The 144,179-nt window shown below is 45.5% G+C and overlaps 1 protein-coding gene across 4 annotated transcripts; it reads left to right on the top strand.

Annotated features, from left to right (window-relative positions):
- Positions 1–23,619: 23,619 nt before the first annotated feature.
- Positions 23,620–135,700, top strand: ERG (ETS transcription factor ERG). 4 transcript variants are annotated; one of them, XM_039229359.1, is made up of 10 exons: positions 23,620–23,925; positions 73,831–74,048; positions 93,956–94,107; positions 113,762–113,965; positions 114,827–114,907; positions 116,881–116,952; positions 124,483–124,551; positions 125,129–125,185; positions 126,107–126,154; positions 133,814–135,700. In XM_039229359.1, exons 2-10 carry the CDS (start codon positions 73,909–73,911, stop codon positions 134,332–134,334), a joined length of 1,344 nt encoding a protein of 447 aa, XP_039085290.1. In that variant the 5' UTR covers positions 23,620–23,925; positions 73,831–73,908; the 3' UTR covers positions 134,335–135,700. The 4 variants fall into 4 exon arrangements, with proteins under 4 accessions (XP_039085290.1, XP_039085271.1, XP_039085281.1 ...); XM_039229340.1 differs by lacking the exon at positions 23,620–23,925 and adding an exon at positions 24,409–24,527; XM_039229350.1 differs by lacking the exons at positions 23,620–23,925; positions 116,881–116,952 and adding an exon at positions 24,409–24,527.
- Positions 135,701–144,179: the final 8,479 nt, after the last annotated feature.

Below are 144,179 nucleotides of genomic sequence, written 5' to 3'. Positions count from 1 at the left end.
GCTCATATGGAACAACTCATTTCTTCCCCAAACATACTTTATGTCCAAGAGAAATAGTTTAATAGAGCTTATACCTTCTTTTTCTGTTTTTCTTTTTTTTTTTTTTAATTTCCCTCATGTCGTATCTAAACAGATTGTCAGAGCAACATTGCTCAGATTTCCACTGAGAAGTCACACGACAATTAGAGCTGTCTTTGGGATTGGCTTGGAAAATATTGAAATAAACAAGCATTTGCTTATTCCTTTTGTCTGGCCTGAAATTGATTTATGAGGCTGGACCTTTATTGAACTTTGATAAATACCTGGGAAATAGGTGATCGAAACTTTACATTGAAATGTGAAGCCATGGGTAGATAATTGCTTGATCAACGTTAAGTATTTTGACATGCTTGATCCATTCCATACACTGATAATTAAAAATAGTTGGAGTGTTTTAACTTTGCTGGTAGGGCAGTTACGGCCAAATCTGCTTTATAACTTTCAAATAGCTGTGATTGATTGTAACTGTGCACAATCATTTGTCATATTGCAGAGTGAGAGAATACACTTCATGTATGGATTTTTAATTTACGATATCTTCTTCTTGCCCTACCAATATAATCCATCTTTTCAAACACTAGTAAATCAAGACAAAACCTTTTATTAGTAAATTTATAGATACAATAAGAAAAAAGAAACCAAAAGTTCGTATCTTGTAAAGACCATTATTTCAGAAGTAAATTTTTCCTTATATTTTAGAAAAAGTACAAATCTTATTTTACATATTGTAATTTCGTTAACTATGTTTGGTCAAAGTTTATATACGAAATAGGCTGCATTATACAACTTCTTAAAAGCAAACCTTCCCGCCCCCCCCATCCCACACATTATTCATTGGGAGGAGACTGAATATTGTGAAACATTATTAATGCTACTGTACATTTAGATTTTAAGCAGTTCTGTCTACAAGAGAAAATTGTCTGATTTTATATGGTGCTATTTGTAGTGATTGTATGGAATATAAATTAACACCCTTCACACTGAGGACTTGAGCTGGCCAGAGGACTAATTATTACGTCTACCTGAGATGTTAGGATTTCGTCCATGTCATATTTTTAATATTCAAAACACAAATTGCAAATATTTGATCTAGAATATCAGGGGAGCCTGTATGGTTCCTTTGGTTAAGCATCTGACTCTTGATTTCAGCTCAGGTCATGATCCCACCATCATGGGATCGAGCCCCACATCGGGCTCTGTGCTGAGTGTGAAACCTGCTTAAGATTCTTCCTCTCCTTCTGCCCCTCTCCCTCCCTCACATGTGCTCTCTCTCTCTCTCTCTCTCTCTCTCTCAAAAAGAATCACAAGTAAGGGCGTCAGAGTCTGCACATGCTTATCTGGTCACAGTGTCAAGTGAAGTCTATTCCCTTGGGAGTTCAGGGACAGAGCTCAGGGGAGCTCTGTCCTTCTGGTGCCTAATTTGGGCTGCAAATTACTGCATTTCTTTGGTCACTTACTTTTTTACTTTAGTTTCCAAAATTGAAAAACCTGAACTATGGTTTCCTAAAAGCAAATTCCGTGAACTTCATCCGTATCGTTTTTCTCTTACCCAGTTCATCACACGGTGGTGCGCCATATTGTATTTCTGCGCAAGATACCCTTCCCAGTAACCCTGATTGTTGTTCTTAAGTGAAGCCCCACCTTGTATCTTTTTCTCAGTTTCCTGTTTTATGAGCTTCTTTTGTCCCAAAGTACCTTTTTATTTCCTTTAGAGGTAGCATCATGATGGTGTTTAAAGATGTGATATACAGAATTGGAAATACTTGGCTTCAAAGTCAATGATTCCTGTTCTTACCTCCATCTTTATAAGCATCTCCTGCTGGGTCACGTGCTATGACTTTGGACAGGTTACCTCTCTGTGCCTCCATACCTTCAGCTATAAAATCTGGGTGATAATAGACATAGTTATTAAGGTTTTGTGATGATTGGCCCAGGGCTTGGCTCTGTGTATAGTAAGTACACTTTGAGCTGCTGAATGTTGCCTGAGAAACATACAGAATGGTATGTTGGCTGGCTGGTGTCTACATCTGGGACCGCAGATGCACCAGTGGGTGCATCTAAGTCCTACCCTACCATGAGGTCATAGACCGGCTCTTCTTTTCTCTGCTCAGCTCAAGATAGACAAGCTCAAGACCTACCTTTGATCACCTCTTCTTTGCTGTCTAACTCACCTCTCCCTCCCACTCAAAAAACTTGTGACCCAATCGCATGGCTTAAAAACCACCCAAATTTCAATGGTTCACAATCTTACCTCCCTGTTGTAACCATCTCCTAATTGGTGTCTCCACATACATGGTTATAAGCACCTTTGACTTTAAGTGCAAACCCTGATTTGCCCTCCCGAAACTTGGATTTTCCAAGGCTCTCCCATCTCTGTAAAGTGTAAACATTGTCCTCCCCATTGCTGAGTCCGCTGATACAACAACATGACAGCCAGAGACCACAGATCATGTCTGATTTTCCTTCCTTGGCTCTCTACCTCCAGTGTAGCAGCCAGTCTGGTCCTGGCCTCCGTTACTTGGATGGTGCAGGTATCTTAGTGGGTTTTCCCAGCTTCCATTTGTGCACGTTGACAAGCCTTTGCTTCCCGTGAATGGGACCATATAGCCTCTGTTTGTTCTCCAGCCCCAGTGGCTTCCTGCCATTTTGGGGATAAGTCCAAACCCCTCAGTGTGATATGGCTTTTGCCCACCTTGCAGACACAGGATGAAATTACCCAGGCCCTGGCTCGCGGTGCTCCAGCGTTCTGTCTGTTTCTCTGATGTGCCAAGCTTATGCCTGGCTCAGGAAGACTGAACTCGCTAGTCCCTCACTTGGAAGGCACACTCTCCCCCTGCCCCCCTCCTCCCCGCCCCCGCATCTGTGTATGGCTCCCATTTGTTGTCTGGGTTTTAAATGAATGCTGCCTCCAGGATGAGGGCCTTCACCGAGGAGGTGACCCCCATTGTGGAGCAGTGAGGGTCACAAGTGTTTGGGATGCTGCCTCCGTACTCGCCCCTGGGAAACGTGGAACTGATATATTCCCGGAAAGCCCCACGTTTCATCTGGCTGCCTGTAAAAGTACTCATGTGAATGTGGGTCTGCTAGCCTGAAGAGAACATGCAGCCCTGGACTGTTCTCTTTCCTTCCTTCCTTTCTTTATTTTTTTTTTTATTTTTAAAATATGTTTTAATGTTTGTTTATTTTCGAGAGTGAGAGCAGATGGAGGAGGGGCAGAGAGAGAGGGAGACACAGAATCTGAAGCAGGCTCCAGGCTTCTAGCTGTCGGCACAGAGCTCAATGCGGGGCTTGAACTCATGAACTGTGAGATCATGACCTGAGCCAAAGTCCCATGCCTTACCGACTGAGCCAACCAGGTGCCCCCCACTCCTTTCTTCCTTCCGCTCTCTCGCTCTCTCTTTCTCTTTCAGAACAAGAGAATTTTGTAAAGGGTATTTTACACAAAACACTTTCTACCACCGGATCTGAGTTCCTCTTGTTTGGAAGCTAATCAGATGCCAAAGTGTTTCTCAACTGCTCCTTCCTCCCAGATCAGGTTGCTCTCCTGATTTAAATCTTACCCATATTGAGCCAGATACAACGTGTAGCTGAGAGAGCACGAGAATGCCTGCCTCGCATCTACTATCTCATGGTGACGCACACCATTTTATTAATTAAAAAAAAATTTCAAAACATAACACATAAAGGAAAGTTCCTGAAAAATCAGTGTACAGCGTGATTCATCATAATACAGGAACAGACCCACCCTCACGCCCCTCCCCCTCCCTGATGCCTCCCTCCCTCTCAGGGAGATACTATCTTAATTTTTTGATTATCACTTCTTTGCTGTTCTTTGTAGATTTCCCATCTAAATGTGCATATCTAGTCACTAGAGTGTAGTTTTGCCTCTTTTTTGATCTTTATATAAAAGTAATGGTGCAGTGTATTCCTGTCTTCATTTTCATTGGTAGTTTCTTTCATTTTCATTGCCTGGAGTGCCCGATACAGAAGTGTGCCACACATTATGATTCATTCTACTACTGAAGGGTTTTAGAGATGTTCCCAGCATTTGGCTATGGTAGATAATGCTGCAGGGAATGTTCCTGTGTGTGTGTGCATGTGTGTGTGTGTGTGTGAATGTTCCTATGTGTGTGTGCGTGCACATGCATGCACGTACCCTGTACATTTATTGTGTAGTGGCACTGCAAAATCTTTAATGATATAGATGTGCTGGCCTTTCCCTGTTTCCTTCTGCAGTCTACTTTTTCTTCTTCTCTGCCCTGCCCCTGGCCTTGGGGTTTCACAACTGTGAACTACATCACATGGGCTCCTTCATTCTCCATCTTCCACTAAGTGCAGCATAAACACCAGAAGGAAATCAGAGGGTTGGAAGAGAGAGAGAGAGTTCAATTATTTATTTCCCCAACTTTCTTCCTTTGGCCACAGGCTGGCATGGACTGTTTCCCTTTAGGGAAAACCATAGCTCCTATTGTTTGCTATGTCCTATAATTACAGCTTCATCTGCCTTTGTTTCCAGGTGCTGATAACCACGGTCTCCTTTGGCATTTGGAGCCTGAGGACCAAGATGGCTTCCCCTTCTTGCTAACCCTCAGGACTTCACCACCCTCTAGCTTTTACTAAATTCTACCCTCATCTTTGTAAGTTCTTCCATTATACTCTCTTCAGTTACCTCTTTGAATATAGTGTTTTCTAGAAGAATCCTGACTCATAAATAAAGGTATTATCTAAACCCCAACTGTAGGTGAAAAGTATGCAGATACTCCATATCCTTGCCAAAAAGTTGTTGGTTTTCGTTTTAGATGTTCTGATGTATATGTTCTGTTTCCTCATTGTGGTTTTATTTATTTATTTAATTTTTTAATGTTTATTTATTATTGAGACAGAGAGAAACAGAACATGAGTGGGGGAGAGGAGACAGAGAGGGAGACACGGAATCTGAAACAGGCTCCAGGCTCTGAGCTGTCAGCACGGAGCCTGACACAGGGCTGGAACCCACGAACTATGAGATCATGACCTGAGTGGAAGTCTGACGCTTAACTGTCTCAGCCACCCAGGCACCCCAACTCACTGTGGTTTTAATTTGAATTTCCTGGATTAATAATGAGGTGGAAGGCTTTTTTGTAGATTCAATGGGCACTTGATAGCTTCTTTTTTGAATGCCTGTTCAGTTTTTTTGTTTCCACTGGGTTGTGTGTCTTCTTATTGATTTATAGCTGTTCTTTACATATTCTTGGTATGAATAGTAAGTCAGATGTATTAAAAATACCATCTTCCACTCTATTGATTGCTTTTTTATTCTATTAGTAGTGCTTTTTTAATGAAAAGAATTTCTTAGTTTTTTCTTAATTATAATAGAGTTCAGTTTATCAGTCCCACCCTTTATAGTTAGTGTCTTTATGCCTTATTTATAAAATCTTTGCCATCCCAAAGTCATGAAGCTATCTTTTGATATTATGATCTAGAAACCTTATTGTTTCACCTCACATTTATATTTACAATTAGCCTGGAACTGATTTTTGACTTCTGACTGATTTTTGATGGTATGAGTTAGTTGTTAGATTTTTTTCCATATGGATATCCTATTTCTCTCAACACCATTTTCTAGAAGTTTCTTCTTTTCTTTACTGCTTCACAAATAAGCATGTTCATATCTGTGTAAATTCATCTCTGGGCTGTCTTGTCTTTTCATTGTTTTGTTGATCTTACCTGCATGGATACAACTCAGACCTAATTACTATACCTTTAATAATGTTTGATTTGTCCTACCTCACTCTTAATAGCATCTATTCAATTTTTGACCCGCTGCATTTCTACATAAATTTTGGAATCAATTTGTCCAGTTTTCCAAATAACTTATTGCAATTTTGATTGGATCTATTTTGTATCTGTTGACTAATTTGAAGAGAATTGACATCTTTACAGTATTAAGTCTTTCAATCCATGAATATGGTATGGTTATCCATTTATTTAATCTTTCTTTTGATAATATTTTGTAGTTGTCTTTATACAGGTCCTGAGCATCTTGTACTAGATTTATTCCCATATTTTAAGATATTTTTGATGCTAATGAAGATAGTATTGTTTAAAATTTTATTTTCTCTCTGCCTGACTTATTTCACTCAGCATAACACCCTCAAGGTCCATCCAGGTTGCTACACATGGCCAGATGTCATTCTTTCTCATTGCCATGTAGTATTCCATTGTATAGATATCATGTTTGCACGTATAGGAGGATTAGGAGGAACTTAACGGAGGACCATGGGGGAGAAGAAAGGGAAAATAGTGGGGGAGAGGGAGGGAGGTAAACCATGAGAGACTCCTGAATGCTGAGAACAAACAGGGCTGATGGGGGTGGGGGGGAGGGGAAGGGGGTGATGGGCATGGAGGAGGGCACTTGTGGGGATGAGCACTGGGTGATATGTGAAAACCAACTTGACAATAAAGTATTTAAAAAAAAAGAACTGAGGATTGAAAAAAATTATTTTCTTTTAATGCTGATATATAAAAATAAAACTGAATTTTCTGTATTGACATATAGCTAGCAAACTTCCCATATTTATTAATCCTAAATATTCATTTCTATATTCTCTTGGATTTTCTAGGTGAAAAAATGATACTATCTGTAAGTAGCTGAAGTTGTATCCACTTTTTCCTTGGCATTTTATTTTCTTGACTTATGTACTGATTAGGGCCTCCAAGACAATTTGTGACTGATGTGGTGATTGTGACCCTCTTTGTCTTTTCTCTGATCTTAAAAGGATTAAATTTCAGTGTTTCATCATTAAAGTATGTGGCTTACTGTAAGATTTCGTAGATGCCATTTATGAGACTGACAAATTTCCCTTTTATTCTATTCTAATCTAATAAGAATTTTTATTATGAATTGATATCAAATTTTATTAAATGTGTTTTCCTCTTTTATTTGAGATTATCATATGATTTTTCTTCTTTACAATGTATGTATAATTTATACTGATTGAAATAGCCCTACATTCTTGGAATAAACCCAGCTTGATCAATAATATATATTATTCTCTTTCACATACTGTTGGTTGATCAATAATATATATTATTCTCTTTCATATACTGTTGGATTTTGTTTTCTGAGATTTTTTTCAGTTTATTTTGCATCTGCTTTTATGTGTGAGATATCAGCCTATAATTTTTTTTTCTCATAGTGTCTTAGACACATTTTGTGTCAAGCTTTTCCTTTTTTCTATTATCTAGAAAAGTTTGTATAAGACTAGCATTAATTCTTACTTAAATCTTTGTCAGAATTTGCTATTAAAACATTCTAGGCCTGGAATGTTCCTTTTTCATATCTCTGGTTTTCTTTTAGAAAAGATTAGACTTAAAGATTAGATCATCTAATCGATTGATATCTTAATAGTTATAGGAGTTCAGATTTTGTGTGTTTTCTTCAGAAGTTTTGGTAAATAGTATTTTCCAAAGATGTTATTTGTTTGAGTTAAACTTTTACATTTATTGATAGGAAATTGTTTATAATGTTCTTTTATAATCCTTCTGATGTTTATAGGATCTGTAGTAATGACTCTTTTTTCATTGTTGACTTTGATTATTTTAACCTCTCTTTTTCCCTTGATAATAGTCATCAAGGTCTTATAAATAACTAACTTTTTCAAATATTTGACTTGTTAATCTTTTCCATGGTATGGTCTTTCTCTATTTTATTAATTTTATTCTTATCTTTGTTATTTTCCTCCCTTTTTCTTTTTTTCTAACTTCCTAATATTAATACCTTTGCCTCTCTCCTATGAGGTATTAGCCACAGAAACAATAACATAATTGTCTTATCTATTTCATATTTGCCCTTTCTTATTTTCAGACCAAACCTTATTTAGAATTAAGATACATGTAATTTCTACAGGCATCTCTTCATATAATGTTATAAAGTGTGTCCTAATCAAAAGCATTTTATGTCAAGTGTCCTTTGAATTATTCTTGCGCATCCTTATTGCCTGAATAAACCAACAAAAAATATCTATCTGTAGATGTCAAGGTATTTCCTCACTCTGACACATTTTTTCAAAATAATCATAACCTGTAGTTTCTTTGTTCCTTTTGTGCTAAATCAAATACTTTGCCCAAATTTTAAATTTTGTTTCCTAGAAGATTTCGCCACTTTTTCCTACCATCTGGGCACAATGCTAATGCTGTGAGACCCAACTAAAATTTTATTTTCTTCAAAAAACTTTTATTAAAAAGGCATTATTTTACTAATGTTATATTTAATAAAAGAGATGGACAGATATTTCTTGGATAAATGAACAAACCTCAACTTCTTTGTATCTGTACCAATATGTATTATGGTATTTTTATATTCTTTAAAATCTAATCAGCAGTCTAATCAATTTTTATTAATATATTATAAATTTGTGGCATTTTAATATTTCTATATTAGGATATGAATTGAAAATTTGTTTCTGGTTATAAAAGTAACACATGCTTGTGCTAGTCCAGCTTTCCCCAAGTGTATGACTTGAAAAGAAGCTGTTATGCCATGGTCCCAACTTGAAAACTGAGGCTTGTACTTAAGGATGTTTTCTCTGCATATCCTAACATACATCTAATAATGTTTTGAACTTGATATACTGCAGACATTTTCTATGTAGTGAATTTAGATCTGTATCATTCTTCTTAATGCTGTGTGATATGCTTATCTAGTCTCTGATAGGTATCCAACTTATTCTCAGATTTTACTATTACTGAAGAGAATTAGAGTGAACATTCTTGCACCCATGTCTTTGTTTATTGTATTTCTAAAAAGGCAGATTTCCAGAATAGAAATTGCTGAGTAAAGGGATAAATCATTTTCTGATAAGATCTTAATCATAATGTTCTGATAATTAATTATCATAATTATGTATATTAATTCATAACGTACATGAATGAGAGTGTTCTTTTCTCCACATTCTTACCTGTGCTGCCATAATGAGACTTTTTCATTTTTATCATATGAATAAGGCCCAAAATACCATGGTTTGGCTTCCTTATTTTGATTTTATTGAATTTCTTTTAATATTTATTCACAGTTTATAAATGATGAAATCCTATGATGGTGACTTGCTTTTATCCAAATTCTGGTTTTTAATTTTTTAATTGAGTTAGAGCTGACATGTTACAACATTGTATTAGTTTTTGGTGTACAACGTGGTTTGATGTTTATATTTTGAAAGGATTAGTACAAAAAGTGTAGTTAACATCCATCACCCCACATTGTTATACATTCTTTTTTCTTGTGATGAGAGCATTTAAGACTTACTCTTAATAACTTGCAGGCTGACAATATAATACTGCTAACTTGTTAACTGTAGTCACCACGCTGTACACTATATTCCTGGGCCTTATTTACCTTGTATCTGGAGATTTGTGCTTTAGATCCCCTTCACCCATTTTGCTTACCCTTCTTTTGCCTTTTAGCAACTACCGGTGTGTTCTCTGTATGAGTTCAGTTTTTTTGTTAAAGTTTATTTATTCTGAGAGAGAGAGAGAAATCACAGGGGGAGGGGCAAAGAGAGAGGGAGAGAGAGAGAGAGAGAGAGAGAGAGAGAGAGAGAGAATCCCAAGCAGACTCTGCAGCTGTCAGCACAGAGCCCAACGTGGGGCTCAAACTCACAAAGTGTGAGATCATGGCCTGAGCCAAAATCAAGAGATGGATGCTTAACCAAGTGAGCCACCCAGGTGCCCCTGTTTCTGTTTTTTAAATATTCCACATAGAAGTCAGATCATAGAGTATTTGTCTTTCTCTGTCTGACTTATTGCACTTAACATGGTGCCCTCAAGGTTGATCCGTGTTGTTGCAAATGTAAGGATTTCCTTATTTTTCATGGCTGAGAAATATTTCACAGTATGTATATGCCACCTTTTCTTTGTCCATCTTTTATCTGTCTGTAGACTCTCAGGTTGTTTCCATGTCTTGTTTTTTTGTGAACCATGTCTTGGTTATCACTTCAGTGAACATGGTAGGAGGGTGCATCTTTTCAAGATAGTCATTTAATTTCCTTGGGTTAAATACCCAGAATTGGAATTGCTGGATCACGTGGAAGTTCGTTTTTGTATTTTGTGTGTGTGTGTGTGTGTTGTTTTGTTTTGTTTTGTTTGAGGAGCCTCTGTACTGCTTTGATAGTGGCTATGCCAATTCATAAGTCCCTCAACAGTGCACCAGGGTTCCCTTTTTCCACAGCCTTGCCAACACTTATTATCCTTTCTTTTTGATAATAGGCATCCCAACAGGTGTGAGGTGTTCTCTCATTGTGGTTTTGATTTGCATTTCCCTAATCATGAGTGATGTTGGACATGTTTTCCAAGTTTTTTAAAAATAATTTTTATTATGTTTATTTATTTTTGAGAGAGAATGCGAGGTGAGGAGGTACAGAGAGAGGGGGATAGAGGATCTGAAGCGGGCTTTGTGCTGATAGCAGAGAGCCCAGTGCAGGGCTTGAACTCACAAACCATGAGATCACAACCTGAGCCTAAGTTAGACGCTTAACTGACTGAGATACCCAGGTGCCCCAAGGTTTTGTTTGTTTTTTTTTTTCACATTGTGTCTGTCAGGATGGTCAGTACACACTCTTATATGAACCCCAATTGTTTGTCGTATAATGGTTTTTGGATCAATACATCTTATCCCACGATACACTTTCCAGTTGGCTGACAGTCTGTCATTTACACATAGGCTAAATTATATCGTGAAGCTGATCAAATGGAATTGCTTCATTTCAGTGTTTCTCAATTGGCGTGATTTTGCTTCCATATGCATAGACATTGAACAATGTCTGAAGACAGTTTTGGTTGTCATCACTGAGGATAAGGTAGGTGCTACTGGTGGCCAGTGAGCGGGTAGATGCCAGGATGCTAGCAAACGTCTTTCGGTGCCTCCCTCCCCCCATGAAACAAAGAATTATCCAGCCCAAAATGTTGACAGTGCTAAGCCCGAGGATGCCTGCGGACTGTTCCAGATAATATTTTAGTGCTCTCATGATTGGTTCTTTCATAAGTAGACTGCATCACATCTACCGTAAGTCACATAGTTATTTTCAAAAGTTGCACTGTGCCTTACAACTATTGGATAAGAAATAGTTGTTATGTTATGACTAATTTTGTGTGGCAGAATTATTTTTTTCTTTTCTAGAAAGTGACGCATTAGATGGTGGCATGCTTTGCATCTACCATCCACGGTATTACATTGGTGAAAGATGGTAAAGTCACTGTGTCTGATCATTTTCCAGCTATAACTCTGCATCAGTCCAATTTCAGCATGAGACCAGGAAGCCCTGTGTCACATGATGACATAATTGCCATATTGATAGGTGTTAAAAATCAGTCAACATCTAGCCTTGCATCTATATTCGTTCCACCTTGTGTCTTCTCTCAGGCAAAAAACAATATACAGCATCTGAAACAATTTTGCCTTTGATTTTATGTTAAAGGGTTCCTCTTGGATTTAGTAAAGAGACATGATATTGATAGAATGTTCAAATTCAGTGCAGAGTGATTGATCTCTTCATTTGGGAGTTATGAATCATGCTTGGACCTATTGATTTTTCTCCTTCATTTACGCTTATTACTTTTCAATTCAGGAAGATGGTTGGAAATCAAAAACAGTTTCGATGTTAGGGAAGCATTTTGGATTGCTGGATTCTCACCTGAAACCTCTGCTTTCTTACTTCCAAGCAGTGTAATAATTTAAGAAACTCTGCACTTACTGCTGCACGGAAGGGGTGACAACGGAAATATCTGATCTTCAGCATAAATTCCCTCCTTCTGGCTGTTGTTTTGTGTCAGGCGATGGACACCTCCATGGGTACAGTCAGTTCACAGCTGCACGATTTCGCAGGGAGAGCTCTCGCTCCCGGCTCTTATCGGAGAAAATCTGTATGTGTTCAGAGGGAAATGGACCTTAATGCGAACTGTCAATTCTTTTTTGCACTTGTAAGTGAGGAAAAAAATTAGAAAGTTAAAGGGTGGCAGTTTTGAGTTATTAAGAATGGTCTGGATTAGCCTCAACTTCCATGGGTCAGTCCAAGGTGGCCGCTGATACTTCACATCTGTTTTTGGTTTGCAGTTACTAACAAAGGAGCCCAAGGTATGTATAGCCTCATTGTTAGCGGTTTCCTTGCTCTCTTAAAGACACAGAGCCCCCCACCCCAAAGGTACGGCAATACTTCTAACTTCCATTTACTGATTGGGCAAAAACACTTGGGTTTAGGGGTCACCCCAGGCAGTTGAAAAATTTCTTTGTGAACTTTCCCAGGTTTTTTTTTTTTGTGGCCGTTAAGAAAATAATAAAATAAAAAGAGCTCCCCAGTGCAAGAATTCCAGAAAATGGAGCGGCACTGAGACACATTAATAGCTTCCATGCCTGATGAAAAGTTTGAAACAGTTTTAAGTAACCTGGAATCAGATAGCTCAGATCCAGATATCTCCAAGTCTGGGAGGCGAGGTTTGGGTGCTCCAGCCCTCTGGGCTCAGGATAGGGGTGCTTCATCCATGAGAATTTCGTATGTGAGTTGGAAAGCGAGAGAACTTGACCTTCTCTAATGAAGCCCCATGGATGTTTGGAGAGGATTCCGCAGGGACTGCTGTTTTTCTCACGCTCTTTTGGGGAACAGAGCCCCACCGTGTGTGGCTGTGCATCCTCACTCACCCTCCCCACCGACCTGGTTAGAGCTCTGGTGTGGTGGCTGGCCTGGCCCCACCATGCAGTCTTCCAGATGGCTGTCATTATTGTCACAAGTGACCAGTGGAAGCCCCCTGTGGCATCCCAGACGCCCGAGACACAGCGCAGGGGACAGAGCCCGTGGTTTCTAGGGGTTACTGTTTCAAGTGGGGAATAATAACAACACCTTCCAAACACTGGCCCTTTTCTTTTTAAGTAACTCAGGGTAATGAACCCTCTCCCTCTGCTTCTCATTTACCAGCCCCGTCCCTGTGGAAGTCACAGAGGGGAAATTAGCGCTTTCCCACGTCTCCTTGGGAAACTAACCTAAGGTGGATGGGTAGAGATGCTTCCAGAACATGGGAATGGGGGATCTGCAGCCCGGGGGAGCTGCAGGCATGGAGCGGGGACTAGAGAGGGAAGTCACAGTGGGCGTCAGGGGTCCCTACCCTGGAGGGCTGGGGTGACCCAAGGCGCGTGTACCTGTAATGAGCGGAGAGGAAGTAGGAGGAAGAGGGAGTGAAGGGCTCCCGATGTTCAACTCTTACATCTTTTCTCTTAAATCAAGTGCTGTTGAAATTTTGGCATATTTTCTGTCCAACGGATATGTACTTTTTTATGTGTGTTTGGCCGATGGCCGCTTCTCTTCCTTCGCACATCTTCAGTGCCTGACACAGGGCTGAGCGCAGAGAGATGACGCCAGGAAGGATTTGATGAATGGATGAGTGATCACTTAAGAAGAATATCTGCTGCGTCACAAGGTTGCGAAAACCTTTTTGAATAAGGAAACTTCGGAGGGCGTCCCAGTTACCTTTCGCTGCAGAACAAATTCACTCTGGAACTTGGGTTAAAATCACAGTGACCATTTCATTACTTCTGTTCCTCGTGGTTCCTGGGGTGGACGGGGCTGAGACAGGCTTTTTTCCCCTCAGGGTCCCTCTGATGGTTGCAGTCACGCGGTGGCTGGGGGCTGGGGTCATCTGGAAGTTTGCCTCACTTGTACCCCTGGGGGTGGTGCCGGCTGTAGGTGGGACTCGGGGCTGGAATGCCCACGTATGGCCTTTCCACATGCCTCGGGCTTTCTCCCAGCATATGCAAGAGTGGCTGGTGCCAAGGAAACCAGATGGATGCCGCATCACCTTTACAGGTGGCTTGGAGGGCACAGAAGCTGAATTTTTGCTGTCGTGACAGTTCTTCCCAGCTTTGAAGAGTGGGAACCTGGACCCCACCTTTTGATAAGAGCAGTGTCATGTCACGGTAACCTGATAAGATGGGCATCTGTGATGGGGAATCTCGCTGGGCTCTCTGGGAAATTCAGTCACCATGGGTGATTCAGCAAATGTCTAGAAAGGCAATGGAGCTGGCATTCAGATGGTTTTTTCAATAGTTGCACATGGGACCATCCCCATTGCTGAATTAGTTTAACTGGACATCATCTTAGAACTACTTGGGAAAATTGCCACGGCTGTGTAGCATCAAAAGAGAAGCTGTTATTTTATTTTAAAATAAATGTGCTGTGAATAGATCATGAGGCAGGCAAAATTTAGGACATACAGTCCTTCTTTCATTCACTTGTTTATGCGGTCAGTGTTTCGTTATTGTTAGAGAATATCTTCTCACTGACAGGTAATGTCAATTCAGTTACTGAGAGCGAAACCCCGTAACATACAGAGTTGGAAGGCCTCTTAGGGACCATTTACCTTCTTCACTTTCATGGCCTGATCTGGGGGAAATGCTGGAGAAAGTCGCCTCTAAAGTTACGCGGGTCACATGTCCTGGAAATGGGGGGTGGGGTGGGGGAGCAGCATGGGGGAGGGGCAGCCAGCCTCTCTGTGCCTCTCTCTCAGCATCTGTCACTGTCCTCATCACTGTCGTTCTCTATGGCGCCCGGGAGCGTGTGTGCATGGTGGTGGCGGGGGGTGGGGGGGTGGCTCACAGCTTAAGTTCATCTGAGTTTTGAATGCACATCTTCTCAGGAATTAGCAAGCAGTTGAAAACCAGATGAGTGGCAAGTTCAAGTCAGACTTTGGGCCTTTGAGGGCCTCTCCTGGCTGCCCACGGGGATGTCCGGCACTCCTTCCCTGGTGCTCCTGTGCTCTGTTGACATGCTTCATTCATTCATTCATTCATTCATTCATTCATTCAGCAAATGCTTGCCAAGCACCAGCACGGAGTCAGAGCACCATGGGCTCCTGGGGGTTTGCTGTTCCGGGTCTGTGGGCCTCGGGGAGGGTGGCCCACAACAGGGTGCTCAACATGTGCTAATTACCCCCTTGAACCAACCTGTCACATTACCAGCCGATTTGCCGAAGGAAAACTGGCCCAGGTGGAGTCCATGGCTCCTTGACTCACTAAGCAGATAAGAATGAGGACAGGTTGAGACCTTGCTGCCCGGAGCCAAGGCCCCATGAGCTGGGACCGCACTGGACGCATGCTCCCTGAGGTGTATTGGCCTGGATCTTCTCCGGCACAACGGCTCCCGCGGTGACCCAGAAGCCAGCTCTGCCCCTGCCCTCCCTCAGTTTACACCTAAGCCTTTTGTCGGGGGGCGGGGGGTGTGAACTGGTAGCGTGGGTGCGGGCTTTGCAAGGCTGAAGTTGCCAGTGCCTTTTAAAATTTTTTTAAAAATGTTTATTTATTTTTGAGAGAGAAAGAAAGGCAGAGAAAGAAAGAGAGGCAGAATCCAAAGTAGGCTCCAGGCTCCGAGCAGTCAGCACAGAGCCTGATGCGGGGCTGGAACCCATGAACCATGTGATCATGACCAGAGCTGAAGTTGGACGCTTAACCGACTGAGCCACCCCCCCCCCCACCTCCCGGCACCCCTCCTGCCAGTGCCTTTATCTAGAGCAGCTTCACATGAGGCTGAGGTACCCACCCCCCAGTCTGCCTCCTGCCCGTCACAGTTTTCCACACCTCGCCCCATCCACTGTGTGCCATTCATTAATGTGCGAAGGTGAAGTTCGTTTCCCTTTAAAAATCGCAGACCAGCATATGAAACAATGCCTTAGAGTGCCTTGAAAATGAACCTCTGCTCTCCCGGCGGCCCGAGAGGAAAATACTTCACCAGCCACACTTACTGCCGCCGCCTCCGAGATGGGTGGGAGCCTGCCCCACACGCAGCCCCCCCTCCAGGTGGCCATGAACCAAACAAACCACTGTCACCCACTGAGCTCATTCCGCTTTGGTCTATGAACTAAAGTAGAAGAGGGAGAAGGAAAAAAGAAAAAAAAAAAGCCTACAGATATTTTTAAAGCACAAGTGAGGACGAAAAGAGAAAAGTTGCAGGGCGCCTGGGTGGCTCAGTCGGGTAAGCGTCCGACTTCAGCTCAGGTCATGATCTCACGGTTCGTGGGTTCGAGCCCCGTGTTGGGCTCTGTGTGACAGCTCAGAGCCTGGAGCCTGTTTCAGATTCTGTGTCTCCCTCTCTCTGCCCCTCCCCCACTCATGCTCTGTCCCTCTCTGTCTCAAAAAGAAATAAACTATAAAAAAAGAAAAGAAAAATTGCAAATCAGTGACATTTTTCTGCAGATATTTCCAAGGCACTGTTTTGCTTTAAGTATTTAGCATTTACATGGTCTAGAAGTCAGTGTCATCTCGTAATAGGATTATTTTCAGGAAAACCTCCTTAATTAAAGTTTACTTTAATTCCTACGTATTTTTATATATTTTAACGGCGTATATTGTTTTTGTAAGTGATGCTCTATAAACATATCCCCAAACTATAATAAAATAAATAAATGATGGCATCATAAGGGGTCCCTCACATATTTGGATATAATCCGTACCCTTCCCGCAGTTCATCTCTGGAAGGGGTCTGTGAATATCAGAGTTTAGGCAAGGTGTGAGCATATCCCAGGGTTGTCTACACAGAAAACAAACACACCCAGAGATGACCTTTAATGTGATGGGACTTGCATGGGGAAGATTTTGAACCACCCAGAATTACTGAGAAGTGGAATAATTAGTATGGTGTGGAATCACTGATAGGGAGAACCCATCTGTGACGTCCGTGGTCAGATCTCACCCAGAAAAACGGTGGCTTTAGTCTGAGGTGCGTATCTGTGTAATTTATCTTTGCTCCTTATCCACGTGTATTTCCTTATGTTACACTAATGAGCAATGCAAGCTTTCCTGAAAAGCTTTCTACATTATGAATGTTGAATTTTAACGTTAATGGATACAAAGGAGACAACTGGAGGATAATAGTGTCAATTCAAGAACTGAAGAATGAGTCACACCCTAAGGGCCCTTTAAAGGGACATCTAGCACCCTCTAGTGACAACAGTCCAACCAGTTAAAAGGAAAAGTCCCTGCAAGGCTTCAGGTCCCTCGCTTGCAAATAAACAAAGTGGTGAGTTCTTCGGCTAATAGGTGCTGGATTCCTAAAATTCTCCGGGCAGGATTATTTTTGTGCCTGTAAATGCAGGATGCGATAGTGTCCAGCAGGCATCCCTCAGCGTGCCTTCTGGCCCAGCATCAACAATACATTTAGAATTGTCCCTTCCATTTGTCCCTCAGATACTGTGGCTTTCCCCAAACTGCGTGCGGAGATTTAGCCCGCGTCACAGTTTCAATGCAGTTCAGTGCGTTTGAAAGATTAAATGCATTTTTTTGTAAGGCTGAACTCGAGACGACCTGGCCTGTGTTGCCTGAGTCCATCTGAACTGCACACTATACCCCCAAGAGAGAAAGATCCCCTTGATCCTTCTGCAGAGAAAGGATACAATGAAGAGGGTGTTTACATGCAGTGCCTGGAGAGCAAGCACCAGGCAGAGAGTACAATGCAGAAGACACAGTGTAGCAGACGCTCCCGCTTTCACACACCTGCCTTCAAGTGTCAGTTACCTGAATTCACTCTCCCAAGTGTAAATGCATTATTTATGGCAAACACTTTGTTCCTTGGTTTCATTTTGGATTCCATTTGTGATATAAATAAATTAGCAGATCCATATGTACATATTAAGTGATATAGAAAGAAGGCCCTCTGAATCTGACTCAAAATGATTTTTGAAAAGAACGGGGGAGCAATTGTCTCATGCAGGCATCTCTGTAAATTCCCATTACTTGGGTGACATTATAGGGGAATTTATTATCTTTCTTTACAAAGTGGTATAGGGGCGCCTGGGTGGCGCAGTCAGTTAAGCATCCCACCCTTGATCTCTGCTCAGGTCATAGTCTCACAGTTTGTGGGGTCAAGCCCCACATCGGGCTCTGCGTTGATGGTGATGAGCCTGTTTGAGATTCTGTCTCTCCTTCTCTCTGCCCCTCACCCACCTGAGCTCTCTCTCTCCTCCAAACAAATTTTTAAAAAACTTTAAAAAGTAGTACATATTTTCTTGACAAAATAATTTATGGATTGTCAAGACGAGAATAGGGGCAGATATCTAGTATCCTATAAATGAAACTGACACACTTAAAAAAATTAAAAGTCTAACCAGGTCAAAATGTAAGTTAATTAAACAGCTCAAGAGAACTTCTCAGGGTGGTCAGAGATGATTGCAGAGCAAGTAACTGGGACATAACACTCCAGATCTGAGTAGGGGGCAGAGGAGCAGGACAGCCCCTGGTCGGGATGGCCACGTGCTTTTGTGTGGCCTCCAACTGTGTGGCATGGGTGCTAGACCCATGCCCTGGGGGCAGACCGTGGCTTATAGTGACTACTGCAGTCTGAAGGCTGTCACATCTCTGCTCATATATGCCAGTTATATGGATAAAAAACATTGAAAGGCATACAATGGCTCACAGATTATATATGGAAACACGAACATTGAAACAGGAAATTTCTTTTAAATTATTGTGTCAAGATAAACGTTCTCAGGATTTTCTTTGCTTTTTTAGCCGTGAGGAATAAATTGACATATTTAGGGTCCCTAATACTGGCTTTAACACTCCTGCATTTTTAGAGGCGTATGGCATTGGGTAAGAGCAAAGTTGCCAAAAAACATGAGAGTATATGTGATGCTTATGAAATTGCATTCATTGGAATCATTGCTCCATTTGAGCCTGTAGAGCCGAACTGACACGTGCTTCAAAATTAAGGAAATTGCAACTTGGTGTTGAGAAGTTGAGGATTTAGTATGTGATAACAATTTCCTTGGTTTAGATGAGTTCAAATCAACCAAGAGGTTGAAGAATGCTATTTACCACGTAGACAAGGTGTTGAAACAGTAGTTATATAAATTGTAATTGGATTATTTCTTAATCTGCTGCTGGAGGGCATCTCTCTCTCTCTCTTTCTCTCTCTCTCTCTCTCTCACACACACACACACGCACACACATACAGAGTCTTACTCAATGGAGTGAAACTGCTACGCAGTAAGCTTTGAATAGAAAAACGGTCCCCGACCTGCGTGTAATGAGCGACTTTGGTGGCTGAGAGTGCCTTACGCTGCACCCATTCTCAGGCAAAACCTCCAAGAGACGGAAAAGTTCCACTGAGTGAGGTAGTTTTCCATTGAGGGGGCAGCTCCAGATGCTTGATCCTTATCTGGAATCTCAGCCGTGTCCCTGGCAAAAATCCTTGGGACATCCTTCTTGCAGGCCTTTCATGAATAATCCAAACAGTATACATTTTAAGGTTCATGTGTCATTTTAGGGACAATATAGAGGCCCTGGTCCATTGTTTTACCCTTAAAACGTTTGCATCTCATGGAATGGTTCCAGGCTCCGCAGTGTTATGTGGGCAGAACCTGAGTAGACAAACACAGACTTCCTGAGTATTGGACACCTAGTGGCTGGACAAAGTCCTGTCATGCCTTATTTCCTGGTGCAGACCAGCACGCCTGGCATGGAAATGGCCCTTTACTGGACAGGATGGGTTGATGTTGGATAGAGGACCGTGACAAAACACAAGAGTGTCTTCTGGGTTCCCTTACTAAATGGAATTACACACAGGGCTCCTCTCTTCTTGCTGTAGACATGTAAAAAGGAATATGCAAATCAGAACACCTGAGTGGCTCAGATGGCTAAGTATCAGACTTCAGCTCAGGTCATGATCTCACGGTTCATGAGTTCAAGCCCTGCGTCAGACTCTGAGCTGTCAGCACAGAGCCTGGAGCCTGTTCGGATTCTGTGTGTGTGTCTCTCTCTGCCCCCCCCCTGCACTTGTGCCCTCTCTCAAATATAAATAAACATTAAAAAACTTTAATAACAATAATAAAAATAAAAAAATAAAAAGAAACATGTGTTTGGGTACGCACACACAGAACTCCACAAATGTAAGTATTATCTGCTGAATGTCACACAGATATTTCTAAAAACACATTGAACCTTACGTGTTACTTCTATAACTTTTACATTAAAATTTAATTTCAATTTACTGTCAATGTTCAGAAGTTGAGATGAACAAAAGGAGAAGAAGGAAAAGCAAGAAGAAAAGAAAGACTATCTACCGTTAGTACCATAGCGTATAGCCTACTGGTAGTTTTCTCTTGCCTTTTTACTTTTAACAAAATGGGTCTCTGACATAATGGTCTCTTATAACCCAATTTTTAGCTTACCAGACTTAATCTCGTAACAGTTTTCCACGTCACTGAGCATTCATCTGTTATGTCATTTCTCTGCAGTATTTCCAGCACTGATGAGCATTCCAATGTACGATGTTTAATACTGGGATTAACCAGTCCTTCATGAGCGAGTCTTCTGTTGGGTCTTCAATTAAAATTATGGTTTATTATCTCTTTGCTGCGCTCATACATCATTTTTAGAACTGTATCGCCCTCATCCAAAGTGTTTCAACTCTTGACCTTCCTCCATCGATCCCATGTAGAGAAGTTAGTAACAGAATAAGGATGAGAATTTGTTGCCCCTGTAGAAAACGGGAGCACATGGTTTTTTTTTTTTTTTTTTATGTTTTATTTATTTCTGAGAGAGAGAGAGACAGCATGAGCAAAGGAGGGTCAGAGACAGAGATAGACACAGAATCAGAAGCAGCCTCCAGGCTCTGAGCTAGCTATCAGCACAGAGCCCGACGCGGGGCTCGATCCCACGAACCATGAGATCATGACCTGAGCCAAAGTCGGACGCTTAACCGACCGACTGAGCCACCCAGGCACCCCGGGGAGCACATGGTTTTAAGACAACTAAATGACAATGCCCCCTTTTACTGTTAGAGGAAATGTATGGTCAGTTTAATATGATTTCCTTCTTTCATTTGGAACAAGATAGGAACAGGCTTACAAGGAGTTTTGGTAACATCATGGGGAATGGGTCCATGATGGGTAAGTAAAAATGGAAATGTAGAATTCACTCATGGGCTCAGATGTCCACAGATACTGATGGGCCACACTGTCCATTGTGGTGTTTGCTGTGTCCCAAAGAGAGTGGAGAAGGACCCTGTCCTGGCAGACCCGGGCAGGATGGCCCCCAGGCTGTGCCCCTCTGCTATATTGGCCCTGACATGGGTCTGCCTGGTTACTGAAGGTGGCTTCCCCTAAGGAGGAGTGCTGTCTGGTTAGAAGGCGCCCAGTCCTTAAGATGCTGAGTGATCTGGTGCTGAGGCCCAATGTAAATGTCGGCTTGGGATGGTGGGAGTAAAGGGGAGGATTAAGTGATACCTTTATCTTTGGATTATTCCCCCAGGGAATCATGTTTGGGACCTGGTTTCTGCACTACTCAATTCTTCTGTTTAAAAATGTTAAAGTTATTTATTTATTTTGAAAGAGAGAGAGAGAGAAGGAGGAAAGGAGAGCATAAGCAAGGGAGGGGCAGAGAGCAGAAGACAGAGAAAGATTTCCAAGGGGGCTCTGCACTGTCAGCACAGAGCCTGATGTGGGGCTTGAACCCATGAACCGTGAGATCTTGACCTCAAAGCCAAAATCAGGAGGCAGACGCTTAACTGAATGAACCACCCAGGCCCCCGCCCCTGCACTACTTTATTCTAATTAATAGACATGTCAAATGCTTCCAATAGCCAATCAGAGTTAAAAAGCAACTTTGCAGGGGCGCCTGCGTGGCTCAGTCGGTTGAGCGTCCGACTTCGGCTCAGGTCATGATCTCGCGGTTCGTGGGTTCGAGCCCCGCATTGGGCTCTGTGCTGACAGCTCAGAGCCCGGAGCCTGTTTCGGATTCTGTGCCTCCCTCTCACTCTGATCCTCCCCTGCTCATGCTGTCTCTATCTCTCTCTCAAAAATAAGTAAAATATTTTTAAAAAAAGCAACTTTGCATTAACTATTCAGAGAATATTAGACTTGGATGTTATCATGCCATTATAGACATCAGGAATTACTATCCTTGAAGATGGTAAGAATCCATCAAATATCTTGTTGGAAATGAAGAATATTTGCCTTTTGAAAAATTTGTGACAGGAATTACAACCCATTATCTGAAAATGGTTTTTTTTTAATTAGATCATTTCTATATTTGTCTGCATTTTCAAAATTCAGCACAATGAAACTTACAGATAGACTCTTGAGGAAATAGGTCAAATAGTCATATCTGGTTTTCTGTTTGTAAGTATCCAAGCAAAGAAATTAGTCTCTAATAAAACAATATTTTTATTAATTAAAGAATAAAGGACGGGCGCCTGGGTGGCTCAGTTGGTTACACATCCAACTTCGGATCAGGTCATGATCTCTCGGTCTGTGAGTTTGAACCCCGCGTCGAGCTCTGTGCTGAAGGCTCAGAGCCTGGAGCCTGCTTCGAATTCTGTGTCTCCCTCTCTCTCCCTGCCCCTCCCCCGTTCATGCTCTGTCTCTCAAAAATCAATGAAAACATTTAAAACATTTTTAAAAAGGAATAAAGGAGATAAGTGTATATATACGCACATAGGAGTTAATACATAAATTTTAGAGCGAGAAAGCAAAAGGAAATGTTGTCAATTACCAGCAGTTGGAGTAACTGGCTGAAAGATACTAGGAGTCCTTTATATTAACTTATTTCTATACGTTGGAAACTCCCCCTCCCCATAAAGAATGAAAAGATTTCACTGCTTGATCTGAACTAAGCAGTGACCAAGGAGTAAAGAGCAGAGGCTTGATGAAGCATTAGGTGCCCTGGGTCTCTGGGGACGACAAGAAAGACCAGGGTGAGGTAGAACCAGGCAGAAGTTTCCCCCAAGGCTCTTTTGTGAGCACAGTGTTCATCCTGTTTAATGCTGGTCTTTGGGAAATAAATACTGGAGCATTGCTCAGGGGGGCACCGCGGGTAACAGTCACAATCGATGCTTCTCAGGAGAGCCAAAGCAAGGGATCCCCCTGGAGCGGAGAGCATTCATCTCCGCACTCCTGAATCCTTGTGGACGCTGCCCAGAGAAAACAACTCGGCACTTTGAAACTTTGGGGGAAACAAAATCTTAATCGGCCTGCCATCTCCTTCATTGTTCAGAGATGAAAAGAGGGGAAATCAACACCCCCTCAAAGTGTGGCCGTTGAGAACATGTAGGCTCTGATTTTTACCCAGAATAGGATTTCTTTTATTTTCCCTTTTCCCTTTGTTTTCTTCCTTTGTTTCTTTCCCCGGCCCCCCTTCCTCCTCCTTCTATCCTAACGCAAAGGGGTGAGTCAGGGGACAATAAAAAATAAAGGGACCCGGGCTAGTTTCTAGAACTCCGACATGTGCAGGCCTGAAGTCCGAGTGAAGGTCTAGAACCAAGAGCTGCTGAATGACTCAGGATTCGGTGTCTTGTGTTCTGAAGGTCCCCTTGGTGGAGACCACATTTCTTTACTGGTCCAACTTTTGTGTAGCTAGATTCAAAGCAAAATGTCGTTTCTTCCAGAGAACAAGTAATTTCCTGAAAATGAGAAAGGCCTGAAGTCCTCTAAGGAATGTTCAGGCTTACATTAGCTGTACTTCCTTTGAGTGGAAAACAGACGTGTGGCCCTGAACTTACAGCTTGGGTTTTAAAGCCACTTAAAGAGGTCTTCACCTTGTTTCTCTGCATAGTCAAGAGCTCTCTGAGGGTCTGTGGCCCACGGTGTTGACTTTTGTCAGAGGGGGACGGGCTGCTCACAGGATAAACCATTTGTAGTCGTTTCAGTTATTTGGACTTTAAATACATCTTTAAAGACCAGGATTTGATGGTCTTGATTAGTTTTCTCTGTGTCTTGCTTCACCGTACTAATTCTAGAGGCTTGGCGTGTTTTTGACGGGTTTACTGTGGAGCCAATAAAAAATTACATGTGTTTGGAAAGAGAAAATGAAACTCTTCTGGAATACGCACTTGAGATGTTGAATCCGTGAAGGTCGTGAAACATCAGCAGGCAAATACGGTAACGTGAAATAAGTTGTACCTGCAAAGTTTCCGTGTTGGAGAAAGGGACAGGGAGCGTGTGGGGCAGGGCGGCGCGGGTCCTGTGTCTCAGGCGTGTGCGTCAGGGCCAGGGAGGCGGGGGCCCAGGAGGCCTGGCACCCGGCTGCGGGGGGCCCCCCACGCCCCGTGCCCAAGGGCTCACAGCACGTGCGAAGCCACGCGGAGTCCCGTCACATCTGCATCCTGCCTGTGCGCGGCGTGCCATACGCCGCACACCAAGTCACACCTGCTGTGGTGGTCCCTGTCCCGGCAATTGATGCCTTTTTTTTTTTTTAATTAAAAAAAAAATCTCTTGGCTGCATATCATCAAGAAAAACAACATTGTTTTCAGGGTGCCTTATCTCTCCACTCCCAAATATCCTGTTTCTCCGGGCCCGGCGGCCAGGGCCAATAGAAACGTCTTCCTGCCATTGGCTGACTTCATTTCCCAGACTTAGCACGATCTCATCCGCTCTAAACAACCTCATCAAAACTACTTTCTGGTCAGAGAGAAGCAATAATTATTATTAACATTTATTAACGATCAATAAACTTGATTGCATTATGGCCAGCACTATTAAGGTAAGGAGAGGGTTCCTTTTCGTTTGACAAAATCTTGCGCTCGTTACTCTTTTCTTTGGTTTCCTTTATCAAGGCAGATAAGTCCGGATTGGGCAACACCCCCCAGAGCCACAATAGAGGACAACAAGATTTCCTCTGCACTGCCTAGTAAATTTCCTTTTTCCTACTCCAACCATCCGCAAGGCTTAAAAACTTCAAACTCGGAAAAAAATTGGGGTTTCTAAATTCACTGTTGAGGGCCGTGGATGACTTTCGCGAAGGCTTTTCGGAGCGCGTCTGAATTTTCGTGTTCTTTAACTATCCCTAGCGGTGCGTGGATGTGTATCTGCTGGAAGGCGATGGACTCGGAGAGGTTGGAGGGAAGGGTCAGAGAAAAAAGATGGGCTTGTAAATGGACTTCTGGATGCTCTGAAAGACTCCTTGAGCATTGGGGTTGCTAGCCAGCCCCCGTGGCGAGGAAGAGGTGCCGGGCGAGTGGTGGTTGGTCATGAGACACGAAAATGTTGACTTGCTCTTTGGATCCTTCGTGCTGAGAACGGAGCGTTCTCATAACTCAAACGGTGGTAATCGGTTTGTTCAGTTATATATTTACCTTTAATAAAAATACTCCTCTACGCGCTGTGAGTAAACGTTCTTGACCGTCACAGTTGGTCTGTGGGAATGGGAGAGCGGCAGCCTATCGGTTGATTCTCTTTGCTCTGGGGTACGTGGTCTGCTGTGTTTTTCGTGCCAATGTCTCCAGTAGATCGTGTATAGAAATTAATGGGGAGGTGAATCCATTCAGACGGGAATCTAAACGCGGCCTAATTACTTTCAGTGAAGCCAGTTTAGTGGCGAGTGTTGGGCAGTAGAATGGGGGCTATGAAGTGGTGATCTGTTGAAATATTTTCAAGGCCCTCCCGCCTTGGTGACATTGGTAAAAATGAAAAAACTCAGCAGCAAACACCTACCGAAGGGAAGGAAAGCAAAGCTTTATTTGTTGTGTGTCTTTAGTTTTGCTGCCTGTAGGTGGGAAGTGTTCAGCTGTGTTTTCATCAAGGGTTTTGGTTAATGTGAAAGCTCACGACTACGGAAGTTTGCCCAGAATTGAGCCAAGGCATTTTCAGAAATCTTCCTTGGTTCAGTATCTGAAATGTTTGCATTAGAGGTTATGATTAATACTCACCCTAGGTAGTGTGTCTCAGAAGTTTTGTTCAGTTTTCACTCTTCAAAGGATGTTTGCTGTTTCCAGGAATTCTCAATAATGTATGTTAAAAAAAAATCACATATCAAAGACTAACCTTACAGAGGTTTTCCTTTCTCTGGCTTCAAGGATCCAAGTCTGCTGACACTATCATAGAAAAGAATTTTAAAATTGAAGGTTTGATGTGCCCCTTTCAACTATGTGAGCAGAAATTATTTGATTGCATAATCCAAAATGCTACCCTTTTCATTCGTATTTTCTCTCTTAATTATGTCCATATTTCATAACAATTTAAATCAAATACTCTGTAAATTTTGAAGAGCTTGATCCAATTATATGTGTTCCCAAAAAAATCAGTGTATGGAAGGACATTGAAGTAACAGACCGTCCTTTAGACTGTGGGGTATGTTTTGCAAAACACAGATGTGTTATACTGTTTAATTTAAAGTATACTCGTCTGAGGATATGAAGGTATTTTGAAACTTGGATGTTTCATGACTTCTAGAATAAATTTTGGGTGGTAGTTTATACTTGTCTGGATACTCTTGCTCGCTTTCACGTTTGACGGCACTGCCTTGTTTGTATCTTGTGTATTATCTCAGGTGAGCTTTAAAATGACCTCAAGGGGATTCTTTTTAATCCTCTGTCCAAATAAAATAGCCCCTCTTTATAGGGAACTTCCTTTAAGACTAGTTCTGTTGGGCTTCCTGGGCAAAGTAATGCGACGATTTTACAGACTTGTTTATAGAGTGGAAAAAGGCGGCCTGACTCTGTTGACGGCAGTTTTAATTATGTGAGTGCAAAACCGAAATTAGCGTAAGGAAAATTACGGCTGTCCGTTGGAATTAGGAAACAGCCTGTCATACAGCAATTTCTGGTCTCAAACGCACTGTTTTTTGTTGTTGTCGTTGTTTCAGTAAATAAATCAGTCGATTAAGCATCAGATGCACTGAATTTGGTACTCCCCGTTGGAGTGAGCTTTGTTTGTTTGTTTGTTTGTTTATTTGGTGTTAATATGTATAAGACCTTGCGAGGCAGTATGAAAAGCTAAATGTATTTCTCCCGGCTTTGTGATTCTCGCTATATTTTCCCCTGGTGTTTGCAACTGGGAACAAAAAGTTTGCATTGGAAGAAGTAAAGGAATTTTTGGAGCCTACCTGAGAGTTCCTGTTTGTCTCTAAGTGTCCATGGATTTTAAGATCAGATTCTAAGAGGTCTCATAAAAACATGTAAGCATCAAAGATGATGTCCCCACAGATAATTCATGGTTCAGTTTCAGTTTTCCCATCTGCTTTTTACTTTTCGCACCATATGACAGTACTAGCAGCAAGGCGTTAACAGCCTGTTTCCCCAGGTCCCCACGGAACAGCGCGGTGTTGCTTCAAGACTCCAAGGAGCCGGTTGTTAAACCTCAGACCTGGGTTGTGCTTTGGTTAGGATTTTTAATCCAACCTCCCAAAGACTTCCCTGGTCCTTACAGTGTGCCCTGGGTCACTTGCGAGTCTAATGAAAGCCCGCAGCCCCTTCTAGGATAAATGCTTCTAAATGCCTCGAAAGGGACACTTAGGATGACAACAGAAGCTAATTCTATCCAAGTACAATTCAACTCTTGGACTCCTGGGGAGGCCACAAACCCCATGTTGCAATCCCTGATCCTAGAGTTCCAAGATCCTTAGTGATCACAGTGAGAACGTGGGGATTTTCCATTATCACGGAGGTCTGACACTTGAGGGTCAAGGAGAGAGCAGGGCCGATGCAAAGCATCTTAGAAACAGACAGGATGTGGAAAGTTACAAGGCTTGATGAGGGAGATGCATCACTGTTTCAATTAGTTGTTTAAAGAAGTTACTTTGATTTAACAAAGGTTGGAGGGTTAGATGATGATTGAAACATGGTGTTAATTTAAAAACATCCTGCTTATTTTATATGTTTCATGCTCTGCACATAGCAGGCACTCTGAATATTTGCCTTCATGCGTGAAGGAAACGTTAGTAAAAAGCTCGGGGTTATAGGAGGAAGGTTCATCTCCTAGGGTTTGGGTGCATATGATTAATGAGTTGAATGGCTCTAGGCATGTGAGTTTTCATTGGCCCATTGGCTTGTGCAGAATGAGACTTGGTTCATCCCTTATTACTTGGGTGGTGGGAGGGATTCAGGCCGTGAAAGGAATGTAAAATGTAAAATGCTGCTGTCTCGCTATGTAAATGTCATGTCCCCGGAGCAGAGGCCCTGATCATCTGTCCTTGCCTAAAAGTGCAAGTACAGGCTACTGCCTTAAAGGGACTTGCCATTTGCATTTGTGAGCAGCTCTCTCATACAGTCCGCCCCCCAGCCCCGGATGGAGCACCAGTCTCCCTAACAGTCCGAGTCTGAGCCCACACCTGTGTCCACTCAGCACCCTGGATCAGTAACAATGGAAAGGAGAACAGGGAACAATGAAATTTTTGGATTCTTTCCCATTAAATATGCTGACCGAGGACCACAGTGCTCTCAGAGAATATTCTGGAAGCCAGAATCATTTCTTAATTATCGACATTTTCTTTCAAATGATTATTTCATTATTATTATTATTATTTTGCAAAATAGGCCTTTATTTTTTTAAAAAATCCAGCAAAGACACACATATGTACACTTGTTTAGAGCTCTTGAAAAAGCACACATAAAAACAAAATAAATTAAACCACCGTTGCTGATGCCTTCAGGAGATCTTACTTCTGTGTTGAGAACTTAGGATAAGATTCCCTCTGTAGAGGTGTTGACCCAAGGCAGAAAATTCCACCTTGGCATCCCAGTAACTTGGCAGATGCGTTGATTTAGTGGCTGATGCAGACTCACCCAACCAGCGGGTGTGGGAAAGCCAGGACTGTGCAAGTTTCTCTGCCGTCTAAGATCTTCCGACAAGAGTGTCTAACAGAGACAGTCTTCAGGTCCTTCTAGTATTTTCTAGACAGCACTCTTGGCTCTGGCAGGATCTTCCCTTTAGGGCCAGGGAACACCTCAAACCACAGGACCCACCTGCTCCTTCTGTCCCAACAGGATGGAGGACAGCTGTTCTTGGCCCTGGGCTCTGTCACTTGGCCCCTGAGATTTCATTCCTTGTATGAGGTTGGCTACAGACACACCTGAATTTGGATCCTGACGAGTCATGTGACCTTCAGAAGGAACTTAAGCTGTCAGGCCTCAGTTTCCCCACCTGCGAAATGGGATTATAATGGCTATCCTGTCTTGTGCTGGTATGAATATAGAGCCTCTAGTATGTGCTCAATAAAAGGCAGGTGCCGTCAGACGATCCAAATGGATTTAACCCAGGGTCTTTCTGGCCCTGCTTTGAATTCTCTCTCTCTTTCCCTTTATCCTGCTTCAGTTTTGAACCCCAGAGCTGCACCATCCCTGTTCCAATGCTTTCAGAAAGAACAGGGTTGATTCTACTCATCAGTCCTGAGGTCGTCCACGTAGGGCAGGTGGTGCCTGGGTCTGGGAGTCAGGGAGCCAGGAGAGGGCAGGAGGAGGAGGGCTTGGAGGGTTAGGGTCCAGCAGGGAAGGTGCCAAACACACAGGCTGGGGGGGGATGCAGCAGGAGGTCACTCAAGGTGCGGCTGCTCAGAGGGTTGGTTTGGTTCTGCTCTGAGGGTGGAGGCCGTTTGCTGCTTCGCTGAAGGACGGCAGAGGCCCGGGCACATCTCGCCCCTGCTTCAGGCAAGGAGGGGACTATTGCCGCACCTTCCCTCTTCTGTTCTCTCGTTAATTTTGAAAACTTCATCTTGTCGTCTCGCACAAATTTTAGTAATAAAACCTACTCACTGTAGAGAAAATGAAAAAAAAAAAAAGCATTACGAAGTCAATAGAAGTTGCTCTTGATCCTGATCCTGATCTCAACCAGCCAGAGAAAATTGCCAACATTTGGTGGCTCTTCTTACCCTATGTTCTACTCTGTCCTGTTCTGATTTCCCCCCATGTCACTAAACATTCTCAAGAAGCAGAAGTTTTAGGCTTAATCAGATGTCATCTAAAATAAGTGTTACAATTGATATAGCCAATAGCCTGTTATGGAAAAGAACATTGCTTTCCATTTTTCACTACGTGCTTTGCAATATGTTCTCTCTCTCTCTTAAATTCACGTTATTGGTATTGGCGTGAATAAAGGAACTGTTTATCCACAAAAGAAACTTATAAAAGGAACTATTAGGGCAAGGAGCGTACATATTTTTAAAGTCTCTGCCAAGTTAAAATATTTGTCAGTTGGAGCGCCTGGGTGGCTCAGTCGTTGAGCACCCAACTTTGGCTCAGGTCATAATCTCACAGCTCATGGGCTCGAGCCCCGTGTCAGGCTCTGTGCTGACAGCTCAGAGCCTGGAGCCTGCTTGGGATTCTGTGTCTCCCTCTCTCTGACCCTCTCTTGCTCTTACTCTGTCTCTGTCTGTCTGTCTCTCTCTCAAAAATAAACACTTAAAAATAAGATGTTTGTCAGTTATAAAAAACTTGCCCCTTTACTCTTCAGAAGGATTATACCACTTCCCACCTCTAGACATAGATGAGGCCAGTTTGAAGCACTCAGTACAATTCTGCCTATTTTAGTCTTCGAATCTTTGCTATTCTGACAGGCAACGCTAGAATCTCATTGTTATTTGTGTGTCCTTAATTATAATATTTCATATTTCATTCTTTTTCTTTTTCTTTTCTTTTCTTTTTTTTTTTTTTTTTGCCATGAACCCATTTCAAGTAGTGGCCACTATGACCTCTGGATCTGTTTCTTATTCATGCCTTCATCCTGTTTGATCAAACTTATTTCCCACACATTCTGCTTATTGAGCTTGGCTGCGGCATGTTTTCTAAAGTTTAAGATCATTCCTCATTCTGTCCTTTCCTTTCCACTTCATTGTCTCCTGTCAGCATGTTCTCCCCACTCTGTGGGTGCGAACACTCTGTGACCACGTCACGTGTGCAGCCACGTAAGCCTCACAACTCCTTCTTAGTGACCATCTGTCCATCTCTTTTGTGTCCTTGACAGCGACTGGTGGAGTGTAGGCGTTCGATAAATATCTGTCCATTTATTTTTCATGAAAATCCTTTGAGGTCAGAAGGAGAAAATTAAGGCGTCAGAGTAATGAATCATTATTGTAGATTTTAAACAGCAGTCACAGCTCTTTAGTGGTATTTCTCTAGTTGAGGAAAACTTAGGTAACTGGAATTAAATCGATGTTTAAAAGAGCAGAGGGAAACGTTTTTGAAGAGGTAGCTGTTGTGTCTTGAGTTCATAATCTGAATTAACATCATCCTTGTAACTGCCTAAGGGCTGGGCTCTCTGCTGGGTGCTCACATTATCTTGTGTGATACTCATTCCACTTGGTTTTTGTCCACACGAGGATAAAGGATTTGAGAGGCCAAGAAACTTGCTCAAGTAACACACATCCATTTGTCTCCCCTCAATTTATCATCGTATTCTCTCTCGCTCTTCTTTGCCCAAGCCTGAGATACTAAATGACTATTCAGAAAAACGATGTATCAAATAACCTAGTGATACATTAAATAATGGAATAATGAAAATTGTTATATATAACCGCCTAATTTCGTTACTCCTCTTGTGTGAAAAACCCCATTGGCAGCAATTATTCTACCCTTGGTGACTAATCAAGGTAATATGCCAGAAAGTTCGAGAGCTCAAACTCCAGCACCCATCTGTGTGTGCTTGGTGACAAGAATTCTTTCCATATTTGGCAATATCCAAGGGGCAGCAACAGTTACAGATTCCAGATCAGCTGCTGATTTAAGTTTCCTCATCCCAAGTATCAACTTCCTTGCTCTCGCCTTGGCATTGCTAATCAACTTGCAGCTCCGTTTTCCATCAGGCCCTTACAAGTCTTTCAGCGGGGGTGCTCATGGGATTAAACTCTGGGAAGAACGGTAATCGCTGTTGTGCACAGATAAGTACGGAGGCGTGGAGCAAAGCTTGGCCAAGGCCAAGCAAAATTACTTATTTTTAAAACCACATCAGGGGCACCTGGGTGGCTCAGTCGGTTAAGCGTCCGACTTCGGCTCAGGTCATGATCTCACAGTTCGTGGGTTCGAGCCCCGCATCGGGCTCTGTGCTGACTGCCAGCTCAGAGCCTGGAGCTGCTTCAGATTCTGTGTCTCCCTCTCTCTCTGACACCTCTCCTGCTCATGCTGTCTCTCTCTCTCTCTCAGAAATAAATAAAACATTACAATTTTTAAAAAAATTAAAAAGAAACACATCATAATTCATTCATAACACAAATGTCAGGGCTGTTACTTCCAATGCTTTTGTTCAAGACAATGTGTGTCGAATTCTGGACAAAATAGTAAAGAACATTTATAACTTATCCTGCATACAACCCGCACTGTTGAATTTAACAGGGTTGCCTTTAAATCATTCACCTTGATGATTGATCAAGTCTCTTCCCTTTATGCAATCACAGAACAGCAAATTGATATATTTTGTCGTGTATTGACACAGAGCCTGTACGGAAGACAGAAATCCCCTGATCCTCATATCCACATTCCCCAAGGCCATTAATTCAGATCGTCAGCCGGTGGCAAGTTTATTGTCCTCTGCGTCCCACTGGGTCTTACTGAATATCATGTTTTCAACTGACCCGTCTGCATGTGATACTCACCTTTGAGGAAGAGGAAATGGTTGAAACAACACTTTGGGGTTTGTCAACACAATTAGTTTGTGTCTCAATTTGAGGTAGATTTCCCAAGACGTTGCTCCAAGTTAAAAAAAAAAAAAAAAAGTGTGCGTGGTTTAATATTGCGAAGTTGTTTCTGGGATCTGCATTGTATGTGTGTGTTACTTGATGTTCCAAAGGTGGACCGAAGCCTGAAGGTTAGAGCAAGCACAGCCTGCGTTTATCTTGGCCCCGGGGAGGCACTGATACACTCTGGGTCTTCACAGCATCCTTAAAATAGCCTCTGTGGGGAAAGCATGGGTCTTATCGCGCTTGCAGGGGAAGGGAGGAGACAGAGGAAAGGGTTGGCCTGGAACATGGCGGCTCGTGTCTTAGTTGATGCCATGGGAACCAGCAGGTGAATTCACCTCTGCTGTTCTTACCGCCACCTCCTTGGGAAACTGGGAATAGCCTTCCCAGCCCTTCACCCTGGACAAGTACTCACCTCACTTACAAAATCTGGGTTTTCCCATCTGTGGAGGGGGTCTAACTAGAGTTCCTACCTCCTGAGGTTCTGCTGAGTTTGACTGAAAGCAATTGAGTGCCTACAGAGTACTTCATAAATGTTAGCTAATTTTACTATTCACTCGAGTCACATAAATTTTTCTTCTACGACCAAAGTCAGGAAATCCACAAAAGCTTTTTATTTTTTCTCTTTTCAGTTATAACAACAGTTTGTGAATTCGGTTGTGTTTTTTTTTTCCCCCTCAAGTAGCCAATTTTCCTCCAACATGTTCTTCTTCCTCTGTGATGAAGTAAAAACCCTTACAGGCAGTGACTTCTCCATTAATCTTAGCACTTTATCTGCACTGGAGGTCATTTCCAGATTTACTGGGGGAGGGGGTGCTTGCAGCTGAGTTTGTGCATGGCCGTTCCTTGAGAAGACGTTCGGGGCCCTGTCGCTCCCTGGTTCTCTCTATTCTTCTCACCTTCACCTTCCTTCCCTCCTCCTTCTCCCTCTTTGCACTAGCTAGCCACCCACCAGGAGGGTTCAAACACAGGACAGACGGGGCGCCTGGGTGGCCCACTTGGTTGGGCATCTGACTTCGGCTCAGGTCATCATCTCGCGGCTTGTGGGTTTGGGCCCCGCATTGGGCTCTGTGCTGACAGCTCAGAACCTGGAGCCTGTTTCAAATTCTGTCTCCCTCTCTCTCTGACCCTCCCCTGCTCACGCTGTCTCTCTCTCTCTCAAAAATAAATAAAACATTAAAAAAAAATTCAAACACAGGACAGACAACAGCAATGAGGAGGAGGACCCTTTGGACCCTCGCGAACACTCAGAGGTTCCTCTGGAATCTGCTTCCTTCCACATTCTCGACGGCCTGCCTCCTCCTGGGGGTCAGGGATGGGGCCTTCCATCTGGGATAAAGCCGTACAGGGGAGACTGGCCAGGTCAATGTCACCCAAACCAGTCTCCATACGTCTGCTTTACTTCCCCTTATGGGAACTCTTCGAGTTAGAAGTGTGTTTATGGCCACATGTAAAAGAAGAATATCGTCCAAGGTCAAACACGCGTGACGCTGTGAATTCTCTGACTTGAGCATTATCCACCCGCCAATTTGAGTTAACGTGGTTTGTCTTGGTGACTTTACCTTTGGAGCCAGAAACTACGAACTCTGTTAAGCCTGCATTAAGCTAAATAAGATTTGTTTTGCCACAGAAGCATCCGGGGGAAGAGAGCCCATGGTTTGTCCCTTGGGCACCCCGACGGAGCACCTCCTGTCCTACTTAAAAAGCTCTTCCCACGGACTCACTTCTCTTGGAAACACAATCCCACTGCAAACGGCTTTGATATGAAGCTGGTTATGAAAAAGCGTGCCTATATGTTTTTTAAGCCCAGTTCTTCGGAGGTGGAAAACATCTTTTTTTAGATCCCATGTTTACTGCTTTGGTAAACAGTAAAATGCTGCAGCAGCAATTACCTTGAGGATAAAGGGTTTGTAGACAGATACTTCCTGGATTCACTTCCTACACAGATAGCCAGCCTGGCCAGAAGCACACCGATGGCAGGAAGGCTCCCAGGGGAGGCTTCCCCAGTGCCTGTGTGCAGTTCGTTACCCACTCTCTCCCCTCCAGGGGGAATAAACCTGTTGCTACAGACTTTCTGGCAGAATTCTCAGGCTTGAAGCAGTTGAAAATCCAGTGGTTCCAAAGGACTGGTTTGAGTGCTTCGTTCTCATTCTCGCTCTCGTCTGCGTGTTTTTGCGGGTGGAGATGAGTGTCACCAGGTAAACGTGTCTGTGAGTAAGACATGCATCGTGTGGGCACCTCTGTCTCCTGTGAGTCACGGTGACCCATGCGTGAGGCTGCCTTTGTAGTTGGTGGAAAACGAGCCTCTCTGAGATTCCATTGAAGGTTCCCGCCCCCCCACCCCGTGGTTATTTAGAGTAAAGGTCATTGTGGATTTTGCTTTCTTCAGGCGAGCAGAAAGTGCCAGATTTGGGTACAAAAATCTCAGTGCACAAGTTGTTCCCTGGGCTGATTTTACACCGGTTATTAAGTCCCAGTGAATGCATTGTTTAGGTCCTTTGAACCAAAGCACATAAAACCACAACACACACACACTGAACAATAGGGAATCATCAATTATCCATCTCCAGGATGCGCCCTTACTGACTGGCCCCTTTGCAGGGGAAAATAATATACCAAGTCAACACACAGTAACACTTAACAATAAACCAAACAAAATAAATAGCACCTGAAAGCCACTCAACTGAAGCATGGGCACAGCTCCAAAGAGTGATGTTTACATGCTCCAAACACGGAAACCTTCGCCTCCCATCTCCTACGGGTCCTGAAAACAATCAGAGAGCCCAGCTGCCCTTAGTCGTCAGGTCACATCATGGGGTGTAAAGTTCCTCCTTTGATGATCCAAAAGTGTCTGGGAACTTCGCTTTGCAATGACAAGAGCACAGTGTCTGGGGGGCTCCTCCCCACCTCCCCCAGGACCTACTCCATGGCTGTCGACGACCACCAGGTGGGGAAGCAGGCAAGACTTGACCCTGAGAAGCTGCCAGTATACCTGGTGAGCTATACTCCCGTCTCAGGAAGATGCTCAGACATGAATATACTCTCATGATTTTATCGGCAGTCACTGGGTATGCAGATTTAAGGTTAAGCTGACATGAAATTGCCCCAAGAGATGGTTTCTTTGCAAGACTCATTTGTTTATATCCTGTCGCTCATCCTGTTGGAAGACAACATACAATCTTAGGGCACCTTCTGTTCGAGTTGAGGGCTGCTTTCCTCTTCTGCACCTGTGTTGTGCAGCCCCGTTACCTTCTAGTGAAGCTCCCCAAGGCGCCCCCCCAACACGCCCCCTTCCAGATGCCGCCTTCTGCCACCCTGCTTCTTTCTGAGATGATCTCCTGAGTCTGTATGGGTCCCAGCGGCACCGAAGTCACGGTTGTGTGCTGCTGGTGCAGGGCTGTTCAGCACATAGACTGGACGTGGATGCCAGATGCAGTGGCTTCCCAACCGCCGTCCTCCCTGGGAATCACCACCGCGTGCCCGAGGGCTGTGTTTTGTCTCGTTGTTTGCTTTGCTTTAGCCCAAAGTGGACACAGGTTCAATATATCCACTGAATAACGTACCGTTCCAACAACAATAGCAACAACAACAACAATAAAACTTTTGTTCTTTCCCCTCATTTTAAAAACAGTCGTTGGAGGATTTAGAAAATAAACATTTAGGAAAGGAAATTAAAATAATTGATATTGCACCATGAAGGGCCTGTGAAGATGGTGCATTTCGAGTTTTTTGATTTTTTTTCCCCCCAGGCCCATGAATATATTCCTTAAATAAGCATAATAACATTTGAGAAATTAACTTTATTTTTAGGAGTCCTTTTCTGCTCACTTCCTTTTTTTCCAGAATGGAGAAGAAAAGAGGAGTAAGGGCTGAACCCTTCATGGTCCCCTTTAGAGATTAAGGGTTATATTCCAACCTGAGGACCCTGTTTTTTATCATGGGTAAGAACCAGACTGGCTTGGGCAGGTCCTTGATGCACCTTCCACTGCCAAGTGACTTCTACCCCCTGTGCCCCACCTGCTCCTCTGTAGAACAGATGAATGATAATAGTGTCTGCATCTTGGCAGTTTATGTTTTGAATAGTCACGTGCATCTGTGTGCAAACAGTGTTCACTGTTATGAGCTCTTTGGTTACCCACCCTCTCATCTCGTTCCTAGTATTTCATTTACTCTCTTATTGTATTTGTTTTTTCTGAAGTAATAGATTCTTGTTTATTTCAGTGTTCAACTTTTGGAAGGAATCCTCCAATACGCTTTGGATATTTATCCTAAAAGATCTTGATCTCTTTCATCTAAAGATGAAATGAATATTATTCACTTCTTTCTCATGCTTTTTCTTTGAGTATATTAGACACACTATAATAGAGTTACCACCAGGGTTTCATTAGATGGTTCAAGCAACATGGTACTTCAGCTTTTTAGCAGCTGAACTGAGCTGCATTCTCATGAACCAGAACACCAGTAATTTTAAGGATCCAAAGAAAAACCAAGATGGAGGATGATAAGGTTCTCCTTCCTGTCACCTCCCTACCCTTTTCTATGAATGAATGAATGAATGAATGAATGAATGAATTCCTGCAATGAGGAGTGATAGCTGGTCTCTGGAGGGGCCCTAAACTGGAAGAAGTCAAGTGCTAGTTTGACTCAGCTACTATAACCAGTATATACTTTATAGGAAGAGAGGAGGCAACAATTGAATTATCATATTGCCAGTTAATGCCCATGATTAAAGATCTATGGAACTTCCTTGAAGACCAGAGACTCTCAAAACACTGCTTGTTGAAGTTCAGTATTCTATACATTACTATATGGATGTCATCATGTCATCTCTTACTTGTGATGGCCTTGCCTAGTAAGAGGCAGGCCTCTATTATTATTAATTCAATAAATGATTGACAGCCCTCCTGGATGATAAAGTCATGAATGAGTGCATTAAGTAGTGAGGTGGTACTTGCTAACACATCCTAGAGAATTCATTCATTTAATTCAATGAGCAGTTGACTTCTAATTATATGCAAAACATCATGTTAGTTGCCCCTGGAGGTTACGAGGGAAGTTGTACTTCTTGATCAGAACACAGAATTATTACTATGTCTTGGGACCAATGTCTTGAATGCCCCTGAATGTCACATTTCAATGCCTAATGTTAGACAGAGCATGTGTACCCTAACGAACCTGCCCATGTATGGGAAGGTGAGATGAACGTGGGGCTCTGTCCAGAATCTAACTGTGATTGGAACATTGGTGAGCTTGTTCCCGGTAAGTGTGTGTTAGTGCTGGGCCATGGTGGGGGACGCGTTCTGCCTGAAAACTAGAGGCAGAAATATGGTTCTCGGAGCCTACACTCTGTTATATGACACTTGTCCGGATGAGACAAAACCAAGCAGTGCTATCGCTTTCACTAAGGGCAATACTTTTCAGTATTTTGCATCCAAGGTTTGCACCCAGTCGTGGCTGTGTTCAGCTGTTACAATCCCTGATGCAAACAAACTTTCTGGGCACAAAGAACTGAAGAGTTTTGTTTAATGATTTACGATGGGCACTACTTGTTTCCCTTGTTTTGTTAGTGCAGCCATTCCTTTGAAATTTCAGAGAAGCTGCAACTTAATCTCTTAAAACACATGCTGGGACCCCATGTACTCGTCCTCACTGAGGGCTTCCATATTCACTGGGCAGTCAGACAGCTCTTATTCCACTGTAATTATTGCATATGACATCTGCAATGGGTATGATGTGGTAGAACATTTTCAGAAATACCTAAGTCCTTTGTATTCAATTGCAAGACAATCTGTTTTTTTTTAATGTTTATTTATTTTTGAGAGAGAGACAGATAGAGCATGAGTCGGGGAGGGACAGAGAAGAGAGGGAGGCACAGAATCCGAAGCAGGCTCCAGGTTCCACGCTGTCAGCACAGAGCCCGACATGGGGCTCGAACCCACAAACTGCAGGATCATGACCTGAGCTGCAGGTCTTGCTTGAGCCACCCAAGCACCCCAGACAATCTGCTTTCTAATAATGATTAACCTTAATAGCCATTAACAACCAACATATCTAAGCCAGAAAATAAAACTGGATTCCTTACTGGAATTTTGGGTTTAGCACACTTATGATTTAACGTGGTGAGCCTTACTGGTTAAGGCATTATATATAAGCCAAAGAAAATGTGATCTTTCAGAAAACCCAAGGTACTCTTGTTTTCTGTAAGCTGGATTTGATGATTTACAAATTGATGATGATTTACAAATTTGGCTCATTGTTCTTTCTCTTGTACCTCACACAGTGCTTGGTACATGAAATGCTGCTTCATAGATGTTGGCCAAATGAATGAACACACAAACACGTGACCAAATGTGTATTGAAATTCTTCCCTGAGTGGGGTGCATCTTTGGAAGTATATATGAATAAAAGAAATCTCAATTGGTCCCTGTCCTAGAAGAAAAAAAAAAAAAAAAGCTAGACTCTAATTGTTAAGGAGTCAAAGGAAAAGGAGAAAAACACTTTTATTTGGGAGTCCAAAAGTTAGATGAAACATTGGCCATCTTAGGGGTCCAGTGTTTCTCAATCCTGTTGGGTTTTGGGTCTGTATACTCTTAATTGTTCCTAAAATAATGAAAAGGAGTTCTTAAGAAAATGAAGATTTTGTTGGGGAGAGAGAATATACATGAAGCAATCATAATTGGACTACTTTGCCTGCAAATGTTGGTTGGAAAAAAGACTAAAGAAATTAAATTTTAATTTCCGTTGGCTGTTTTTTTAACTTCTAACATTATTTGCGAACAAATAAAATTTTGAGAGAGTTAAAGACACTTGTGGAGATACCTCCTTGCATGATGATGACTTTCATTAGAATGTGAACCAGACATTTGTTTCCCCAGTGGTACAAACAGAAAGACTCCCAAGCAAGATCAGAGCATTGTCAGACAAAGGAGTTGGAATGGAAAGTTTGGCAAAGTTAGCATTACTCTGGAAACTTCAGGCTATCTGGTTGTCGTAACCAGGGATTTAAACTAATTCTTGGCATACACTCAAGCATTTTTGGAAATTGCGCTAACTAGAAGGCAGATAGTAGGCCATAGAATGCCCGTAAATGGCAAACATTTTGTTAAAAAACAGCATCCACAGGTAGTGTATTCATTTCCTAGGTCTGCTAAAACAAAAAACCACAAACTGGGTACCTTCAAACAACAGAAATTCATTCTTTTGCCATGTGGGAGGCCAGATGTCCAAAACCAAGATGGAGGCAGGGTCAGCTCCTTCTGGAGGCTCTGAGCTTCAGATTGTTGCCTACATTCCTTGGATTGTAGCCTCCTCACCTGAACTCCGCCTCTGTCCTCACATCCCCCTCTCTGGTCCCTTATAGAGGTGCTCTTGTTGGATTGAGGGTCTGCCCTGACCTAGTATGATTTTACCCCAATCCTTGCCTTAATTACATCTGCAGAGGCCCTAGTTCCAAATAAGCTCACATCCTGAGGTTTCCTGGTAGACGTGGGTGGGGACCACCATCAGGCAGGAAGGAGACAGGCAGGTCTAAAGTCAGCAACTTCTCTTGGGCTTTGGAAGAGCAGGGAAGCCACTCCTCGATAACCCCCACAACCGAGCGCTGATGCTGGGATTCGTGCATCACGCTCGTGTGTAAGTACTGCCTGGGAACGTGTGAATGCAGTTAGCTTTGTCGAAAAGCATGTGCATGTACGGTTCCGTGGCGTGAATGGCAACCATCACACCATCAAATCCAGCGTGATGATCAAACTAACAAATCACTGTAAGGCAGGCGTTCGCCCTGCGCTGTTTCAGTTTCACAAGATACTGGGTGTGATGCTGTGGTTTTCCCTTATCTCAGAGTGTTACTTGGTGGATGTCAAGAGCGCACCAAGGTCGGGGCAGCCACATTACTTCTCAGCGTCACGTGGGGAATTGACCACACAGGCAGCCAATCACGCTTCCCGTCAGCCCAGCCTACACTCATAGATGAGTGTGCTGTTTGCATCGTATAAAAATAAAAATTGACTCCTGTGGCTTTTTTCACAAAAGTCCCCAAGTCGAACCTCCATGGCCCTAAGACTGAACTCATAAACTGGCATCATGTCGGCCACAAGGATTTCATTTCTGTGTCCTGGCTTTGTATCTGCTGGGCCACGGACAGAGGACTTGGGCTTAGAAGCATGAACTGATGGTGTCATGACTTCCGAGGTGGACCAGACGCTAAACAAAGAATTGCCCTTCATCTTAGCACTGGTGCCGAAGGCTGCGCAAGGTTTTCTTGGGAAAGGCATGCAAATTTAAACGCTGAGCCAGTTAGGATCTCTCATTGTGTTGTCGGCCTGTGCCCTAGTCCACTTCGAGTGCACACGGTGGTCCCCCTGGGATGAAAAGCTGGCCAGCCCGTCTCTGCCTCGCCTCCGGCTCAGAAGGCTCCCAGTGTGGCTGGGAGAATTGGACCCACAGAATCCTCGGTGTGCGTCTCACGTAGCTGCAAGCACAGAGGTGGGGTAAAGCCCTGTGAGGCAGGGGTCAGTCCCACTGGGTGTCCTTCACGACTCCTCCCAAGCAGTGGCAGAAAAAGGCACGTGGAGCATGTGGCTGTGGGCCATGAAAACAGGATGCTGTGGCCAGGAGAGAACGTCCCCGTTGCAGTGACATTGCCCGTACGTCGCTTGCCCTCTACCACGTCACTCTCTCATTCTGTTACTGGAGGCCGGCGTGAGACACACCCACCATGGACACGCAGCCGTGTGCAAATAGCCGTGAGGCCTTGAATACCACCACTTACCCGTTGGGAAAAGAAACTGGGTCTGAGGATGAGATGAGATCTAACGTTAGCCTGGAGTATTCCGAGAGTGGCCTTTGGCCTCCGTGCAGATGGGATTGAGACCCTGGGAGAGAGAAATTTGTTTAGAGCACGCCAAGTGAATGTTCTCACTTTTTCCCTTTGATTATTTATTTGTTTTAAGTATTTATTTTAGAGAGAGAGCGAGAGTGCGAGCAGGCAGGGGAGGGGCAGAGACTGGGAGGCAGAGAGCCCGATGTGGGGCTCAGACTCATGAACTGCGAGATCATGAGCCGACGTCTGACGCTTCACCGACTGAGCCACCCAGGTGCCCTCTCACTTTTGTTATTATTATTTTTTCATTCTTTTAGGATCGGAGGTAAGGACCACTGGCAGCCAAGCTAGTTATGGAGAGTATCTACCCTTCATATTACTTTGTACGTGTACTTACATATTCTTGCTCAAGTGCTATGTGGGGTGTATTATGTACCCACTTTGGTTTTTACGGGGGCCTTATCCTTTATTTATTATTCATAGCATGTCCATAAACCCAGCCTAGCGGCTCAGCATAAAAGAATGCTCAAGAAAGCTATTGGCTGGGTGGTAAGCGAAGTGACCTCAGAGATTCCTCTTCAGTGTTGTGAAAGTTCTTTTCACTGGGTGTGTTTTCCGTGGCCCACCGGGTTGGCCCAGTTGGTTACAGCACATGCCGATCAAGGCAAGTTCACAGGCTTGAGCTCCATGAAACCTAATAACTTCTCAGAGATTAAAAAAAAAAAAAACTCTCTTCTGAGACCACAAGATGCATTCACCTCCGCAGATGCTTGGAAGCGAGGAACTGAGGGCAGTGGGAGCTCCTATTGGACAAAAGAAAAAGAAACTGCCCAAGTCCTGTTACTGTTAGCAGACAGCACGAAAGTAACTCAGTGCAACTCCCTAAAGCTAGCGATTTTATTTAAAACTGCCCGGAGCGACTTTTCCTGCCAAGGACCCCCGCTGGGCTGGCCCAGGTTACCTGAGTTACCAGCAGAGCCATGACCCACCTTCCCCCCGACAGCTCCCCTCCCCGCCTCCCCTCCGCCACGGCCTTTGTCATCAGAACACATCTGCAGAAAGAAGCCGTTTACATGGAATTCAAATCTGGTTGTTTAGTCTACAAGGAGGAGGGGAGGATTCTGTCTCTTTAATGTTTATAACGGTTGGACAGAGCTTGTCGGGTGAAGGTTAATTGCTCTCCGGTTTAAGCAGTTGTGTGCCCAGATGGGTTATCAGAGCTGAACACTCGTTACAAGATTAATCTCATTTCCGACAAGACTTCCCTTTCCTTCAACTGATTTTCGCCCAGCCATTGGAGCTGTCATCAGCCGTTAAAAGAAGGGCGGATTGCTCTGGAATATGAATGCAGTATGCAGCGAAACAATGCAGAGGGCTGTCCTATCTCAGGGAACATCTTTAGGAGAACACATTTCAGGGGTGTTACGAAGGCTCCGGCTCATAAACAGTAGGGACAATCGGGCCACTTACAGCACCACTGCTGTGAAAAGGCCAGAGTCAGAAGCAGCCGCCTCCCTCTGGCCAGGACCCTTAATCTGCAGAGTAGTGACTCCTTAGGCTTTGCTCCCCGTCAGAGATTTTTTTTTTAAACTGTACTGTGATCAGATCGCCGTTCTTCTGGCCCCCACCCACGCAGTGGGGAGTTCTGTTCGCTGCGTCCACACTGAAACTTTGTGTTAGCAGGCACCCACGGTGAAGCTCCTTTCCTTTAATCCCGATGCCCATTTCAGACTTCCGTTTTGTTTTAGAGATCACATCGACCCATGTTTGGCTCGAGACAGTAGGCAGATTTTTCTCCATTTGATGACGGGTAGCTTCATTTCTTTGGTTTGTCTAGAGAAATTCTTCCAGGCACTGGCAGGTGAATGGTACTGTTGTAGCCCTCTGGGATTTGGCACGTGGGAATCAACTCCATCCATTCATTCATTCATTCATTCATCCATTCATTCATTAATGATGTGTGGGACTCCCACGGGGACCATCAGCGCAGGGGGGATGTGAGACGGGGCAGATGGGCCCATGCAGGGCTCTCCATCCCGTGGAGACGGGGGCGTGGCAGACTGGTAGCACATCATAGAAGGGTGATGATAGAACACATCAGGAGGTAAGAGGTGTGGCGGACACACAGCAACACGCGGGGTGGTGGAGGTCCTACGGCTCCAGTGCAGATGAGGTGACTGGGGAGGGCTGTCAGGCAAAGGCAGAAAGGAAATGTGAGACCTAGGGTTGCATATCCGGTGGAAGAGTGCGGTGCACTGAGGGGAGCAGCGAGGGCAAAGGCCCTGAGGCAGCGACGGGCTTGGGAGTCTGAGAACCGTGACCGTGTTTGTGTGGCTGGTGGATGTCGAGGCCTCTTGCGACCTATTTTCTCAGAGGCAGCAGAGAGAAGAACCCCCTCCCTGAAAGAGGGCTCTCTCAGTGCTGGTTGGTTAGGTGTGAAAACACTGGAGAATGGCTTGGCTGTGGGGTACCAGTAGAAGGGGTCCCCTTTTCAAGGTCCCAGAGTTAAAGGCATGGAGAGGAATGTATATTAGCTAGGTTGCCTCCCCTTCTTCCATCCCGTGTCCTAGACGTTGCCTCTTTTTAGGGGCTGGGCTAGTTTCGAGGACGCTCCGATTTCCTATATTTCCAAATGCTTTTGTCACTATTTCAGTCCCAGGCCGTTTGGTGCAGTGCACTCAGCAGTTAGATCTTCCCCCACTTTGGAATCTGGCAGCTCGGTTAGAGTGCTGGGGCTTCCTAGCAATATGCCCGAAGCAACTTAGTCAATTTGCAGAGGCTCAGTTTCCTCATCTTTACAGTGGGTGCAGCAATAGCTCCTTCTTGGCAGAGAAGAAGTTTCTATGCATGAGTTCACACAAGCAAGTAGGGAGCCTTCCCTGTGTGGTCATGTTGTGATTAAGCCTAAACACATTTTTGTTGGTTAGAGACATCTTTATTTATTTTTTAAAGTTTATTTTGAGAGAGTGAGTGGAGTGGTACAGAGAGAGAATCCCAAGCAGGCTCCACACTGTCAGCACAGAGCCTGATGTGGGGCTCGATCCCATGAACCGTGAGATCGTGACCTGAGCTGAAATCAAGAGTTGGACGCTCAACTGACTGAGCCACTCAGGTGCCCCAAGTTAGACTCTGTACTACATTTTCTCCACATAAAAGTGATGGAGCTAAGTTTTCTATTTCACTTTCTTCCTTCCCTTCCCTTCCCTTCCCTTCCCTTCCCTTCCCTTCCCTTCCCTGCCCTTCCCTTCCCTGCCCTGCCCTGCCCCCACAGGTGAGGCTACCCCATGTCCCCATGTGTGTTATTATACTACCATTGACCGTGTTCTCTGTGCTGTGCCTTTCACCCCCATGACTTCCCCATAACTGGAAGTCTGTGCCTCCCACCCTGCTTCACCCACTTTGCCCATCACCCCACCCCTGCCCCTTTCACTCTATTTCTTTGTTTGGAAAAGAAGGGACAGTCACCACCTTTGACACAGGCAGGACTCACTTGGTTTTTCTGTGGCCTTTGTAAGAGCAGGGGTTTTCTCTGTCCTCCGAGCCATCACGCCGCTTGATGACATCTTTAAACCTGCAAGACGCACATGGTTTTCAGGGTGAAAAGCTGAAGAGGAGGGGGAGGAGGAGGAGGGAGGCCAGATGAGAGCTGGAATTGTTGGTGCAGAATCCGTCCCGGGCCTCCGACTGATCGTGTTGCCTGGGGACCCAGCGGGAAGAGAAGAAGGCGCTCAGCCCACGTGCAGACTCCGTGATGTCTGAGCACCTGGCAAGATGGCGCCCAGTGGGTTCTGTCCACACATGCTTTCCCGTTTCTGGGCTTTCCCTTGAGATAGTCACCATTTCCCAGAGACACCCTTCTAAGGAATACATAATCATGAATGCTTTGAGGACGCTGGGGTTGGGAGAAGTGACAGGAAATTCTCAGGCGTGACCATTTTTGTCAGTGGATGCCAGCAGCAACAATGGGGCTTGCCTCTCACAGTGACTGCGTTGGTGACTCACACACTGGTGAGAATGCGCTCCCACGTGTCCCTGCTTATGGGAAGGAAACACTCCTTAAATACAGATTTACTCATGAGTAGACTTCTAGCCCTTCTTCCGTAGCCTAACCCCACTCTGGTGCCATCCGAGAAAAAGCCATTTGGCTCATTTTCCCAGCTTCCTTCTTTGACGTTGCTTTTCTCTCTGTCTCATCTGTTTTTAAAATGCATCCCTGCTCAGTTCCCAACTCACCCACCGAACACAGGCAGGACTCGAGTGACCTTTCAAGATAGCATCTATTCTGTACAATCCAACACAACTTCTTTTCACAAAATGGCAGCATCCCCAAACTCCGTCTTCCCCACAACCTCCTACCTAGACTGTTTCCTCTGCGCCTGCAGAGTGAAGGATATTTCCTCCTGGGTATTTGTAAATGCTTCTTAATTTCTGACCCTCCTAGATTTGAGTCAGTTTCCCATACGTCAAGGCAGGATTAAAGTTGAATCATTCCTGTTTCACCACTCGCCGGTATCTAAAATAAATATGTTATCTTATTTAAAGTATTTTTCAAAAGGAAAAAAGACACAGAGCCATGTTATATAGAGAATTGAATGTAGATCATGTTAATATAAAGTAGAAAGGGCTCCACACCCCAAAGAACAATGGAAAGCTGCACAAGACAAATGAAAGGGTTTATGCTTGAAGATAAACGATTTCATTGGGCTCTCGTTTGCCTGGACTGAGTGTGGTTGACAGCAAGATGGGGCTGGAGGGACTGGAAAATGGGATTTAGGAAACTGCTCTCGGTGGCTCAGTTGAGTGTCCATATAGTGCCTGCGTTGTGTCCTAACCTATGGAATCTGGGTCACAAGTGTACATTTGAGAAGTAATTAGCACGTCCCTACTGAAGACCAGCAGCCTGGCCTGCACCACAGGGAGAGGATTCAGCTTCCTGGGGGTTTCAGGCTTCCGGTTCAGAAAGGTCTCCCAAAGTGGCTGCAGTTAAAGCTTCCGGGTCAGGACCTCAGTCCTTCCCACTAAGACATTCCAGGCACCACTCTCCTGCCCCTTCACAGAGAGCAAGATGGCCGCACTCCTGGCCACACTCCCGCTTCTGGAGCCTTGCGGTGTGGACAGCTGCAGATCCGGCCAGCTCATGCTCTTGATTCATGGGCATGTTACCTCCCTTCTGTGGCTCGATCTCCAGGTGTGATGCCACCTTTGCAAAACCCAAGCTTGGTGTGCCGCTCACTTGCACAAAAACCTTTTCCAGCTCCACATCACGTGTAACAGTGCACACGTGGGGCCATTGGAGTCCTCAGCCTAGGGACACGCTGTGACCCACCACCTGCAACCCTCCACTGCACTGGGACTCTTACTGCTCTGCTCGTGTGTGCCCACAAAACTCTTCTCCTTCCCTAAGGCTCAGTGGCAATGTCACTTCTCTGTGACGCTGCTTGCTTTATACACTCGACTCTGGGCCACAGATATGCTTGGAGGAGGGGTTTCCATGACTGTAGGATGGTTTTCATGCTACCATTACAGAAAAGTGGGCGTGCAGAGATAGGAATTCTAGCCCTGGGCACTCTCTCCGCTGGCTACAGCCGAGCACTATTCATCATGGAGTAGAAGATGGGAGGTACGTTGGTTTTGCCACTCTGGGCTTTTGGAAATGGCACACAAGGTAGGTTTCAGTGGGACCTGTCCAGCCATTTTTATGAGCAGAGGCCACCACTGTCCAAGGGCACTTGTGTCAGTCCCCTTTGGGGATCCATCCAGAGGCTGAGACTCCCTCATTCTCAGGAGGCACATCCTGCAATCTCTCCCCATGTTCATGTGCTACGATGAGCCTGCTCTCTCTCATTCTGTGCAGAACACATAGAAAACATGGATGTGACTCCATATAGATGACCAGTTCTTGAATACATTTAGAGAGGGAAGAAAGACCATCCAAAATGGCGCATAATCCTCCCTGTTATTTCTACTTTGACAACTTTTTTTTAAGAAAATAACTTTATATTTACAGAAGAGTCGTCAAGGCTGTGCAGGGAGTTCCGACGTCCCTGTACCTAATTTTCCCCTTGTGTGAATGTCTTTCACAACCAGGGTACCTATGTCAAAGCTGACAAGTTGACATCAGTACAGTTGCTGTCCACAAGCCAGTGGCCAAGTCTAATCAGTGCTTTTTTTTTTGTACACAAAACTTTATTGGAATACAGCCACACCCATTGACTTACATGTTATCTTTGACCGCTTTTGTACTATAGTTTCAAAGGATTCCACACAGCCAACAGAGCCAAAGATATTTACCGCTCATTCTTTATAGAAAGCAATGCTGCCTCCTCCTTTTAAATAAACCACACACTTTATCCAGATTTCTCCAGAGTTCCACTGACATCGTTTTTCTGAAACAGGGTACCCACCTTGCATGAGTTGCCTCTGCTCTGAGACAGTTTCATGTTCTTCCTTGTCTTTCACAACCTTGATGGTTGTGAAGGGCACCACGCAGGCATTGTGTAGACCACGCCTCATTTGGGGTTTGTCACAGGTCGGCAGAGGTGGTAGGTACTTAGGAAAAAAACACCTCAGGGGTGAAGTGTCTATCTCCTTGGATCAGATCAGGTTGTACGTGATGACGGTGTGCCCTCTTGCTCATGATGCTGAACTGACTCATTGGCCACAGTGGTGTTTGCCAATTTTCTCCACCAGAAAGTTCTTGCTTTTCCTCTACCCATATCTTGTTCCTTTTCACTTCAGTTAACTGAATTTGGTTACTAAGTGCAACCCACACTCACGGGAGAAGGGGGAGTGGAATTGAGCTCCATTTCCCAGAAGGGGAAGTGTCAAGATTTGTGGACATACATTAATATAACAACAGTAATCCATAAATATTTTGAAGGCAATACTTTGAGGGTGTTCAAATACGCTGTTTCTCCTTAAAACGCTATCCACTAATTTTAGCACCTGTCAGCACATCTTGCCCACAGCAGGTTGGACTATGGGCTTCTGTTAGATATATGGTGATTTTCTATTTCCCTCTTTCCTTCTATATTTATTTCTTGGGATTTTTCTGGAAAGAAGAGTTGTGTCTTGTCCCCCGTTTGTTTACTTAATTCCATTATTTATTCACATCAGGGTAGGGATTTGGATATTTATTTTGTTCTTTGGGGTATAATCCAGTACTCCTATTGTTTGTTTTGTTGTGGGGCTGGTTCCAGCTTTGGCCATGACATTGGCAAATGTCTTCCCTCTCCCAGGTTGATTCCTGTGTGCTTTTGACATGCCTCTGACTCTTTTTGTTCTTTCTTTCTTTCTTTCTTCCTCTTTCTTTCTTTCTTTCTTTCTTTCTTTCTTTCTTTCCTTCCTTCCTTCCTTCCTTCCTTCCTTCCTTCCTTCCTTCCTTCCTTCCTTCCTTCTTTCTTTCTTTCTTTCTTTCTTTCTTTCTTTCTCTCTTTCTGAGCACTTCCTCCATTTCATTTTGAAGGCTATTTCTGTAGAGCATTCTGTGTTTGGAAAACACCCCATGCTTCAAAGCTGTAGTCCAGAAGGAAGTGGACAGGTCTGCAGGTCCTGGGCAGCCCGACCTGGCGAGGCGGCCACCTGCCTCACGCCGGGGCCGGGGGGCTGGGGGCTGAGGGCCGGCCCGAGGAGCTGCGTTCAAGTGTGGAGATGGGGCTGCAAAACTGATTTCCTTTGGGCCCTGCTGAGGCTCCTGGAAAAGGGGGCACAGGAGAGGTGAGCACATGACCGGGGGACATGGCGGACAAACTTAGCTCTGCCCGTCTAAGGGCACCGTTGGCCTGGGACAGCCATTTCCTCCTTCTTTCTCTTTCATGAGAAACAGAAGCTGCATGAGTAGGTGTGACTGCTTTCCTGTCCACCCGGCCCCCCGCTGCCATTGCAATACAGGAATGTCCTTTTCAAAAGGTTCGCTTTCTTTCCTTTCCCTCCTGGCTCTCAGAGCTCCGTCTCCTCCATCCGAGGCCCCGGGCTCTCTGAGGGGCCCTGCACACTGTGTTTGGCACAGTGGGGGTAGCAGACGTGAGCATCTCACATGGAAGTGTCACCTCAGTCACCACGAATACGACATGTGTCAGTGGGAAATCAGAGAGAAGTTACAGATAACAGGCTCACAGTCAAGCACTGGGAGCACTGCCCTTGTCTTTATAAACAGAACATCAGAAAATCTACCCTGTGTCTGTACGGAGGGGTTAAAAGGATCACTTGAGATGAGAATTGAAAGGTGTTCATTAAACTATAAAGCACCCAACTCATAATCCAGTAACTGACTTTGGATGATGGCCTATCTGACATCTATTTCACAGGGTGCTGTCACATGATTTAGTAGATGAGCACGTAAGGTAGCATGTAACAGTGTGTCACTTCACCCATACACACCATCCCATACATGACTAATGTGCTCATAAGACCAGACTGTGAGCACGGGAAGGTCAAGGTGACTCAGTGCTGTACCAAACCCGAGGAAATGAATGCTGGCTTTCTCTGTACCCCAGGCACTAACACTGCATCAGATCCCTGATTTATATATTCATCATAGCTTAGTTCCCCGTGGTGGATGCCAGTGAGCGACCCATAAACATAAGAGATTTAAAAAATATATATGCTCATTGGTATGAAGACTAAAATTAGGTTGTGGAGTTCAGTGATGAAATCATGTACATAGTTCCATCGCTTGATTTAAATATTAAAATAAGAAAAGACAAGAAAGCTGTTCAAGCAATGAGCACATCGTGGTTCTCAGAAGCGGCTGCCTCTTGCCTTCCACACAGGAGATGCCTGGGTACATGGGGGCATTGGGTTCTCAAGATCCTGGAGGAAGGACTCTGGCAATCGATGGACAGAGCCAGTGGTGCCTTAAACATAAACCTAGTTCCACATAATCGAGGAAGACCATCTGCCCCGAATTCCTCCAGTTTCTCCTGCTGAGAATGACAATGTCCGTGGAGCTCATGGGAGAATGATGAGTGGCTGGAGTAATTAGCAAGACTGATGTCTTATCCTTCGGAACATATTCAATTACACTGAACATTTATGTTCTATCCCATCTCTGCTTCTCCGAGGAAGTCTGCCACCCTTCCTAGTGAACATCAAGCCTAATTAAAGATCCCAAGCAGATAATGAAATTACTCAGTGACTAAACTATAATTAGCTTTCTGCAAGTGAAAAAAAATGAGTTTAGCATCCTTGCTTCATTCTATTGAATCTCTTTCTTTCCTGAATTGAACATTAAGATCAAGAGTCTGAGAACTCATTGGCTGACATGCCATGATTCACAGCCCCCTCTATTTGGGTTTTTTCCTTCCTTTGTTTTTTTATTTAAATTCAAGTTAGTTAACATACATTGCAGACTTGACTTTGGGAGTAGAATCCAAGGATTCATCTCTTACATAAGACAGCCAGTGCTCAGCCCGAAAAGTGCCCTCCTTAATGCACATCCCTCATTTAACCCTTCCAGCAACGCTCAGTTTTTCTCTGTATTTAAGAGTCTCTTATGGTCTATTTGTTAATGATGAAAAGCAATTCCTTTTTTGATTGCCGCGTGGGAAAATTAGGATTAAATAAACCTATTGTGGAAAATAAGGGTTGGGCTAGGAAAGGGAACCACTTGCAGATTTTTTGATGTCAGACCTGACAGGCTCCCTGGAAACCCAGCCCCTCCAGTCTTCTATGTTGGCTTCTTGTTAGTACTTGACGTGGGCTCAGCCAAGCCTGCGCTCAACCATGTACGGCGATTTTAAGATGCTTAGAAAAAGAAATCAAGAGACCGTAATGGTGCCAACATTGATTGTACTTTTAATTTTCTTCTTTCTATTCCGAGAGCTGGCTCATGTTCATTGGGTTCCTGGTGACAAGGTTTTGCTTATGAAGCAGTTTGGACAAATGTAATTATAAAATGTGAAGATTGAGGAAAAGAGACACCACGATACAGTGAGGCCAGGTTTTATTCTTTCCGTGTCTCCTCCGCTCTCTGGCATGTAAGTGTCCAACGTGGATTTGCGAAGGGAAGGGAAGTCATGGCAGGAAAAGAAACAGGGAAACCTTACAAGTAAATGCTTTTTTTCTTCCATATTAATGGAAATAAGCTTGAAAAAAATTCTGTAACTTCCTTTCTGCCAGTTATCTGCCACAGTCCCTTGTACAAGTCAGCTTACTTTCAGGAACTTTAACTCAATTTGGTATAAATAACAAAGCCAGCAGCCATAATAATGGCGGACACCTGTAGGTACTGCCTATAGGCCAGACATTGTATTGTTTTACCGATCAGAACTGGTAAGATAGACACAATCGCTGCTCTCATTTCACAGATAATGATGCAGAGCTACAGAGAGGGTAAGTGACCACGGAGGGCTGCGTTCATTTAGTAACTGTGTGGTTAGCCTAAGGACACAGAAATGAATCACGTACATCCCTGCCCTCCAGGAGCTTACAGTTTACTGGCCTGAAACAGATAAACCATGCGTGGGCGACAAAGTTGTACATACACTGCCACCATCTGTAGTCAATACAAATGATAAACTTAAAAAGACAGATTCCTAGGGAAATCATTGCAACAGCTACAGCAGATGTTAATTCTTGTAGTGTATAAAGATTATATTAGATCTAAGTGAGATAGGCATGGAAACATCCCCAACAGCGGGGTGGGGGCATGTATGAGGGGTTATAATTCCTGTTCTGACTTTGCCACATGAATATTGACAATAGCCTGTACATTTATTTTCTTTCTTAAGCAAAAGCAAGGCATGCTTCACAAGCTGCCTGTAAATGCAGTTTTTGACTCCGCAGTTTGTTTAAAAATAAATACAAAACATCACTGATTATATCATAAAATGCATTTCTTACAAATTAACATTGCCTAAAAGAAAAGGAAGATTTTCACAATAATCTCTAAGAGGGAAGAAAGAAAATCACCCAAAGCGATCAATATAGTATGTCTAGGGGAAAACAGAATGCAGATAATTAATTTTTTTAATGTTTTATTTATTTCTGAGAGAGAGAGAGAGACAGTGTGAGCAGGGGAGGGTCAGAGAGAGAGGGAGATACAGAATCTGAAACAGGCTCTGAGCTAGCTGTCAGGACAGAGCCTGATGCGGGGCTTGAACCCATGAACCGTGAGATCATGACCTGAGCTGAAGTCGGATGCTTAACCAACTGAGCCACCTAGGCGCCCCAGAATGCAGGTAATTACACCTGTGTGTACTCAGTGATTTTCCCCAGGTAGCTGGATCTTCTTGGTTAGTACTCTAGGCTCTAAAGTCTGGCTCTGGTAGATGACGTTTGTGAACATTGGTGGCTGAATTTCTTCATTATAAAATGACATTCAGAGGTGGGATTTTTATTTTATTTTATTTTTTTACAATAATAACATACAGATAGCAGGTGGATAGAACCCTTGGGTCTTCTTGCAATAGGTACTGAAGTTGTGTCATGGTGCATGGCACAGAGTAACGAATCAATAAATGTTTGGTAAGTGATTTAATGAGTTCATAGATGAATAGACATAATATTAAACACAAGAATGACCAGAGTCTGAAGGTCAGGTTGAACTTCGTCCTAAGTTTTTTGGACTCTGTGACTGAAGCCATTCTTCTTAGAAATGTGTCTATAGAGACGCCTGGGTGGCTCAGTTGGTTAAGTGTCCGACTTCAGCTCAGGTCATGATCTCACAGTTCACGGGTTCGAGTCCAGCGTTGGGCTCTGTGCTGACAGCTCAGAGCCTGGAGCCTGCTTTGGATTCTATGAGTCCCTCTTTCTCTGTCCCTTGCCCCTCCCCACTCATGCTCTGTCTCTCTCTCTCTGCCTCTCTCTCTCAAAAATAAATGTTAAAAAGGAAATGCATCTACAGTGGAAACTGGCAGGGGGACCCCCACTCGTGCCTTCAGTTCCACTGAAGGACTTGGGTTTGCATTCTGGTTGGCCAAAGGCTAGAGGCCTTTTCTTCTGGTCACACTTCCATAGGGAGCACACCGCTTCGGCCGAGATAGCATGTGGGGTGGCTGGATGGGGTGGTAGGTGAACCGAAGAGTCCCCCGAGCCTCCCCTTGGGCGGCAGTTGTCAAAGGGAGATTCAGAATGTTCCAGACTTGCCTCTATTGTGACATTTGTTTTTCCCCCATCACATTGTACTCATGGGGGCGGTCAGACCTCCAAAGTCATTCCATGATTCTTGTCAAGGAAAAGATCTTCAGGAGCTGAGGCTGGAGCTAAAGGAGTTTAGAAAATCTTTGTTTGTCTCACGTTTAATTTTCATAGTTAGAAAACAATTAAGTTCATGGTACCTGTTCCATGTTAACCCCGGATTCCCTGTCCGTGTCTAGAGAAGCACACGTTTTTCCCATTGCTTAGAGTTATAGGAATCTTAGCAGGCCCTCAGGAAGCCCAGTGGGAGAGAGTAAGAAATCAGTCAGGCCAGGCCAGTCAGGAGATAAGAATTATTGATTGACCTTCTAGGTAATAAGGAAGGGACAGATCTGCATAACCCACAAATCTCACTGCCTTGGCTCTCCACCACAGACCTTTTACTGGAAACACTGATAAACCACGACATGGATTGAGTGGAGTTATACCTTTTCCCCCTTTACAGATCATCAGATGCTGGCCAGTGAATGTTTTAAGAAGACAGGAAGCTGATGGGAGAAAGACAAAGGCCTGAGTAACTCCTAGAGTGGGTAACAGGCCACAGCATGAAGGGCCATGAGTCAGGTGTGCATGGAACCATGTAGGCGAGTGACCAGCCTGTAGACACACTGCCAGTGTGCTTGCGTATTTTGTTAATTAGGCTCACGTCTGCATCACATGCTAGAAAAGAGTGCATGTTGTGTTGGTATACAGACTTCACTTGGAATTAACCCAGTGATTGTGGGTCTGGAATGTGTACTGCTTTTCTGTTGTTGGGTGTTGAGATAGAAATACTCATTCTTGGAAACCTCGTGGTCAAAATGCAAATTAGTATATCTTTCTCTGGCCCCAGGTCCACGTCCTTTGAACCTGGCGATTTGTGCAGAACACACTGGCAATTTCAAGACCCTTTACGCTGTGTCTGTCGGTTTCCCACAGACTTATCTCCTGACCTCCCCCCTCTTCGTCTTCTCTTCAATCCCCATGAACATACCAACTCCACTGCACCTAACTTGCTAGTGTAATGCACTCGATCCCCAAAAATATGTGGTTCTGATTTCACATTTTGGTGCCTGACTCCTTTTTCGGAAGCTGTATAATGTACAGAAGAAGCCCTGGGGCCAGATAGGAGGAAGGAGATTAGTTTGGGATAACAGGGAAAGGCACCAGCTCATTCCCTCTAATGCTTCTGAATGAACATTCTTCCCCAGGAGGGTTCATTGGTGGCACATGCATTAATGTTGATGTGCCTCTTGCTTATGGCCTCTCTGGTATATCGGAGCTCTCTCTGAAATACAGGGTGGGGCCACATCCACTTAAAGAGCAGAGTCCTTAACTTGGGGACTTGAATCCCAAGATTGGGTCTTGAGTCTCCACAGCACATCCATGTGTTTCTTGAATTAGTAGAAGAGGAGGATTCTCTGCAAAAGTCAAGTGATGTTGGCCATTCCTTTGCCAAGGTTAACCTGCCTCTTCCAGTTGATTGGGAATCACTGCTCTTGCTCAGGTCCCTAACAAGTGAATGCAAGGGTAGTCAACACGAATAACAAGCTCAAGACCCCTCTTTGCAGGACTTAGGGTTTCTAGGGGCCAGGATATATATGCGGGCAAGCTGGGCTTCTTTTGGGGACAGCAGGGTGACACAGTGGGATTATTATTACTGTAAAGGGGCCCTGCTTTTCAGTTTACACATGACCTCATAATGTGTTGTAAATTGTCCCACATTCAGAAGAGACCATAGTCCCAAACCAGCTGTCAGTGAAGCTGATTGACACAAGCCGTGGTCCAGATGTGTAAGAGTTGATGCTCCACAGGCATAGGCACTGTGCCTGTTTGGATTTCAGTGCCATTTTACCCCAGGGAGAGTTGCCCGTCCTTAGATGGAATTTTCCAAACTTGCTTTCTTTAAATCACTGACTTTTATTATTTGCTTCCAACATATATCCCCTCCCATTGGACAGTGGGTCTTCCGGGACCATGAGCCCATGAGAGGCCATCTTAGGTACACCATGTAGGAAATTAAAGCACTCCTACTAATGCAAAGTCAACTAATTACATTTTAAAATTCATCTAAATCACAGCCAAGTGCGTGCCTCATCTAAATAGGAGGGATATGACCCTACACTAGATGAGATGATTGATATCACAGATGGGAAGGATGTAAGACAGTGGTGACCAGGATGGAGGACATATGGAAATACAAAATAAAAAGCTGTGTTTTGTGCAGAATGAAAGACAGGCTCTGGATGGGGCATCCACGGCCTTCAGAAATGAGGATCGGTCTGTGGATCCAATCTGAGCTTCCACAGCTTGGCTGCCCCTCATCATCCTGGGCCCTCCCCCACTTACAGATGATGTTCCTACTTCTACACTTCCTTCTCATGGGTCTTCCACTTGAAAATGCTCCTCACTGTGTCCACGTGTCCAGCTCCCTCCATTCTTCAAGGACAACAAACACCAATTCCTTCCTTCTTCCCTCCTCCCTCCATCCTCCAGACAGGCAGCAAACTTGGCACCACCCTCAGCACCCACATGCAACGAATTCACACAATAGGTCATCACCAAGTGTGCACCGTGTGTGGGCACTTTCCCAAGCGCTAGAGAAACATCACTGAAAGAAGGAAACAAATCCCTGCTCTCAAGGAGCTTCCATTCCCCTAATCCTGGTAAAATATCTTCTTTGTTTCTCTTAGGGCATTTTGTCCCCCTGTTGAAGTAATTACAGTCTATTGAGAATAAATAAAGACTTTGAGAATAATCCAGCTTTCTGTCACCACCACCGGTGCCTATTGTGGTTGTGTTGCTTATTGTGGGTGCCCAACTGCTGGTTATTTGAATTGAATGAATGCCTTTGCAAATCTGTTTTAATTTTTACTTTCTTTTTGAGAATTTATGCATTTATTTGCAGAATGTGGGGGAGGGGAAGAGAGAGAAGGAGACAGAGAATCTGAAGCAGGCTCTGTGCTGTGAGCCCACAGGTCCACGGGGAGCTTGATCTCATGAACCATGAGATCACGACCTAAGAGTTAGATGCTTAACCGATGGAGCTACCCAGGCGCCCCAAGAATCTATTTTAAAATGCTTCACGTGCAGTGTTCAGCAAGGAGAAAAACAGGGAGAATCTTCCAATGTCCAGGTATTTAAGACATGAGTTGAAAACATAAAATATCCTGGTCATTCAAAAAACAAACAAAAAAGAGTGGTTCTTAGCATTCATTGGAGAGTGCCGCTTCCCAGTCCGGAGACGCACCAGGTGAACCAAGACAGACGAGCCGGGAGACTCATCTGTGCGTGAGGTCTGCAGCCCATGGCCCCAGGGATCTTTCCCCAGCTGGCTCTGCTCCCAAACCACAGCCGGCTTGGCAGCGGGTAGGTGGTCTACAGCGTCTGCTCACTTCCTGCTGGTCTGTGGTCCTTCAACAGACCTCCTCCCATTTTGCCAGAAGACACAGTGCTTTCCAGAAGTCAGCTGAAAACAGCTGTAGGTAGGTGGCGTGCAGCTAGCAGGGGGTGGGCAGTCTGCATCTTTGGTAGATTCCGCCTGGTGTCAGAGAGTCCGGGGACCAGCACTCGGCAGCTTTGACGCTTGAAAACGCCAATCCCGAACTCCTGTTTTTTGTTTTTTTTTAAGTGCATTAAGTTCCAAATTTAACACATTGCTAAGTGCTATCTTGGGAGGCTCCACATTGGCTTTTCTTCTTTTTTTACTGAGAATTCCTTGTTGTCAACTAATGGGAATGGCCAACAGGCTTCATTTTTTGTAGCATTTAGCTACTAAAAATACGCTCTGTGTAAAGTGTGTTATTGCCATACGCCTGTAAGTCACTCAGAGGAGATAAACTGTGTCCGCACTAGTTGAATCTCTGTAACAGTGGTCCCCACTCTTGGCTCAGGATTCCTGTACACTTTTAAAAATGATTGAAGGGGCACATGAGGGGCTCAGTCAGTTAAGCGTCTGACTTTGGCTCAGGTCATGATCTCGTAGTTCGTGAGTTCGAGCCCCACATTGGGCTCTGTGCTGACAGCTCAGCTTCGGATTCCGTATCTTCCTCTCTTTCTGCCCCTCCCCAACTCGTGCTCTCTCTCTCTCCTCTCTCAAAAATAAATAAATATATAAAAAATGATTGAAGATGCTAAGAAGCCATTGTTTACATGGGTTATATCTACTGACATTTACTGAATTAGAAAGAAAAACAGAGATTTTTTTGAAACACTTAGTTATGAATTCATTTTAAAATAACGGTAACAAACTCATTATGCGTTACTGTAGAGAACACATTTTTATGAAAAATAAGTGTATTTCCCAAAATATATTTAGTGAGAAGAGCAGCATTGTTCTATATTTTTGCAAATCTCTTTAATGTCTGGCTTAACAGAAGACAGCTGCGTTCTCGTATCTGCTCCTGTGTTCAGTCCACTGTGATATCCCATGTCCTGCAGCCTCTGGAGAATATCATTGCACTCCGGGGAGAGGCTCAGAATGGAAAAGGTAGATAACATCTTAGTGTGTTATGACAACAGCGTGGACCTTCATATTGCCTGGAAGGGTCTTAGGAGCCCATGAGGTTACTGGAACACGCTTTGAGAACTACTGACCTATCGTGCTTAGTCTGGTACCTCACAATGTGCTAGGTGGTGGCGGGGGGAGGGTACAGCAGTGAATGTAGTGGACACATTCTCTGCTCACACACTGTTATAGGCTGAATTGTGCCCCCCCCAACATTCATTTATTAGAGTCCTAACCCTGGGAACCTCAGAATGTGACCTTATTCAGAGATCCAGTCATCACTGTGGTTTTCAAGTAAAGACGAAGTCCTCAGGGTGGCCCTTATCCAATACGGCCAGTGTTCTCATAAAAAGGGGAAACTTGTCCCAGACACAGACAGGCGTACACTCCATGAAGCCACGGGGTGAAGATGGCCATCTACAAGCCAAGGAGCAAGGCCGGGAGCAGATCCCTCCCTCGCCGCCCTCGGGAGGAAACAGCCCTGCTAACCCTTTGATTTTGGACGTTCAGCCTCCAAAGGCTGTGAGAGTATAAGTCACTGTTGTTTAAGCCACCCAGTCTGTGGCACTTTTATTTTCTAATGTTTATTTATTTTTGAGAGACAGATGAGCAGGGAAGAAGCAGAGAGAGAGGGATACACAGAATCTGAAGTAGGTTTCAGGCTCTGAGCTGTCAGCACAGAGCCTGATGTGGGGCTCAAACTCACAGACCTCAAGATCATGACCTGAACTGAAGTCCAAAGCTTAACTGACTGACTGAGCCCCCCATGTCTCCCCTGTGTGGTTTTTTTTTTTTCAGCCTTAGGAAAACCAATACACAGACTATGTATGGAATTTTGATATTGGATGCAAATTCCATAGCAAGAGGGGAGTCGCCCTTTATCAATGAGGTTGCATGCTCCACCAATAAAGCTTTGAGAATGTAGGGTTCTCCGTAGGCAAGCTCAGTAGAAGCGGTTCTGAATGTCTCTGTCCTAAATCAAATTTATCCCTGTGTTTAAAGAGGAAATAGCTAGTCATTGGAATCCCTTCTCTGTCTCTGAAGCTTTCACTGTGGCTTAGGTGAGCAGAAAGAGCTCACTGTCTAAAGCTATTAAAATCTGCAGCCCTCACACCCTCGGCCCCCGGTGAGCCATGACTTGAGGGCCAGGGAAGTCTTTGGTGCTGTTGCTCATTTTTTTAACATTTTTTAAGCATTTATTTATTTTTGAGAGACAGAGCATGAGCAGGGGAAGGGCAGAGAGAGCGGGAGACACAGAATCTGAAACAGGCTCCAGGCTCTGAGCTGTTGGCACAGAACCCAACACAGAGCTCGAACCCATGAACTGTGAGATCATGACCTGAGCTGGACGCTTAATCGACCAAGCCACCCAGGCACCCCTTTGTTGTTCATTTTACTTGCCAGTGGTTGGTTTCCCTGAGGGCTGCCCTTTTTAGGAGGTGGCCAAGATGGGTGGGGAAAGCCTCAAGGAAATATTTCTTAAATGTGCACAATCGCCCAAAAGCAGTCACGGCCAGGTTCAGGCTCTCTGAATGAAAAGCAGGTATCCTGAGTTCCCAAAGCTTCTGTATATGATGATTAGTGAAGTTCCTATTGTATAGGTAACAAATGGCGGCTATAATGTTTTATTAGGTGTGGCTTTTGTAGTACCCACGGCATACATAATACATGCATTCAGGTCACATTTAGCTTGGAAAATAATAAAACTTAAAAGAGAGAAAGAACGTTCCTGGCAGAACCCAGAAAAATAATAGTGCCTCCCAGGAAGGAGGGCATCTAGTGGGATTGGTTCTCCTTCGCTCCCAAGAGACCAGGTCCTGCCCACAGCTCTGCCCAGCCTCAGCCTTACCTGCGTCCCCTCCTCAGCCAGGACTTGCAGCCTCGCTCCTTCTTGTCCGGTGACAGCACTTCCTACCTGGCTGCTCCTGACCGCAGTGTCCCACCTCAAACCGGGATGCCCCCTCTCACCTTGGCTTTGCTGCCTCAGTGGTCCGGGAGGCTCATTCCCAGGGGCCCATCGGGATGGCTCTCTCATCTCATCTCCCCCTTGAGAAGCTCGCTGACTCCTCTACATTAAAAACAGCAGTCTGCCCCTCTCCTCCTGGCCTTCCTCACTCGGATCTGCCTTTTCCTTCTTTCCAGACCCCTTACCACATTTTACCCCAACCTCCTTGTGCATGCAGTCCGCCTTAGCAGTCTTGTGTGTGGGGATTCAGACTCCACAGCTCTGGGACAGGATGATTCGGTGTCTATAACAGGGTCCCCAGGGAGGCTGATGTTGCTGATCCCAGCATCGGCCTTTGAAAAGCAGGGTTCTAGTTCACTCCACAAATGATGTACTTATTTATTTTGAATTTTAAAGGTTGTCTGTGGCCTGCACTTGGGTGGGTAAAAGAGAGAAGGTGGAAGTGTAGATTTGAAGGTGCTACCAACAGCTCATTGCCCAGGAGGGCAATGTCTGTCCTCACTGCAAGGTTTGAGGAACCAGTGGGAGAAGAGAATGCATTCAGCAGTTAACGGTATTTAACTGGGTGTGGCTGTTTTTGTCACCCCCACCTGCTGACACACAGATGCTCTTTTTCCTTGGAAGTAAAGATGAAGGGTGGTGACATGAACGAGAGTGAAAATCGAGTGGATAGTAGTGAGCCCTGCGTGCGAGGATGGGTCCTGTGGGAGCGTGTCGTGATTGTGATAGTTCTGCATCAGCACGGGTAACGGTCCAGCCTCGGATGTCAGTGCCGTGGGAGCCTGCCTTCCCCTCTTGCCGGAACGGGACTTTAGAGGGGGGACTGTCTGCTTGGTATGGGATCAGGAGTTCGTGGCTCAGGGAGGAGCAGGGGCCAACGTGGCTTTGTGACTTCCAGTTACATGGCTGTGGATACCTCGTTTTAATTTTTAAGTTAATTTAAGGCGCACCTGTGCTTGCAGTCGCGATCCGCGAGATCTACCCAGTTGGAAGGCAGGGAAGGCGATCATCTTTGGGTCTAGGTCAGATGCCCTTTCTAAGTAGACAGAGCAGCAGGTGATGCACACAAAGGCTCGTCATGCAAAATGAGTGGAGGAGTCATATAAAACCCCACCCCTGCGAAAGGAGCTCACTCTGCATGGGCACCAGGGCTGGGCAAGCAGGTGCCCACGTCTCCCCCATCCATCAGGTGTCTTAGTCTTCAGCACGGGCCTGGGCCACAGGGCACACAACTCTGAGGCCTGGGGTCTTCCTCTTTTGCATGGAAAAGACGGGCACCCATGGACCTCAGTGGACCTGCTTTCTCCATGAGGATTCTGTGCAGTCAGTAACGAGGTTCCAAATAAGGAGCCAGCCCAAAACCCAAAGTTTAGACCCTTGCACAGAGCTCATTAAAATCTTCAGGCCACCTGCTGTTCCAGAAATTAGACTGGCTTGGGTATGAATGACCTACAGATTTTTAAAGAGCGATGCTGACTTGCAGTGTAGACCGATTTACAGAGGGGTGCAGGGTGGACTCCAAGAGAGCCCTGTTGGATATGATCTATGTATGTGTGGTTTGGAATTGGAATATTACAACGAATAACTCAAATGTGACAGGTTTTGAGATCAGCGCTCCCAGAGTCGTAAAAATCAAGTCTCATTGGCAGCCAGCTTGTTGGTGCGTTAAAAGTGTTCCGACCACGGGGTGCCTCTGGTGCCCCACACTACATCACGGGAGAAGAGTGAGCTCAGCCCAGAGCACGAACAAAGGTTAAGATACCCTGGCTACTTGGGCTCCTGCCTGTGCAGAAATCAGAGCAGATTTATGTACTGGAAAATCTCTGCAGAGCACAGGCTTAGCCTCCCGGCCCCGGGGAGGGAGGCGTCATTACTCACAGAGCCGAAGCAGGAGTTTGGCAGGGATGAGACCCACACGGTGGGGGAGCACTTGGCTCTTTCCACAGTGGGAGTCGGTGTCTAAGAAGGAGAAAGTGTCCGCGTTCGGGTCTGCTGTATACGGTATGCAGTCTGTGCCAACAGTTATTTGGGGATGGGGGGTGGGGAGGGAAGGAAGGAGGACTCTGGACCTTGTGAGTAGTGGGGACTTCATACATGCGCTCAACTTCCTCACCCGATCATCCTGGCTTCTGTAGACTTTGGTTAATAGAACTGTACTTTATTATTAGTGGTGTGATTTATGTGCCAAAGAGCCCTAGAGTTTCCATGCGGCAGATTGGGTCTTCACCACACCTGAAGGCGTGAGATGAGTTCCCAAGGTCTTGCCTACCTTCTCATGGTGAGCAAGGAAGATGTTCTTGGGACACAGGGAATTAAAATCTGAGAGGGCGGGCTGCATGGACGGAGCCTATAGCTCACCTCTAACTTGAACTTATAAAAACTTTTTGGCAACTGCACAGGTGGGAGATTAGATACACCTAGGGGAGACCTCCCCCCCCCACATCTGCTCAGAGACAGAGAAAGCGGCCACAGATAGAGAGGGCGGAGCTTGCAATTTGGCCGTGGAAGGAACAGAATGTCACTGGTTGAGTAAAATAGATTTTATTTGGGTGCAAGAAGGGACCTTGGGAAATGTCAGAAGAGCAGACCCTCATTTCAAAGCTGAGGAGTGGTGGCCCTCGTGGTTGGGCCTCACCAAGTGGCGGCACCAAGTGGGTGGCTACATCTGGCACCGGGACCCTGCGTTCTTGCTGCTCTGTTAGACCCCCATGTGTCAAATCTGCTCTCATACATTTGGGAGGAACTGCATCAATTTTATTTTTGTTTGTTTGTTTGTTTATTGAATTTTTATTTTAGAGAAAGAGTGGAGGGGGGAGGGACAAAAGGAGAGAGGGGGGAGGATCTTAAGCACACTCCGCACTAACCCTCATGACCTGAGCCGAAATCCAGAGTCAGCTGCACAACTGACCGAGCCCCCCCAGACACCCCATCAATTTTGTTTTGAATGTGAGGCTGCTCTCGTGCTCCTTTTAGAGAGAGGCTTGGATTGGAAGTTTGCAGGCACGAGATAGAAGCCTGATGGGAATGAGCTGAGCCAGCCACAGCAGCCCTGTGGGTGGGGGCCGGGACATCTGCTGTTCCTATCTTGTGCTTGCCAGCATTTTCCATTGTGCCAGAACTTTCTCATGAATAGAATTCTTGGAATTTTATCGAAAACAATGAATCCATGTGTCAGAGATTCACGGAGGAGACACATCCCAGATGTGCACCAGTGTATTTTTAGCGTACACATGTGGGTTCTGCAAAGGCCAGGCAGAGGGCTGCCTGTATTTCATGGAGCTTCCCAAAGATGAGAGGTACGAGGTACCATCTCTCCCTTGGTGTTCAGAAAAAGACCATTCCAGCAGGGGAAAAATGCGAAAGACTCTGTCACCCTGTGGGCCTGGTTCTGTTCTGAGGATCCTCTCTGCCTCTTGAAACCTGAATCACGTGCATTCCAGGCTGGACGAGTAAGCTGCAGAAATCAGGATAGCAGACTCCCATGAGTTTCTTAGCACAGCTGCTGTAGAAACACATCCTTGGACAAGTTTATTAAAAACTCATGAGGTGTTAGGGAAAGTTAAAATAAAACCTATCAGGGATCCCACATCCCAGGAGAGAAGACCTTTTTGGGAGTTTGAGGAATATCAATTGTGTGCCATGGGCTATTTCATGAAAAGAAATATGGATTACGTTATAAGAACATGGTATCTCCATCCATACATCCATCTATCCATCCATCCATCCATCCATCCATCCATCCATCCATCCATCCATTTATCTACCCACTCACCCACCCATGCATTTATCTCTTCATCCATCTACCCATTCATTCATTTACTCATCATATAAAGAGTTGCCAACAGCATGCCAAGGAATGTACCAGAAGTTGAGGCTATAGTTTTGACCAGAGAATCCAGATCCCTCCCCACACGAGGCTTATGTTTAATTGCTATCAAACAAACTAATACAGAACTACAAATGAAAACTCCACAATAACTGATCAGAGACCAAAAAGGTTAAATAACATGAGGTTAACATAACTAATGCCCTCTTAACCATCAAAGAAGAGGTGTTAGCTTATGCTCTCCCCCTATTACAAAAAGACACATGACTTTCAGGAGTAGTTTTTACAAAGAGAAGTAACTAATGGCACCCAAGAGACTTTATATTTCTTCTGGCATCTGGCTTGTTAGCACGACAAGACTAGGAACGGGTAATCCAAACCACTGCTTGAACCACGTGGAGCATTTGGGTCAGTCTCGTCAATTTTCTGTAATGTGATCATCATTGAAATATAATAGGAAAGTTTATAAAACGTTTTACATATGCCAGCTCCTCGGGTCCAGTTAACATCCCCGGTTGGAAGGTGGGCAGCCGGATTCAATGCCGTCTGTACAGTTGAAAAACTTGAGACTTCAACAAGGGTAAGGCAGCTCTACTTGAACTTGCTGATGCGAGGATACAGTATATCTGGATCACATGGGATGTTGTTGTCGAGTGGACTCTATTTATTGGCGGGGCTGGGGACCAGAATCTGCGTCTCTAACAAGCTCTCAGTGGGCTCCTTGTGGGACTTGGAGCAGGAAGCAGTTCCTGAAGTTCTTGAGGTAGCAGAGAGGACGGGGTTGGAATCCAGCTTCATACTTGCATCTTCGGAGCCCAGGTCCGGGGCTGCTCGGGTCCACCGTGTTGTTTCCTACACTGTGGTGCATCTCCACGTTTATCCTAAATGTGGTTATAGAACCTGAAAAGAAAGAATCTTTTCATCTCCAAGGAATTACTGAAAAATAAAACTAGATAAAAATAAGATGAAGGCTTTGGATGAATATTCTCTGAGTGTTAGGTGACAGCAGTGATTAGAACAACAAAGAAGAATATTGCACACCAGCCCCCCACGCAGACTCAGGGGGCGCAGGCTGGTCTACGGGGGCGGTGATGGTAATCTTTGCATTCCCTCCCGACCTAAAACGTATAAACAGGATGCTTCCACACATGTTTTTACACTTTTAGTTCATCTCTAAAGAAGGAAAGAAGCCTATGGGAAAAACTACATTTCTTTGTAGGAGAACAAAGAAGCTATTAACATGGCGTACACATTGTTCCTTTTTTTTTGTTCTTTCTTAACCTTTTTATTGAGCTTGGTGCACACACAAAAAGCCACGCATATTTAATGTATACAACTTAATGAGTCTGAGAAGAGTATCCAGCAGTACAATCCGGGCCATACACACACCCATCACCCCAAAAGTTTCTTTCCTCCCTCTTTGTTTTTGTGATAAGAACGCTTAACGTAAGATGCACCCTCTTTGCAGACATTAAAGTCGATGGCATACCTCTGCTGTGTGGCGGGTCTCTAGGTCATGCTCCTGCACATCTGAGACCACGCGCCCTTCACCCTTCCATTGCTGGGAGAAAGAGTCTCCTTTAGTTCTTTCCGATGTTTCCAAGGGCACCCTGCGCAGCTCTGGGCAAGGAGACAGAAGTCGTTTTGAAATGATGTGTGCTGCGTGTTTAATTCCTCAAGGTTCATGGAAATCGAGTTTCCATCGTGTGAGATGTAACTATTCCTTCTTTGAAATTTTTCTGCGAAGCTCTAGCCTTCCATAGTATTTCTAGGATTTCTGCTCCGCAATGAAGCCTTCTCTGTTGCTTTGGAGATTTTATTTTCCGAGAAGCTTTATTTGATTTGTATGTTCCAGGCTCCATAGAGTTAGTTCTTGGTTTATGCTTCCACAGATTTAAGGCAAGACCCTGCAGTCATGGGCTCCTTGAGGGTGACTACAGACATATTGTCAAGGACAGTTAGCCTCTGGATTCCTGATCATTGGCTGCAAAATCCATTGATCTCACAAGCATGAGTCCCTAATTGTGATAGCATAGAAGTTTTGGACCCCACTTATTGCATTACAATGGAAGTGTAATATAATTTCATGACTTAAAAGGTTTTTGTAAATTTTTATTTATTTTTGAGAGAGAGAGACAGAGTGCGAGCAGAGGAGGGGCAGAGAGAGAGGGAGACACAGAATCTGAAGCAGGTTCCAGACTCTGGGCTGTCAGCACAGAGCCGCATGGGGGGCTCAAACCCATGAACTATGATATCACGACCTGAGCTGAAGTCAGATGCTCAATGAACTGAGCCACCCAGATGCCCTGATTTCATGCCTGTAGTGCTTAGTATGAACATCAGCAAACATGTGATGTTAAGAAGCTCTTTTGATGCTAGTAACAAATGCATAAATGATCCCACCCTGAAAATGCTTATATTTTAATAAATATGGGAGTTGAGAGAGACATATCTGAGCAAAGAGAATTCCCGGAGCACCCAGACCTGCCCAGAGCCAAGGAGACAGCCAGTGAGTTCGGGGCATGGAAATTCTACAGGAGGTCCTGAGGGGGCCGTCTCTAGCTCAGCGTTTTCTTTCTTTCTTTCTTTCTTTTTTTAATGTTTTATTTATTTCTAGGAGAGAGAGAGAGACAGCGAGAGCAGGGGAGGGTCAGAGAGAGAGGGAGTCACAGACTCTGAAACAGGCTCCAGGCTCTGAGCTGGCAGTCAGCACAGAGCCCGACGCGGAGCTCGAACCCACGAACCGCGAGATCATGACCTAAGCAAAAGTCGGACGCTTAACCAACTAAGCCACCCAGGCGCCCCTAACTCAGTGTTTTCTGAAGGGATATGCTGAACAGAAGCAAACACCTTCCAGATGAGAAAGGAAGGAATGGAGAAGGACAGAAAGGAAAGAGTTCAGGTTCTTTGTGTCATCAAGGCAACATCTGCCCGGTGAGTCTATGAGAGATGAGGAATATGTGAAAGTCCTCTCAAGGGCTCTATGAATAAAGATAATGATGGATGGTTGGATGCATAGATGGGTGGATAGATTGTAGACAGATAGGTGGGTGTGTATCTGTGTGTGTTGGCATGTATACACACATCTGAATGTATCTCCCCATCTCCACCCCAGTCCTGTGTCTCGAGCTGGTATTGCCCGTTGTCAGCTTGTCTGATGCTGAAACAAGACCATATTGGAGAAATACACTCTTTCAATGGACTTCATTTGCCTACGTGCACTTTTCCTTTGAGGTTAATCCAAGATTTTTTTATTTCTTGAAGGACGAAAATAGCAATGTGTTAAATGAGAAAAACGTGACACAGAGCTAGATGCCACATTTAATATGTGATTTTAATGTTTCCCACACTGAAGAGTTAAAAAGAATATCAAGAAAAGGCAATGGTGATTCACCCCCCAGCTTGACAAGTCATCTGTAACTTAATGTTTGGCTTTTTTGTGTGTCATAATGAAAAGAGACACTGGTCAGATGAAGTTTCTTATGACCTGAGATGTTGACTCTGTCTGGATGCAGAAGCATACACGTTCAGAATAAGACCTCCTGAGCAATTGGTGCGTGGTTGTTGGGTGAATTGTGGTGGGGGTGGGGGTGGTGGAGGCCTCCCGTAGGCGCATTGCTGCTTTTTTCTCTCCCAAATGTTAGCAGGAGGTGACTTTCCAGAAACATCTATGGTCTGGGATCTGCCTTGAAGAGGAGCTATAAACAGTTGGGCTTGAGACAACCTAATAAATCGTTTTCCGATACCATTAGGTCTGCAGACACCCATATAAGGCCACCACGTGGTACGGGCTGTAGCATATTTATAAATGGGGTTCCTGGCTGCACTATTCTTCCTGTGTATTACTCACTAAGAGAAGTCAGGCGTCCACCCGGAATGAATGTGTCCCAATATACGGCCATCAGTTGAGTCTGAATAATCTGATTAACCAAAGCAAACAACAGCTTTGTTGGTTATATAAGAAATACCGAAATGGGGGCACCTGGGGGGTTCAGTCAGTTAAACGTCCGATTTCAGCCCAGGTCATGATCTCCCAGTTCTCCAGTTCAAGCCTCACGTCAGGCTCTGTGCTGACAGCTCAGAACCTGGAACCTGCTTCAGAGTCTGTGTCTCCCTCTCTCTCTGCCCCTTTCCCACTCATGCCCTGTCTCTCTCTCTCAAAAATAAATAAGCATTAACAACAACACAAAAGAAATACTGAAATGCATGTGGGGCCTGTTGCTACGTAGCTTTTCAGCTCATGGGAGAGCCTATTGTACTTAGAGGGTTCCTTTCCTCTCCTGATGCTTTAATTCCACCCTAAATCCTGGGATTCTGGGCATTTATTTCTTCACCCTCTCCCACCGAGTCCCTCTGCAGCCTCCCTCTCTCTAGGTAGTCCCATCTCTTACTGTGATAAAAGCTCTACTCTGTCCATGGCCATGACAAGACTGAGTCCATTAGCCCAACCTTCCTTCCTTCTCGCAACATCCAGGCAGTGGTGAGGGTGCAACCTTGAGGAGGGATTCTTTCCGGATCCCCAGAACCTGGCTCTACCTGGTCCTCCTTATTCACGTCGCTCTACTTCTCAGGCCTCGTTTCTCGTCCTGGGGCACGAATGGCAGTTGACCGTACGGGGCTCTGTCAGAACTGAATGACCTTATTTCATACATTTAAGATGCCACTCGTTATAAAACGAACCATTATTTCATCTGCCTCCAAGGGGGAAGACACACTGCCAATGAGCAAGCCAGTGGCATGCCGTTGAGTGTAATGTGCATCCGTATTTTGGAGCAGGGAAAATGTGAAAAGTGCTGTGGTCAGTGGCACAGCATTTAAAAGGATGTGCATGCAAATTGCTTCATTCACAGGGCAACCTGGTTACTCTATGATGGATCAGCTCTGTGTGAATCCAGAGAAAGTGGCTAAAAGATACCTTACACATTGTAGGGTGTGGAATTATGAGATGGACCAGATTCTGCAGGGCTATATGTGGGAGACATTGAAGGAAGAGCTGTGTACTGGGTTGTAATGGGCTGAGAACCCCAGTGGAAAAGCCTGGCTCCTGATTTCAGATGACACTGGCTTCCTGGAATGGACACTGTGTTGTGACAGCAAGAACTTCTTTAAGAATGTTCTCCGAGGCACAACCGCAATCATATTTAGCATGCTTGTTCCATTGACTTTTTCCACTTGTTTTTCCTAACTACTGGAGGCATGTGGCCCTTGAGCAAGCTGGAGAGAGATGGGTTTGGGACTCAATTTCTATGGACACTGAGTTCTGGATGTTTCTCAAAGTTTTGAAAACCACGTAAGGACTTGTCTCTGTGTCCCACTTGCTTCTGTTATAAAGGAGGGCTGATCATTCGGAGACTTGCTTCCATGTCCAACCCAGATTTCATGAAAATCTAAGTATGTTGGGTTCTCTGGATTAACAACTTAGTACTTTTAGCCATCGGGGGTCACAAAATTAGAGGCAAACAGGAGCCCAGACCCTTATTTTCTGATTCTTTTACTTGAAATATAGGAGCCTCTCAAAATATTCATCTGCTGTAGAAAGGAATTCATCTGTTTCAAGATCCCTGACATCTTTTGCGGAAAATGTCAGTGTGCTTACAAAGTGCATTCCACTTTTATTATTATCTTTTGAATGGAAGCATTTGGATCCTTTCCCATACCCAAATCTAGTTACTTGAAAATAAATTGTGGGGTGCCCAGGTGGCTCAGTCAGTTAAGCATCCGACTTCAACTCAAGTCATGATCTCGTGGTCTGTGAGTTCAAGCCCTATGTCGGGCTCTGTGCAGAGCCTGGAGCTGCTTCAGAGTCTGTGTCTCCTTCTCTCTCTGCCCCTCCCCTCATCATGCTCTGTCTCTCTCTCAAAAATGAATAAACCTTAAAAAAAATTTTAAAGAAAATAAATCGAATTTTAGTTTCACACTATGAAATATCATTTGATTGAGAGCTCCCCAGTTTCTGCAACTATCAGTCATCTGTTCTCCCCTGACCAAGCTCTGAAAGAATGGTCTTTGTACGTTATTGATGCATTGGGTACGTTCCTATGAAATAATAAACACTGTAGTACTAACACAGCGCTACCTTTAATTTGGGGGCAATTTGCTTTGAATTTATGTGTGTCTCCTAAGTTCATAAAAAACGAGGTTGGTAGTGTGCCACTTGCCACATCGGAATATCCCAACTTTCCTGGAGCTACAGAGAAAACACCCCCACACACTAGCACACACCAATCTAAAGTTCAGGTCTTTTTATAGTAACATAGAGGCAGGCCTATTAAATTATTATGCCACGTTTCTGCCAGGTTTTGACTTTTTTTTTTTTGGAGTTCTCTGTTATAAGGCAGCCAAAGCAGTTCCCAGGTCGTGCGGCCAGATGAAGGCTCTGAGAGCATAGCCTATGCATGTTACCTAAGGCATCTGCTGACACTTCAGGCAGGTAGGCAGGTAGGTAGGTGAGGTGGCCAGACGAAGAGAGCAGCCGGGACAGCGTCCGCTACAGCCAGAAGTCCCTTGCCAAGCTGGAGTTGAGGTTTCTCATGTGTTCCTGGTTACGAGCCTGTGCTCAGAGCTCCGTTCTGGTTTTAATCCTGCGGGACGAGATCCTCTCCCGCTTTGAAGTCCCAGAGCTGCCAAGGGGGGAGAGGGGGTGATTCCTCTGCATCAGCGTCTGTCATTCCCACGGCGCTAAAGGGAGGATGTAGCTAAGGCAGCTGGATGGACAAAGAAGCACTTGCTGGCCCGGGGTGTCTCTTGCTTGTTTTCTTCTAACGAGCAGCAGTTACTTTTAGTGATTATCCTTGTTGAAGCGGGTCTCTGACGATCACCCTTAGGCTCCTTTTTACTCTCCTGTTGTTAAATGTGTGGGCAACTGTGTGTGTGTGAGAGAGAGAGAGACAGACAGACAGACAGACAGAGACAGAGAAAGACAGAGACAGGTAGAGAGATTGATTTTGTTTGTTTCCTCTTCCGGACCTGTGCTTAATGCTAAGGGCTTGGCAGTTTTGGGCTAGTTAGAATCACTTCGGGGCATGCTTTTTTATCGCTCCATCTTTCCAGAATGTGGCTTCGATTTCACTCTTCTTGAAATGTCTGTGGTGAATCTCCCTCACTTTTGGGCCCTTTCTCCTCTAGTGAACAAAAGCAACCTTTGATATTCTGAATCACGCCACCTTCCTCATTTTTTATGCAATGTGAACTTTGAGGGGAGTTTTAAGATATGAAGAAAAGATGTGTGTCTCCCTTATCTTTGGCTTTTGTAAGTTTTTTTCCCCCTAAATCGATCTCAATTAACTTTGATTTCTTTCTTTAGAAAACCATGTGGTGCAATAAGGCTTTGCCAGATGTGAGAATGGGTTCCTGCCTCTCCAAACGCACATTGGAGCCTTGTCTTAGTTCTACTATTTCAGTCCACTTTTTAAAATCTTATGCTACGTTTATTTGGTCCCTGGAACTGTTTGCAGAACCACCCTACTTTATCTTGGAGGTATACTCATATTTTGACGTTGTGACTCTTTTTGTCGGGAAGATCTTTTTTTCTTTTTCACTTGTAATTTAAAACCTAGCCTATCCCTCCTCCTTCACCTGTTTCTGCTGAGTTCTTATACAAATCACACATTTATTCGTGTTTCTCTTCACCGGGGAGCTGGCGCTAACCTTGCACAGTGTGTTATCCTATCTCTGAACTTGGTCTCGTCTGCGGGACCAGGCAGGAGACGGGGGCAGGCGTCGGCCCCATTTCCTGTTCTGACCACGTGAACCCTTTCTGTCCACGTGCTGCTATGGGAAGGGAGACTCAGTTTTGCAAAAATTATATAAGAAGCTATGATTTATGTCTTTTTAAAATAGCACAACTACACTAGATCCATGGTGCCGAGTTTACTCATGAGCTCGTGTCTATGAATTTAAAATTCTTAGATTCCTTTACTCCCCGTGTGACCAGAAGAGAGAGCCATGTAACTCAGGTCCCCCTAACATCTCCTAGGCCCAGAGCTTCAGAGCAGCTGCCTTGTATTGCTGCTGTTGTTGATGTGTTTGATTTTGCTGTGGATTCAAGATGCCTTACGTTTTTTTGTTTTGTTTTGTTTTTGCTTTTGTTTTTGTTTTTTGGTTCCTTCCTTGTGTCTAATTGTGGCTGCCTGGTGGGCCCAAGCTGTCCTTTCGTATGTTTTGTGTTACTTTTCCACCGCCAGTTGACTCTTGCCTCAAGCGGCACAAACTGCACAAACTGATTTTAGGGATTTTTAAGAAGAGAGGGTGGGGGGGGTGTATATATGCACAGGCACCTGGCTGCCATTCTGATGTCCAGAGCACTGAGTTTGTTGCTGGTGGTTCTTCCTACTCACTGATTTATAGCGCAGTGTTGTCGGGCAATGAATTCATGTGCTTATGAGTTAGTCCTCCAGTGGCCGAGCGGAGTTTGGAGGGGTGCTTTGTGAAATTACAACGTTTTCTCTAATAATCCTGATACTTCTGTGAGGAGAGAGGTCTATATCTTCAAAAGGCTGCCTCGTAAGTCTCTGTTACTAACAGGGAGCATCCTTATTTACTGAATATCAACTCGAAGAAGAAGGGAGTGCTAATGTAAACAGTATCCCAAACTCAGAAATGTAAGAAAGGCATCGTTGTAGGCTGAGGGGAGTGGATAGTAAAACATAAGTCCGATCTATCCCTAATTCCACAGCTCCCTTCAAGGTGAGTTCTGGACTTTTCTGTATCTCAGAGTCTCTCCTTTGGAGATAAACATTTTGGACTAAAGTCTCTACTGCCCCCCACCCACCCTGTTACCAAAATTTCCATTAAAAAAAAATGTTTCATCTTCCTTCCTTCCTTCCATTCTTTTTCTTTCTTTCTTTCTTTCTTTCTTTCTTTCTTTCTTTCTTTCTTTCTTTCTTTCTTTCTTTCTTTCTTTCTTTCTTTCGAGAGATACAAGAGAGAGCACATGGGGAGAGCGGCAGGCACAGAGTGGGAAACAAAGGATCCAAAGTCGGTTCTGCACTGACAGCAGCGAGCCCGATGTGGGGCTCGAGCTCACAAACCATGAAATTGTGACCTAAGCTGAAGTTGGATGTTTAACCGACTGAGCCACCCAGGCGACCCTGAAATTTTCATTTTTTTCTTTAAAAAAATTTATGACCCAAACAGCGTTTGCTTCTCATCAGTTGATAGCAATAACTGTGGATGCCCAAGGACTGAAATAAAAATGAGCTATCACTTGGGTTTCTTGTGTCTGTTAGAGAAACCAAAATTGGATTGTCCCATAGCTCCTTCCATGGCACGGTGTATCTATTATTCAAGCCATTGAAATTTCCAGATCTAATTTGCCATTGCCGATCTGCTGAATAGAATACACGTGTGGCCATAGGTCAACCACTTGTTTGACTTAGAGCCCCACAAAAATGACCAACAGTGATGAATATTTTCTATTTCTTTGCACCAAATCACACAAAGGACAAAAGATATTAATAGAATGTAAGGGAGAAAAAGAACTCATCAGTGATCCCAGATATTTTAAACATCCTGGTATTTGGAGGCATCTGGATAATTCAGAGATTTTTTTCTTTCTTTTTTTTTCTGGTTCATTTATCATCCAGATGTTCGCCATCATGGAAGCACTACTTGAAACTCTATTTCAGCTAATAAGTTCGAAGTGGAAAAATCCGTACCTTTGTCCGTTCATCCTTCAGTGCCCCACTTCCCCTTACTCTTCTTCTAAGTGCCTCCTCTTGAAAATCTCCTGGGAATGTGGCAATTTTACCAGATGCTTAGGTGTTCTCCACCACATTTCTTTTTTTAATCTCCATGACCATTCTGTACCCTGTCTGCTTGAATTATAGATTGCATTTGTCAAATAATGACACATGCAATTGGATGTCTTCTAAGACCTTTGAAATTCAACTTCCTTGAGTTGAGATTAAAGTGGGTATTATCTGCACTGCGGCAGTTAAGCCGGGGAGGCTAGGAGACCCACAGGAAAGTTTTCCTGGGCTAGCCGGTTCCAACTGTTACAGCCTGGAGGGAAGAAAACCTTACTTCTTTCCTCTCAAAGATAGACATGGATGCCACAAAAAACACCTAAAACGTGGTCCCAGTTAGCGATGACTCTCAAGCTGGCAACTCTTTGAGGCATGACTGTCCTTCGGCATGTCCTGAACGTGTGTTTCTTTGGGCATTCAGGAAGCGCTATCGGTCGTGAGCGAGGACCAGTCATTGTTTGAGTGTGCCTACGGGACGCCACACCTAACCAAGACGGACATGACCGCGTCCTCCTCCGGCGACTATGGACAGACATCCAAGATGAGCCCCCGCGTCCCTCAGCAGGACTGGCTATCTCAACCTCCGGCCAGGGTCACCATCAAAATGGAGTGTAACCCAAACCAGGTGAACGGCTCAAGGTAAGGACGCTCCTGCCCCCTTTTCTCCCTGACTTCGGATTTTTCCTGTCCCTGGAAAAGGCAGATGTGTTGGGCTTGTCCAAGGATTGCTGCAGCAAGGAAGACCATTGAGTAGTAACGTCAGGCAGGGCTGAGAAAATGTGCTCTCCAGTGGTTTGCGTGAAGGAGAGAGGTTGTAAAACCGGTAGTATATTTACCAAGAAGTCTCTTTGAAGATGTGGTGCTCAGTTCTGTTTCCCAGGCATAAGAGCTCTGTGGGAGGGGGGCCGTGGCCACATATGGCAGAATTCGTCTCTGAGGTTTTCATTGCCTGGAAAATAATGCCGTCTTATGTTCTGATGGAGGGAGAGTGTCAGCTAGTGGTCAGGCAGCACTGCATCTGTCCAGGCCATATGACTTGGCTAAAGGGTCTAGTTCAAATGCCTTCCGCCCCTGCCTTCTTAGTGCTCGCCATTTCTTCTTGCCTTTCCTTGCACTTAAAACCAAGCTCCAACAGCACGCCGGATGTCTTGACTTTCCTGACTTTGTCACGATGATGCTGCCATCACACAGGATGTATTATCGAGTGCGGCACAGGGTACCTGACACTCCAAAGCGTTTCATCAGATGCAGTTTTGAAAAGTAAACTTGATGTGAATTGTGACGTAAGACCCCATATATATTCCGAAAGAACATAAACTCTCAGGACGAAGGATAATTTCTTTTAGATGTAATAATCTGACATAGAGACCTACGAACAGCTCACGTTTCCTGCTTCTTTGTGAGGTACAAAGCTCTTTTATACCCAGCGAGCTATGAATCCCCCAAACAGCCTCGTGAAGAATGCTTGTCCCCGCTTGATGGATGAGGAAAGTAAGGCTCTGGCGTCTTCTGGCTAACTTCAGGTCACAGCTTAGAGCGATTGGATTCAAACCAAGGGTGTCTGACTCCACCACCCGGTGCATTTTCCACTCTGTTGCACCTACCAGGGGCCCCTTTTTTGCTTCACATATATTTTAATGCTAAATGCGCCTTTTATAATTGTCATGTTTTATAAGCCCTGGAAACCATTGCGTCAACCTCTAGTTGATGAAAGTGCCAAGTCACGGTGCTTTAGAGGGAATGTCCGCGGGGAGGCTGACATTCCAGACAGGGAGACGGGAGATGTAAGAGTTTTCCTCGGCTCCGAAAAGTCCGTCCACTCGGTGCACCTAGCTTCTTCTGGAAGATGGGAATGATGGCTCTGATGTTGAATCTTGCTACAGTGCTGGTCTTTTAGGTGGAATTCAAGGCAAAGTAGGCCCGGCAAGGCAGTCATTTCTAGACACCCATGAGGACAAAGGGACCTCAGTAGAAAATGAAATTGAAAATGCAGTCCAGGATAGCGGAGTCCTGGCCCGGCCAGTTGACAGTTACATGTAACTATTTCACAGGTAAACCTTTCCCTCTGATAGAACATTTCCACTCCTCGTGCTGTGAGCACTGAGTACTTAACACCCCTTCCAAGGCTAGTTTTCTGCAAGGAATACATCAGCACATGCATGTGTGAGTCTGTGTGTTAGAGGAAAGTTGTGTGAGGGAGACATTGTGTATGGGAGAGAGAGAGAGAAAGAGAGCGAAGGAGAGAGAGAACGCTTCGGGCAAAGGGCACTGAGATAATTACCAGTCAGCGTCAGTAGAGTGAGCCATGCCCTGGCCCGTATTTCCCGGGCCTGGCCCGCCACCAGCTCTGGGGATTGCCGGGCTGGACTGAGCAGCCTCAGGAGACCAAGCGAGGAGGCAAGGATGGCGCTGGAGAAACAGAACCTTCCCTTATTCTCGCTGGGCTATTCCTGAATCTAACAAAATATGCAAACAGAAGAAGCCTGCTGTCTTGCAGGAGAAGTGGACACCATTTCCCTTGGGGCGGCCCGGGCTTCTTCTCCGCGGCCAGCGTCCGCTCCCTGCCTGGCTGGGGCCATGGCCAGCCTTCCCGGCTCGAGGAGGTCCCCACAGGGATCTGGGACAGGAACGCTGAGGGGCAGAGTCCCCAAGGATGGGGCTCCCAGAAATCTTCTCACACATTCCTCAGCCCAGCTGCCTGGGGCCGGCCCTTTGGCGGTTCCTGTCAGGCGCGCAAAGGTGGATGTCTTCTCTGGGAAATGCAAGCGTTTGGGTGGAACTGGACAGTTTTCTTGTGAGGGAACAATGGATCCTTCACCGCCCCTTCAGCCCTCAGAAATTCTAGAATCGCTCAGAATGTTCCCATCACGGGAGTTTTAAAGGCAGGTTTTGAAGCAAACTGTGATGTGTTTCGGCGGTGAAAGGGTCAGGGCTCTCATTCTCCTTTGTCTTCCTCTTGGATCCATGGTGCTACATGGGGCAGGCACCGTCTGTGAGGCGTGCACGGCTGACTCCATCTACCTTTGATCCAGGTCCATATGCTTCTTGGATGGAAAAGAGCAGTAGAGGGGGGGGAGGTGCTTCAGGAACCTCCAAAGCTTTGTAGAATTGAGCCATAACACAGCTGTCAGCAGGTCACCAAGTGTCATCATCGCCCACCCCCAAGAATGTTCTGGAAAGACAGGAGGGTGACGGGTATGGATCCTCTTTGCAGTAGAGACAGCTACAGTGCTCCTGCCCTCCCTTTCCAGAGCTCTGAGTGTGGGGCCTGGCCTGGTACGGCAGTTGAATTCTCCAGAAAAACAATCAATAGGTTGGGCCCTGCTGAGATTCGTTTTAAGGGATTGGCTCTCGCAGTTGTGTGGGTCAAGTCTGGGATCTGTAGGGCAGGCCGGCAGCCTGAAAACTCAGGCAGGAGTTGCTGTTGCTACAGTTGTGAGGGAGACTTCTTCCTTAGGGAGAAGCTCAGTTTTTGCTCTTTAGCCCTTCAACTGATTATACGAGGCCCCCACCCGCATTCTTAAGGATAATTGCCTCTATTTAATGTCAATGAATTCTCGATGTTAACAGCATCTATACAATATCCTCATACAGTGACACCTTGATTAGTGCTGGTTTAAGTCAGTGGATATGATGCCCTGGCCAAGGAGACAAGACATAGGAAACCAGCCCTTCTGGTATTCACAGACCCTGTGCTGGCCAGGGCTTGGTGGAGCCTTCCTATCAGACCTCCAAACCGAGCATTCTCTGTGGCAGCCAGTTCCTTGTCACTGAGAGGCTCAGCTGGCTGGATGGGAAGCAGTAGAGGGGGTTGTACATCAGACCGTTGGCTCACTGGCGCCTTGCAGAGTACTGAGAGCTGGGCGGCCTGGTGGCGCCTGCTCTTCAGAACACGACGGGCCGCCCCTGTGGCTGTCAGTGTAGCTAAGGCTCCTTTCGCCAGGAGGCCCGACAAGTGGATAGATGACCGTGGATCAGATCTGCACACTCTGCAGACTCCCCGTGTGATCTTGACACGCATCAGCTCCATGAAAGGAAACGGGGATCTGCATTCCCTTGGCTTTGACTCTGGAGACCTTGAACGGGCACCTGGCTGCACCCACCCTACAGGATGCGGCAGGGGCGGGTGGAGGCACAGTCCGGGAGACAGGGGTCCTGCCCTGGGGAGCTCTCGTCAGGGACAGCATGGAGCATGGCATGGATCCCCCGCGCAGGAGCAGAAGGGACAGGGGCATAGCTCCTGAACCCCCCATCTCCCCAGCATTCCTCCAGAGAGACAGCAGCCACCGCCCTCAACCCCCTCTCCAACCGGGGCGCCCCAGGCCAGGTGTGCCAGGGAGTTAGAGACGGCAGCACGAAAAGATGCGTCCCTCCTGGCCCCCAGCTCAGCACCTTGCTGTGATTGTCACGGCTGGGAGCTTTCGTGTGGCCGACTTCCATGTGGCACACACACGACTTGAAGTCAGGCTCGAGGGGAACGGACATGAATGAAAAACTGGGCTTTGCAACGTGTGAGTGGTTACCTTTGCTGCCCCTCGTTGCTACTTTGCAAATACCTCCCGGGACAAGAGCACTCTGCACCTTGGGTCTTGCGTGAACGTGACCCAGATCCTTTTGTATGGAAGACCTTCCTCGGGAATGGTGCTCTCCATCCCTGTCCATCCGTCGCCCTCGGAGGGAAAAGCCGAGTGCTTAGGGAGGAGGGAGGAGCCGCGTTCCTAACTGAATGATGGAATTCTGCAAAACCTCAGCCCGTACATGCTCGCAGCTCCTGAAATGAAATACAAGTGGTGAAATGAGATCTGTCGCCATTATAATAGAGCTCTATAAAAAATAATAAAAGGAAAACAGGAGAGAAAGGCCCTACTGCCTCATGAGCCAACAGGGAAGTAATTGTGGGTTTGGCTTGGCCAGTGCTGGATCACAGGACACAGCTCTCGTAGATGCTGATCTAACTGCATGCTGTATAGACACAGGATGCAGTTTCTCAGCCTCAGTAGTCCATGGCCACCCTGCTTGCTCCCTTTCTTCGCTCCAGCCTCACGCACGAGAAGCCCCCAAGCGTTCACACAGTGAAGTGTCCGTGTGCAAAGTTGAATCGGCTGTTTCGCAGCACAGTATGCACAAAGGCCCTGTGGGCGGCTTTCACTGTTTGCCCGGCCTCCAGGGAGCCCCCTGCTGATGGCCTTAGTTTGCTGTGAGGTTGCTAAGGCTCACACCACTTCAGACAAGTGAGACAGGCCAAGAAATAACACACACGCACGAAGGTGGCCCCCAACTAAATTGCCTTCTGTGAGCAGGCGGGCAGTCCCGTGTGCAAAGCAACTGCTTCATAGCATCTCAGCATCTCTGACTCAGAGATCCAGCCAGATGTCAGGTGCATCGCATCAGGCATCTCCCGGGCCCTTCCTGAGGCGATGAAAATTCCACGTTGCCCACCCAGAGGTAACGGCAGTCCCGTGCAGGCCCAGCTGGAAGCCCACTGTGGCTGTAGCATGTTGGATTTATGTGCCATGCGGTGAGTCCTGCTCTGGCTCAGCCCCCAGCCACCTGGAGCCCTTCACTTCTTGCCAGAGTTGGTGGGGTGGGGGCTCCCGGGTGCGGCGATTCCCAAGGTAAAATCCTAAGAGCAGTGGCGGCGGCAGCCGGGAGCAATCGGGCATGCAGGTCCCCCGCCACCCCACACCCCCTGAATGGGACAAGACTCAGGCACGGAGCCCCGCACTCCGGGTTTTATTGAGCCCCTCTGGAGACCCCCTTGCTCACCGGTCTGGGAACCACTGTGCTGTTGCAGAATCCAGCAGACGAAACCTGAGCGGCCTACAGAGTGAATGGCCCAGGCAAGTACAGTGTATAGACGTTGGTCAACTCCCGAGAAGTCTGAGCAGAGAGACGCCTCCCACACCTTGCACCGTCGTGTGGCTTTGTGTGGCTGAGCCTGGGCGGGGGGAGTCCGGCCTTGCCTCTCTCTGTGGTCTGGGGAGAAGATTCAGCGGGAGGATTACTCCAGCCTAACGTCAGACGGCAAGATGCTTTTGACGTATTATTTAGCGAGCGTGCACCTGCGGTGCGAAGATGGTGGCAGAAAAGGGGGCTACCCGATTGGCCCATCGTGGCATCACATGCACTGGCTACGCATGCAGTCGCTCGTTCATCCGATAAGAATTTATTGAGCGCTCACGTTGTGTGGTCACCAGTCTTGGTTCTTGACCTACAGTCATAAAACACAAAAAACTTCTGCCCTGCTGTATTCACTTTCTCACGGGGGAGAAGGCCACTGAACCAGATATCCGATTAAATATACGGTAGGTTAGATCACGGTAGATGTTAAGGAGGAAAATACAGCAGGAAACAGGGTAGCCATTCTAGATAGGGTGGCCTGAGATCGTGATCTCTAAGAAAGTAACATTTGAATAAAATCCCAAAGGCAGTGAAGGATAATGCCCCATGGTCAAACAGCAGAATATTAGGAAAAGGGAGTGCTCGGTGCAAAGGCCCTGAGGTCAGCCTGGAGCACTGGAGGACAATGGTGACTGACACCTAGTGACCCAAGCCACAAACAGGCAATGAGGTACAGCGATCTTCCCTCTGAGTGAGCGAGGAGGCCATCAGGGTGCTGTAGGAGGGTGGGGGCGTGGCATCACTCAGAGTTAGCGGGATCTCCTGGGGGTCCTCCTGGAGGAGGCCTGTGCAGGAATTTGGGGGAGGGATAGTGGTGCTTGGGTGAGAGAGGCGGTGGCATTGTGAACGTATTTCAAAGATACAACTGACGTGCTTTGCTGATGGGTTGGACCTCTGGAGGAATGAGCCTGGGGTGTGGGAGAGTGCTCCGAATGAGATGTGGACAAACCACCCCGGAATACTCCCGAGGTTAGAGCCTGGGCGCCTCCAATATCAGCCCAGATGTTGGGGCCACGCACTTAGCGCTAATAAACACCAGGCAGAAAGGGACGGCTCTTACCTCCTCACCTGAGTTCAGCGGATCTTAATTCATTAAACCATTCTTCAACCGCAGTGATTGTGTCTCAAGAGGGCATTTGGCACTGTCTGCAGACACTTTTTTAAAAAAATTTTTAATGTTTATTTTTGAGAGAGAGAGACTGATAGACAGACAAAGAGAGAGAGGGAGACACAGAATCTGAAACAGGCTCCAGGCTCTGAGCTATCAGCACAGAGCCTGACACAGGGCCTGAACTCATCAACCGTGAGATCATGACCAGAGCTGAAGTCAGACGCTTAATGGACGGAGCTACCCAGGCACCCCTTGCAGACACTTCTGATAGTCACAACGGTGGTGGGGGGCTATTCCTGGCATCTAGGGGCTGGAGGCCAGAGCTGGTGCTTAACATCCTATAATTCACAAAAGGGGATTCCCCCCCCCATGCCCCACACTGACCTCTAAAAGGATGATCTGGCCCCAAACATCAATAGTCTCAAAATTAATAAACCTTTTCCTGAATTAACATCTAATTGCTGTTCACATCATGTACTGTGTTCGCTGTGATGAAGATGGGTGAAGAGAAGCCCATGATCCATCAAAGGTGAGGAAGGCTCTGTGAGAATACGTGACAAGTATGGAACAGAGGGAGGTTCAGGGCCAAAGGGCCAACCACAGTGGGCATGAGGGTGTGACACAATCCTCCTGGACAGGAAAGAACACCTCCAAGATGAGCATCATCAATCAGTATATCCACACTGAGTTATCAATAGATTTTAATATACAATACATCATTCAATTTATGAATGACATTATGTTTATACCCATTTCGCAGATGAAAACCATTGAGTTTCCAAAAGTTTTCTTATCTGGCTCACATCCACCTGTCATAGGCTGTGTGACCCCAGGCCTGGGCTCACCTGCAGTCCCTCAGGCTGCTTCCTGTAGCCACAGCTTTTCTGTGTTGGCAGGGACAGCAGTTTCCTCTAAGTGACAGACAAGCTGTATGTCCTATGTCTTGTCTACTGAGAGGCATTACATCCAAACAGTGACCATTTCAGTTTCTTGCATGTAGTGCATGTTGAAAACCATTTACTTCCATCTGGTTTCATTGTATTACAGCCAATTTACAGGCTGATTTATGTGTACTCACCTTCACATTACCTTCATGACACGTCTCCAGACAAAGCCACATTTTAAAGACAATAAACTTGGGGCACCTGGGTGGCTCCGTCGGTTGGGTGTCCGATTTCAGCTCAGGTCATGATCTCACAGTTCGTGGGTTCGAGCCCTGCGTCGGACTCTGTGTTGAAAGCTCAGAGCCTGGAGCCTGCTTTGGATTCTGTGTCTCCCTCTCCCTCTGCCCCTCCCCAGCTCGCACCGTCTTTCTCTGTCTCAAAAATAAATAAAACAAACAAACAAAAAAAGCAAAAGACAAAAACAACAACAAAAATAAAGACAATAAATGCAATGGAGAGACTTGTCATCCAAGCACATCAGTGGCTCTCAGTAAATACTCGCTGGGCTGAAATGAAATATGAAAACATTCTCAGTGTTAGGATAGCAACCATTCAAGGACCCTGTGTGTTGTGTTGTGTTGTGTTGTGTTGTGTTGTGTTGTGTTCATTTACTACCTACAGAATGGAGTCTTCTAATGCCAGAGTCTCTCATTGCACGTGCAACACTCAATATTTGGTGTTTGAACTTGGTTTGCTGGAACCCCTCTCTCTCCGTGCCTTTCTCTTTCGACTCATGGACATTTGACTTAGTCTTTTTAAAAAAAATTTTTTTTAACATTTATTCATTTGAGAGAGACACAGCATGAGCAAGGGAAGGGCAGATAGAGAGGGAGACACAGATTCCAAAGCAGGCTCCAGGCTCTGAGCTGTCAGCACAGAGCCCGATCAGGGCTCACACTCAAGAACCATGAGATCACGACCTGAGCCAAAGTCGGACGCTTAACCGACTAAGCCACCCAGGCACCCTGGCTTAGTCATTATTTTCCTACATTTTCTGTAAGACTTCACGTATTATATTAGGACAGAGCAATTCCCAATGATAATCTCATTTACTCCTTTCTGCCTCAGCTTTCTGAATTGGATTGACAGCCAAGATGCTTTGCTCAGCCACCTTCCGAGTCACAGTGTGGGAGCCTTGCAAGTGAGTGAATTTTCCAAACCATGATAGGGAGGCCAATTAGTAATAGCTTGTCCCACATGTAAGGGGCCTTGAGTCTTTACAGATGTCAGGTCATTGGGCTGCAAAACCGAGATGTGGACCGAGAGCCTCACTCAGGGAAAAATCGGGAGGGAGACTAAGGTTCTGCCACTGCCTCTCTGTCTGGAGCAGACTTCTCATCCCTCCCCTTCAGCAGCCACTCATTACCACCTTGGGCTGTCAAGTGGATGGGTGCCATTTTGTAGAAGAAGAGAGCCTGGGAGTCCTGACCCCCTTTAGGACTCCAGGAAGTTCCACTGTGTCACTGCGGGTATTGGCAGTGGGACAGGGGGACTGCCTTGGCATTTTCTATCTTGAAAGTGAAATCATTTTGGTTAACCAGAATTTACACAGCCTGTTATAAAAATAAAAGATGGAAGCACCTTGGTGGCTACTGGACTTCATTCTTTCCTCTCTGAGGAATGAACGTGTTTCAAGCAAAATTAAGAAAAAACAACCCACAAGATAGAAAAGAAGCCACATCTGGTCCTGCTTCTGTCACCGTTTGTCGCGATCCTATTCTATAGCGTATTTTATTTCCAAATGACGACTCCCCTAAGGACGCATTTCTCCCCAGATTTCGGGATCAAAATGTGACGTGGTCTTGCTGATATCCATTCTCAGCTCTAACGAGAAATAGAAACTCAAATAAAGAACCTCAGGAAAACTTCAAACCCCTTTTAGGGACAAAGAACTGACTGTTGGTGAATTGCTGGTGACTTTTTAATTAACTTAGCCTTCAGCTGCTTTGGAGAAGGGGGAAGGGCACAGGGCTGGAGGGAAGAGCTAGGATCCCAGGTGTAAGAAAGCATATTTAGTTCGGGTAAAAATAACACACAGCTGTAAAGACAAACATCTACAGTTTCAGTTTGAGCGGGGAGCTCTCTGTGAATCACTGCCGAGCTCCACCCGCAGCTGTGGGGTCTGAAGCGGCTTTTCCACTGCCTCTGATTCAGAAATAAAACAGACCCACAAATTACCCCGGCGCTCTCCAGACAATCCCCTCCTTGTCTGGGGTCCTGAAAATCCCTTTTGTGGGTGACTTGGCTCAATCCATGCTATGAAACTTGATTAGGAGTTTGTTCGGTCGATTAGAACCAAGTATGTGCTTTTAGGGTTCTTAGGAAGAAAACCACCTGAGAAGGTTTTTTGTGTGTGTGCTCTTTTGTTTTTGGGGTGTTTTTTTGGTATTCAGGTTTGAGACAGGCCTGAGATGCATGCCCTGACCGCCCTCCCATAGGCCCTCTCTTGGAACTGACCTCTCTGGACTTCTAGGGCAGAACTGAAGAAAACCTTTGTATTTCTCTCACGTAGCTCCATCACCCAATAAACAAAAAAGAACATTCCGGAAGATGGTGACACTAATAATGGTGACAGCAATAAGCTGAGGACTGCATGCTAGTGACATTAACTTGCTTATCCGCATAAGAGTCGGGGTGATAAGGAACCTAGTGACAAGGGCAAGAGAATGTGGAGTCAGGGAGAAGGGCTTTGAGGGCCACTCAAACGCAGACACTATGTGAATAAGGACCCCAATGTATCCCCAGCACCTAGGACAGGGCCTAGCAGAGAGATTTGCTCCAGAAATACTGGTTAGAGAAATGAATGAATTGAGGACACCCAGAAAATCTAGGGAGTGTGTGTTAATCCAAAGATACTGTGGCCCAACGAAGGGCTGAGAATGCATGTGACCAGTGTGGGTTTGTATTTGGGGAAGATCATTCTGGAAACAGGGTTCAAGAGCACTCCCCCAGCATGTGGTGGAGAGCAAGGTAGTGTACAACTGTCTGTAGGTGCAAGAGGAATTCAGGGATAGGAAGAAGGATGGGCCTTGGAGAAGGAGTAGATTTTCAAGAGGATCGTGGGTTTGTCTCTACCTGCTTCTAAATTGTTTTTAGAAGTTATTTATTTTTGAGAAAGAGAGAGCGAGACAGGGTGTGAGCAGGCGAGGGGCAGAGAGAGAGGGAGACACAGAATCTGAAGCAGGCTCCAGGCTCTGAGCTGTCAGCACAGAGCCTGACGCGGGGCTCGAACTCGTGAACTGGGAGATCACGACCTGAGCTAAAGTCAGAAGTTTAACAGACTGAGCCACCCAGGCACCCCGTCTTCCCACTTCTAGAAGAAGTATATTGATTTTCCAAATTTGATTTTGCCTTGCCATGGACTTTTTCTAAGCCCCAAAGCCTCTGCTAACTGTTGTGAAGTGAGGGTGAATCACAGATTTAATGTGGCCGGTGAGCTCAGGGCTGTCGCCTGGGGCTGCGTTCAGCGACATTCTTGGATAAATGAGATCCATTCATACAGCACAGATGACAGCACAGGGCTGAGGCTCCTTCCTTGTCAAGCTCATGGCCACGTCTGTGCCGTTCACTGCGGGCTCTTTCCATGATGGAGTCTACCCTGCTGTAAGTAGTCTCTGATGTGAGAAACTCAATGTCAGCTGCCAGGTTTATTTTGTTTTTTTCAAAAACAAAGCACCAATTTTAATTTCTCAGTACATTTTTACAGGCATGTTACTCCTTTTTAAAATAAGGTATTATTGGGGCAGTCGGGTGGCTCAGTCGGTGAAGCGTCTTCCTTTGGCTCAGGTCATGATCTCACAGTTTGTGAGTTTGAGCCCCACATCGGGCTTTGGGCTGACAGCAGAGTCTGCTTTGGATCCTCTGTCTCCCTCTCTGTCTTTCTGCCCTACCCCTGCTCGCATGCTCGCTCTCTCTCTCTCTCTCTCAAAATAAACATTAGAAAAAAAGAGTTCTTTAAAAAGAATAAAAAATAAAATAAGGTATTATGTATGGAAACAGCTAAATGAAGGTTTGCCTCTGGCCATGTTCCGCTCGATCTTAAAACCTTAGACTGACTGCTTTTCCGATGGTCCAGCTTCTGTCCTGGTCCTCAGTTCTTAGGCCCATGGCCAGGGTCAAGTTCATTCCTGCTGCTCCTCTTAGCATGGGAACCTCAGGTCCGATATTCTGTCTTGCTCACCAGCGTCAGCCCATCATCTCTGCAGAGCATGCACTGTGCCCAGCTCCCCAAGGATGTCTTGTGGGGAGAACATTTGACTTTAACTGTAAATGGAGATGATCAGCCTTTTCTAAGAAAAAAAACTAGCCAACCCAAATCCACGAGTATGTCCCCATTAACACGCCATCTTTGGCTTCTCCCTGGGGGTCCTGCCTTGGTGTGCGCGGGGCTGGCAGGCTCGGCTCACATCGGCAAACCTCTCCGTGACCGCCTTCAGGGCCCCTCCCAGGATATTCCTCTGAAAACACCCAACAGTGGTGACACAGCCTGGTGTCCATTCTGTTATGTGTCATGTCCACGAGACCAACGACTCATGTGGTGTTACCAGGTGAGGGCCTGGAGTGGGGAGATCAAGTAACGGACTCAGGCCCCCGAGTGCCTGAGCTCAAATCCCGGTTCCTCCACTGCCGGTGTTTCGCCTGGGAGGCAGCACACCCCCTACCAGTCTCTCTGTGCTTCACCTGTAGGGGCTGCTCTGCTTGGTATTGACCTCACAGAGGCGGGTGCATGAAGTGAGTAAGAGCAGCCAGCACGGGGCGTTTGTTGTGAGTTCGGCACCGTGTGAGATGTGTTACTGAGATACTTTCTATGAAGAGAGCTTGAGGCCAGCCCTGGGATGAGTAAACAGTCAAATACTAGATAGTAGATGAACTAAGTAAGGTCTGTAAATATTTGTTTGCCCACAATGCATTTGGTGCTTTTAGGGGCAAATGTGAATTTAAAACACAGAAACAGAAAATTTTTGGAAACTGGAAGGTAGAACATTCTATCTCTTCAGGTTGTTTTGTTTTGTTTTTCAACTATCCTCTTATCTTTTTTTAAATTTTTAAGAAAAGTTTTTGAATGTTTGTTTATTTTTGAGAAAGAGAGAGACAGAGACAGACCTCGAGCAGGGGAGGGGCAGAGAGAGAGGGAGACACAGAATCTGAAGCAGCTCCAGGCTCTGAGCTGTCAGCACAGAGCCCGATGTGGGGCTCCAACCCACGAACTGTGAGACCTGAGCTGAAGTCAGACGCTTAACTGACTGAGCCACCCAGGTGCCCCTACTTACTTATTTTTTGAGAGAGAGAGAGAGAGAGCATGAGCAAGCAGGGGAGAGAGAGAGAGTAGGAGAGAGGCAATCCCAAGCAGGCTCCGCACTGTCAGCACAGAGCCTGACTTGGGGCTCAAACTCATGAACCGTGAGATCATTACCTGAGCAGAAATCAAAAGTCAGACGCTTAACCGACTGAGCCACCGTGGCTCCCTGACTATCTGCTTATTTTTTATGTTCCTGCACTGACCTCTCTGGTTGGCCAGTTCTTTCCAGAAGTGTCAAGAAACGGCAGGTATGGAGGACTAGTGAGGATGTGGGATCTCTTGATTTCTGTAGCTGAAGGAGCAGAGACCTGAGTGCGTGCAGTACCTGCTTGGTCACCAGACCTACCCCCCTGCCCGACACTGTGTGTGATGCTCTGAATCTGTTATCAGATACTGGGAAGGATATTGCTTGCTATGTCACCTGGTTGTCTTCAGGAGAATCCGTGAGAGAGACTTCTCGCAGGTCCCAGCCCAAGAACAGCTTAGCCTCTGCTGAAGAACTCGTTCATCTTTATGTGTCTGACCCCTTGAGTAGTAACAGGATGCACTTCCTTCTTTGCCTTGGCCAGTAGGAAGCTCAGAGATTAATTGGTGTGATGCCTTTAGCAACTATACATAGTAAGCCTATTCAATGTGCTGATTTTAGCTCATGATGGATTACTTTTCTGCCCTTACATTCCATTCACTTCCATTCATTTGATTATTTACGTTATCATTTTGTCTTATATGCATTTTTATAACTATCTTATATTATGTCATCTTGTATGCAGTGTGTAAACCTCACGTGGTTTGTGGAAGGGTAAAGGAATAAAGTACACTCAAAACCACCACATACCCACATAAATATAACTCTAAAGTTGCAAAGGAAAATGATGGAATGTCTTCCTTAGGAAAACATTAATAACATGAACTCAACACCCATTGGTCTAAGTAGCTTCCGGATAGTCATGCCTGGGGGCTTGGGAATGCAGTCTTTCTTGCCCCTTGATTCTGAAACTCTGTGAGAACCCAGTTGGGTTTGGGGACATGTCTTACATCTCACCTGAATTTAAATTTAGCACAGCTTCCGATTTATTGGATATTCTTTGCCATGTCCCTTCACCGTGAATTGGAAATACTAGTATGTCTTAAGTCCACACTCATTGTCTCAATTTGTGAGAACTTAATTCTCCAAACGCTCCTTCAGAGTGTTGCGTTCATTGAGGCTCGACAAGCCAACTGAGGTGGGTGTGTGTGTGCAGTTTTCTGAAGAAGGGCACCAGGGCGCCATCTTTTTCATCACGAAGGGAGAAGGGTCTTTCTGCACAGTTTCTGTATCCTCTGGTGTGACTGCAATTATGCCCACATGTCCTGGGGGTCTGTGAGGTTGCTCCCGAGACTAAACTCCCAAAGCTGTGTGGCCCCCAGGGAACCGCCGGGGCGCTCGGAGGTGACATGGTGCCCCAGGGACTCCAGGGGGCCGTGGGAGAGCTGGAGAATGACATGGAGCCCCAGGGGGCCGTGGGGGAGCTGGGGAGTGACATGGAGCCCCAGCTGGTGTCCAGTGCCTTAGTGTAATTCTCCTTTCTGACCCGCCTTCCCCTCGCGGGCGACCTCAGCCCAAGGTGGGATTTGTTCTGCTGTGACAGAGGAGACAGCTGTCCTCCCAGCTCCCGATCCCTCTCACTGATGCCACATTCTCTATGGGATTGTCAAGGCCAGTGGTTTTCAGGTTACAGACTGGCAGACCCGAAAATGTGAATTCAAGAATGTGGTTAAGACATAGTAATATCTACTTTATTTTATTGTATTGGGGTAAAAACACCTCACGTGAGATCTACACCCTTTCTTCTTTGTCTGTCTGTCTTTCTTTCTTTCTTTCTTCCTTTCTTTCTTTCTTTTTACAAATAGTTTATTGTCAAATTAGTTTCCACATAACACTCAGTGCTCATCCCCACAAGTGTCCTCCTCCATGCCCATCCCCCCCCCCCCCCCACATCCATCAGTCCTCAGTTTTTGTCAGCAACATGGATGGACCTTGAGGGTGTTATGCTGAGCGAAATGAGTCAGGCAGAGAAGGACAAATATCATATGTTTGCACGTATAGGAGGATTAGGAGGAACTTGACGGAGGAACAAGGGGGAGAAGAAGGGGGGAAATGGTGGGGGAAACGGAGAGAGGCAAACCATGAGAGACTCTTCTTTGTTTTTTATTAAGTGTTTATTTGATTTATTTTTGAGAGAAAGAACGTGAACAGGGAGGGGGCAGAGAGAGAGAAGGAGAGGGAGCATCCGAAGAAAGGGTCCAAAGAGGGCTCTGTGCTGTCCCAGGTGCCCCGAGATCTACACCTTTTTAATACATTTTGAGGGATACATTATTATTGATCAAAGACGAGAATATTGGAGAGCAGGTCTTGAGAGCTTTTTCATCTCACTTGACTGAGACCTATGCCTGATGGGTGGTAACACCCCACCTCTCCCTCCCTGAGCTCCTGGAAGCCACAGTTCTGCTCTTCAGTTCTGTGAGTGTGACCACTTTAGATATGTCATGTGAAGTGGAATCCTGCACTTGCTGATCTGTGACCAGTTTGTTTCACTCAGCATAATGTGCTCAAGGCTCCGCCATTGTCCTCTGTTAACAGGATTTCCTTCTTTTATCTTATTTATGTGTTTATTTTATTTTTTAAAAATGTTTATTTATTATTGAGAGACAGAGAGAGACAGAGCACGAGCATGGGAGGGGCAGAGAGAGGGGGAGACACAGAATCCGAAGCAGCTCCAGGCTCTGAGCTGTCAGCACAGAGTCTGATACAGGGTCCGAACTCCCAAACCACAAGATCATGATTTGAGCCAACGTCGGATGCTTAACTGACTGAGTCACTCAGGCGCCTCAGGATTTCCTTCTTTTACAGGAGAATAGTGTTCCATTGTTATATGCACCATATTTTCTTCATCCATTCATCCATCCATGGACATTTGTTTCCATACCTTGACCATTGTGAATATTAGCTGTAATGAACAGAGGAGCGCTAATATCCCTTTGAGATTTGGGTTTCAATTCTTTTGGATAAATATGCATAAATGCGATTGCTGGATCCTATGATTGTCATTTAAAAAAAAAACTTTCAAAGGACCTCCATACTGCGCCCCATTACAGCTGTGCCATTTGGCATCCTCAGCAAGAGTATGCAAAGGTTTCAATTTCTCTGCACCCTTGCCAACATGTGTCATCTTTTGTTTTTTATAGTAGCCTTCCTGACAGGAGTGAGGTGATATCTCCTTGTGATTTTGATTTGCATAGTAACTCCTGTGTGCCTTGAAAAGAGTCATTGAAAGAAATGTCTTGACTGATGCCTATCTGCAGTAAAGAAATCCATGCCCCAAACAATAAGATCGAGGCATTTCATATTTCATATTTCGTATTTCATATAAATGATGATCCATTTAGCAAGCATCTAATGAATTACCTTAGAATCTTCACAGAAACTGCTAGAAAACACGTATGCAAATACTAAGAATACAGTATTTAAAGGTATGCCCTTTGCTACGTGCATTTCAAAAGCAATACGCTGAACATCCACATCCTTATCATGTCAGCGTAGAGATCACATGAACCTCGTTTCTAGGCAAGATTTTTTGCCAGTGGAGTACCAAACTGCTTCTGGAAGTTTCTCCCTGACCACTTGTAAGCTTCAGAAATGCACCATATTGGTGAAGCTACAAGTATATAAGCCAGGAGGCAGATGTCCACAGAGTGTGGGTCTTTTCTTCTCACACCTGTGCGAAGAGCTGAAAATGTATTTACTGTAAGACTTTTAAATATACACTTTTCAGTTCTCTGAATCCCATTGAGATTTTTTTTCTTAAATAAAGCAGTGTCTGAATAGATGTATCCTCTGGAAAAAAAATGTTCTCCTCCAGGAATTACCTCTATTTCTTACTTAGGTTTTTTTTCTTCTTTTATATGTGTCCTTGTTGGGTCCCACCGAATAGGAATTGTGCAAATATTGTAATGCAAGGCTTAACCCGGCATGACACGTGGTCAGGGAGTTCTCAATGCCTTTCTGAAGTTCAGGTCTATTTCTCCTTGTAGGGACAGCATCATCCTTTTGCTTGGTGGGGGTCTTCTGCGCAGGGGCTAGAAGCACGGGCGGGGAGTTAGGCTGCCCAGCTTCAAGCTTTTGTTCTGACCTCTCCTGGCTCTGCGACCCGAGCAAGCTCTTCTTGTGTGCTTGGCTTACGCCTCTGCAAAATGGACGTGATGTGTGCACCTGCTACCCCAGACTACTGTGAGGACTGTTAATGGTTAGGCTCTCAGGACAGGGCCACACTTACGTGTGCTCCTCTTGGGCTGTTAGAATTCCTAAGAGAATACACCAGAAGACATGCCTGACAAGTGAGAACAGAACAGCCGAAGCCCCTGTGGGTATTGATTACCTGCTTGGAGTCCAGCATGTCAGTGGTCACTGTGACCCCTCCCCTCGCCGGGGCTGGAGTTCCCTTAGAGTTTTTTGTTTTTACAAAAACTATTGGAAATGATCAAAAACATGGTTCCACTCTATCTTCCTTCAAAGCTAAAATAAAATACAATGGAAAAAAGATGATTTTTTTTTCACTGCTTTGAAGGTACAGCTTTTGAAAATAGGGTCAGAGTGCTGTTTTGTTTGGGCTTTGGTTTTTTGGTTTTTTGGGGGTTTTTTTGTTTTTTTGTTTTGTTTTGTTTTGTTTTCAGTGCAAGGTGAGTGGGAAAGCTTCGCTGTCTTGCTGGAGAAGAGAGAACTTATGGTGCTTGGTATACATCAGGCACTCAATAAAAAGGGTCTAAATGGATGAACATGCAACACTGATCCCAGACTTTATAGTTTTTGCTGGAGTTACGCTCATCTGCTGAACAGCATCTAACGCTTTTTCCCTGAAGAACTACATCTTTCAGACTCAGTCCTCTAGTCCCTAGTAACTTCTCTCCTTGAGGTATATAGACCAAAACTCACACCTTCCACTCAACTGCTGGAACTTTCCAGAGGGATAGGAAACTAAGTGTCAAGTGAAGACATTCCATGTTGTGATTTTAGGATTGGTACTTCGAGATAAGTGTCTGCAGCCAGGAAAAGTAGCATCAGGAGGAAATAAGGCATGTGTAGGCAGCAGTGGAAATCTAGACAGTCTGCACCATGGGAACTCACACTGTTATTGTTTATAAATTTCCTTTGTGTTAGTACAGCTGTAGGGATGCCATGAAGCATGGCCATGTATTTCCGTGGTAGGGCCTTAATCCTGTGACCCTGACCGTGATCTTTATCCGTAGATGTGCATTTGCCTTCCTCACTATCAGCCCTGAGCTCCCTCATCAGCACCAGGTCTGTGTACAAGTGATGTTGAGGAGGGGCGTGTATTTTCAGCGATCTAAAGATGCTGAACGAACTCTTTGCCAGGGCAGTCTTTCCCTCGGTCTGCCCTTCCTGTCCACACCCCTGCCAAGCCTTTGGCTCCCGAATGACCTTCTCCGTCTCACTCCAGGCCCATCCCACCCAGAGTGCCCTTCTGCCTCAGATGGTTTTGGTCTTCTCAAGCTTGGAGGCCAAGTCCGTGCTAGGCCACAGTTCCATGATTCCACAAGTTGGATGCAGAACTTCAGCTGGAGACGTGTGGAGGCGATCAAGAAAAGCTCGTTGGAGTAGAGCCCACAACCTCAACACCTTAGACACTGGGAGGGAAACCCAACAGCTAGTGGAGATTTGGAGATTCCCAAGTATGAAAATTCTGGACGGGGTAGAGCTCGAGGGGAAATTTCTGGAAATCCACCTTAGAAGACATAACTCAACTATCAAGACCCGTCATCTACGGTGTTCTTGAAGTTAATGATCTGTGGACTAACCTTCTAAAAGGCCAATTGGCATATTTTCCTGTTTCCTTTGGGGTTGGATTTTCTTTTTGGGGTTTTCCTATTAGATATGATTTCACTGTATACATTTATAGTCCTTGTCTTCTTTTTTCCAGAAAGAAGGCAGGTTTGTCTTTATCCAAATGGCTACGGCTGCCTTCCTAATAGTAGTAGCCCCTGTGAGTGGTTGGCAGAGGGCCAGCCGCTGGCTCCTCTCTGTATCCATCCTCCTGGCTGGTTTCACACCCCATCCCAACCCCTAGGGGCTGCTGAGTCCACTATCCAGCCTCCTCCCAGGCCAGCAGGATGGCCTCCGACTCTGCCCTGCCTGCCTGTGTCTCGGCTGGGGACAGCGTGAGCCTCCAAACCTCCGTATCTCAAGACTGGCTGTGGGGATTTGAAATTGAACACAAGGATTTCATGCTGAGGTTTTGAAGGGGAACGTCGATGTAGGATAAACCTTGCAGAGTGCTGTCCGAGCTGGGGTCACCTCTGAGCATATGGGCACATGGCCTATTTGCAGTCACAGAGAGGACCCTGACGGTCACTGTTCCCTGCAAGTGTTTCCAAACAGCTGTCACCAGTGGAGTTTTGACATGACAGTTTCAGAAGGCGCTGGCTTAAGAAACAGAAGCCAGCTGTCAGCTTGCTTCCCCTGTGCTGCCCTAGGCTTCGCTCGAGGGTGGGCAGTGCACTAGTCACCTCAGGGCAGGCATAGCAAAATGCCACAGACCAGGGGGCTTACATGACATGAATTTATTAATTTATTTCCATAGTTCTGGAGGCTGGAAGTCCAAGGTCAAGGTGCCAGCAGGGCCAGGGTCTGGGCTGTGCATGGCCACCTTCTCAGTGTATCCTCAATGGCAGAAACAGAGAGGGAGGGTCTGGGGTGCCTGGGTGGCTCAGTCATCTAAGCATCTGACTTAACTCAGGTCATGATCTCACGGTTTGTGGTTCGAGCCCCGCATCAGGCTCTGTGCTGACAGTCAGCTCAGAGCCTGGACCCTACTTCAGATTTTGTATCTCCTTCTCTCTCTGACCCTCCCCTGCTCATGCTGTCTCTATTTCTCTCAAAAATAAATAAAACATTAAAAAAATTTTTTTTTAAAAAGAGAGGGAGAGTCCTCTGGTCCCTTCCACTTCTCATAAGGGACTAATCCCATCACAGGGGCCTCGCTGTTGTGACCTCATGTGATCACCTGCCAAAGGCCCCACTTCTGAATACCCTTCCACTTCTCAGGGCTTCAGAAAAGGAGTTTTGGGGGCACACGGCCAATTCAGCCCCGAACAGACACCGTATTTGCCCTTTGAGTCTTCTCTCCTCCCTTCTTTTTCAGTCTCTCTCCACCACGCCCTTCCTTGGTCCTCTCTGGGTATCACAGGCAGGCCGAGTGGCAGCAATAATGAAAGAATTTATTTTCTTCTCCTTCAGAAACTCCCCGGATGAATGCAGCATGACAAAAGGCGGGAAGATGGTGGGCACCCCGGACACTGTCGGCATGAATTATGGCAGCTACATGGAGGAGAAGCACATGCCGCCCCCAAACATGACCACGAATGAGCGCAGAGTGATCGTTCCAGCAGGTCAGACAGATGCTTCTATAGCGCCATCGAGCTTTGCCTTCCTGCTTCTGGCTTCCAGCGCCCCCAGTGGCCTGGAGGAATGATTGTAAATACAAGCCAGCAGGAGTCTGTCCACTTTTGGTACCATGTCCATGGAGTGTGTGTGTGTGCGTGCGCACACGTGTATATGTGCGTGTATATGTGTGTGTGAGAAAGGGGAGGCATGGAAACCCATGAAAAATGACCTTTCAAGGGAAGAATTGCCCTTCTCTGAGATTATTTGGTGCTAAATATTCTTTTTTTAAAAGTTTATTTATTTTTGAGAGAGACACAGAGAGAGAGAAAGAGAGAGCATGAGTGGGGGGTGGGAGGGAGAGAGAGGATCCCAAGTAAGCTCTGCGTTGTCAGCGCAAAGCCCAGCGCAGGGCTCGATGTCACAAACTGTGAGGTCATGACCTGAGCTGAAACCAAGAGTTAGACGCTTAACTGACTGAGCCACCCAGGTGCCCCTAAATATTCTTTTTTTTTTTTTTTTTTTTAATGAAGTGTTAACATTTTCATCCTACATGGTAACTTTTGGGAAAAAAATTCTCATCTGGCAAAATAAAAAGCTGGGAGCTGTATATTGCTTGTTCCCAAAATCGAAAATTCCAGTGATCCCTGGCCTGTCATTCAGATTCCGAGAACCAGAGTGATTCTTTGCCACAGAGTAATTCTAAACCCAAACCAAAAAGCAATAGTCCCGAGTTTGAGGAAAATGCCAGGAACTCACTTGTTTAGCAGAAACTAAAAGTGATAGGAAGCTGACTTTTCAGCAGAAACGAGCTGCAGAAATCCAAAAATACCACGGCCACCATCACTACCGTGTGGGTCCTCACTAGGTGTCTGAGTTTTGGGTAAGCAGTTTGAAGACACCATCTCATGATATCTTGGAAAATAGGAATCTTTTTTTTTTTTTCTAATTTTTAATGTTTATTTATTTTTGAGAGAGAGAGAGACAGAGCATGAGCAAGGGAGGGCCAGAGAGAGAGGGAAACAGAATCCAAAGCAGGCTCCAGGCTCTGAGCTGTCAGCACAGAGCCCCACACGGGGCTCAAACCCACAAACAATGAAATCATGACCTGAGCCAAAGTTAGATGCTCAACCGACTAAGCGACCTAGGTGCCCCTTGGAAAATAAGAATCCTTATCATGATTTCCCTGATAAGGAAAATGGAGCTCCCAGGGGTCAACTAACTTCTTCTGGGGACTACAGTTAATAAATGGGAGGCCAAGTTAGCATTCAGATGGGTATTCCTGGCCCCGTGGTTCTCTTCCTTTAGGTGCTAGGCTAAATCTCATCTCCTAACATGACCCCCGTGGGCTCCCCTCTGTCATTCCTTGCAGCCATCTGGTGATCCTGTGGCTTGGCCTCCGGGGCTTGCACTTGTTCTCACTTCAGCATAAACCCTTGATCCCAGCTAGTTCTGTCCTTCACAAGGGCTCGGTGCAAACATCTCCTCAGAGAGGCCTCCGCCTAAAACTGTTCCCCACTCCACATACTGACCTCAACTCCCTCCGCCTTACTTACCTCCTGGCTGTCACTCCACTGTCCGTTCATGTGAGCCTTTGCTTAGTGACTTCCTCCCTCAATACAACGTAAGCCCCCCAGAGGCCCAAGTTTCATGGCCAAGTCCAGTGCTGGCCTACACTAGGTGCTCGATGAATAGCAACTGAGGGGAGAGTGGATGATGAAATCTGCCTGTGCATGGGTGAAGTCCACACAGACTTGGTTCCGTCTTGCTCCCAAGGTCACCTAAATTCATCTCTGTGACGTGGACTGGCCAGCAGATCAGATCCGCTCGGGGTGTGAGTCTCATCCCACCGCCCCTTCTCCCGCACGCCACTACTTTCATGGACTTCTGACACCTTCCAAATAGAGCACACCGTGCACAGTACTCACCAGAATGTCTGGCTTGGGTTCGATGCCCGGGTTGCTCCGCAGGGTTGTCACTGGGAGGTGGCTTTCAGAAAAGCTTCTTGAAGCCGATTGGATGTGGTTGAGACGAAGGGCATCATCCTTCGCAGCCGTCTCTCACCTGGAGGTGTGTTGTGAGACTTTAAAGGACACAGCAGAGATGCAGCCTCATGTGTGCCCGAAACAGGGACAAAACAGGTTTTGATGGTGACCGAAAGGCAGTTGGCTTTCGTAGGGAAACCCCCCATTTGGTTTGATCATAGCATCTGAGCTGCTGACCCGAAACTTGTGACTCACTCCTAGGCTGTTGAACAGAAGGCAGTTCCAGCTGAGTGGGAACCTTAGGGAAATGCAATGTCCGAGGCATGCGCCCCAGACGTGGGTGCCCAAACAAGGCTGGAGAGCAGCGGCGTTCCTGGGGGGCGGGGAGAAGAGGGCAAGAATGCCGTTGCCTCGGACGCTGGCTGGATATGCAGGATAAGGTACAAACCCAAAGGGCCACCACCCACACCCATCTCACCCTTAGCCTTGTTTCTGAAGAGTGTCATGTCTTCAGTGCAGGCACAACAAAGTTTTTATTCAGGCTCTAAGACCAGAGAATCCATCTGAGGGAAGGCCTGTATTGAGGGAAGGCCTGTATTGAATATTCTTGTCTGGGCTCCTCAGAGAATCACAGACGCAGGAGGTAAAGCGTGATGCCTCACACTGTATACTGATGGGGTCATTCTTCTGTTGTGCTATCAGTGTGCTTCGGTGTCATCAATATCATTTCCAACCAGGGACAGACTCAAGGCTTTCTGCCTTGAGTAAAGTGCTCAGAAATTAGAAGAGCTATTTATATGGGGAAGAGGCAAAGAACCGATGTAATCAAGTCAGCGCACCCACCATTCCCGGGGTATAGTAGGTGCACATTAAATGTCAGCTGGATGGGTGGACCGATGGGTGTGCAGATTGGCTCATATTTACGTTTCTGTGTCAAGATTGGTTTCATCCCCTGAAGAAAGGCCTCCTTCGGCCCTTCCCTCCTTCAGTTGCTTCATGCCAAAGGCAGGCAGTTATTCGGTTGATAGTGTTTGTAAGACAACGAGCTGTGGCTAATTTTGCAAGTTGTGATTATTGGTCAAGCTTCATGTATGTGTGCTCATACGCAGACACACAGAGGAACACACACGACCACACCCGCAGCCACTCCCACCCGCACGGCTGCATTGCAGTCCAGAGAACTCCCCTATGTGGCCATGAGACTGCAGGACCCAGGGGTGGCCCAGTAGCCACAGCCCTGCCTCTGTGACCCCGGGCACCCCTTTCAGGCACATGCTCTAGAATGCTCTGCACACACAGAATTCTCCAAACCTGGTTCTTCCTGGCACACATAGTTCCCCTGGCTAAACACACAGGTTGACACTCATCAGTTCAAATCATAAAGATTGCTGAGAAACATTACTTACTGCTAAGCATCTGCTTTTATTTTATTCAAAAATTTAAAAAATTTTTTATTTATTTTGAGAGAGAGAGAGGGAGGGAGGGAGGGTAGAGACAGACGGAGAGAGAGAATCCCAGAGCTCCTCTAGGCTCTGTCGGCCTAGAGCCCCAGACGGGGCTCAATCTCACAAAACCTGAGCTCATGACCTGAGCCAAAAATTAAGAGTCTGGATGCTTAATGGACTGAGCCACCCAGACGCCCCCGAGCATCTACTTTTAAAATGCCAACTTTGAAATCCTGTACAGTTGCAAAAGGTGGGTGGCATTCGGCCCCAAGGTGTCATCAGGCGTCAGTGAGAAAGGGATGCCTCGATCAGTAGTTGACGAAGTGCCCATAGGATAAGAAGGAAAGTCATGGCCTATCTGTTCATTCTGAGTCTAGAGAAAAATGGTTTGTCATGGGGGAGGAACAGGGATGTCAGGAGAAAAACACTCAATCAGTGAGCCCGCGAGACATTCTGGGAAGCCTTGGCTTACGCCTCTTGTCCTGGAAAAGTTGTTGAGTAGTGCCTTTCCCTGCCAAAGTACACCGGTTAGACAATAAGTCACATTTATACATTTGTATCTATCTACCTGTCTGTCTGTCTGTTTGGCGTGCATATCTGTATGTCTAAGTCTCCGTCTCATGGGCTTCGGCTGTTCCTCACAAGGCTGCCAACCACAGAGTCGTTCTGTGACCTCAGTCTTACTAGGAGGTAGACACGTGTGGCCTGGTGTGATTGTTGGTTGGCTCAGCAGGATTTGGACACCGACTAGAGAATGTTTCTCCAGCTACAATCAGAACCACTTGCATCAGGGTTCCCTGGGAGACTTGTGATTCCAGAATGCACATTTCCGAGTATCCTGAGCCTGGGTGTGAAAGGGTTGAGGATCCCACATCGTTGATGCACTTTTGGGTGACTTTCGCGCATAATATGGTTTGAAAAGCTCTAATCTAAATAGAAGACGCTGAATACATTTTACCTGAATACACCTTACCTGTTTTTAGTAAAGACATGCTGAGTTACTTTTCGAAGAGGGGGTGGCCGGGAAGAAATAACTAATAGTTTCACGATGATGTTCCAAACAATTTAAAAAATGAAGGGTCACTGTTTGGGTGGGAAGAAATTTTGTCTTCCTAAAGCTTCTTCTCCCTTAGGGTGTATTTTTGGGACCTGTCATTGGTGGCACACTAATGCCACATTGTGTGTCCAATAACAAATAAAAATAACAAAATCAATAAAATAAGATAAAATGATAAGAAAGTAAATAATAAAATCTGCAGAGACCACACATCAATATATCCATAGGAAAACTCAGGGCCGTTAAGGGCATGAAATGCAATGTAGGAGAAGAGGAAGCTCTGAGCTCCATTCTGACAAACTGGATCTAGCATAGTTTGAGGCCGGGAGGCCTTTGGCTGCATTCCTAACAGCAGCCAAGAGAACTCAGGTACAATGCAGGAATCTAACTTCCAGGCGTTTCCACATCTGCCTCCCCAATTCTGTGAACACAGATCACTGTTTAGAAACTAATGGGTCTCCTCTGCACCATGGGGCTAGTAATTCTAAGGAACCTAGAGTTCATGGTGCCTCACGAAGCACCTGCCATCAGGGACGCTGTCCCTCTGTGTACCGCATATCCCTCTGGTGGTCACTGTAACTTTTTCGGTACTGACCATATACTAGGTGATGTGCTAACCAGCAGGGCTAACAAAGAGGAAGGCAGTCTTCATCCACTGTCCTTAAAAGTTGCAAAATGCCAACCAGAATGCAACAGGGCCTCTGGTTTTAGCAGCTTACATCATTTTGAAAGATTTTTTCCCCTCTTCTCTGTTTTTAGTCCCTAAAATGGGTGCTAAAGCATTGGGCTTTTCAAACAGTTCTACTTTTATTTTCTAAAGATCCACCTGGAGCACAAACCCTGATGGTGATCAGAAGTCTCGGAAAAAAGAATTGCCACATTCACTTCATCACTCCATTCATTCATTCATTCGTTCACTGAGCACTTACTGTGTTTCAGTCACGTGACTACAAGCTCTTATATGATTTAAGACCCTTTTATTCTTGACCCCCAAACACCCATAGCTGGAACTACTGGTATTGTGTCTTCCTCAGACCCTCTGTACTGGGTCCCTTCTACTCAGTTCATAAAGTATTCACTGAGTACTTACAACTTGTATATCCATTACAGAGGAAGTGACCAAAGCCTGTCAGAAGTAGATAAGACTCAACCACAGTGAAGTACGTAGTTCTGACAGGAGAGTGTGAGATTAAGAGCTCGATGACTGATTCAGGCAAACATCTGAGGAATGAGATGGCTGGTCAAGAAAAGCTTCTTTTGTACCCTTCATGACATGATTCCTAAATTTTTTTGCAGCCTCCGCCATTTTTCTCTGCCACATCCTGCCCATTCCCACCCCGTCACTCTACTCTCATGCTCCCATCGCTACAACCCAGTGTCTTCATCCATGCCGTTCCCTCCGATGGAATGCCCTTCCTCCTTGCTCTGCTACAAAATCCTTCTGCGAGGCCAACCCATGCTGCCTAGGAAGCCAACCTTGATCTTTTGGCAGCCTAATGGCTTCTTTTAAAACATCTTCCCAATTCTTTTATTACCATACTTCTTTTTGCTTCATAGTATATACCAGAATACATCTAATACTTACTTAAATATGCCTATATTCATTTAATCCTATGAAGGATTTGAGATGCTTTATGAACTAAACTACTGATAAACATGTGAACCAAACCACTGATCAAAAAGAAATTAGGAATCAGTACTGAGGCAATTAAAAATATCAACTGAAAACTAAAATCACATGAAAGAAGGAGGCAGCCATTTTCACCACATTTGACCACAAGTTTGGCCAACATGTTGTAGCCATGATTCCAGTATGGCTTTGAGATTCCTGGCAGCCAAAATTAAGAGTCATGTGGGAACATAATCCCAGTTTTCACAAAGAAGTTTCACAAGGAAGACTGTGGTTTTCTCAATTCTGAGTCCTAAATGCAGGACCCCTGGACATTACACTCAGGGTCCACTGAGGCTGTAGAGGGGACCATCTTTCTGATACAATTGCAGCACTGCATTTCACCAGCCCATTTCTTGTGACATCCATTGTGAACAGAGTGTATTACATTAGAGGATGGCTCAATGCACACAGAGAACATGCCCACCAAGAGTCTTTGCTGGTCTGGCTTATGGTAAAGTCAAGATTTTGAGTTCTTAGGGTTCGTATGGCTTTCATGTGATTCCTCCTACATAGGACATCTCTGAGCTGAGCTTTGGGAGCAAATGAATACCAAGGGATAGAAGGCTATACTCACTGGGTAAGCCTATCATGAGGGTAAACCTATCATGCTTTCGTCTTCTAAGAGTTCACTATTAATGAGCCTGTATATTCTATTAGATTGTGAGTTGGTAAATATGTATTTTGCATTATTAATCACCAGACAAAGCAGCAAGCTTGTGGCCTGTGTGCAGAGGTCAGTTAATGTGCATTTACTGAGTTCATGGTCATCCAGATTTAGTTAGGAGGAATTATGGAATCACAGGAGTTGGAGGTCTAAGACTCTTGATGGATCTTTTTTTTTTCTTAAATAGTTTATTGTCAAGTTGGTTTACATATAATACCCAGTACTCATCCCAACAAGTGCTAGTTCAACTTTGTATTAAGGTTCTTCAGAGAAACAGAACCAATCTCTCTCTCTCTCTCTCTCTCTCTCCCCTCATTTACCACTTATTTATTTAATATGAGGAACTGGCCCATATGATATGGAGGCTGAGAAGTCCCACAGTCCAAGGTCTGTTGTCTGCAAACTGAAACTCCACAAGAGCCAATGATATAGATTTTAGTTTGAGTCTTAAAGCATGAAAGCCAGAGACCTGAAGGCCCGAGATCAATGTCCCAGCTCAAAATTCAGGCAAAGGGAGCAAATCCTCCCTTCTTTCCTCCACCTTTTTGTTCCATTTGGGTCCCTATGGGTTAGTTGGTGTCACCCACCCACACAGGGGAGGGTAGGCTACAAATTTACTCAGTCTCCCAATTCAAATTCTGATTTCTTTTGGAAACGCCCTTACAGAGACACCCAGAAATAATGTTTAACCAAATGTCTGGACGTCCCGTGATTCAGTCAGGTTGACACATAAAACTATCATAAACATCTTCCTTTTAACATGGGAACGTGGGGCCCTAGCAGAAGCCAAGCAGCTCTCTCCGGAAAACTTGCACAAGTCGGTAAGAACAGAGCTGCTACCCAGGCCTGTGCTCACGTGTATCTACAGAACCTGTTGCTAAGACTTCACATCTTCATGTTACTTCATCATGCCACGGACCACTCCCATGGGTCTCTCCCACCGTGTCTACCTTATAGAGTGTGTCTATGTAAGCTTTTATTTCAATTGCTTCCGTGCAACCAAGTCAAGCAAGCAGCCAACCAAACCAGCTACTAACTCCTGAAGTCAAAGTCAATTATATTCCTGAACTATGAGCTGGATAGTGATTGAGGAAACTGCCCTTGGGTTATATGTGTGATCTAAATCATAAATAAAGAAATGGCGACGCCTCCCATCTATCGAGTGCACACTGTTGTCAGGCACTGGGCTCTCCACTTTGTCGGCAAGGTACTATCTCATTTAAGCCTCACAAGCACCCTGTGGTATAGGTACTATTTGTTATTCTCACTTTACAGATAAGGAAACTGAACCTGAGGAAGATCATTGCTTAGAATTTCCCAGCCAATAATTTGGAAAACCAGGATTCTAACCTAGTTCCTTCTGACCCCAGAGCCTGAGTTCTCCCTCCCAAGCTACTCTATCACAATTATCCAGGGAGGAACACAAAGACATGTCGTGGTAGGGTGTGTTGGCTCAGTTGTCGCAGAGATTCTCAGATGGGCTTTTCAAAGGGGACGAAGTAAAGAAGGAAAGACTGGAGATGTTCAAAATAGCCTGCTGTGTTCCTCAGCCCATAACCTTTCTGATTCCACAAGGAGACTGAAAACGGCTTACATTTAGCATGAGTGGCTGGCTGGATATTATAATGAATGTACAAAAAAATGTTAAGATAGTTGATTTTGATTTGGTTTATTCTGTGTTTAAGTCACTTGTGGAACAGGTGTGGGGGCCCGGGTAGAACTTAGGGTAAAGAGTCATTTATCAGGGGTTACCACACCTGCATTCCAATCTCTGCCATTTTGTAGCTCTGAGATCTGGAAAGTCACTTCATCACAACTTTCCTTGGCCTGCAGCTGCACCCAAGTACAGATGATAGTGATGCCTACTATATGTGACCCTGTAGGGATTAAATAAGACAACACATGTGACGTGCGTACACAGTGCCTAGGATACAGTAAAGCCTCAAAAAATTACAACTTTCCTTTTCATATTTGGGTCAGGCCTTTGGGAGAGATTTCTAGACTCAAGAGGTAGATCTTCAGATAGAAGCATGCGGTTTGAATTGTGCCCCCACAGAAAAGAGATGTTGAAGCCCTAACTCCCAGTGCCTTTGGACATGACCTTATTTGGAAGTGGAGTATTTTTAGATTGAATCAAGTCAAGATGAGGTCACGAGGGTGGGTCTAATAACATGACTGGCCTCCTTATTAAAAGGGGAAATTTGGACCCACACACATGCAAAGGAGAGATCATGTGAAGGCACTCAGGTAGAAGACCTGTGATAATGAAGGCAGAGATTGGAGTGGTACAGCTGTCAGCCAAGGAATAGCACACATGTCTGACTACCACCAAAAGCCAGAGGAGGCAAGGGACGGATTCTACCCAGAGCCCCAGAGGAAGCCAGCCCTGCTGACACCTTGATCTCAGAGTGCCAGCCTCCACAGTTCTAAGAAAATGCATTTCTGTCATTTTAAGCCACTTAGTTTATGGTACTCTGTTACGGCAACCCTTGGCAATTAATATGATGGGCATGCTGTAGTTAAAACATGCAAGGGGGACCTGGATGGCTCAGTCGGTTAAGCGTCCGACTTTGCCTCAAGTCATGACTTCTCAGTTCTGTGAGTTCGAGCCCTGCATGGGGATTTGTGTTGACAGCTCAGAGCCTAGAGACTGCTTCAGATTCTATATCTCCCTCTCTCTATCTCTGCCCTCTCCTGCTCATGCTCAGTCTCTCTCTCTCTCAAAAATAAATAAATGTTAAAAAAAAAAAAAAAGAACATGGGAGTAGATAGGAAGTTCAGGCATATCTCTGGACTGAGGACCAAGGATAAAACTCTGGGGACAGCAGCATCTAAAAATTGGGCAAAGAAAGAAAACTGAAGTGGGAAGAAACTTTTAAGTGGAACAGGTCATTGCATTTCTAAAACACAATGAGCATAAGCTGTGTTATCATGGAAGGACCAAGGGGAGGCAGCAAGGGAAGAAATGAAGAAAAATAAAATCCCAAAGCTAGATAAACCGCTCAAGAAGAGTTGAGAATGACTCCATCCAGTGAAATATTTTGGTGTGTCAGAATGTCAAAGATATGTTTAGAGCCCAGCAAAAATAATTTCATCCTCTATTTTGAATAAAAGACATAATGAAATGATTGATGCTCAAGCAAGCTAAGGATAGGCACACTTTCTTATAGCGTTTGCATTGTAGGGCATTATGTGATTCATATGTACAATTAATTTTTTGACGATTAAGTAACAGATATAAAAGAGAACATAGCATGAGCTATGCATTAGAAATGGAAAAGCTTTAAAATAAATAGGTATAATACATGCCGAGAAGACTGTTGATCCTAGTAAAATATTGAGCTTAAAAGGAACTAAAGAGGTTCCTCTGGCACAGCACCTGGAATCAGATACTCTTTGAGATGCACAGCTGACCTGGGAAGAAAGCCTGAGAGTTCCCGAGGGACTGAAAACAAAGAGGGAGCTGAGAACAGAGTACTCTACCCTCGTGTTGTCACCAGCTTGTCACAGGTGCCATGGGTAGGAATGGGGTACCAATGTCTACACCACAGGGATTTGGGTTTAAAGGGACAGATGATGAGGTCTTGGGCTTGCACAAAGCAGAGAGTTGGATCCCCTCTCTCCCTATGCACCCAACTGTGTTTTCCAGCAGCCCAAGCTGAAGACTTAAGCAGTAGTGGTCGTGGGCTAATGATAACTTCAGACACCTGGCAGAAATACATATGAAATCTTCCTGGACAGACATGTCTTCAGTCCAAACTTTACAGAATTCCTGCAAAAAAAGACACACTGAAGATACCTCTGTGACTCCAAATTACAAAAACAGGAAGAAACAATCTACCTTGAGCAAGATTCGGCAGAGACAACGGACACGGGATTAAACCCTCAGTGTTAGATAATTGAAGTATGGGATTGAGAATATAAAGTAAGTAGATTTAAAAGTGGTTAAATACACAAAAGAAGGAACCAGAAAGAGAGGAGCAAGACGTCATGGAAAAGAACAGATGATTTTGAAGAAGCAAGAAGACTCCTGGAAACACAAAAAAGGATTCCAAGGTATCAGAAACTCAGTAGAAGAGTTAAACAATTGATTTGAAAAAGCCAAAGAGTGCAGTAAAGAAAGGACACTTGCCATTGTTTTCAGAGTGCATCACAGTGACGAAGAGATAAGACAAAGGAGAAAAGGTCAAGGGCAGGGAAGGGGCTCATGATAATGTACTGTGTAGGTCTAACAGAAGTTCCAGAAAGGAGGGGATAAAAAGTACAGAAGATAGGAAATATTTGAAGAGATAAAAGATGACTTTTCAAATTCCATGTATAAGACCATTTTCCAAACACAGGAAGCATAAGACAGAGAAAGAGAAATAAGAGTAAGTCAACGCTCATCACATTCTGGCAAGACTGCAGAAGACCAAAGAGAAAACCAAAAAAGAAAAATGACGGACTATCTGAAAATAATGACCGTTACAAGGACAGCAAACTTCTCAACGATGAAACAGAACACTGAGACAGTAGAAGACGGTCTCCAGTGAGCTGGGAGAAACAGACAAAATTCCAACTGTCTTCCAGGCTCTTCACTTTTTCTTTTTTTCTGCCGTAGACTCACTTAGTCGGTTGGTGAAGCCAATGGGTCCATTAAAATCATGACTTTAAAATAAACTTCAGAGGGATACCTTAAAAACTACATTAAGAGTGCATTCCAACCCATTATGTAAATTGAGGGGGAAATAAAGATACTTTCAAACAAAGGGCCAGAGTTTGTTGGTAACTGACCCTCACTTCAGGAAATAACAAAAGAATTAATAAACAAAGAAAACAGATCCTAGATGAAAGGAGTGAGATAAGAAGAAAATTTCATTAAGCAATGAAATTGGTTAACGTAAGAATAGATCTAAAGAGAAATGGCTATAAGATAACAAGAGCCTCCTAAGTAGGGAGTACAACAGAGTAGCATGAAAACATTGGATAATATCATTATATAAGATTAAGGATGGATGATGAGAGTTCAAGACTTCTAAATTCCTTGCTTTTTTTGGGAAAATGATATATTTGGTGATTCGATTTTGTTTAAAGATTCACAAGTAAAGAACTAGAATGTTATGTAGCCAAACCAGAAGAGAAAGAATGTTAGCCAATTTGACAATAAATTATATTTGAAAAATAAAAATAAAGTAAATAAAAAATACTCCAACGTCAGTTAAGTGCTATTTACAAAAACATCTAACACAAAGAAAGAATGACAGGAAACAGATGGAATAAAATGTACTAATCAAATTCTAATCAAAACAAACATGACAAAAGTGGAAATAGAAAGCAGAAAGCATTATTGGAGATAAGTGAGAATTAATACATAGTCAAAAAAGGTTACATTCATGAAATTATATAATAGTGATGAACTTGTATATAGTTAATAACATAGCCTCAAAATACATAAAGAATTGTAAGAAGAAAAAGACAGATCCACTTTGGGTGAGAGATTTTAGTTTGCCTTTTGCAGCAGTTGATAGAGCAATGACAGAAAAATTAGGTATACATTACCAATTTTGATCTAATGGTTATTTATAGAAACCTACACCTAACAATTAGAGAATATGCATTCTTTGTAAACTCTCCAGGGATATTTGCATAAATGGACCACACAGTAGGCCACCAAAAAAGAACAACTGGAAAAAAGTGTCATATAGATCTCATTCGCTGGCCAATTCACTAATTAAAAAAAAGTTAGAAATCAATAGTTATCAAATGATAACTGAACCTCATCTATAAATTAGGAAATTAAAAGGTTCAGAAACAGCCTTGAGTGTAGACTTTTTGAGTTCAAATTTCAATCTGTGGTACAGGGAAGCCCCAAGTGAAGCTAGTTCCCTCTATTGAGCCAGCGTTGTAAATGTAAAGTCTCTCCCTGCAAGGAGATGAAATGTTAAATCTTATTTTTGCAGGCTTTTGAGTGTCTTGGACAGCAGATTGGCAGACTTGCCCAGGGCTGGGTTTTATAAACAAAGATTTTATAAGGTTGTGATATGGCTTAGAGATACATTTTATGTTTTCGATCTTTTTTTTTTTTTTTTTTCATCTGGAAGCCAATATTTCACACTGGCATTGTTCAAGAAAAATGTCACTCGGGGCTTATATTTTCACCAGTTTGACTCTTGCTTAACCTTACTTTTATTCATCTTTCTGGGAGGGGGTGGGGGTGGGGTCTGAAAGAGGATGTTTGCCTGCATGAGGTATTCTGTTTCATGAAGATGCAGTAGGTCCTCGGCAATGCAATATCCTTTTGCCTGATTTAAATATCTACTTAATATTTTCCTGGCAGCTGTGGAACTCTACTAGGTCAGAAAACAGTTTCGGGGAAATGTAAAAATAATTTCAGCCCTCCACCCACGCACTGCTCGCCACTCCCCCCAGCCCAGCAGTAATTTAAACGGTGCGACTCCTGACCTCTATGCTTTCCTCTTATTATTTTTCTTTTCGTTTCAATTTACTGAAATAGAGTTCGTCAGGCTAGTGGATATTAATTGAAGATACAAATTGGAGGCTTCAGAGAGAGGACTCTTTTCCCCTTTTCCCGTGGCCTGTGGGGGCTTACCATTTTGATGTCTGTGCAATGTGCGCTGATGACACAGATGTTTTCAAAACAATTGTACTGAGGGCTGAAAACAAAACAACTTATCTTCAGTGGTTCATAATTCATCTGACAGAAAGCACCTCCAAAAGCTTCTCAAAATAAAGCGATAAATCAGACTTCTGCGTTTAAAGGAAGAGGCTGCCCCTGAGATAATAGATTATTTCATCTCCGCAGAGTTTACGATGCAAAATCCAGCATCCGGGTGCATTATTTCCCCCACGATAGATTACTGTTGGCAAAGTGCTTCCACGTACATGATCTCCTTTACTTTTCTATTCCCCTGACGGCTCACTTAATTACCCACAGAAGAAGGAAAGGAATTCCAGAGAGGTTAACATTTACATCTAGTGAATGGTTGAATCAGAACCCAAATATTGGTATTCTGGCCCCCAGTAAAACCTTTTATTTGCCCACCAAGTTTGGGGTGCTTTATGTAATTATAATTTGATGCCTCAGGCATTTTGTGGGTCTCAGAAATTCCTTGACCATCAAGTCCAGCCTTCTCACGAGACATTCATTTAAAGCCCCTTTTGATCCGACCCCGACTTTCATCTCCGTCCTCCTCTATTTGTGTGCTCATTCTGAAATTCTCCACTGCAGCCACCACCCCTGGTTTCTCCCTTCTCCCTCAACACTTCTGGTGTTTCGTGCCGCTACAGCTATGAAGCTGGGCCCAAGTTGCTCCCCTAAACTAAAGGGCTTTTCTGCTCTGTCACCCTAATTCTGTCAAATCGTTTTCATTAACCCAGGCTCAAGCCAAGCCCTTCTGGCAAAAAGTTTACCTTTTTCCTTGGCATCTCTTTCTCCTGGCCGCCTCGGAATATATACTCATGTGTATAGCAAATGCTCAGTAACTCTTAACGTGAGTTGACTTAATCTTAGTCTTTGTGCTATGGGAGTCATGCCTTACGTCTTCGAATTCTATGTATTGTTTTACGGAAGAGGAAAAGCAGGCTCCGTCATGAGGTTAGGGGATGGGCTCTGAGGCTTACTTCTCTCTAGAGGCAGAAAGATGTGGAATGGCACACCTAAGCATAGGCAAAGGTGATACCTTGGCTGGGGGTTCATTCTCTGGGCTCATCCCCTTTCTCCTTCACACCCGTAGTTGGGAGTTGGAGAAGGAGGTAAGGTCTGCTGAATCTTATGGGACCCTTGTGAGCCCACCAGGGTGGGACAGAAGAAGAAAGCTTTGCTAACATACCATGAATGAGGGGGCTCGTTCCAAGAGAAACTACTGGGCTCTCTATGGAGTTGAAGGGTGAGTTGGGACCCAACACATTGACTTGAACTCTCCAAGATGCTACCTTCTGCTGCGGCATCCATGCCTGGCCAGGGTAGCTGGGGTGGGTAGGGCTCACTGATTGGTGCAGGGATGAGCTTGCAGTCTTGTGGTCACCTCCCTACCCAGAGGGTCGTAGTAAGTACTTACCCATCAAGAGCATTGAGGACAGATGCCCAAAGCAGGTGGTGAGTGTAGGTAAGGGGAAAAGAAGGGGCTAGTTCTGCAGGCAGCGGGTGGTGTTTGGGTACAAGCAGGGGGTGTGTGTGGCTGTAGGATGACAGGATGGGGAACGGTTGAGAATAACACCCATGAAGACATTGGGACCCAGAAAACTAAGTGTCCTCTGCTTTGTGTTGAGGAGATTGGCCTTGTCCCTTGAAAAGGGTTCTCTATTATGACACCTCCAGCGTTGGTCTGGAATAATGGCGCCCCAAGTATAGGGCAGAAAGGAATATCCTTATTTACTCTATCAAATGGCCGCATTCTTGGCTTATAAACTATAGTACAGGGATGTGGAGTTTTCTAGTCCCAAGAAGATATGAGTAACACAACTTTGGCTATCTTTATTCTTTTAAAATGAAGCAATCCCCACTAATCAACTGTATAAGAGAGAGTGACATTAAGATGTTATACCCTTGAAAGTTTTATAGAAACACCATAACAAATATGCATATATTTAAATCCTTTGCAAGATCCTCTTTTGATTTTGAAACAGAGCAGAATACGTTTTTATAAACAACTCTTTTAACCTAAGTGTTACATGTTTATTGGAGAAATAAGAGGAAATGCAGTTGAGGGAAAAAGAAAAAAAAATCTAAAACTCTCCATCGCTTTTTCCCCATACAGTTGACATCTTGCTACATAGCTCTCCAAACTTCTTTCCTTGGATATATTTACATTTCTTCATAAAGTATAATTATACTTCAATAATGTTTTCAGACTTTGCAATTTAATTCACTCTGAGCATGTGTTCATATCAATATATTCTGCAGTCTTGTTTTAGTTTTCATGCATCACGGAAACATCCCTAAATGTCCTGCAACTTAACTCGTTTTCTTTCAGCTGGACATTTAGGGTGTTTCCAATGTTATGCTTTTATAAACAACACTACAAAGAGCATCCTTGAAAATAAATCATTGCGCACATCCTCTATTATTTCCTTACGATACATTTCTAGAAGTGGAATTTTTAGTTCAGAGATACGGTTTTCTAAAGACGTTTCAAATGTATCGCTGAATTGTTCGTCGGAAAGGCGGTAGCGATTTATAGCCATCCCAGTGGTAGAGGAGAACAACCATTTTGCCAACCCAAAGTGAGAACGTTAGAAATAATAACAATACAGATCAGAGAATTGGTCTTTCAGGTCTCACCCATGAGTCCCTGAAACGAAAGTTGAATAAGCTGTGACAGCCCTGGGCTTAGCGAGGGAAACCTATTAACAGCACACCAGGGGACCACAGGGAGATGAGACTTCTATTTTTTTTTTTTTTTTACTGTCTTCCTAAGGTGTCATTTCACTATTTTAACACGAACCCGGTGACTTTCGGGAAGATGCTTACATATCATTTTTAAAAAAATATCTAGTTCTACCATTAAGAGGAGAAAATGCACTCCCAGAAAGAACTGATTCCTGGGAAGTAGTTACCCCCGCCCCAAACAGTCCTTCTAGGTTGTTAAAGGCAGAACAAAATAAAATAAAATAAAACAAAACAAAATAAAAACGCGAAGGGCGGGACAGCGGATGAGAGGACCTTCTGTCTGAGAGTCTGTGACTGTCCTCTGCACAGAACCGAGGAGGATGAGGTCTTGAATTCTGCATCATTAGATACAATCTGGGTCTATATAATGAAGAATTATTACAGGGCCATGAGAAGAAGGAGGAGAAGAAAACGGAGGAGGGGGAGGCAGGGGAGGAGGAGAAGGAAGCAAGACTGGGGTTTATAAAAGCAGTCTGGGCTTTTGGCCATTTTTATCCCTGAAGGTAAAACCCTGGCCCAGTGGCCACTAGACACCTGAACTTTCACAGTGGACGAAGTGATCCTTCCACACACGCGCTCCGTTTTCGCAGGTGACCAAAGTGTTCGCGTGTTTTTGGATGACAGAGGACTGCAAACACCTTCCTGTTATTTCAGGTTTTGTGGATGCTGTTCTCTCCGACACAGAACCTGGGCTCTCCCAGCTTTTCACATTCTGTACGTTGATTGCTGATTGAGAGTGTGAGGGCTGCAAAATTGGTTGAAATCCGATAGCAGCCGGGGAAATTGAGCGTGCACATGCCCGGCGACCCAGCAATTCCGCATCCGGGTACCGCCTTCAGGCTGGCACTTACCCACGCTTAACCTGCATGCGGATCATCTCAAGAGCTCATGAAAATGTAGGTGGGGAGGGGCGCCTGGGACTCGCACATCGAAGTCCATGCTGCTGGATCCCAGGACCACACTTTGAACATCCCCCTGGCGGGGGGGGGGGGATGGTCTGAACCTCGGCTGCACTTGAGAATTAGCTGGGGAGCTTTTAACAGTTCCAATGCCAGGCTGCCCTCTAGCAGAATTGTTAGAATCTCCATGGGTGAGAGGAGTCTAGGTGTCCCCATCTCCCCGTGATTCCTGTGTGGAGCCAGATCTGTGGACCCAAGCAGATTCCTTCACATGTGCGGGATGGGGGGCGGACAGTGGGATGTTCAGGGAGATGTGAATTGGGTCTATGCATGTGAGGGGGCCGGAGAGCTGCTTAGTTTACATAATCAAGAGCCCTACATAGATTCACTTGGACGCGTCTTGAAAACACAGTGGCAGGTGCTCAAAGCAAATCAGATACTGTTCATGTGAAGTTTAAAAGCACACACAACACGGGATGTGCCTGGGTGGCTTGGTCAATTAAGCATCCGACTTCGACTCAGGTCATGATCTCACAGTTAATGGGTTCAAGCCCCGTGTGGGACTGTGCTGACAGCTCAGAGCCTGGAGCTGCTCCAGATTCTGTGTCTCCCTTCCTCTCTGCCCCTCCGTGCCAGAGCTCTGTCTCTCTGTCTAACTCTCTCAAAAATTATAAATAAACATTAAAATAAAAATAAAAAAATAAAAACACAAACAACACACCTAGTTGATAGGGTAAAAGTATTCAAATATACATAGGGATGATGGGCATCAAGCTCAGAACACTGGTTCCTTCTGGGTGTTGAGGTGGGGGGAAATGAAGAGGTGGATTCCATTGGATTTGAAGTAATTTCTTTCCATTAAAAAAGATATGAGAGCCATGTGGCCAGCTCAGTATGTTGGGCGTCCAACTCTTGGTTTCTGCTCAGGTCATGATCTCATGGTTTGTGAGCTCAAGCCCTGAATTGGGCTCTGTGTTGACAGCTAGAGCCTGCTTGGGATTCTCTCTCTCTCTCTCTCTCTCTCTCTCTCCCTTTCTCTCTCTCTCTCTTCCCCTCCCTGTCTCTCTCTCTCTTTCTCAAAATAAGTGAATAAACTTGGGGCACCTGGGTGGCTCAGTCAATGGAGCATCCAACTTTGGCTCAGGTCAAGATCTGATGTGGGGCTCGAACTCACAAACTGCAAGATCATGACCCAAGGAGCAGTCAGACGCTTAACTGACTGAGCCACCCAGGTGCCCTTCCCACCTGCCAGGATTTAGGTGCCCAAATTTCGCTCCGCCCAGGTTGTTTGTGTGGGGTGTTCCTGGCTGTATTTCCAAGGGGGATTGTCTGCTCCTCCCCAGGGCTATGCCCTCTGGGACCCTACTGAGTCCCCTCCCATATGTGGCAGCAGAGTGTGATGACACAGTCTGCCTGTCTATGCCCCATAGCCGTGTGGTGTGTAGGTTCCCCAGCTGGTGTCCTACCCCTGTTGTGCCTGATAGGTGTAAAACCATCAGGAAAAGCAGGCAACTGACAGCTCTCTCTCAGAAACACCAGCCCAGGGGCACCTGGGGGGCTCAGTCAGTTGGACGTCCGACTTCGGCTCAGGTCATGATCTCACAGTTTGTGGGTTCGAGCCCCGCATCCAGCTCTGGGCTAACAGCTTAGAGCCTGGAGCCTGCTTCACATTCTGCATCTCCTCTCTCTCGCTGCTCCTCCCCTGCTCGTGCTCTGTCTATCTCTTTCTCTCTCAAAAATAAATAAACTTTAAGAAAAGGAAAAAAAAAAAAAAAGAAAAGAAAATACTAACCCGTATGGGACACCTGGTGGCTCAGTCAGTTAAGCCTCAGACTTGGGCTCAGATTGTGAGTTTGAGCCCCACGTTAGGCTCTGTGCTGATGGCTCAGAGCTTAGATCCTGCTTCAGATTCTGTGTGTGTGTATCTCTCTCTGCCCCTCCCCCGTTCTCTCTCTCTCTCTTTCTCAAATAAGCATTTAAAAATATTTTTTAAAAAGGAAGAAAGAAATACTAGCCCATAGGAGATGCTAGGGTTTTCATTCACCTACACTTGATAACCAGTTTTGTGGCCAGAATTTTTCGACACTTTGTACAAATACTTTTTTTAGTGTGAAGGTAATGGACATCTTCCTGATGTGCGTTCTGAGCTCTTGATGCCAGCGGTGCCTTAAGGAAAGAAAATGTCCATTACTTTTTTCTATTTTTAAATAAAAATGAAAACAAGTGACAGAAATGCATAAGAAAAAAGCCCCGTGGCTACATGACGCTTCACGTGATCTGAGCCACGAGGGGCCAGCAGTGTTCCAGAGCGATTCACTTGAAAGGCAGTGATATCTGGGTGTGGGTGTGATGGCAGTTTTTGTCTTTCCCCGGAGACACTTGATTTTGACCAGTCGCCAAGCCCGTTGGGAAGCCCGTCTTCTAGAACAGCAGGGAAGGGGCTGCCCTGGGAAGCTGGGGCTGGCGGGGACCCCTGCCCAGGAGATGGCTTTGCCCTGGAAACGCATCTTCGGGAGCTGATTGATTGTGTCACCCCCCCACACCCTTTGTAGATCCCACGCTGTGGAGTACGGACCACGTCCGCCAGTGGCTGGAGTGGGCGGTCAAAGAATATGGCCTCCCCGACGTCGACATCTTGCTGTTCCAGAACATCGATGGGAAGGAGCTGTGCAAGATGACCAAGGAAGACTTCCAGAGGCTCACCCCGAGCTACAACGCTGACATTCTCCTCTCCCACCTGCACTACCTCAGAGAGAGTAAGAGGGTCCCCGGCCAGGACACAGGCCACCATGGTGCGGGCTGTTGCTGACCTGAGCTCAGGGGGTCCAGTGCAGTCTGTGACAGTAGCTTCCCGCCCTAACCCAGTTCTCACGTAGGGTCTGAGGGAGCCAGGTGCTTACAGGGCTGTGACCCAGGTAGGTAAACATGTGAGTAGCAGTCAGCACTCTGCCCAGAAGCCTGAAAGTCACTCTGGCCTTCAGCTGCCTCCTCCCGGGTCACCTCTACCAAGATCACATGGCAAACGGGAGCGAAGCTTGATCCCGTCACACATTCTTGAGTCTCTCTCCGTGGCGTCCCACACTGAAACGAAACAGATGGAAAGGCTCCTGATGGGAATGATGGGGTTCATGCTCCCTAAAGCTAAAACCAAGCCCCCTCTGGGTCCCACCGGAACCCAAGTGAGGGACATTTCCATTGGGTCTCATGACACATGGCTTCACCTGACACGGCGGGAATGGCATATTGGCGATTGGAGGCATGAATTCACCAAGTTTGCTGCATGCTTTCATTCTTCAGACATCGAGCATGGTTACGGGAGACGGAAATAGCGCAGCTGCGGGGTGGGTGTGGACTCTGGTGTAAATGCTTTGCCTGGCATCCGATCACTTATTCTCCCAATTAAATATGGGCCCACCTAGGTTTTAACATGCTAACCAGCAACAGGGCCATGGAGAGATTTCTGAGCAGCCCCCGAAATGAGGGTGGGGTGGGGAGGTGTTTTTCTTCCTTCTTCCTTCTTCTTCTTCTTTTTCTTTTTTTTTTAAAGGAAGGTAATTCTCTCTCTCTCTTTCTCTCTCTCTTTTTCATTTTGATGTTGCTTTTGTTTTGTTTTGTAGCTCCTCTTCCACATTTGACTTCAGATGATGTTGATAAAGCCTTACAAAACTCTCCACGGTTAATGCATGCTAGAAACACAGGTAATGCTGGGCCTGCCCCTCCCCCACGGGACACGTGCAGAGGCTTGTCCACAGGTTGCATGCTTTAAAGGTGGCTCGTGGGGACCCTCAGTGCGTCAGGAAGGCAGAACAGAGGGGATGGTGGAGGGATTCCTGATATGCAGGAGACTCTTGCCGTAATACCAGAGCTCGCCGGCAGGGGGCGCCCTTCTCAGTTTCTGAGCACGGCTCACTCCCCTGGACCATCAAAGGACTTCTTTCAACTAGGAGACGTGCAGAATTAGCCTTTAGCCGTGGCCTCCCCTCACGTTTGTTGGATCATCATCTGCTGCTATTAACCCCCAGATATGCACTGTGCTGACTGTAGAAACTAAAAGCATGTTCGATATAAAGGGCCCCTCAGCGTTCTTTTTTTTTTTTTTTTTTCTTTTTTCTTCGTAAAGGAATGTCTACTAGGTCAAGCAGGAAGGTTTTTTTTTGTTTTGTTTTTTGTTTTGTTTTGTTTTGTTTTGTTTTTCCTTTTAGGAAAAGTCTTAGGCCACTTGACTCATCCTGACTTTAATCTTCTTGCTCAGACTCTGGATATTTTGCAAAGGGCAGGAGGAAGGAATGCTCATTCGACACTCTTTGTGAGCTTTGGGTTGAAAGAGACTGCACTGTAATTTCGGAGGATATGAAATCAGTTACTAACCCCATACCTGCTATTCCGTCTCTAACCACAGACTCTGCGTTTTATCTATTTATTTACGGCCTGAGTCTAGTAGAGCTTCATCCCTGCTAACTTCCCCCTCCCCCTCCCCTCCCTCATAGTTGAGGCTGGCTTGCTGCGGATGAATGTGCTCACGGCTGGTGCCCACTGTCTGCCTCCTGATAGAGACAGCCACAGAAGCATGGCCACGGGCCACTCACCCCATGATATCGGCCTGCAGGGACCCTCTGCCACCCCTCAGGCCAGGCAAGAAACCAGCAAGTTCTGGCCAGGCTCAGAACTTTGCTGCTCTCATCAGCCAAGAAGCCGATTCGTGGCCAGCGTCACATAGAAGTACAGCAGTGTTCCAGTCATTTGCCATGTCAGTTTAAAGTGTGTAATGTGAACGAGTCCAGGTTTGGGTATTACAGTGAAGATTGCTCCTTCATCTCGGTCCTCCATGTTCAGGACATTGTGCTTTTAATCTAAAGTGAAAAAAAAAAAAGTTTGGAGTCAGTCGTATGCTTTTTCAATGTAGGTTCCACACATCAGCCTGGTAATGACCTTGTGGCCAGAAATAACAAATAACTTAGACAAAGTGGTTTCCCCCTCTTAGGAAACACCTTGAGCGACACATTTTCTGATCATTTGACAGTTGTTTAGAGAATCTGTAGCAGTGAGAGAGAGTTTCGAGAAGGCTTTGCTTTTATTACGTTTGTTACTGCTAAACATAGAAGCAATCGAAGAACAGGACGACCAATTCTAAATGGACTGAACTGCAGAAAGGGAATTTTTTTCCTGCTCACATCATGGACAGTAGATTGAGAAGGAGAGAGGGGAAAACATGCATTGGAAGAGAGATGTGGATTTATTTTTAATAAGATCCATATATTCTTTGGCAAAAATATTTGTAATTCTTTGGGACTGCTTTCCAAGGGCTCTGTAAAATGTTTTCTGGATTTTTACGCAATTTATAAATGAAAATACGCACCATAGCATTTTTTTTTAAGAAAATGAAATGGTTGGGGGTGATGGGGACACACAGATGGGCTTCGGCAAGAAGCTGTAACACCGAGACACAGGACATTTTCTGACAAATGGGACTCAGCATAGCCTGACAGGTACTTCTGTAGTCTGAATCCATTTCTGCCCCCTTGTGCTTGTCCCTTCCCCTGGGGAGTCCCGGATGGCAAGCTCCGGGGCGGTCCCCTCCCTTTGGTGTCGCAGGGCAAAGTTGATTCGGTTGCGGAGATCAATAACCTCAACAAAAGACCCTCACATGTTTTGTCTTTCCTTTTGTCTGCAGGGGGTGCAGCTTTTATTTTCCCAAATACTTCAGTATATCCTGAGGCTACGCAAAGAATTACAACTAGGCCAGGTACGAAAAACACCCCCGTGTGACCCGTCCCTGGGGAGACTTCCCGGGATGTCCCGTGAGATCCGTGACCTAAGTCATGAGCGTCAGAGGGCACGGATCCTGGGTCTGAAGGGAGTCCTGAGCAGTCTCGTTCTGCCTCTGTGGATCTGGAGCCCAGATTCCGTCAGGCCATTTCCTCCCAAGATCACACTGCAGGTCCTTGGCTGCAGAACAAAACCGATCAGCCCCTTAGCTAGCCCCTCTGGAAGGCACATGAACAAAGATGGCACCCTGGATGCCTGGTGGTAGAGAATCCGCCTGCGCTCCAGGTAACAGAAGGACGTGTGTCCTTGGGGGAAACACTCGAAGCACAAGATCTCCCATAGGACGCTAGGGACGGACCCGCAGCATGTCACGAGAGCCAGTGATTCAGAGCAGAAGCATGGCATAGATGGTATTTCTATCAGACTCTTACGTTACGTCTTTCCTGATTGCTCGAGGTAATTGACTTTCGTGTCATTTTTGAAAGAATACATGGTATCAGGTGCTTATTAGTGACAAGCACAGGGTTACTTTCTGGGGGGACAAGGATGAGCCAGACTTCAGAAAGCTTCCTGTCTGCAGAAGGCTGGCCTGCTCATTCCACAGATGTCCACAGAGAGCCTCCTGTGCGTCAGCCACAGAGGGGTCCATGGAAACCAGCTCACACGCACACATAGACGCTTCGCCTGCAGTTCTAGATGTTGTGGTAGAGCCACCTAGAGCCAGAGAGACTCACACATGGGTATTGAACCTGAAGGGCCAGCCACAGGGAGCCAGAGACAGACCGAGACTCTAACCCAAAGAAGGGGATGCAGCCGAGGCTGTCGGAGCAGGAGAGGTTGCAAATGTACCTTCCATGAGAGCAAGAAGGACACTCTCCAGAGGAAGGGCCACCCCCCAAAGGAGGATTAGATGTGTGCCCAGTGGAGAAGGAAGGGGAGGGCATTTCAGATAAGGAGCAGTGTGGCTTAGACATCGGTCCCCTCACCAGGACTGGCACCCATAACACGCCAGCCCACCAGCTGCGGAAATGGCGATTCAGGGCAGGAGGCTGTTTTCTCCATAGTCATTCATGCATCTGGAACCCATGTCTTCCTAGACCCAAACTGTCACCCTTGACCTCTGTCCCACGTCCAGACTACATAAGATGCAATTTGGATTGGTCCGCAGCAATAAGTCTGGCACCCTTGTTTCTTTCTAGTGAGGAGCTCTATAGCATGAGTGAAGAAGCTTCTCGAAGGTTTTCCCACCCCGACACTGCCTTGTTACTGTCATAGTGCCTTCAGGCTGGCCATTTCCTCCTCTCTAACCTCAGAGGAAGGGTTTGCTCCCCAATTCCTAGGGAGCATGGTGGAAAGGTTTAGCTAAAGTGCTTCGTTCCCTCCATCATGGTAGAGACATTTACTTGGGGACCAGACGCAGGGTCTAGAGTGACCTGGACTGGCCCTTAAAAAACCCACCATTTACCTCTAATAAATGCATCCTTGGGAGAACAATAGGGAAGTGTAGGAAAACCACAGTGATTCTGTGAGCATTTAAAAAGCATTTCCATCTGTACTTAAAAGAAGAAGAGCTTTCTACAAAACAGTGGGCCACGGTTTGGTTGTTTGCTTGCTGGTTTGTTTGTTTAAAGCTGCCTCATGGACGCATCTCACTGAGTTGCAAAATCCAGGGGTTGTGAGCTAGTCTTGGAGTTTTGTCAAAAGATCACAACATTGGCCAAGTTCATTGGTACAGCCCAGTGGTCAGACCAGCTAGCCGATTGCTTGTTACTATGTAGAGCAGTGGATCCTGGAACTTTTTTTTTTTTTCATATTTGGAGGTCTAGTAGATTTGGAAGATAACAGCCATACAGGTGTGTGGAGAGGGAGTGGTTGGGAAGTGAAGGCTGGGACACACCTCCGTGCTTCGGTCAGGGAGACACTGGTGGCACATTCAAATACACCTCATGTAGCTCTGGTAACGTTCTTCCTTGGGGCCATCGTTTGTGTGTGACCTGGAGGAGATCACACTTCCCTAGCTCCATCCCCCTGTAAAGTATGATTCTTGAGACCCAGTTTGTAGCAAAAATACCTGTTTTGGCGACTGCTCCCATGACTGTCCAGGGAGATACAGATGTTGGTATATGCGCTGTAAGGAAGTTGAATCAGACTGAACAAGCAGGAACTCTGCTGAAATATTTAGGAGCTAGTTGCTGAAATATTCAAGCTATTTGACCTTGGAGAGGAGAGTTACTTCTCCTCTTAGGTGGACGCATGGGTGGATTTTGAAGGATGCACTTGTGAGTTGGAAAGCCCGTCAGGGTGAAGGTGGAAATCTTGCGCTGGCCCGGCGGAAACAGGCACTACAAGGTCGTTCCCAGACAAGCTGGGATCCAGTTGTGGTCCTGGGCTCAGAAGTGTCTGATGCTCGCACGAGCAGTGATGGCTGACTCCCACCTTGGGAGAGGACCCTTGGGCCCTCGAGAATGGAGACCCGGGTTCTGGTCCCCCTGCACTCTTGGTTTGTTCAGTCGTGACCTTCATAGCCACTCCATTTCTGTAACCCCACAGCCATGGGAACAGGCCACTTTTCCATCCATGCGTGCCCAGGCCCCCTCCCCCATGCTTCCTGTCCCATCCTGCCTCCTCTCCTTTCTGCCTTGAGTAACCCACCCCTGGGCTCCTGACCCAAATCTACCTTTTCCTTTTGGCCTCCTAGCCTTCCTTCCTGCATGGGTCACATCTTCCCAGGTCCCCTGACTGCTTCCCTCATCAAGTCTCTGTGTCATTTCAGTCTAACCCCACAATTGGCCAACCCTGTTTGGTGACCTCCAAGTGAAATGTTACTATTTCATTCATGTCTCTCCCTTCTCTTCCCAGGCTTGCTTCTATCTGCTCTTCCTAAATGTTCCTGATTCAAAATGCACCTTCGCTCATGAGCCGTTTGTTGAATTAGCATTTAGATCCTTCCCTCCCCTCCCCTTATAAAAAGTGTTAGCACGCAGGTGTGTCTTTTTACGTTCTGCTTCTTATGATCATGATTTTAGGATGCTTCATGTGTTTCTTGGATTGTGACAGCCATCGCCCCTACAAGTACCCTTCTTCCTTGCTGAGCACATGCCTTCCGGAGCCAGGGCCCTTTGAGGCCTCTAGTGACGTAAAGAGACAGGTCCGACCACTGAAACTTGCAAGCTGGTTTTTGACCGTGTGGTGTGCCATCCCCACCTCATATCTCAGGAGCATTTTATATGAAAGCCGTGATGTACACCAAGGGGGACATTCTGCAGCCCTGTCTCTCCTCTTCCATCACCACGCAGTCTACGTAACGTCATGCACGTCTAGGATCTCATCCCAAGACACTGGCAGCTTGAGCCAGCACATGCAGCCTTAACTTGGCACTTGTAAGCACGTGCTCTTCAGGGGTTTCTCGGAATCTTGAATAATTCTCCTTTGGTGTTCACAACATAGTGACACTTGGGTGTCACCAGTCATGGCAAGGCTGCAAGTGCACATTCTCCTCAGCCAGGCCCTATGGGAAGCTTGTATCCCAGCTCATGGCTAGAAATGCACACTTTGCTTTCCCACTGGCTAGACTGTACCCACAGATTGGCAAAGCCCAGAAAGTCTTGCCCGATGCTCCCAGATGCCCATGCCTCTGATGGGGGCAGTTTAGAAGACTGTAGGAGGGTCTGGAGGAAAACAAGAGAGGGTGACTTCATCGCATTAGGGTGGACTCCCAATCTTTCTTCCATTAAGTAGGGGTTTATCAGTTGGTTCTGGGCAATGGCTCTTGGTCTTTCTGTCTTTGTATTAGCATCTAGGTTCATGGACAGCAGGCAGATCTCAGCCTTTCCTACCCAGCCTCGCCAGGGCCCTGCCACCCTGCTTTTCCAATGCCATGTGGATCCTGCAGAATGAAGATGAGCTCTCCCTTGGTCCAACTCCTGGTTCATTAAAAAATAAAGTGGGCATGTGGATGTTGAGAAAGCTAGAGGGATATTCCTCTGTAAGCGTGATGAAAGCAGAATGTAAAACTTGGTGAACTTCACCCCGCAGGATGCAGAATAGAGTCTATATGTTGTCTTGACTCATTGATGCCCAGGGCAAGGAGTGGATGGGGGAGAGAGGTCTCTCAAAAATCAAGAGCAGACCCCAGCTCCCAGGAAATCAATCAAGGTGCCGGTGTGAAGGGACCCAGTGCTGGTCCAACTTCCTATTTTTAGGGTCGTGCTTTTTGGTCTGGATCATGGCATAAAACACACTTCTGTGTGACCACTGAGCTGCCCACGGATGGCTTGTATAACCTTCAGTTTTTAAACACACACCCTGTTACAGAAAAAAATAGAAGCGGAGCCTGCAAGCAGCCTTCTCCAGCACATGACCTTCTGCCAAGTGTATGAGTTAATTACCTTGAAGATCCCAGTACAGGAGACAGGGAGGGCACGATGAAATGACCACCAGAAATTAAATGTAGAATCTGTCCTTAGTAGAAGTTCTGTGTTCTCCTATTACCAAGGGATGCCTAGCGAGTGCGCTTGGAGTCGAAATTTCTGAAGCAACCCCAGGGCAGAACTCCCCAGCGCTGGCTGTGCTGTCAGGTGGGCCACCCAGAGAGGTCCCCATCGTGTCCTCCGGAATCAGTTCGGCTTCATTCAGTCTTTCCCAGAGTCACCTCCCCCGTGGAGGGAAACTCAGTGCCCCAGCGCATGAGCGGCAGCTGATAAGGAAGCATTGGACCAGAATTTCATGAACAAAAACAAAAGCCGACTTATCTTCCATGGCAATATGTTTATGAACATGTTAATCATTGTTCATATAAACATCTCGAATTCTTGGCTCAGGGTCAGGCTTCGTGTTGTTTTGGTCCCAACTTATTTTCAAGGGAGGACGGAACATGGCTATATACCCGGAGAAGGGTTTTATGAATAAAGAGTTTCAAAATATTTGTCTCTTGCTAGTTGGGTGTTTCATTTTTTCCAGTCACATTACACGAATAGCACTTTGATGTTTAACGTAGTAGTGGTCCAACTGCCGACATTTGCCGTTCATTCCATTAGCATTCTCCCTGGTAGAGGTAACCAATATAGAGCTCTTTGCACACATTTTCTCATTTGTACTGACACACTCAACGGTTTTGAGATCATTATCTGTGGGAACACAGATTCTTGCTGAGAAAACTGTAATAAAAAGTGTCTAGAACAGGCTTGCTCAAATACCATTCAGTGCACTCCCAGGGACCTCGTTAAAAGGCAGATTCTGATTCTGTAGCCCTGGAGTGGGATTCTGCTTTTCTGACCAGCTCCCGGATGTTGCCAGTGTCCCCGGTCCGCAGACCACCCTTTGAGATCTAGGATCTAGAACATATTTTAGTATCGTCTTGCTTTTACATTTGGCCAGCAGAAGCCCCTTTGTCCACGTGCCCATCTGCTCCTGGTCAGCTAAATGCTGTTACAGGAGTCCACTGTTTCGAGACAGATCTCAATGGAAATGCTGGCTGACCATTTTTTTTTTTTTGACAAAATGCAATTGGATGAGTATCTGTGTGCAAAGTGCTCCCAGAGACTCAAGTTGAAACAGCTGTAAATTGGTAGTGGCTGCAGAAAATTCCCATGTGCAACCCCAGCACCAGAAAAGTGAGAATCTGAGGAGCCGGGTGGGAAAGACTTATGATCCAAAATGCAAAATTATAGCTGAGAAGAAGCAGTGAGCAATAGCAGAGTTAAAATATATATATATATCTTACTTAACCAAAGCTATAGAGAGTAGGATTTCACAGACCATACGAGTCGAGGTGCTTGTAGCCAAACAGACCAAATAAATTAAGGCAACTCTTTATTGAATTTCACGTTGCGTTTCAGTGGTATTCTCTTTGGGATACGAAAATAAGAAAAGGCGCATCTTTTTTTTTTTTTTTTAAGCTTATTTATTTTGAGAGAGAGACAGTACAAGTTGGAGGACGGGCAGAGACAGAGGGAGACAATGAATCCCAAGCAGGTTCTGTTCTGCCAGCACAGAGCCTAACGTGGGTCTTGAACTCCTGAAACCATGAGATCAGGACTTGAGCAGAATCCAAGAGTCAGATGCTTGACTGAGCCCCCCAGGTGCCCCAAGAGATGCATCTTTTGCAACATAGACCTTTTGAGGATTGACACACCAAACTACCAGTCTGAAACAGGTTAAATAGTTGGTTTAAAGAGAGGCTTAAAGTGCCCTGCCCTTCAAGTGAGATTTTATAGCCATTTCCATGTGTCCAGCAGCAGAATACATCAAGTATCTGGCTGTGGCTTTCTGTGGGCCCAGAATGACACATGGCACAGGACTGATTAACGCATCCATCCAAGAAGACATAGTTTTGAAGCGGTTCTGTAATAAGGTTTCATGTAGAAATCACTTTGCATATGCACACTTAGTAAGAATATGCATGGTAATGTTCTGGAGTATATTTTCAGTTTATTTTGAGAGACAGAGAGCATGAGCAGGGGGCGGCAGAGAGAGAGGGAGACACAGAATCTGAAGCCGGCTCTGCACTGTCAGCACAGAGCCCGATTCAGGGCTTGAACTCACGAACCTGTGAGTTCATGACCTGAGCTGAAGTCAAACACTTAACCGACCAAGGCACTCAGGCACCCCAGTTCTGGAATATATTTTTGAAAGGACCTTGAAATGACTTAGAGTCTTTATAGTTATTAATAGAGCTTGCACTGAGGATGGGAAATATGGTCATTAAATTTGCATGTGCAAAACTATACTGAAGATCTTTGAGACAAATGACAATATGTTATGGATAAAGAAATCATTGCATATGCTTAACCTCTTACAGTCATGGTTAACATGTTGTGGAGACAATATCGTTTCAGTCTTGCAATTGATCACATGCAATTATTTTAAAGGAATTCTAAATTCATTTAGAGAAAGAGAACTAGTAGATAATTTACATGGAGAAATAACTGGACTGTTGAGACTGATTTAATATAACTGGGTGAGATTATAAAAAGAAAATGAGGGGTGACTGAGAGAAGCAGATGGCAGATAAGATGATGAGAAGGTCATGCTCAATCCCAAAGAAGAAGAGGAAGGATCAGGGGTGTCATTTGGATTTAGGGGCAGAACTTGAGCACGGATTGGTGGACATAATCGGACTTAAATGAATTTGTAACCTCTGTTCTGGATGCATCATGAAGGTAACAAACAGTTGCGTGTAGATCAGTTCTAGGCAGAAGCAAGTCAAAGTAGGTAATAAGAAACTCTTTGTATGATCTTGACCTGTGGTAATAGGAAGTTTCCTTAGAAGACCCAGAAAACTCTGTTACACTCTCTCAATGAGAGTTTTCAGATCAATGCATGAAAATGTTAGATCAATAAAATGAACAAAATGATGATTTCTTAGTAAAACAGGTTGGGTATTTCTCTGGATTACTGGATTTTCATCCACAATACTTATTCTAATGAACACGAAACAAAAAGCACACAAAATATCTATTATAAAATTAAATTATTGGTCTTTCAGTCATTGTATTTGTCTTTGCAGATTTACCTTATGACCCACCCAGGAGATCAGCCTGGACTAGTCACGGCCACCCCACCCCCCAGTCAAAAGGTACAGTGTTTGGCTGCTCTTGCTTGAATCTGCTTGTCACGAGGTAGGAGATAACCATTAGTGGAACACATACTGATTTCTGCAAGGAATCTACACTTTATCAGCCTCAAATGTTCGTTCCATTGACAGAAAAGAGCAATGATTTAAATGAAATCATTCTTTTTTTTCTAAGTTTATTCTTTTTTTTTTTTTTTTTTTTTTTTTTTTTTTTTTTTTTTTTGAGAGAGAGAGAACACAAGCAGGGGAGGGGCAGAGAGGGAGAGACTCTGAAGCAGGTTCCAGGCTCTAAGCTGTCAGCACAGAGTCTGACACAGGGTTCAAACTCACAAGCCATGAAATCATGACCTGAGCTAAAGTCAGACGCTTAACCAACTGAGCCACCCAGGCACCCCAGCAATGTTTTTTTATTTATTGGGGGTTGTGGAAAGGAAATTTTCTTGCCATTAAATGCTGCTTAGTCTCAGAGTAAGACTGTTATGTTAATCGCTAAGATAATCCATAGAATGATGATACAACATCAAAGATGTGGCCAAATAGAAGTTATAACTAACATTCTCTTTTATTTTTGGATTTTCAGCTGCTCAGCCATCCCCTTCCGCAGTGCCCAAAACTGAAGACCAGCGTCCTCAGTTAGGTATGTTTCAGGGAATGTCTTGATGGCGATCGAAAAGAAGTAGATTTAGCAGCACATGTCTAAGATGTGTCACTTCTAAATGAACTTAATGTGATTTTGTCTTCTTTATCGTGGCTCAGTATATAAAATATGGACCAAATTATCAATCTATGCAATAGGGATAACTCGAAATTTTGCTAAGACATTTCCAAAATCTATGCACTAAATATGGAGAAAACATTCTGCTTGCACACATGGCCCTTCTTGGTGACAGATGAGTCCTTTTAATTGTACCTTCAGGCTGCATGCAGCAAGTCAGCATTCATGCCAGGCCTGATGTGGAACGCAGTGGAAGGTTGATGTTGCCAGTGTGCTAAGGAAGATGGCCAGCACAGCCTCAGGCCCCACAGGGACATAGCACATGTCTGCCCAATTTGTGTCCTGGCATGAGAGAGCCAGGTGTCGAGAACCTCAGGGCAGATCTGAGCTTGGCCACCAGTGAAGAGGTCTTTAGCAAAAAACTTCTCTCAGACTCCATGTGACCTCTTAAGATTTTTTTTTAAATTTTTATATAGGTTTTATTTATTTTTGAGACAGAGAGAGACAGAGCATGAGCAGGAGAGGGGCAGAGAGAGAGGGAGACACAGAATCTGAAGCAGGCTCCGGGCTCTGAGCTGCCAGCACAGAACCTGATGTGGGGCTTGAACCCAAGAACTGTGAGATCATGACCTGAGCCGAAGTTGGACACTTAACCGACTAAGCCACCCAGGTGTCCCGTGTGACCTCTTATTCAATACAAGAGTAGTGCTAGATGGCTTTGCTGTGGGGGACACGTGAACTCTGAAATCTGGAAACACACGTGGGGCATATTATACCTGCAGTGACCTCATACCGGGTCACGACGAGGTCTCTGGGATTTGACTTCTTTTCTTTTTGTTGTAGATCCTTATCAGATTCTTGGACCAACAAGTAGCCGCCTTGCAAATCCAGGTGAGAGAATGCTGGTGGTTTTGCCCCTAACAAAGTTACCTTTTTGGCAGTGGCTATTTTGAAAGATTGACTTGTATGGCTGTGACATCCTTCTGGCTACACAAAGTGGAGCTTAGATCTCACTGGATTAATTACGAGAGTGAGAAAAAAAATGGGTCATGGTATAAAGTAAGATTTTAGCTGCAGCAAAGAGCGGGATCACTGAATGTAAGCTGTATCAGTTGTGTAGGGCTGCCGGGCCCAACACCACCAACTGGGAGCTCAGACAAGAGACATTGACCATCTCCCAGTCTGGAGGCCAGAAGTCCAAAGTCACCATGTTGCGTGGCGGGCAGCGTTTGTTCCTTCTGAGGGTCAAGAAGGATGGAGCTGTTCCAGACTTCTCTCCTTGGCTTGGAGACAGTCGACTTATCCCTGGGTCTCTTTACCTGTCTTCTCTCTATGTGCGTTCCTGTGTCCAGATTTCCCTGTGTAAGGACATAGATCATATTGGATTAGACCTGCCCTGATGTCACTTTCCCTCGATCACCTCTGTAAAGACCCTATTTCCAAAAAAGGTCACATTCTGAGATACTGGGGGTTAAGCTTCCAACATATGAATTTTGGGGTGGGGGGAGACAAGGTTCAACCCATGACAAAAGCGGATCAAATCCTGTCTTAAAAAGGAGAACCTTAATTCCAACCAGAAGGCTTCAAAGGTAGGATCATCTTCAATGAACAGTCTGATTTTGGACTTAGAGGCTAGAAGAAAGTGCAGATTCTTAATTGGCCCACTGGTGACCCATACCTTGCCAAGCATCGTCACCTATCATCACATTTCGGTGCCAGCTGAATTATTGTGTTTGTTTGTATTCATATCAGAACCAGCTGTGCTGGCGTCCACTTCAGAAATTCACAGCATATGCTGAGGGTTTTCAACAGCACATTCATATGCCAAGATGACACAGGCATATTGCAAGTACAAGCTGGAATGTATATTTCCTAGACACAGAGGCCAAAATAAGGTTGGAAACGGAAAAGTTCAGATTTGAGCAGCATACGTTGCCACAAGGGAATCTATATTTTGAGAACACGAAATAGCATCATTATCAAGTATCTTTAGCCTTGACATTACATTTGAGGTAATGTCAACTAGTTCGGCAAATCCCTCTTAGGCATTTGAGCAGTTAGAAGGGACTGTTTCCGGGGCGCCTGGATGGCTCAGCCAGTTGACCTCCGACTTCATTTCAGGTCCTGATCTCTCGGTTTGTGAGTTCGAGCCCCCGTATTGGACTTGCTGCTTCAGATCCTTTGTTCCCCTCTCTCCCTGCCCCTCCCCTGCTCACACTCTCTCAAAAATGAATAAATATTTTTTAAAATAGTTTTTAAAAAAGAAGAAGGGACTGTTTGGTTTATTTCTACACCCTGGGGACTAGACCAGGTGCTCAAAAATTACTTGTTAAATAAACAAATGCGAGGAATAAAGAGATACTGTTCTTGACCTTCAAAGTCCTTGCATTCTGGCGGAGAAATGAACACAGGTGATTGCAACACTGCTGCTACCTGTGGGGCCACAGACTCTTTTCTCTCAAGTGAGCATCCAACTGGTAGCCAAGGCTCCTGGGTGTATGCACCTCCCCTTTGCCCCACAATCCCTGGGCTCAGCTATCCATTTAGAACTGCTCCATCACTGTTCAAATGAAAATGATTCCTGTGTTTAGAGATTACTATCATCAGTCATGCCTCAGGAAGACGGATCTGGCAGCAGCGCTGAGGATAGATTAGAAAGAGGAACAGAAGCGGAAGCATTCTGGGGGCTGTAATACAATCATGTGAAATAACAATCACATAGCTCCCACCCTGTGTAATGCCCGGGCAAGCGCCTTAGTCTGTGGTGCATCCATATGACAGCCTCAGGAGGCTATTATCTTCATCCTACAGAAGAGGAATCAGAGTTCCAGAGAAATTAGGTAACTTTCCCTGGGTCACACAGCCAATGAGAAGGGAAGCTGGAGTTGAACCCTGATTCTCCGTCTCCAGAGTCTGGTTTTATTTTCTTGCCCTTCACCACTTCTGAGGAAGCATGAGGAGGAAGGAGGGTCTTGGAGAACGGGGGCCAAGAGAATAGGAAGGAAGGATTTCCATTGAGTTCTACAACCATTTAGGTGCTGGGAAAATGTCTCAGTCCATAGTAGGTCAGCAGGTCTAGCACTGGGAGCAAAAGAGAGTCCCTTGTACCACTAAGACCATCTTCACTGGGCATGGGGAAGATGATGACCTCCGCTAAGACCATCCTCATTGGGCGGAGAAGATGGCAAACTCCAACTAGGGGCTTGAAGGCAAAGATGTGTTTTACTTAGTTGATAATGAATTAAGCTCCTCTCCGTCTCTTCTCCAGCCGCACGAAAGTCACTTGTATTCATTTGGCCTTCTCCCCTGCAAACCCGAATGTCTTTTGTCTTTCTGTGGACAGGAATACCTCTTCCTCTTTGATTCTATTTTCCCATTCTCTGATCAATAAGTCCTTCGCCACTTCAAATTGCTGCCTTTGCTCTTTGTACAATGCAAACTGTTTTTAATCATTAATTTTTATTTTTTTAATGTTTATTTATTTTTAAGACACAGAGTGTGAGCAGGGAGAGGCAAAGAAAGAGAGGGAGACACAGAATCTGAAGCAGGCTCCAGGCTCTGAGGTGTCAGCACAGAGCCCGACTCAGGGCTCAAACCCACGAACCGTGAGATCATGACCTGAGCTAAAGTCGGATGCTTAACTGACCGAGCCACCCAGATGCCCCAATCATTTTAATCATTTTAAGTGGGAAGGTGATATTGTAGTGTATAAATGCCCGAGAGGATAACCGCATCTCAAGGTCCCTGTCCCAGATACTCATTTGATGTGCACTTTAGGTCATATGTCTCCTGCTGAGAGGTGCATCTCATCCCTGTATGATTCCCTCATGGATCACATGTGAGCCACACAGCTCCTTCATGTCACATCAGAATGGCTAAACATGTATGTGGCATCTCTGATGAAGTGTAGCTGCCTTTCCACGAAGGCACTTTCTTGGGTTACGTTCAGTGCTCCCCACTCCCCAACCTGGTGCTAACTGGACTCTCTTTAATGGTGGGCATGGATTGTTTCCAGCTTCATGCAAACCCAGAGACCAGTTCTAGGGATGTTTTGCCATTGGCTAGAAGGTAGGAGTGTCCAGTCTTCCGCTGGGAACCTCGAAAACCCTAGGCCCAGGGAAAGGACGACCTGCGGAGGACTCAGGAGTGAGAGGTGTGCGCAGACACCAGGCCTGAAACCAGTGGTTCGTGCTGGGATTTTGGTGTCTGAGCTTGGAGATTGCGTTCCAACCCTTGCTGATGTAGGGCAAGAGGAGTCACTCTACCTCTCTAGGCTCTAATGTCCTCATCTCAGAAGTGGGCTACCTCATGATTTTTGAGGGGATTAAATAAATACAAGTGTTCAGAATGGTGTCGGCACATAGTAGGCCTTCAGTGGCCATCATCCAGCCCTGACTACACCATTGGCAGTTCCTATAGCCAACATGGGGTGCACGGGGAGGGGCACTTGGCTTCCTTCTGTCATCTTGTAGCTCTAGGCAAGGTGTGTGCCTCTCTTTAAACTCTGGTTTTCAGGGCACCTGGGTGGTCAGTCACTTAAGCATCCGACTTCAGCTCAGGTCATGATCTCATGGTCCGTGGGTTCAAGCCCCACATCAGACTCTGACCTTGTCTCCCTTTCTCTCTGCCCCTCCCACACTCTCTCTCTTTCAAAAATAAATGAGCATTAAAAAAAAAAGCTTGTTTTCAGCTCAAACAGATCATGGTAAGACCCTTCACATGTTGAGTTTATCCTCACAGCATCTTGGCAAGATACCGTTACCATCACCCCCATGTTACAGATGGGGGCACTGAGGCACAGAACGCTGGGTGAGCTGCCCAAGATCCCATCCGCGCCGGGACCCAGATTCAGCAGAGGCAGTGATAATTCCAAAGTGGTGCTTCCAGACACCATTCTGCCCCGTACGCTACCAAGTCCTGTCTAAGCCATACTGAGCCTGGAGCAAAACCTCCCCCCCACCCAGTGTTGGCTGCCTGGGGCTCAGCATGGTAGAGGGGCCAGGCTTTGCCCCCCACTGTCTCTGCAGCGTGCCTGGCTACAGCAGAAAGTGGCCCCAAATGGCTGCCATTGTGGTGCGTGGGGGCCTCTCTCTGCTTTATTTCCCATCAGGTGGTGGGCCCTGAGCCCCGCTCCAGGGATACCCCTCCTACTCAACCCACAGCTTCTGAGTCACTCCCAGCTCTGCTTTTCTCTGTGCTTTAGAAACCTTTTAGATGTTTTGCCCTTTTCTGCTCAGTTGTACTTCTTTGCTACTATTTTCTCTTTCTGTTGCATTAAGAGACCTTTTTTTTTCCCTAAAAATTAAAGGATTGACTTTCCTTCTCTTCCAGGCTGCACCCCTCCTTTCCTCCTTTCTTTATCCCATTGGTCTCTCCTGTGGGCAGGCAGCCAACCCACCAATCCTGGCTTTTCAGTTAATTACCCTAGACAATTATCCAGGTAAAAGTAGCTACTCCTTACTGATGTTGCAAAGCTGCTACCAAGACAGGGTGAGAAAACAGTTGTGAAAGGTTTTCCCAAAGGAGGGCGATGGATGAGGGGAAGGTGGCCAGGCTTCCGGATGCTAGATCCTGAGTCTAAGAACCTCCCTTTTGTTGGCTTGGCCAGTGAACGGCCCAAGCCCCTCTTAGGCTTCCCACGCCTTAGGTATTCTTGTCTGGCTTTCCCCTCTCTGTGTTCTAAAATGCACTTTTATCTCACAGTACATGATTTTGTATTCATAAATTGCTTTTAAAATTTGTGGCCACAAGGAACTCAGTTAATCTACCATTGGCAGAGTTCTCAGTAGCCACAGTGCGTCTGTGCCATGCAACAACTCTTTCACAAGAAAACCTGCTCTATCTTGCAGACCCAAGGGCTTTTGTTAGGAGTATTAAATTTAACAATTAATGCCCTGGGCATGACAGTGCATTTTATAACATTTACTTAAACAGTAATTGATATTGCATTTTTGCTTTTGTTCTCAGGTTTGGAAGGTGATGAATTTAGTGTATAGATCTCTGATTCTCATAGACCCTTGAAATACTCAAGAGGCTGTGTCTTAAGGTTAATGGGCCAAAGGGCCAAGTAAGAAATCGCTCATCTTTGAATTTCTGGCCGTGCATTTAGATGTCTGACTTTCTAGGGCTTCAGAAGCAGGCAAGAGTCAACCACTTTTGTCCACTCGTTCTCTCTATGCAGGTTTCTAAAGGAAGTGGGCAAGGGGGAGATTCCTAGGAGCAAAGCCAAGGTTTGAATAAATACCGACGATCACTCTGGCTATTCGGGAAGGTCTGTGTATTTATGCCCACTCTGCGGAATTGCTTTCTCTGTGGGAGGACATTGACAGTGAATATTTATTTTCAGACAGCTCTACATGTTTATGTTGAAGCATATGTTGGGCCGTTAAATAAAAAATCCATGTTTTCCCCTATTCCCAGGTCATAGATGGAATTTTTGTCAAGTAGTAATCCTTTGGTTACAATATGTATACTAAAACCAGATGGTTTGCTCATACCATTCTTCATATTTGTTCAAATGCATATTAATGAGATGTTCGGGGCCACCAAAACTTGATTGAGAACAGTTTGAGTATGTGGTTCCGAAAAAGCACAGGCTTCCAATGAGGTGAACGACAAGCTGTTAATAGGTTTCAAATGTGTTGTAGACTGAAAATGGGAATTTTCGAGAACAGATTCAAAAGAGGCTGACCTTTCTCACGATGCTAGTGCACGGATGAATTCACAAATATACCCATTTCCATAGAGTCACTGCGGAAACCAGGATTTATGAGTTGGGCAGTTTATATAGGGAATTAGCTAGGGGGATGGATTTGGGGAAAAATTATAATTAATTTTTACATGACATCAATTCTCAAATAGTTGTCAGTTAAAGTTACCTTAATCATTTTTTTCACATCTATTGGTATTTGCGGATCGTGTAATAAAAAGTAATCTTTTTGGTGGTTCAGTCAGTTAGGCGTCTGACTTCTGCTCAGGTCATGCTCTCACGGCTCATGACTTCCAGCCCCCCGTTGGGGTCTGTGCTGACAGCTCGGAGCCTGGAGCCTGCTTCGGATTCTGTGTCTCCTTCTCTCTCTGCCCATTTGTCACTCGTGCTTCCTCTCTCTCTCTCTCAAAAATAAACATTAAAAAAGAAATCTTTTTGGTATAAGCCCCAAACAGTGCTCTAGCTGGAGGTTGGGAGGAAAGACATACCTCTCATTTACTTTCGAAGCTTCTAAAATGTGTTCAGCACACCTTCACTCCTCCTGTGCTCAATACTGTTGTCGATATTTACAGGCTCCTTTCCTAGGGGGCGCCATAAGTCATCTTTAAGCAGTGTAACATGGTGGCTGGAAGGATATGCCTGGATTTTTCTCAAAACTTAATAAAGCCTGAAAGGCACATCCATGTGTCTCCAATGGGGTCAAAAAAAATTCTGCCTGTGTGCCCCCAGCTAAGTGAGATCTCACTGACGGAGGCAGAGTCTCATTTGGTTCCCCAAAAGGGCTTGCAGTCACTCATTGCTGCAGGCTTTCTTCTGGAAACTTCTGAACACAACTGGCATCGCAATGCGAGGGCAGCCCATGGATTTCCGTTACGACGCAGTTGCCTAAATACTGGAAATAGGTGATCTGGTTTGAAAAAGAGCCAACTTTTTTTCTAAACTTCCTCATTTTGAGTGGGTTAATTCTGTTCTAGGAAAAGTTTTGACAGAATTGCTTTCTGGGTGCCAGCAAAATGTTATGTTAGAAATAACGGTGTTTACTTCCATTCTCTATTTTTTTCCATCAACTTTCAGAAGTTCATTTCCTAAATATGACTTTTATTATTTTATTTGACCTGGCCAATATAAATGATGTTAAGTCATTATTGCCATCAACATAATGGCACTTTCTGCCTCGCAAAATAGGAAAAATAAACCCTCTTGCCCCTGAAACACAAAGTTGGCTTGGCTGTGCTTGGAAGGAAATCAGACATGGATGGGACCAACCTGAACTTCACCCCATAGAAATGCTTTGCATTCTGTTAGGAGCTTGGATCTATGATCAGCCAGTCACCAGACATCCTCTCCAAAGACCCTGTTCCCAAGACACAGAGCTTGGGATAAGGATGCTTGTGCCAGCGATCAGTGCATTGTGTGCCTCTGGGAGACAGGCGGGGTGTAGCAGATAGGGCAGGGGGAAGGCTACGGGGGCTGGTGGCCTTAGTCAGAACCTTGCTCTGGTCCGATTCTGCGAGGAGCTCAGGAGTATGAACAACATCACAGAGCTGGCCCCTCCTTGAGACAAGGAGAGGGGCCTGTGGTCCATGGTGTCAGCCATGCAGCCTGGGGGTTGCCTGGGGGGCAGGGAGGGGATGAAGTAACACATATTCAGCCAAAGGCAGTTTTCTGGAGAAGAGGGAGGAAGGCGGCCACCACCCCCAGCAGCCGAGGGACAGGTGCACAGGCGGGTTAAGGGGATCTGTGTGGAGTGCCGCAAGCGCCCACTTGGGTCACTGAAGGAACACCACCGTTAGCTCAGAACCTGTTCTCACTGGTGTTCTGTTTCCTTCCCCGCCCATTAGGGAGTGGGCAAATACAGCTTTGGCAGTTTCTCCTGGAGCTCCTGTCCGACAGCTCCAACTCCAACTGCATCACCTGGGAGGGCACCAACGGGGAGTTCAAGATGACGGACCCCGATGAGGTTGCCCGGCGCTGGGGAGAACGGAAAAGCAAACCCAATATGAACTACGATAAACTCAGCCGCGCCCTCCGTTACTACTATGACAAAAACATCATGACCAAAGTCCACGGGAAGCGCTACGCCTACAAGTTTGACTTCCACGGGATCGCCCAGGCTCTCCAACCCCACCCCCCAGAATCATCTCTGTACAAGTACCCCTCAGACCTCCCTTACATGGGCTCCTACCACGCCCACCCACAGAAGATGAACTTTGTGGCCCCCCACCCTCCAGCCCTACCTGTGACCTCATCCAATTTTTTTGCCACCCCCAACCCCTACTGGAATTCACCAACTGGAGGCATATACCCCAACACCAGGCTTCCCGGCAGCCACATGCCTTCTCATCTGGGCACTTACTACTAACGACCTGAGGGAGGCCTTTCCCAACAGCATACAACCACCAAGAAATCGCCACCAACTCTATCGGAGAACGTGAATCAAAAGTGCCTCAAGAGAAATGTAAAAGCTTGACTGGCGCTGGGGAAGGAAGCCAGGGACGAGATCCAAAGACTCTTAACGGGAGGGATTTACTAAAGTATTACTACAGGAATAAAGAGGATGCGGAAAATGTGACGTGCGTGAACACGTCACGTGTGGACCAACCTTATAAAAGACATTGTAAGTAGAAGCATGAAGATGTCACAAGGACAAAGAACCAAAGAAAGTGTTCTTAAGAAACATATGAACTTCAGAGGAGAGTTAGGGGTCCTGCTCGTGCAAACGGGGATTCAAGCACAGCAATAGTGGTAACACACTCTTCACCTAACATACCATTTACGTGTCATTTTAAGGAAAACTACCTGTATTTAAAAATAGAAACATATCAAAAAAAAAAAAGAAAAGAGAGAGAGACTGTGGCCCATCGACAAATGTCGATATGAACCTCCACGGAACGCGATGTTTTGGGTGTAATCAGATTCATTCCCTTGGGGGAAGGGCCACAGCCACTGGACAGGATTACGGGAACCGAGGCCGGCAGTGGGGCCGAGGACGTGTGCAGACAGTGAGCAGTGAGCATGCGGTTGCAGACAGAGGGCTGGAGGAGGTGTGAGAGGAGGGAGCAAAGGAGGCCACAGGGCTGGGAGAGACACTTGTCAAGCAGTAGAGACTGAACTTGGGACAGCACAGAGGCTGGAGACTGAGTCAGGAGACTTGCGGGTTCATTGGTCAGAGTTCTACCAAATGCAGTGTTAAGAGGAACGTCAAGGAGGAGGGGGAAGGAGTGGAATTCGGGAACAAAAATACGCATCTCTCTTTTTTTGTTTGTTTGTCTGTCTGTCAAAAGAAAAATTTAACTGGAATTGTCTGATATTTAAAAGAAACATTCGGGACCTCATCGTTATGGGGGGGGACTCTGTTCCCCACAGGGTCAGGTAAGAGGTGGGTAGCCTTCTTCGATGCTGCCATTGGAAACCAACTAGGCGTTTGGGTTAGACAGAGGCTCCAGGTTTCCTTTCGAGTCGCAAACGCTGTGCGTTTGTCAGAATGAAGTATACAAGCCAATGTTTTCCCCCCTTTTTATATAATAATTATATAACTTATGCATTTATACACTACGAGTTGATCTCGGCCAGCCAAAGATACACGACAAAAGAGACAATCAACGATAGAATGTGGCCTTGAATTTTAACTCTGTATGCTTAATGTTTACAATATGAAGTTATTAGTTCTTAGAATGCAGAATGTATGTAATAAAACAAGCTTGGCCTAGCATGGCAAATCAGATTTATCCAGGAGTCCGCCTTTGCACTTTGTGAGTGACTGGAAGTTGCCTAACAGAAACGTGTGTGCTGAACTTTGGGTTTTGTGTTCTGGTTATATGTTGTGCCGAATGTGTGCAAGCAAGAGCCAAGCACATGGGATGCTTGGCGACCGCACCATGTGTTGGCCTCTCCAGGCCCTTCTCACTCACTTTTCTCTTCCTCATAGCCTTTCTGGAGCAGACAACCTAGGGTTTCATGCACTTCGAAACCTCCATGTGTGTGGCCAGATGCAGAGGCCTCTCAAGCTGGGGTTGTGACAGAAATTCCAGATAAGCACCTGGTCACAGATCACCCTCGGTGCCGGCCAGGATCATAAAACATTTGTTGAACCGTGAACCAGCCTACTGTTGTATCCTTGTTAATAAAGAAAATGTCACGGATAGCTGCAACTTCTCACTTTACAGAAACAAGGGATGGCTTCTAAGTTGACCATTTGGCTTCCCTTTCAGAAGGTCTCGCCGGGTCCACTCTTGCCTTAATCTTCCCAAACCAGGATGATCTGGGTACCATAGTTTGGGGTTCACCAGCCCTGAGCCTGACCTTTCTCCAGACACAGTTCCTATGATCTAAAGTCGATGGCTTCCCGCGACATCTCTCTTCTCTGTGTCTCACGTGCCTCCAACCTTGGCCAGGGCAAAAGCAGCTCGAGAGGTGGGATGCAGAGCAAGTGAGAGGTGCCAAAACCGAACAGCTTCTTAGCCCAAGTCCGTTTCTGAATTGGCCCATTTCATAGCTGTTTTGGGGCTTGGTTTGCACTTTGTAATTCTTTCACTCTGATTAAATCAAGTTGCCAAACCTCTGTGCTTTGGAGGTTTTGGCAGTGGTCTTAAAGTCAGTAGGATCTGATTACCAAAGCTTCAGACGCTCCGCATTACTTGGATTAAAAGAAGTCCAACCATCAATCATTTTGCGGCAGCTTGGGAAATGTCCAGAAAGTGCCTGTATCTCCTTAGGGGGGGAAAACAATAAAAGCATGAAAGTTGGCAGCTGGAGTGACCCAAACTTTTCTAATGGAAAGGATCAGTCATCTCTGTTTGGAAGTGCAGAGTAAAGGACACCTACATTCTGCATAGAAAAACGAGTTTGCTCGGATGATCACTCCGTTCCACTCCTTCAAGATTATATCGTGAGCAAAATCGTAAAAATAAGACCCAATTAGCATATTCAATTTTAGCAGATGTTTTCAGTGAGGTTCTCTGACACCCACCCCAGCCCAGATGATTAGCAAGCTTTACAGCAAGCATGAGCAACTGAGGTGATTTGGGATGGCATGATAATGCTGTGTCCTCCCAAATAAATAATTCTTAGGTTGCATCTCAAAATAACATTTACTGTCTGCTCCTGTCTTCATCTCACTCCAAGCACGCTCCAGTTCATGTTCATTAATTACATGAAGGAACTTTTCTTTCTTGTCTCCTCTGATCTCTTCGTTTGCCCTGATGGACACTCCCGACTCCTACATGGTATCACTTCTCCCAGCAAGGCATTTGTCCAGTTTTGTCTTAAGTGGTCTTCTGGGCTTTGTGGGAGCCTCGGCATAGCCTTTTGGGTACTAGATGGCATCCCTGCTTTTCCCAAACCTCAGGCATGACTTCATATGCTCCCAGTCTGCTGCCTCCGCCAAGCCTCGAAGGCTCCATGGTGAAGCCATCTGTGGGGACTGATGCATTCGGAGGAGGTGCTGTCCCTGCTAACATCTGTGCTGCTGAGGCACCTGCTGCCTGGGGACAAGGGCCGGGAGGGGCTGGCCTTGTTTGGTGGCCACAGCATAGACTCCTAAAGCCCTGTACCTGGGAGGTGATGGCAGATAGGGAAAACACAGGTGTCCTCCATGCCCCCAAGTGGACTTTAGCTGTGGATACAGTGTAATTTTTTAAATTATTTTTTAATTTCTAATTTTTTTTTAAAGAGAGGGACAGAGCACAAGCAAAGGAGGCACAGAGAGAGGGAGACGCAGAATCCAAAGCAGACTTCAGGCTCTGAGCTAGCTGTCAGCACAGAGTCTGACATGGGGCTTGAATTCACAAACCGCGAGATTGTAACCTGAGCCAGAGTCGGACGCCCAACCGACTGAGCCGCCCAGGCACCCCCTGCCCCCTGTGTGTGTGTGTGTGTGTGTGTTTTAAGACTGGTTTAATTGTTCTCTAGTAACTCCACCCAAATAGAAGCTCTCGGGTGGCTGATCAGAGAATAAAAAACACTTCATACTACTCCAAGTTATATAGCAATTTCAGTTCCTTCTCTTTACCTTAACCTGTTTTTATACAAATTTGTCAAAAATTTTCATATCAAATGAGGAAAAGGCTGGGCATAGAAATCAAATGCTAAAAGTAACTAGAACTTCTTTGTTTATCATGGAGCTATGGTTCTCCATGTGAGATCCGAGGGCCAGTAGCATCAGTCTCCCTTGGGAACTTGTTAGACATGCAGAGTGTCAGGCCCCGCCCCAGAGCTTCCGAATCAGAAAGTCTGTGGGTGGGGACCTGCCATGGATTCCCACAAGCCCTACAGGTGATTCTAATGCATACTGAGGTTTGGGAGCCACTGCCGTGGACGGATAGAGAATCTGTGTCCCCATGTGTGATGCTCAGTGGGAAATCTCTATCCAGTACACATGTTTTTGTGGTCACTTGAAAATCCACCATCAGGGAAACCAATTGCCTCTGGCTGCATCCTATTGAGTTACAGGCCCTCTGAGTCGTTCTTCTCCTTACTGATAACTCTTCCCCATGTGTATTAGTTACCTACTGCTGAGTAACAAATGACCATGAACTCCGCAGTCTGAAACTAGGCACAGTTATTATGTCACAGTTTGTGTGGGTTGGGAGCCCAGGCACAGTGTAACTTGGTCCTCTGCTCAGGCTCTCACCAGGCTGAAGTCAAGGGGTCAGATGGGACGATGATCTCCCCATAAGCTGGGGTCCTGTTCCTAACTCACTGGTTGTTGGCAGAATTTGTCTCCTTACAGTCGTAGGACTGAGGCCTCATTTCCTTACTGGCTGTCAACCAGGGACCACTCTCAGTTCATAAGGGTCACTTAGAGTCCTTGCCACATGGCCCTTTCTGCAACAAGGCAGTTGCTTCTTCAAGGCCACCAGGAGAATCTCTTCCATGTTGAATCTCTTAGCCTTCTTTTAAAGGTTCACCTAAGTTAAACTCCTTTTTTAAATTAACCCAGAGTTAACCTCATTAGAGGCCTTAATTACATCTGAAACATTCCTTTTGTCAGGACATAATTGAATCATGAGAGTGATAATCCATCAGATTCATAGGTCCTGCTCACACTCCAGCAGGGGGCATTATGCAGGTAGGGCATTGACACCAGGTGATGGGAATCTTGGGGGCCATATTAGAATCCTGCCTACATACCATGGCTATGTGGCCTGTCTTCTCGCTTGTTCTAAGCACCTCTGGTCAATCAAACCTCCCTAAAATGTACATTGCCAAAAAGACCAGCCATGATTCAGTCACTTCGTGTATCTGAAGCCCTGTGTGTGCTCCATGGCTCCATCTCCCCCTGGCACTGTGTGGTCCTTTTTCAAAGCATGTCTTATGGTCTTAACATGACTCATCTGAAAAGCTTTATGTTAAGGGGTGCCTGGGTGGCTCAGTCAGTTAAGCTCAGGTCATGATCTCGTGGTTTGCAGGTTCGAGCCTCACATCGGGCTCTGTGGTGACAGCTAGCTCAGAGCCTGGACCCTGTTTCAGATTCTGTGTCTCCCTCTCTCTTTGACCCTCCCCTGCTCATGCTGCCTCTCTCTCTCTCTCAGAAATAAATAGAAAAAAACATTTAAAAAAAATTTTTAAAGAAAAGCTTTATGTTGAAACTGTACAAGCTAGGGGCACCTGGGTGGCTCAGTTGGCTGAGCGTCTTACTTCAGCTCAGGTCATGGTCTCATGGATCATGGGTTTGAGCTCCACATTGGGCTCTGTGCTGACAGTTAGCTCAGAGCCTGGAGCCTCCTTCAGATTCTGTATCTCCCTCTCTCTCTGACCCTCCCCTGCTCATGCTCTCTCTCTCTCTCTCTCTCTCAGAAATAAATAAAACATTAAAAAAAAAAAAGAAAAGAAATTGTACGGGCTAATGTTAACTGTTCAACAATATCTATCTATTCTTTTGTTTCTACTTAAAAAGCAACCCAAGTTATTTCTATATGCAAAGAATTATGAACACTTTAAAAAATTTATTTAATGTTTCTTCATTTTTGAAAGAGAGAGAGAGACAGAGCATGAGAGGAGGAAGGGCAGAGAAAGGGAGACACAGAATGTAAAGCAGGCTCCAGGCCCTGAGCTGTCAGCACAGAGCCTGATGCAGGGCTTGAACCCACAAACCACGAGATCATGACCTGAGCTGAAGTCGGACGCTTAACCGACTGAGCCACCCAGGCGCCCCACTATGCACATTTTCTACCTTATTTTAAGCTAATTTTATAAAGCAAAATAGCTTTGTTCATTTTCTCATAAACATTTTTTACAAAATATTATTCTGTTGAGGCAAGCCATCATAATATTGGATTATGATTTGTTCCAGAATGTTTTGAAGTACAGAGTTATGAAGGAAGTATGTTAAATGTAAGAGCTTTATGAAGACAAGAAACAGAGGCGGTTTTCATGTTCCATAGACACACAGCATTCTTCCTAAAGAAAATACTACAGAAATGGTAGCCAGAATTTCATTCTGAGATAACTTCATAAAAAAATGGTTTTGAGTTTTTACATGGTCATGACCAGCTGAGTGAGCATAGCCAAAGGGTACTCATTAAAAGATCAGCACTGATCTGGAAAGAAGGTCCCAGGGACAGACGCCATATCTCAGGAGGATGAGGACACAGAAAGGTGCGCTGAAGACAAACTCCAGTAGGTTATTTGATACACAGGTTAGATGTGGGCAGTAGGTTACATGCTAAACGCACGATCCTACAAAGCAGGCTGAAGGAACAAGGTAAGGTTAACACACTAATGGGAATTTGGTGATGGTTAGGACCTGTGCTGTGTCAAAAACACCCGGGAACAGAAGCACATGTGAAAAGAACCTTAGGGTTTTGGTGATACACAGAATAAGCAACATTTAATGAACTAAGGGGCAGACACCACATTAAGCACCTCAAATGCATTATATTATTGTGCTACTTCTTCCAATTGTCCTCCTGATACATACTGAAAATAAAAATGCGGACCCCAAGATTTGACAATGCACTATGCTTTCCCGAGATAAGAGAATGAACTAATACTTGTCCCTGTGCTATCTGACTCTCAAACCTCTACTCTTAAATTGGTTTTTTTTAGGTGTTTATTTATTTTTGAGAAATAGAGCAAGTCAGGGAGGGGCAGAGAGAGAGGGAGACACAGAATCTGAAGCAGGCTCCAGGCTCCGAGCTGTCAGCATAGAGCCCGACACGGGGCCCCAGCTCGGGAGCAATGAGATCATGACCTGAGCTGAAGTTGGACACTTAACCGACTGAACTACCCAGGTACCCCTTAAACCTCAACTCTTAATCTATTTTTCCTCATCTTGACAGGACATGAGGTTGTGTGTGGCCTGAGTACTTACATTTAGGTTGCTTTTTCTAAAATGGATTGTAAAATAAGAGTTCTTTACTCCATTTTGAACTGATTCCAGTATCATTTCTGGACATACACTTGCCGAGGGACACAGGCCAGCTAGAGCAAACCCAGTGGAGAGAGAGATGAGGGGAATGCAGGAACGCAGGGCTCTGCCATGGAGGAGTCACGGATGGTGCTGTTCAGTGTCTCTCACGGAAGCAGGTTACTTTTAAGGTCCATAAGCACAGCCCCCAGCGTGGTGTGTGGCAATAATAAGCTGTCATTAAACGTCTTCAGCTGTGTGCATGCATGAACATCCAGAAAGGTAATGTGTGAACCACATATGGACTCAGCAGGGATGCCCATTGGGCAAACTCAAAGAAGAACTTTTTAACAGAGAAGCTGGTCACCTCCAGAGGTTCCTGGATGTGGGCGTGCTCACTGGGGACCATTGACTCTTCAGCCATTCAGCAGCAAATGGTAAGTGGCCCACTTGGTTGTTTGGGACTATTTCACTTCTGTGCAGTCCAGGTTGTACAAAACAATTAAATGTCATATGTACGTGTACATAGATCAGGGAAGAGGGTCTGAGATGCGCAACGTTTTAGGAGTCTCAGTGCCACTTAGTCTTCAGGGAATGGGCTCCTATGGGGGTTAGACGTCCCATAGGTACTAGAATCCTCCCAAATTCACTGGTGGAGTGGTCGTGTCTTCGGGTTTACTTGGAGGTTAAGACACATGGTATCTGTCGGGCACCACAAGGCCAAGTGCATGGCCAGAGCAGCCGACCAGTGGGGGCACTGACCCTCCCCTCCACATTTCCTCTCTGGGAAGAAAGACCAGGCTCCTACAGCACTTCATAAAGGCACACGTAGTGGGGGTGGGGTGGGGTGTTGCTGGTCACAGCCTGCTCAGTATTAGACATGGCACAGCTGAAAGTATGTCAGGCTGCCCCCCGGGTGCCTCAACCCAGCTCCGGAGGAACCATTCCCGCCTCCCACCTCCCGGCTGGCATCGCAGGTGCTGGCCTCTTAAGACCCTAAGGAAGGGGTGGGGGCGGACGGTATAATGTGTAAGAAAGGATTTGGGGTAGAGGTTATGAAGCTATCTGGTAAAGTCTCTTGATTAGAAGACGAGGAATAACTTGGTGGACTGTGGGCTGGGGAAGAAACCACCCACCTTCTTTAGAGGAGGTGACCCCCAGCCAAGAAAGATCCTTTTCAGAGGGTAGGTCCCGCCTCTTCCTGTGGGAGAGAGCAGAAGGGGCGGGGACAGAGTGAGAGTCACTGGGGGGAACGCCCTCCTCCTCACCACACACCCACTGTACCCTGCCGGAAACATGAATAGTGGAGAATAATGGTTCCATTTTAACCGTGGGCTAAACTTGCTTGGTCAAGGCAGCAGTTCTCTTTAGAAGAAGTGCCTGCTTTTTCTGTTTTCTAACCTGATGCTATGTCCCTATCTGTGCTTCTCCTCATTTGCATTCATGTGAAGAGTGTTTTGAAGTGGGATTATGCAATGATCACTGACTTTTAAACCAATGCTGTCCAGTCCATGCCTACAGTTAAATTGCTCCATTCCAATTAAGAAGAAAACACTAACGCTTCCTATGCCATTCACTCAATTAAAGCTGAGAGCTGGTTAAGATCGTTTTATTCAATTTTCCATGGTTGTGAAGCAGGGGAAATGGATTTGGGTAAGTGTCTGACTGCAGAGCATAGGCACCATGCAGTTCTACCTCTCCCAGGAAGCTGAATTAAGGATATGACTCCTAAGATGGACAGCCATCACAGAATGGACAGACAAACGCTTACACATGTGATGGTGAGAAGGCAGGTGAAGGAGGAAAAAACAGTAGGAGGGGAAGACAGGTGGAGGGAGGCTGAATAGTGAATGTGTGATGTCCTGCTGTGTGTGTTGTTGGGCATGACTCTGGCCAGCAAGAGACTGAGCTACAGTGATTACTCCATGGAGGCCTCATGACAAACCCACAGTAGAGATGCCTGTGAGTGGACCCCGTCTTCCTATGGAGTGTCACACAACTCATGTAAGTAAGTTACACAAAATGAAGTCAGATGGGTCCAGGCTACAGAATATTTAGCTTCTGTTGACTGGCTGCTCTCTTTTGAAAGGTCAAGGATTCTTGGAAATGACATCTTCTGTTAGTTGTGTTGGGAAGTCACTCTCAAGGTGTTCTGTTTACAGCTTGTGAACCTACCAGAATTTCCCCTCTTCTTTGTCTGGTTCTTCAACCTAGTTCCCACTTTCTTTCAACTGTGAACCAGACTCTATTGGTGTGGTTTTTGGAAAAGAATATGACCACAACTATCGGAATTCAGTATAAACCTGTGAGGAGCAAGAATGTCTGCTTCCATGTTTTCAACATTTCTTTTGTGTCTTCAGTTCACCGCACTGTGAGAAGTCCAGAAAGATGTGACAGAGTCTTGCCCTCAGAGGGATGATAATCTAGAGGGAAATAAAAAGTACCTGAAAGCCTCTAGTGTAAGACTAGACTGTCTATGAACTGCACGTGAAGATTACGAAGAGGGAGAGGTCATGCTAAGTGTGCTGATGAAAGAAGCCTTCCTGAAGGATAGGGTATTTCGGGGGGTGGAGAGTTGATGGATACACTGTGTTCTGGAAAGGGAGATTTTCTTTTCTTGAGCAAAGGCATGGGGTTAGAAGAAAATTAATCTTCGTGAAAGAAGCATGCCAGTCAAGGAGAAAATTAAATAAGGAAATCAAAGCCTTTTGATTTATAAAATAATGTAGGGTCAAAGGGGAGGTTCACTCTGGTACATAATGACCACATCTGAGGTGAGGGGCTTGGCGCCTCTCCTGAATGTGTATGGACCACAACCACATCTGAAGAGGCATGGTACTTGTGGGTCTGACCTGCCG

This window comes from Hyaena hyaena, unplaced genomic scaffold (genome assembly GCF_003009895.1).
Source record: "Hyaena hyaena isolate Hyena2069 unplaced genomic scaffold, ASM300989v1 scaffold_2, whole genome shotgun sequence".
NCBI classification, from domain to species: Eukaryota; Metazoa; Chordata; class Mammalia; order Carnivora; family Hyaenidae; genus Hyaena; species Hyaena hyaena.
The sequence above is the reverse complement of the archived record's forward strand: the minus strand, read 5'-3'. Positions and strand labels throughout refer to the sequence as shown.

Coding starts and splice junctions, on each gene's coding strand:
- ERG (XM_039229340.1), top strand. Junction 94,108..113,761: donor CAGAGTGATCGTTCCAGCAG/GTCAGACAGATG, acceptor CACCCTTTGTAG/ATCCCACGCTGTGGAGTACG. Junction 114,908..116,880: donor AATGCATGCTAGAAACACAG/GTAATGCTGGGC, acceptor TTTTGTCTGCAG/GGGGTGCAGCTTTTATTTTC.